Genomic DNA, 126,133 nt, shown 5'->3' with positions numbered 1-126,133 from the left:
GTTACACCGTCTGTCGCCGCACCTGCTCCTGCAGACCCTAAGTGGTCTTTGCTGCAGACCATGCAGTCCCAATTAACGTCTCTGATGCAGGACATTCGTGCGGAGAAGGTTGCTGCTGCACCAGCCTCTTGCCTACAACCAACCACACACTCGGTTGTGCATCCTGTGGACGCTGAGGCAACCTTCTTGCGCACTCCAGCTGAGAGAGTCCCGCCACCCATGCGTTCCAGTGTGCCCTGCCAGCCGCATGTTGACGTTCAGCGACACACGGAACCTTCCGTTGACGTTCGCGAGGTACAACAACCGTCAGAGTTGTTTTGTTTTGACGCGATGCGTCAACCTACGCAACCCAGTGTGGTTGCCACTGCACACCCACATCAGACTAGACAGTCTGGAGTAGACGCTGTGCGTCCCCGCGCTGCTATGGTTGTTGCCAGCTCACAGACTGGGCAACAGTTCCATGACGTTGCGTCCGGTTCAGTCACGCGTGCACCCGTGCGACCGGACTCAGCTTACCAGCCGATACCTACTCCATTGCCGCTTCCTCCTCAATACTCGGATGATGGACTTTCTGATGATGACGATGCGGCACACGTTGATGAACCACATTCGGACCTTGACGAGCCTAAGTCCACGCAACCCTCTTTGGACTTTAGAAATGTTCTTGCTCTGTTCAAAGAGATGTTTCCGGACCAGTTTGTGTCTGTGGCTCCGCGCTCTCCTCCGTCAGAGTTTGTATTAGGTACGCCGTCATCCTCGCCTGCCTTTACTAGACTCGTCCAAGAGAGCTTTACGAGTTATAGGAGAATGGATGCAGTCCAAAAAGAGTCTAGGGAAGACAGCCTTTACGTTTCCCCCTGCTAGACTCTCTTCCAGATCGAGCGTCTGGTATGCCACGGGAGAAGTTCTCGGCTTGGGAGTTCCTGCCTCTGCCCAGGGCGACTTCTCAAGTCTTGTAGACTCTCCCCGCAGGCTAGCCATGAGACGCTCTAAGATATGTTGGTCTTCTTCGGACCTAGACCACCTATTGAAAGGGATATTTAGAGCCTTCGAGGTCTTCAACTTTTTAGACTGGTGTCTGGGAGCTTTGAGCAGGAAGATCTCCCCGACTGAGAAGGATACTTCCTTGCTCATCATTTCCTGCATGGACAAGGCCATACGTGACGGGTCTAATGAGCTTGCTGCATCGTTCGTATCCGGAGTCCTCAAGAAGCGTGAGAACCTTTGCTCTTTCCTGTCAGCTGGAGTGACACCTTGTCAAAGATCCGAACTTCTGTTTGCTCCTCTTTCTAAGTGCCTTTTTCCAGAGGACTTGATTAAGGAGATTGCTGCTTCTTTGATACAGAAGGACACTCATGACCTGGTTGCGTCCTCTGCCCGCAAAGCCACCCCTTTGCCTACCTTGTCAGCTAGACCAAGGATGGACACTCCAGCGTCCCGGTTTATTCCGCCCTTTCGTGGCAGAGCCTCCAGCAGAGGAGGTGCTCGTACCGAAGGGAGACTTGGGAAGAAGAAAGGAACCAAGTCCTTTAAAGGCAGAGTCTGACTGCCAGCTTCTTCAGACAGCAGTGGGAGCCAGACTCAAGAACTTCTGGCAGACCTGGGAGAAGAGAGGCGCAGATGCACAATCTGTGAAGTTGCTCAGAGAGGGGTACAAGATCCCGATTGTACGAAAACCCCCTCTAGCAACGTCTCCCATCGATCTCTCTCCCAGGTACAGAGAGGAAGACAAGAGACGAGCATTGAAACAGGAGGTGTCTCTCTTACTAGAAAAGGGAGCGGTAGTCAAAGTCCTGGACCATCAAACCCCGGGCTTCTACAACCGTCTCTTCTTAGTGGCAAAGAAGACAGGAGGGTGGAGGCCGGTGCTAGACGTCAGTGCACTGAATGTCTTTGTCACAAAGCAGACGTTCTCCATGGAGACCACAAAGTCCGTTCTAGCAGCGGTCAGAAGGGAAGACTGGATGGTCTCTTTAGACCTAAGGGACGCATACTTCCATGTCCCCATCCACCCAGACTCCCAACCTTTCCTGAGATTTGTTTACGAAAAGGTTGTCTACCAGTTTCAAGCCCTGTGCTTTGGCCTAAGCACAGCTCCTCTTGTGTTTACGAGGCTGATGAGGAATGTAGCCAAATTCCTTCATTTAGCGGACATCAGAGCCTCCCTCTATTTGGACGACTGGCTTCTAAGAGCTTCTTCCAGTCGTCGCTGTCTGAAGGATCTAAAGTGGACTCTAGATCTGACCAAGGAATTGGGTCTCCTTGTCAATATGGAAAAGTCTCAAGTGGTCCCATCCCAAACTATTGTGTATTTAGGGATGGAGATTAACAGTCTAGCTTTTCGGGCTTTTCCGTCGGCCCCCAGAACAAGTCAAGCCCAGTTATGCATCCAGAACATGCTGAAGAAGGAACGATGTTCAGTCAGGCAGTGGATGAGTCTGATAGGGACACTATCATCCCTGGAACAGTTCATATCGTTAGGAAGACTACACCTCCGTCCTCTTCAATATCACCTAGTTGTTTACTGGAAAAAGGACAAGACGCTAGAAGCGGTCTTGATCCCCATTTCCGAGAAGATGAAGTCTGCCCTGACTTGGTGGAAGGACAGTATCAGCCTCAGAGAGGGTCTGCCCCTGGCTGTTCAGACCCCCAACCACGTTCTCTTCTCGGACGCATCGGACACGGGCTGGGGCGCGACATTAGACGGTCGGGAATGCTCGGGAACTTGGAACTCGAGTCAAAGGACAATGCATATCAACTGCAAGGAGCTACTGGCAGTTCATCTGGCCTTGAAAAGCTTCAAGTCTCTCCTTCAAGGCAAAGTGGTGGAGGTGAACTCGGACAACACCACGGCTTTGGCGTACATCTGCAAGCAAGGAGGGACCCACTCTATGACGTTGTACGAGATCGCAAGGGACCTCCTCACCTGGTCAAAAGATCTAAACATTTCACTAGTAACGAGGTTCATCCAAGGCAACTTGAATGTCATGGCAGATTGCCTCAGTCGGAAGGGACAAATCATTCCAACAGAATGGACCCTACACAAGGATGTGTGCAAGAGACTTTGGGCCACATGGGGCCAGCCAACCATAGATCTCTTCGCAACCTCGATGACCAAGAGGCTCCCAATATATTGCTCACCAATCCCGGACCCAGCAGCAGTTCATATAGATGCCTTTCTCCTAGATTGGTCACATCTAGACCTATATGCATTCCCCCCGTTCAAGATTGTCAACAAGGTACTGCAGAAGTTCGCCTCTCACGAAGGGACAAGGTTGACGTTAGTTGCTCCCCTCTGGCCCGCGAGAGAATGGTTCACCGAGGTACTTCGATGGCTAGTGGACGTTCCCAGAACTCTTCCTCTAAGGGTGGACCTTCTACGTCAGCCACACGTAAAGAAGGTACACCAAGGCCTCCACGCTCTTCGTCTGACTGCCTTCAGACTATCGAAAGACTCTCGAGAGCTAGAGGCTTTTCGAAGGAGGCAGCCAGGGCGATTGCTAGAGCAAGGAGGACATCCACCCTTAGAGTCTACCAATCGAAGTGGGAAGTCTTCCGAAACTGGTGCAAGTCAGTATCTGTATCCTCGACCAGTACCTCTGTAACTCAAATAGCTGACTTCCTTTTATACTTGAGGAAAGAACGATCTCTTTCAGCTCCCACTATCAAGGGTTACAGAAGCATGTTGGCATCAGTCTTCCGTCACAGAGGCTTAGATCTTTCCAACAACAAAGATCTACAGGACCTCCTTAAGTCTTTTGAGACCACGAAGGAGCGTCGTTTGGCTACACCTGGTTGGAATTTAGACGTGGTACTAAGATTCCTCATGTCAGAAAGGTTCGAGCCGCTACAATCAGCCTCCTTTAAAGATCTCACTTTAAAGACTCTTTTCCTGGTTTGCTTAGCCACAGCTAAAAGAGTCAGTGAGATTCACGCCTTCAGCAGGAACATCGGATTTTCATCTGAAACGGCCACATGTTCTCTACAACTTGGTTTTCTAGCCAAAACCAGCTACCCTCTCGTCCTTGGCCGAAATCGTTCGATATTCCAAGCCTATCGAATATGGTTGGAAATGAACTAGAAAGAGTCTTATGCCCTGTGAGAGCTCTTAAGTTCTATTTAAGACGAACTAAACCTTTACAAGGACAGTCAGAAGCTTTATGGTGTTCAGTTAAGAAACCATCTTTGCCTATGTCAAAGAATGCTTTATCCTATTTTATCAGACTGTTAATACGAGAAGCTCATTCACATCTGAGTGAGGAAGACCAAGCTTAGCTGAAGGTAAGGACACATGAAGTTAGAGCTGTCGCAACTTCAGTGGCCTTTAAACAAAATAGATCTCTGCGAAGTATAATGGACGCAACCTATTGGAGAAGCAAGTCAGTGTTCGCGTCTTTTTATCTTAAAAATGTCCAGTCTCTTTACGAGAACTGCTACACTCTGGGACCATTCGTAACAGCGAGTGCAGTAGTGGGTGAGGGCTCAACCACTACAATCCCCTAATTCCATAACCTTTTTAATCTTTCTCTTGAAATGTTTTTATTGTTGTTTTTGGGTTGTCCGGAAGGCTAAGAAGCCTTTCGCATCCTGGTTGATTTGGCGGGTGGTCAAATTCTTTTCTTGAGAAGCGCCTAGATTAGAGGTTTTGATGAGGTCCTGTGGTATGGGTTGCAACCCTTCATACTTCAGATCCTAGGGGTCGCTCAGCATCCTAAGAGGATCGCGAGGCTCCGTAAGGAAGATGTACTTAAAAAGGCAGAGTAATTGTTCAAGTCGACTTCCTTACCAGGTACCTATTTATTTTGTTTTTGTTATTTTGATAACTTCTAAAATGAAATAAAAAAATCCTTAGCTCATAATAATGTAAACATTTATTGCTGGTCTCTACCCACCCCCCTGGGTGTGAATCAGCTTATATAATCACCGGCTAAGTTAAATATTGAAAAATGTTATTTTGATAATAAAATAAATTTTTGAATATACTTACCGGTGATTATATATTAAAGGACCCTCCCTTCCTCCCCAATAGAGACGCAGTGGACCGAGGAGAAAATTGAGTTCTTTGTTTACAATGAGTACTAAGTACCTGGACGACAGATGGCGCTGTTGAAGTACACCCCTGCATAGCGATCGCTGGCGGATTTTTTCCGTAGAGTTTTCTGTCGAGCAGCAGAGCTGCAGCTTATATAATCACCAGGTAAGTATATTCAAAAATTTATTTTATTATCAAAATAACATATATATATATATATATATATATATATATATATATATATATATATATATATATATATATATATATATATATATATATATATATATATATATATATAATGTGTATATATTTCATATTTTTGTGAACATTTATATAGATCTTTGTAAGCATGGCCATTCTTTAGAAACAATAAAATTTCATTGACAATAAACTCTGCAGATTGAAGGAACTTTTTTTTTATAGTATATACCAAAGTACCAGTACTGTATCGGCAATTTAAGCTCATTTCTTGATTGGCCGATACCGATACTAGATACTCATGGTGGAGGCTGATACCAATACCGATACTGGTATCTGGACTGAAGTTATTACCGATAGTCACAAAAAAAAAAAAAAAAAAAAAAAAAAAAGGCTGATACTACCGATACTGTTACAATCAGCACATCTCTTGTATACCAATCAGAAGTCTGTTCTCTCTGCTAATGCAACATTTTTTATTTATTGGTTGAGTATTAGCCTTTCCATCTAGTTTTAGCTTTGGCCATTTTTTCCCTTACTTTTCTTTCAACTCAACTTGCTCCACATTTCAAAGTATCTCTGAGGTAACCAAAATTCTGTTCCTCATGGAAGACCTTCCCATCTATAACAACAAGGTATATAGCTTTCTATCTTCCCCATTAGCTCCACTTATCTGTATTTTGCATTAAGCACATACTTTGGGTTTAAAAAAAAAAAAAAAAAAAAAAAGTCACATCCTTGTTTATCCAAAATTTTTTGTATGAAAGCTAAAATAATAAACCATCTTGCAATAACCCTGGAAAATGAATGAAACCAATTTTATTTTACTTTTTTATTCTTTTTTCCTTTGTCATCAGATTGTTTGATGTGTCCACATTGGTCCAAAATCTGTCTTGCTGCATTATTGATGTGCTTAAATCTATCAGGACCTAAAAGAATGCCACCAAACCATCTTGAGACTACTACTAGTACATTTTGGGCATCCAGTATCTGGAAAAGGAGAAACATTTTTTTAAAATTGAGTTGTACTCCAGTAAGACCAATCATAAAGTAATGCAAATCAAACCAAATTTTGCATGTAATAAATAAAAATAATTCTAAATGACATTAACAGTATATAATTTAAATTAAATTTTCTAAAACTCCCCCAAGTTCACTGTTGTACCTCAGCTCCAATCAATCCCTAAATTTCAAGTAACAATTTCTACATCTCACTGACACTATTGCTAATCTACCTAAGCAAGTGGCTACTGTTGTTCTCATCTCTTACTCTCATCTATGCGTAAGGAGTAGAGAGAGTAACGCTAATGAATTCAAGTACTGAAATAGTTTTATGTTGAATTTCTTTTTATTCTTTTCACTGTTAATTGTACCTGCCACACTAACCAGGCAGGAGGGAGTAGTGGACAAATTCCCATTTAGAAAGATGAATGTCCTCCTGGGGATCTTCTTCTTAAATAAGGCTAGTTTCAACGCAGTTGAACACTTGTTGGGGGATGTATCCTTGTTCTGCGATAACTGAGGCAAAGGGTTTGACGAAGTCTGCTGCAGCTTTCAAGTCGGAACTTGCTGATTCCCCATGCCTCACAACCGAGTGTATCCCAGTCCCTTTTTTGAAATGATCTAACCAACCACGACTTGCTTTGAGGGTTTCCGCTGGCGTCGAAGTCTCCCCTCTCTCTCGGCTGTTTGCTTTCCTTTCAAGTCATTGTAGATTCTGCTTGCCTTTTCACAGATGATAGTCTCGGTCACGCTATCTCCCGCCAACTGTTTCTGCTTTATCCATATTAACCCTTTTACCCCCAAAGGACGTACTGGTACGTTTCACAAAAGCCATCCCTTTACCCCCATGGACGTACCGGTACGTCCTTGCAAAAAAATGCTATAAAAATTTTTTTTTCTTATTTTTTGATAATTTTTTGAGAAAATTCAGGCATTTTCCAAGAGAATGAGACCAACCTGACCTCTCTATGACAAAAATTAAGGCTGTTAGAGCAATTTAAAAAAAAATATACTCCAAAATGTGCTGGGAAAAAAATAACCCCCTGGGGGTTAAGGGTTGGAAATTTCCAAATACCCCGGGGGTAAAAGGGTTAAAAGAAGCCTCTCCATCTCATGGATATCACTGCGCAGCTTGGAAAGGAGGGTTAGTCCTTTGGAAGGCTTGGTACTCTTTATAGCATCCTTCTGCTTGAGGATGGTACATATAGTTGATGTACTCCTCTCATATTGGCGAGCAAGCCAGCTCAGTCACTCGTACACCACGTATGTTTTTCGACTATTTCATGCTTCATCTCGATTGTCATCAAACGCTTTTTCTTTTCACTACCATTGTTTACACTCGCTTGCTTTGGACCCATTGCTTATTCACTTAATCCTGTACTGATTAACGCAAAAAACACGTTAAAAAATGCAAACACTACGGCCGATGCTCGGAGATAACTTTACGCGACGGAGATCAGACAGGAAAGACCGAGCGATGCTGTCCTGGTGAGCAGCCTCTCGCACACAAGGCCATCTAGCAGCCGCATAGGGAACCGTCTCGTATCTCAAATTTTTCTCGTAGCTCGGGGCAAAAATTTCCGCAAAATTTTCATCATATCTCAAGTTTCTCGTATGGTGGGACACACTTATTTCAAGGTGTTACTGTATATGATATGATTTTAAGTCAATCCTTGCAAACTACTACCATATGAAAAGTATCTATCGTTTAATAGCCGAAACTTGCCTTTTTTCATCCTAAACCAGTCTTAAAATTTTGCCCTTTCCATGTTATTGTACAGTATTTCATATCATCAATCAGGCTAGATGAAAAAATCTGAATATAAATTTGGTACAGTAACAAATATATTTTTTTATCTCTTTTAATGATCTGAAGGGTGGGTGATCTTAACATTTTTCACACATCAAGCCCTAATATTATAAATTTAATCATAATCACATTAGTCTTTGAACAGAGAGCATCAAAACAATAATACTATACGTTAAAAATATGATAATAACTTGAGTTTACTTATACTGATGGTACCCTATCTAAAATTTCATTGTTATTAACTGAAATTACCTGTACAACTGATGTTGTACTCTCACGATAAAATAAATTAACTCAAGCTCACCTGAAGCAAATGTAACATACGACCTCCGGCGTGATCTTCTCCATCATCCTCACAGTCCTGCGATAAAACTGTCGATCCCGGGGCCACAAATCGGTATGCATACATGTTGTGTGTAGCGTTTGCAATTTTCTTATTTTCTTTTAGTTTTCTTAACACTTGCCTGATGAAGAAAAATGTGTAAATGATAAAGGGGCACATTACTGTCTAATGGCCATAACCCTTGAACCTTAAAACATATCTTTGGGAAATTTTCTTTGCTAAGAATATAAAAAATGACAACTTTAAAATAATGAATAATCATACAACCTGACTCAGTATGTTGTGCTTTCATAACTTGGAAAACCAAGATTCCACATAATAGCATATTAAACAAAATTGGAGTGAACCTACGTTACTTCCTTAATAATCTCCCACCCCCACACCCAGGAAAGGGATGTTCCTCCTGTTAGATCTTACACAAATCCTCCTTTGACCAAAAAGTATTCTTACTGGCTGTATAGTTCATATATATTCAATTCATAAAGACAGACAAGAGATGATGCACAAATGTGAACTCAGAATGACACACATGAGGATTTTAACCCACTCAGGCATGATGAAAAATTAAGAGTTTCTGAGTTTGATTTACAATAAGTTAACATGCTATTGTAAGAGTATTTTTTTATTGTTCTATTTAAAGGTTTAAAGGCCCCTCATGAATGGCAGAGGCAAGGGACAGAGATATTGCTCAATCAAGCAGGACAATGCCCTAGAGACTGACCATATATCATATGATCAGCGTCCAAGCTCCCTCTCCACCCAAGCTAGAACCAGGGAGGGCCAGGCAATGGCTGCTGATGACTCAACAGATAGACCTATAGGCTCCCCCCCCCCCATCTTAACTCACAAGGATGGTAAGGTTGCAGATACTAATGGCACTAACGAGACTGAGCGGGACTCGAACCCCCAACTGGCAAACACCAGGCAGAGACATACCAATCAGGCCACAACAACCCTCATTAGAATAAACAAGAATTCTCATTGCCCCTTTTCAATTACATTTATTACAGAAAAGAGAAAAAAATATTCTATATAATACTGTAGTTTCTCATAGTTGTATATCTATCAATTAAGGCTTAGCATATACAGTCAATGCTTATGTATATATATATAGAAATTCCATTACATATGAAGTCTATGTATGGTTTGTTAACATTTTTGGGTTCCACATTGTTTTACATTATCAAACCAAGAAAAGGAATTACTACTTGATACTACTATAATGGTTCATAGATAACGGTAACCAATTCCATGACCCTCAACAACCATATTATAATCAAAGGAACTGTACAAAATGTGACTAGTGTACACTATTACAGTTGAAATTACAATTTTTTTAGCAATACAATTGTACTCGGTCACATCCTCATAGAATGCTAGTGCAACAATTGTTGGAACTAAGCTTGATAGTCTTTAACATTAACCCTTTCACCCCCAAAGGACGTACTGGTACGTTTCACAAAAGCCATCCCTTTACCCCCATGGACGTACCGGTACGTCCTTGCAAAAAAATGCTATAAAAATTTGTTTTTCATATTTTTTGATAATTTTTTTTAGAAAATTCAGGCATTTTCCAAGAGAATGAGACCAACCTGACCTCTCTATGACAAAAATTAAGGCTGTTAGAGCAATTTAAAAAAAAAATATATACTGCAAAATGTGCTGGGAAAAAAATAACCCCCTGGGGGTTAAGGGTTGGAAATTTCCAAATACCTCGGGGGTAAAAGGGTTAAGTTGTTCTAACACGGTGTACTTACCTCGAACTACTTTCTTAGGAGTATCTGGGATCTCCTCCCAACCGACCAGAATTTTGTGTAATTTACCCTAATCCCGTTTTCTATGCGGGGTAACCTGTGGCGGAGTGATACGCGGCACGAGGCAACCCGAGGTCATAGAGCATGCTTGCTCAGGTCTCGAGCTCCAGTAAGTTTTCTGGTCGCGTCGTGATAACATCTCGACGCATTTTCCTTACCCAGTGCGACCCTTTGTGTCCCACGCGGTCCCCTTGTGTTCATACCTTATCCTACCTTTCCCTCTGTGTTCCTCTGTCGTTTTGGTGCTTTATTGGTTCGTTATGGAGCATCCCTGCCGTTGCCCCGGGCCTATGGCCAGTAAATCTTGTGGGGCCTTTCTTTCCAAGCCGGAAGTCGACACCCACTCTTTGTGTTCATTGTGTAGGGGCAGTGTGTGTTCCCTACAGCCACATGTCCGGAGTGTGAATCCTGGAACGAAATTCAGTGGGTGCGCTACGGCACCAAAAAGAAGAAGGCTACCAAGAGATCGCCGAAGAAGTCAAGCATTGCCTCGCCTCTTGCTTCGCCCGCTGCCTCTTCGAAGAGAGCTTCTCTGCCGCCTTCCCCTACCCACAGTGGGGGACGAGGTAAGTCCGTTGAGGGGAAGCGGCCCATTGCTTTTCCCCAGGAGTCTGTGATGTCTGTTGGTGGGGATGTTGTGTCGGCTCAGGCAAGTGGGGGGCCTGAAGGAGGGACGGGAGTGTGCTCTGGAGACGAGGTCCTGGTGCCAGCAGAGCCCGTCTCTACTGACGATCCTATGTGGGAGAAGCCCTCTACAACCTCTTCCCCCACTTCTTGGGTCTGCGTTTCAGGTACGTCAGCAGCCGGGGAAGACTCCGAGAAGGAAGGTTCACCGAGTTCGGACCCCCTCGCGTGGGCGCCGCCAAGGACGCCCTTCAGGTCGCCCATGAGACTGGAAGAGGAGTTTGACACCTGGTTTGTCTGCAGGAAAGTGCCTCGCTCTCCCCCGCCACGCTTCCGCCCCTCTTTCTTCAACATTCTTCGCCAGCGGACCGGCACGAAGATCCACCAGCAACTCGGGACGTCTTGGACGGTTCAGCACGTTCCTTCCAGTCATCGGTCTCCTCTTTTGGGTCGTACTCTTTCTCCTCGGAGGACGAAGGTCCGAGGGACTCGAGGAGGAGACGAGAGAGGTCCCGCAGGAAGAGGTCCCGTTCCCGTTCCCGATCAAGCCACGCCAGGAGACGTTCCAGATCCCTCAGGAGGAAGCACAGGAGGAGCCGCATGTCAAAAGGCGAATGGGTGCGAGTCACCATCGCCCGCAGCCACCTCCTAGGAGCTTCAGCAGCCTCAAGTACCTCTGGCTGGCTCCCTAGAGCTCCTTCGCCATTCTCGCTGTACGTCTCCTCCAGCAGACCCGATCATCGACGGAGGTCATCGCACCAGGTCTCGGTCGACAGGCATAAGCCCGCGAAGGTTCCGACTTCATCCGCCTAGCAGAGAGTCGCCCCTTCGGACTGGCAGCCTTGTCCCGGCCTCCGGTTCTTCAATGGCCCGCCCTGAACGAAGGAACCAACCAGCCCACACGGGGAAGCCGGCAGCTCCATGGATCTCCGCAGGAGCTCCATCCGTCCAGCGGAGGCAGCTGCTGGCTCGACCCGGCAGCATGGTATCCCTACCCGGTACCACGACAGCTCCATTCAAGCTACGTGGTCAACCGCTGGTATACCAGGGTACTCACACCCCACGGATTCCCCGGGAGGGGGTAGACCCATGACGGCTACCTCCGTCCCGGCCACCCTATCCAAGCATCGGAGGCGGCCGCTGACACACCCATGACGGCTACCTCCATCCCGGCGAATCCATCCGTGATGGAGCCAGCCGCACCATCGTCCCAGCCAGCCCCATCCAAGCATCGGAGGCGGCCATTGACATAGCAGGATACTTACACCCCACGGATTTCCCCGGGAAGGGGTAGACCCATGACAGCTCCATCCGTGATGGAGGCAAAGTGGCTTTCCCCCCCTAGCGGGTCGAACAGGGCTCTTGCCGCTCCAGTGCCTGCCTCTGTGGCCGCTGGAGAGGCTCCGTCCACCTGTCGGATGTAGACGTTGGCACACGTAATCTTTACCTTGCCTTGCCCGGCAAGTCACTGGCTCCATCCGTCCAGCGGAGGCAGCCGCTGGCTCGGACCGGCAGCATGGCATCCATACCCGTTGCCACGTCAGCCCCAGCTAAGCATCGGAGGCAGCCGCTGGCATATCAGGCTACTTATACCCCATGGATTTCCCTGGGAGGGGGTAGACCCGTGACGGCTACCTCCGTCCCAGCGGCTCCATCCGTGATGGAGAAAGCCGCTCTATCGGACCAGCCAGAAGTGAGGGATACAGCCACCCCCCACGGATCCATCCATGCTCGAGGATGCAGCCAAAAAGGAGGATCAAGTGATAGAGGGCTTGTTAGACAAAGCCGAGTATTCCCCCGGCGAAATATCCTCCTATAGACAAGTCCTGGCTCTGACTCGTCACCACCACAGATTAGACGAGCCTAAGCTGTCATCAGGACAGGATTGGCTTTCAGGTTTGGGGAGGATGGTGGAGAACCCCGGCCAGCGGAAACCATCCTTGGCCCTAGCGAGGGACGTGGCACTAGGCATGGAGCTCGTCGATAATTACGATGAGGGGACATTAGACTCCCGAAGAGCCCAAGGGTCCTTCAGGCTCCTGCCGGGACTGAAGACTCAGAAGAAATTCCATGTTCCAGACAGGCTTCATACAGGTCCCCGCTCGTTGGAAGAAGCCTTTGCAACGTTAAACCAGGGCGGTGCAGATGACACATCCCTCACTGCACCAGTGGTTTTCTCTCAAGCAGTGGCCTCCATGATGGAAGACACCTCACGAGACATAGTCAATGTGACCTCCTGGCTGGACTAGTGGGCGTGCACCCTGGAAGGGTTCCAGCTATCTCTCAACCTGTCAGTACCAGGGAATCAGGCCCTTCTACAAGAACTCATTCGCTCGGAAGGGAAGGCGATGAAGTCCCTTACCTTCCAGTCCCTGACCCAGTCAGCAAACTGGATGTTAAGAAGGAGGGACAAGGTCCTTTCAGGATCTCCTGTAGACTTCCCGAACAGGGAACAAAGTTTCGGAGGAATGCGCCGGTGTGAGGTAAGACGGTGTTCCCCCTGCAGGCAGTAGCGGAAACTATGGAGAGAGTGGGCAAAATTAAGTACTCGGGAGCCTAGGCTGTCAGTGGCAAGACGTCCTCCCCATAGGAGACCATCAGCGGACGTGGCCAAGCCACCTACGGCACCACTTCCTGGCAGCATCCCCACGGTCCTCCCGCAGGAGCAGTGCCCCAGCCCAGTCCTCCTTTAGGCAAAATACGCCGGCTCAAGGAGTGCTAGCAACCTTGAGGGAAGGGGTTTTCATGATGTCCCTGGATCATCAAGGACGACCTTTTCAGGTCCCCGTGCATCCCTCCAGCAGGAAGTTCCTCAGGGTGAAGTGGGGATTCCAGTCTCTGCAGTTCAGGACTCTGCTTTGGACTATCAATGGCCCCTCAGGAGTTCACGAGGGTGGTCACTGTAGTATCAGCCTGGGCCCACAAGCAAGGCATCAGGCTGATCCAGTACCTAGACGACTGGTTGCTGCTTTCAGCCTCAGAGACAGTCTTAAAGGAGCAAGGAGCGAAGCTATTGCAGTTCTGCAGGAAACTAGGGATCACCATCAACTTGGGAAAGTCCCAGTTAGACCCCACCACCAGGATAACATACCTAGGGATCGTCCTGGACTCCCAATTAGGAGGGCATTCCCCTCTCAAGAGAGGCTGAGCAACCTGGATCAAGTTATTCGACCATTCCTGACAGGTGCACTAATGAGAGCCAAAGACTGGCAGAGGCTCGTGGGCCACCTGGTCTCATGGGAGAAGTTGGTTCCTCAGGGGAGACTCAAGCTAAGACCAGTCCAATGGAAACTGAAGGACCTTTGGCCACCAGGAGCCCCAGACTCCAGGAACATGTTCCTCTGGTGATCCGACAGGGCGAACACCCTTGAGGGGTTACCATTCACGTCCGTTCCTCCAGAGATGTTGCTCTTCACTGACGTATCAAAGGAGGAGGGGGGGGGGTAGCCCATCTGCTCGGGGAAACAGCAGAGAGGAAGTGGTCCCCGGAGAAGAACCTTCACATAAACATGCTCGAGCTACTAGCAGGGCAAAAAGCCCTCACAAGGTTCGCCCATCGTCTCCGTGGAAACACGGTAGCACTCGGGTGCGACAACGCCACCGTGGTGGCATACATAAAGAAGAAAGGAGGTGAGATCAAGGGGGTTGTGCAACCTCACGTCTCAAATACTGGAATGGGCCGAAAAGGAACACATCAGCCTCACAGCCAGGTTCATTCAGGGAAAAGGAATGTTCTAGCCCACAGCCTCGGCAGGACAGGGCAAGTAGTGCGGTCGGAGTGGTCCCTACACCCACAGATAGCCCAGAAGGTCCTTCAGAGGTGGAGCTCACCGGTGATAGACCTTTTCGCCACGGGGCTCAAGGAACAGTACCCCGTGTTCTGTTCCCCGGTGCCAGACCCAGCAGCAGAGTTCGAATACGACTCCCAACGCTCGTGGGACGGATTCGACGTATATGCCTTTCCTCCCTTCAGGATTCTCAGGCAGGTTCTCAACTGGATCAGGCAGCCAAGAGATACAAGGTTGATTTTGGTAGTGCTCTGGTGGCCGGAGAGAGAATGGTTCACGGACCTACAAGACCTGGCTATCCTTCCTCTGTGGCCTCTGCCGGTAAGAGAAGATCGGCCACACCAGCCCCACTTCCAAAGGGTTTCACGAAAACCCCCAGTGCCTTCAGCTACATGCGTGGAGGTTATCGGGCGTCTACTAAGGAAGGAAGGATACTCGAAGAGGACAGCCTTGAAGATGTCCGGTTATCTTAGGAAATCCTCGGTCAGGGTTTACCAGGCCGAGTGGGCCACATTTGTGAAGTGGTATGCGGTTCAGAACCTGAGGCCCTTCGATGCATCGGCCACAGGATTGCAAGGAGCTCACCCTCAAGACGGTCTTCCTGTTAGCCCTTGCGTCGGTAAAAAGAGTAAGGGAGATTTATGGGCTGTCTTACGAAGTCTCACACTCGAAGGGGTGGCGAGAAGCTACTTTCAGGTTCTTGCCTACCTTCGTAGCCAAGACTCAGAACCCAGCTGTATGGGACCCTAGGTTTGAAGGGTTCTCAGTGCCAGCAATCCCGGGACTTGCTACTGTGCCCAGTCAGAGCTGTACATAAGTACATAGAGAGAACGGCCAGACTTCGCCCCAAGACCAAGAGTCTGTTCGTCTCCTCAGGACTAGTGAAGAAGCCAGTCTCTAAGAATATGATCTCCTTCTGGCTGCGGCAGGTAATCATGAGAACCTACGACAGTTCGGGGGTCTCTCTTCCGGGAAAGCCTAGACCCCATGACATTGGCAGCCTGAGTACTTCGTTGGCCTTCGTGAGGAACATGGCAGTGGACCAGACCCTGAGAGCAGGCACATGGTCAAGGCAGTCCACCTTTACAGCTCACTACCTAAAGGAAGGTTCGAGAAATCCTTGGACGGGTTCTCTCTTGGTCCTGTCATTTCTGCGCTCCAAAAGATTTAAGGTGTAGCTCCGGGGTACATGACCATTGAGTCCTTCACCTTCCATGGGATACACTGTCAGTGAATGAATACGTCTCCGAGGATTTTTACAAGGGTGAGGTACTTAGACCCTAAGATAGTTTTTTGCGTAGTTTTTCCCTAATTTCTCGTTTCTATTTTTGGGTCAGCAGAACGTAGCCTCCTTTCTAGGTTCCTTTTTTCCCTTCGTAATCGGTCTCTAGGTTCGGAAGGCCACTCCCACCTACTAAAGTATAAGTCTCCTAAGAAAGTAGTTCGAGGTAAGTACTCCGTGTTGGAACAAATCACAAATTTTAAGTAATTTGTATTTTTCCTAACAGTACTTACCTCGAACTACTTTCGGGTTATGGCCCGCCCATCGTGCCCAGAGTGCCTTACAGGACTTCATAGAAACCTATCTGCCAAAACTTACTGGAGCTCGAGACCTGAGCAAGCATGCTCTCTGACCCCGGGTCGACTCATGGCGCGTACCACTCCGCCAGAGGTTACCCCACATAGAAAACGGGAGTAGGGTAAACTACACAAAATTCTGATCGGTTAGGAGATCCCAGATACTCCTAAGAAAGTAGTTCGAGGTAAGTACTGTTAGGAAAAATACAAATTACTTAAAATTTGTGATTTTTAATAAGAATAGTAATTACGATTAGGGATAATTTTACTTCTAAACTTTAAATATAATTAGGACCAATAAAGTTGGAGTTTGAAACTTTCATTAATTTCAAGATTAGAATACAAATAGTGAGTGGGGTTAAAGGAGTTGGGACAAGAGATGCCACAGCCAACTGGGCCAACTTTCTTGTTAATACACAACATGAAAACCCTATATATGTGTGTAATTCCATTGAGTAATACAGCTCATATATGTTAAAGCACTTTAATATAAAGGGCAAGCTTTTTCATCTTTTAACTTGAACTAGAGTCGAGTCATATATCATTGAAAAATTACAAGATTATACATAAAAAGCACTACATACAGTATAGATGATTCTCCTTTGTTTGCTCAAGCCAGTTGGGAAGTAACCTCAGGTAACATGTATGTACACTTCATTGAAAAAAAATTTTGCAACTCTCAACCAGAAAACGTAAAAGTAACAATGGCATTTGACAAAACATGGGTTCACAATCACTTTACAGGATCTCAAGGCCCATAAAGCCAAATGACTATATTTATAATAGAGCACTAACTAATTTAGTGATTTTCTCTCCATTGATCACAAGGTGTTGACAGACCCACATTGTTTTTCTTCTCCCTAAACTCTGTCACCTTGCTTCCTTCAGAAATAATCTACTGTAATTCCATTTCTTTTGTATCATTTTATTTTTTTCCATGAGCTGTTTGCTAATTAAGAATACACAGCTGTCATAAAGGCCTTTGCATCTAAGATAAAAAGGGTGATGACTACCAAGACACATAGAGTACAGTATAAAACAAATTTACATCATAGATGAAACTGTGAGGTAAAGGGGAAAAAAATTTTGTTTTACATACTCTTAATTCATACATTGAATTCTTTGAGCTTTATTATTCATATAATATCCTGCCCTCCTTTCTATTTCTTTCATGCTTTTCCTCTAATTTATAAGATGCAGTTTCCCTTATAATGTCTTTGACATCTTTTTAAAACCACCTAAGATCACAATGAATGAGAAAATGAGTTTACTTCAAGAATGCCATGAAGAATAAGTTTCGCTTTTAACACAAACAGGATTCTTAAAGAAGCTATTATGACTAACTTAGGTTTTTAACGTGCTAGTCACGTTAGTTTTGGGGAAGTACATGAAAACAGATTTCAAACAAATAAGTAAAATGACATTTAGAATGTTCCAAGGGTCTTTACACCTTCAAAATAAAACTGATTACCTGCTGATTTCCCTAGAAACTGTGGTTAACTAGAGAGGATTGTGGATGAAATAAATCTTTTTAAATTTCACCATTCATTTCACTGTATAGTACACCAACACAATCAAGCAATATCTTAGTATTGAATACGTACACTAAATTATTTTTAAAAAAATGCATTATACACATGCATATGTTTGAAAATTACTGAATTGTTGTCTAGATATGTTTCACCTTTCTACTATTAATTTTTCTTCAATATATCATAAACTGAAATTATATAGTTTACCAGGATACACTACTTTCTTAACCCCTTTAAAGTAAATTTCACTTGAAAATTATGTTATGGTAAAAGTGGTTTCAAAACCTCATTACGAAGACCCACTTGTATTATTTCAGAAGAAAATCTATGCAACACATGAAATATAATAATTACCTTATTTCAGCCTGGGATTGAACATTTGCCAGGTGAGGTTGAAAATGGCTTCTGCGGTCTGAGATTATATCACCAGAGTATATTTCTGGACATGGAATGTCTTCTTCCAACTTGTCTTCTAAAACAGTAACCTTCAACATTGAGTTAATCTGTCAAAAAATTCAGAACTTTGGTCCCAAAAATAATCCAGTAAAGGAAAGAAATTGATAACACCAGTTATCTGTACTGTAATAATAATAATAATAATAATAATAATAATAATAATAATAATAATACAGTACAGACCAGAAACTGATGATGCTAGGTGTCTGTACAAAGTTAATAATGATGGTAACAACATAAGAGGTCTAGACAGCAGCATAGAGTTTATGATCTGATTATGTTTTCATAAATTATTTTACAAAGTATGCCAATCAGGAATTATTACAGGGCTTATTGGTTTTGTTTTTAATACATGATTCAATGCTAACAATAAACACAGGTGTTATGGATAACACCTGGTGGAAACGAGAAGGTAACCAATTATTCTCAAGATTTGCCCAAAACATTTCATCTCATGAATTCAATGATACTCTGCACTTGAGAAAAAGTTTAAAAATGCAAAAGCATTAATGCTACACAAGGTCAAATCTTTAGCTTCTAGATTTGATAGTGCTTAGAGTAATGATTGTGGGGTATCCAAGTGCTTAGAGCCATGACTGAGGGGTATCAAAGTGTTTAGAGCAACAACTGAAGGGTATCAAAGTGTTTAAAGCAACAATTGTGGGGTATCAAAGTGTTTAGACTAAGGGATATCGATGTGTTCAGAGAAATAATTGAGGGGTATTGAATCAGGAGTAAAGAGCATGAATTGGGAGTAAGAGACTGGCATGTGTATCTTATTACCGAACAATTATTGGTAACATAACCAGGACACTCATTAGTACCATGACATGAAGGACATTAAAAGTCCAAATCTTTTAAAGTAAAATGCCATTTCCATAGCTAATATAATTTAAAATCATTTTCATAGAAGTCACAATACACAATCAATAAACTCCAGTGCTTTTCATACAAATATTGCTTGAGAAAAATTTTTTTTGTTAGGAGCCACTCGCATAATTATCTTTGAAAAATTATTTTTCATCAGCATGCAAGGACTACACCAAATGGTTCCAAATTTGCAATTTTTAAACTATAAATAACATCTTGTATGTATCTGTTATGTACTACTAGAACCTCCAAACTACGCCAATAACAGTATCTGTGAGCATTTTGGAAATATGAATTAAAAAATCCTAAACTAAAAATTAACAACAAATAGTACTTTTGCACTACCTAAATTTTAAAATCATTACTCACACAATTTAAATTTCACCTCACCTCTTCTTCCTTAGCTTCTTGCTTTGCAGTTTCCCCTTCATCTGCCATGAACTGCCGTATTCTCTCAACCCATTCATAGACTATGCTCTCGCCAGCATTTTCACTAGAAGTAAATTTACTAATCTATAAAAATCTTATAAGCTTTTCTACCTGATAAGATTTAAGGGGTCCAGCCGGTATGCCAATACTATACAATATATGAGGTTACTGTATATGACGAAAAACAAAAAATCCAAAAAAAATTTTCACTGAGCTTTGTATAGCAATGGAGATTGTGTTTATGGAAAACTTTGTCAAAATTCCTCTCTCTGTAAAAGTAACTCATTGAGCAAAAAACATTCATCCCTACAAGAAAATGCAGTATTTCTTCTATTATCGTCAAGTTTTATACTTATTACATTTTCATCTAAAACAAATTGTGAACAATGGCATCTGTATAGATTCCATGAGTAACAAGGCAGGAAGTGACGTTTACACCCTTCAGTACTAGCACAAACCTCAGAGAGGGTACACATTTGAGTTTGACCTCTGACATTTGCTCGCTTTACGTCTGTTTTTCTTGGTTTTGGCAAAAATTTCATCATGCTAAAGAGGAAAAGACAATTTCAACATCTTGCTAACATAAGGAAGAAGAAAATTGGCTCTATTAAGAGTTCAGAAGTGGTTAATATAAGAAATAGTAGCGGGGTTAGTGAAGGAGAGAGAGGGAGTGTGTTGTGGATGAAGGAGCGACTGTCTCGCCTGACACAGGAGCCTAAAGCAAGATATTGAGCAAAGGGTTCTTCATTTATAATTAATTATGATAAACAACATTGTTCTGGTTTATTAATATTCAAAAAGGTAACATAAAATACATAATAATCATGATTTATTTATATTGTCTTTATAAAAATACAAGGAAAAACTTTGAAGGCCTGCATCTCAAAACTACTGTTTTGGTTTATTAATATCCAAAAAGGTAACAAAATTCATAATAATCATGATTTATTAATATTGTCTTTATAAAAATACAAGGAAAAACTTTGAATGCCTGTATCTCAAAACTACTTAGTGACCTTTAAAGTCAGTCCTCTCCCTTAGTTTTAAAGATATAGCATTGAAATTTGGTATATAACTTGGAAAGACATTATAAAACAATCAAATTGACCCTTTTTTTCCATTAAGGCTGGTTCAAGAATTGAAGAGACTGTGAAAGATGGAAATGGAAGGTTGTTAAAAGGAGAGGAGGCAAGGAAAAGGTGGGCGGAATATTTTGAAAGTTTACTGAATGTTGTGGATAATAGGGAGGCAGATATACTTGCTGTTGCAGGTGTTGAGGTGCCGGTGATGGGAGATGAGAATGAGAGAGAGATTACAAGAGAGGAAGTGAGGAGAGCACTAGATGAAACGAGAGTAGGAATAGCATCTGGTATGGATGGTGTGAAAGCTGAGATGTTGAAGGAAGGGGGTGTGACTGTACTTGAATGGTTGGTGAGATTGTTTAATATGTGTTTTGTGTTGTCAATGGTACCAGTAGATTGGGTTTGTGCGTGTATTGTACCACTATATAAGGGTAAGGGAGATGTGCATGAGTGTTGTAATTCAAGGGGTATTAGTTTGTTGAGCGTAGACGGAAAGTGTACGGTAGAGTACTGATTAATAGGATTAAGGATAAAACAGAGAATGCAATCTTAGAGTACAGGGTGGTTTTAGAAGAGGTAGGGGTTGTATGAATCAGATTTTTTTAGTTAGCCAGATATGCAAGAAATATTTAGCCAAAGGTAAGGAGGTGTATGTTGCGTTTATGGATCTGGAGAAAGCGTATGATAGAGTTGATAGGAAAGCAATGTGGAATGTGATGAGGTTATATGGAGTTGGTGGAAGGTGGTTGCGAGCAGTGAAAAGTTTCCACAAAGGTAGTAGAGCATGTGTTAGGATAGGAAATGAAGTGAGCAATTGGTTTCCAGTGAGAGTGGAGCTGAGACAGGGATGTGTGATGTCACCGTGGTTGTTTAACTTGTATGTTGATGGAGTGGTGAGAGAGGTGAATGCTCGAGTGCTTGGACGAGGATTGAAACTGGTAGATGAGAATGACCATGAATGGGAGGTAAATCAGTTGCTGTTTGTGGATGATACTGTACTGGTTGCAGACGCAGAAGAGAAGCTTGGCCGATTAGTGACAGAATTTGGAAGGGTGTGTGAGAGAAGGAAGTTGAGGTAATGTGGATAAGAGTAAGGTTATGTGATGTGCGAGAAGGGAAGGTGGTGCAAGGTTGAATGTCATGTTGAATGGAGAGTTACTTGAGGAGGTGGATCAGTTTAAGTACTCGAGGTCTGTTGTTGCAGCAAATGGTGGAGTGGACGCAGATGTACGTCAGAGATTGAATGAAGGATGCAAAGTGTTGGGGGCAGTAAAGGGAGTAGTAAAAAATAGAGGGTTGGGCATGAATATAGAGTTCTGTATGAGAAAGTGATTGTACCAACTGTGATGTATGGATCGGAGTTGTGGGGAACGAAAGTGACGGAGAGATAGAAATTAAATGTGTTTGAGATGAAGTGTCTAAGGAGTATGGTTGGTGAATCTCAAGTAGATAGGGTTAGGAACGAAGTAGTGAGGGTGAGAACGGGTGTAAGAAATGAGTTAGCAGCCAGAGTGGATATGAATGTGTTGAGGTGGTTTGGCCATGTTGAGAGAATAGAAAATGGCTCTCTGCTAAAGTAGGTGATGAATACAAGAGATGATGGGAGAAGTACAAGAGGAAGGCCAAGGTTTGGGTGGATGGATGGAGTGAAGAAAGATCTGGGTGATAGGAGGATAGATGTGAGAGAGGCAAGAGAGCGTGCTAGAAATAGGAATGAATGGCGAGCGATTGTGACGCAGTTCCAGTAGGCCCTGCTGCTTCCTCCGGTGCCATGATGACCGCGGACATAGCAGCAGTAGGGGATTCAGCAGTATGAAGCTTCAACTGTGGTGGATAACGGGGGAGGGGTGGCTGTGGCACCCTAGCAGTATCAGCCGAACTCGGTTGAATCCCTTGTCAGGCTGGGAGAGGTCCCCTTTTTGGTTTCATTTGTTTGATGTCGGCTACCACCCAAAATTGGGGGAAGTGCCTCGGTATATGTATGTAGGTGTATTTTTTTCATACTTTTTTCCCTCATTTATAGGGTTTATTTTTTTACCATATTAAAAAGTTCACATCTAGCGAAAAATTTCTTTTATAATAAAAACTCTCTATTTGATTGGAGGTCTACCTCAGGTCTATATAGATTAGTAATCCCAGGTCTTAATATTAAGTATCAAGGAAGGAGATAGAATTTGAAAAACACTAATTTTCAGGATAAATCACCCTGGTGTCAGAAAACTGAAGGTCAAGAGTAAAAAATTCTATGCATTTTGGAGCTGTCCTAGGTCACCTTATTAAGTGGTATGAATGTCAAAGTCCTGTCCTTAAAAAATGGCATTAGCTGGCCGGCCCCCTTAATTTACATCCAGATATATGATTTAAACCCTAAACTCAATTATTTCCATACATACCATTAAATTATAACCTATTTATTTGGAATTATTAGTTTCAGAGCCTCATACAATATGCTGATAAAAAAAAAATATTCAACTATATCATCATTACCTTCCCATATTTGCCAAGACACAGTACTTTTGTTAAATGTCGGTCACCAAGACTAGCGAGATACTCATAACTTAGGCAAAAAGACTTAGACCAGCAAGATACTCGTAACTTAGGCAAAAAGACTGCCAATAACCTGTATGTCAGTGTAAATTATATCATTACAGCCAACAAAAGCCCAATTGTTCCATCACTAATATAAACCAACGATATTTATAGGGGATAACACTCGCTGAAAGACGGGCCGTAAGACTTTTAGCGAAAGTTAACCATCCAGCCGCTCTAAGACTTTTAGCGAAAGTTAACCATCCAGCCGCTGGTTAGCGAAGGGGGGTGTAGTTTGCTACCCAACTCACTCACACACTTGGGCTGAGTAATCACTTAACTTCTGGCTTAGAGGCCACTTTCTACAGTACTTGGGATATTTCTGTGAGTGATATACCAGAGAATTTTACCCAAGATGTATCACAAGGTTCTATCGCCTAGAGCAAATATCCGGAGAGATATCGTGTTTTCAACAGGAACGTGTTTAAAATAAGCCACGGCTATCCTTCCGCAAATAGAGTTAACCTGGTTTCGAAGGATATGGGATAGAATTGGATACATGGGCGAGAAAGCCATAAAAACTTTCGATCCAAGTGTGCTACTAAAAACACGTTTCCAGGATCACCATTCCTTCGGGCAGCGCCATCTTGATTGTTGCTTGCAGTTTTCTGAGATTTTTCATAGCTTTTTTGAGTGATTTTAAGATCATGGATGCTTCCGCTTCTTCCTCATCGACTAAGTTGAGTACCACTTCCTTTTATGTTAGAAAATTTTGCGTCTCCACCCCATTATTTTTACAATGTGCATGCTTTTTGTTGTCCGCGGCTGTTTCATGGTTGCCGCCGGCGACACGTATCAAAATCGCTCAGAAATGCATCATTATTTTCTCATGGTATTGTAAGAATGTGCTTTAATTTGTTCTTTTACACTTGTGGTATGATTATGGGTTACCCCCCCATTTACTATTGTCTGCTTGTGCATATTTCATCAGCCTTGACTTAGGCAAACTCTACCCTGACCGTCTGCCATGACTGGTAAATATGCACAGTATTTGTGTACCATCACCTTTCACTTAATCTTACGGGTTTCATGAGACTGCCCATCGTCCCATGCTATTGATGTGTCATAGTGGGGAGCTCCAGTCCTGAAGGTCCTTCTGGGAGCATTGGATAGTGCTTTACAGTTGTCCTAGGGTGACTGATTTTCACTCATCCACTAAGTCTGTGTCTTTGGCCAGGTGGCACGGGTTATGGGAACTTATTCCCTGTGTCTACTTCTTGTCCATCCTTTAGAAAACACTAACTTTGTTCTAATACTGACAGGTAGACTTCTCTTTAGTGTGCCTTACCCATTGCTAGGCTTCACTTCTTAATTTTTGGTAGGCTAGCGGCTGGTTGTGAGGACTCATTCTCTGTGCCTTCTTACTGCAGACCCCTTAGAACCCCATATTAGTTCTAATGCTGCAGTTAGCCCTTCCTGTCCTGCCGCTTCATCAATCTCTGAGTCTCTCTCCCTTCACCCCTCCTCATGGTGCCTGCTGGTGCATCTACTTGCTGTGGAACTTTGTTCCCCTCCCAGTCCAGTTCCCTGGCAATGGCAGTGTCCTTCATTGCTATATAGGTGGACAGAATAGATTGTGGGCTATCTAGTCTGGCCCTGGTAACTGAATTTCAATTCCTTCCCTCGATTAATTTTCTATGCCACCTTAGAGACCACTCTTGGGTGGTCTAGATGCCCCTTCCCCTTCCTAGTTAGGCTTTAACCCTTTACTTTTTTGGGAACTACAGTTCCCCTCATCTTCTATGTAGGCTAGGCTTGCCTGCACAGTATTTCCTATGGCCTAACCCTATCCAGATGGAGAGCTAGTACCCCTTGGGTTTATCCTCTGACCCCTTAGTAGTTGCTTAGCCTATGACTGCAGTTTCTCATCCTCGGCTATGTACCTCTTGCTATGGAGTCATTGCTCCTTTACCTGGTTGGTTTATCCTGGCAGAAGTATTGCCTTCTGTCCCTACATTGGATGCGAGTGGTATATGGGAGGAACTCCGCTTCCCCTCTGCCACCTTAGCTGCAGCCTTAGGGTGGTCGACTGAATCCCGCCTGGTTGTCAGGATATCCCTTGAATTTACAATTCATGGCATCCTGGCCATCTTGTAAGGCTCTCAACATTTTAAGGACTAACCCCCTTACTCATGATTTAATGATAATGACCAGGTCTTTGGCAGATTTACTGCCTTTAATTTCATGTGCCTTTCCCCCTGATCGTGGACTGTTTCCTTATAGGATAGTCCCCTTTCCCCTTGTCAACTGGATAATGCCTCTGTTGCATTGTCAGCATCCTTGGGGTGTTGAAAGGTTAGTTCAGGATGCCATAATTGCTAGGGATAGCTGCTGCCTTAGACCTGGCTGCTGCCACCCCGGGGGCAGTTGCTGCTGACTTGGGCAGGATGACATGTGAATTTGCCACCTTAGGTTGCCTTCAGGGGTATTGGTGTTCTGCTGATGTGACACTTTCCTCCATTTTCTACCACACTATCATTTATAATCATTTCATGAATCTCTAAAGATTTCATAGCTGTTTTCCATGAGTCTCCACTGAAGTGTAGCAGTAGCCATAATGTGTGCAGTAGAAAATTTTTATTCCAGAAAAACATTTCTATTGGAATAACAGATTTTGACATAGGAAAAATCTATTTTTGGGCGAGATAGCTATGTCCTCTTGATGGAAGTTCCTTAATGGCATCTTTCTACTTGGGATATTTCTGCGAGTGAAATACCAGAGAAGTTTACCCGTGGAGATATCACGGAGTTCTAACCCCTGGAGCGAATATCCCGAGAGATATTGTGTATACACCAGGGACGTGTTTAAAACAAGCCACAGCTATCCTTCCCAAAAGAGTTAACTTTGTTTCGAAGGATATGGGATAGGATTGGATATGTAGGCGAGAGAGCTGTTACAACTCCCAACTAACACGTTCCCTGTAAAACTATTCCAGGAGCAGCCATCGCCCTGAGAATTGGGAGGGGATGGTAAGTAACAGGTGGACCATCAGGACGAAATGGTTATCTCGCCCAAAAATTGATTTAACCTAAGTCAAAATCCGTTATGTGGGCTCGAGCCATGTCATCCTGATGGATGTACCAGAGAATTATTGTATTATTTTCAGTTGTGGCCAGGAGTTTTAACCCTTTAACTCCTCAGACATTATAACAATTCCCCTAGCATTGGGAACTATGGTACCAAGCTATGAACACAAGCAATATGTTTGTAGAATAAGTAGGAGCAAAGGAATACAATAGCATAGTCTCCCTCACTGTGATTAAGATCTTTGACTCCAGTAGTCAGTCAAAAAACTCTCTAGTGTATAAGTAACCCACCTCTGCAAAAATCCTTGAGATAGGCCAGGAAGTCTGCTATCTCGTGAATGGAGGCCCCTAACAGCCTGATGTTCTTCGAGGAGCCCCCCTTAGTAAAGGTAGCCCACTTCGCCTGGTACACCGCGACTGACGAACGTCTCAGGTACCCTGACATCCTCGATGCCATCCTCGACGAATATCCTTCCTTTCTCAGGAGACGCTCGATAACCTCCACGCATGAAGGCGGAGGGACCGAGGGTTTTATGGAACCTTTGGAAGTGAGGCTGCCGGAGAAGGTCTGGTCTGTCTGGAAGTGGCCAAGGTGGAAGGCGTGCCAGTTCCTTTAGATCCGCGAACCACTCTCTCTCCGGCCACCAGGGCGCTACCAAAGTCATCCACAGGTTGGCCGCCTGTCTCACCCTGTTGAGGACCTGTCTGAGCATCCCGAAGGGAGGGAAGGCGTAAACGCCGAAGTTGTCCCAAGGGTGTTGGAAGGCGTCCTCGAACGCTGCTGCTGGATCTGGCACAGGAGAACAAAACATGGGGAACTGTGCATTTAGTCTCGTGACGAAGAGGTCTATCACCGGTGAGCCCCACTTAAGGATGAGGGTTTTGGCCACTTGACCCATCCTGCTAAGGCCGTCGGCCAGGACGTTCCTCTTCCCCGGGGATAAACCTGGCTGAAATATTGATTTTTTCCACTTTGGCCCATTCTAGGAACTCCGTGAGACTGCACAGTTCCTTTGACTTCAGTCCTCCTTGCTTTTTCACGTAGGCCACCACCGTGGTGTTGTCGCACATCAGAGCCACGGCGTTTTCCCGGAGTAGATGGACGAACTCTAGGCATGCCCTTTATACGTCTATCATCTCCAGAACGTTTATGTGCAGGTTCGTCTTTTGCCGTTTTTTTTTTTTTTTTTTGTCGAGAAGATGGGCACCCCAGCCCTCCTTGGATGCGTCCGTGAACAGGAGCATCTCCGGAGGGTCGGCTGCGAAGGGCATTCCCTTGAGGGTGTTCATTCTGACGTGCCACCATTCCAGGACTTCCTTCGTCTCTGGGGACACCGGGACTATCTTGTGCGGGGAGTCCTATCAGTCTTTGCCAGTCCTTGGCTCTCCTGGGCTGGCCCGACAGGAAGGGCGGAGTATCTGTTCTAGGTTGTCCAGTCTCTCCGTGGAGGGGAAGGCTCTCGCACACCGGGAGTCTAGGACCATCCCTAGGTAGGTCATCCTGGTGAAGGGTATCAGCTGGGACTTCTCCAGGTTGATGATGATACTCAAGACGTTGCAGAACTGCAGGAGCTTCGCGTCTTGCTCCCTTAGTACTTCCTCTGAGGCTGAAAGTAACAACCAATCGTCTAGGTACCGAATCAGGCGGATGCCGTGTTCGTGTGCCCAGGCTGAAACTGTTGCGAAGACCCTCGTGAAGATCTAAGGGGCTGTTGACAGCCCAAAGCAGAGAGTTTTGAACTGCAACGTTTGGGTATCTCATTTTACCCTTAGGTACTTCCTGCTGGAGGGATGGACAGGGACCTGGAAGTAGGCATCTTTGAGGTCTATGGACCTCATGAAGTCCTCCTCCTTCAAGGCCGCTAGGACCGACTTCGTAGTGTCCATTTTGAAGTCGGTCTTGCACACGAATTTGTTGAGGGCTGAGAGGTGTATGACCAGTCCCCAGCCCCTGTCGCCTTCACCAGGAAGAGCCTGCTGTAGAACCCTGGACCCGGGTTCTTGACTGGTTCTACTGCCCCTTTCACCAGCATTGCCGAGACTTCTTCCTGCAATTCTGCTACTCTCAAGGGGTCCTTTGGGTGCTAACCACTCCGCCTGTTGATCTGGGATCCGAGGTGAGGGGGGTCGTCTAGGAAGGGCAACCTGTACCCCTCCTTTAGTACTGCTACGGTCCACGGATCCGCTCCGTGGTCCCGCCATGCTTGCCAAGATCGTTTGAGGAATCCCCCCCTCAGGTGTCGGCCTCCTAACTCCTTTGAGAGGCGCGGCCTGAAAGCCCTCTCCTGGAGCCCAAGGAGGACGGTCTGAAGTCTAACTGTAGAGTCTCAGCTCCTCTATGGGAGGGCAAGGCGAGGTAAAGATTACGTGTGCCAACGTCTACATCCGACGGGCGGACGGAGCCGAAGAGACACTGGGCAAAGATTTGGGGGGCCTCTCCAGCGGCCACTGAGGCAGGCACTGGAGCGGCTAGAGCCCTGTTCGACCCGCTAGGGGGGAAAGCCACTTTGCCTCTGTCACGGATGGAGCCGTCGGGACGGGGGTAGCCGTATGGGTCTACCCCCTCCCGGGGAAATCCGTGGGGTGTAAGTACACTGCCATGTCAGCGGCCGCCTCCGATGCTTGGATGGGGCTGGCCGGGACGATGGTGCGGCTGGCTCCATCACGGATGGAGCTGCCGGGACGGAGGTAGCCGTCATGGGTGTGTCAGCGGCCGCCTCCGATGCTTGGATGGGGCTGGCCGGGATGATGGGGCGGCTGGCTGCATCACGGATGGAGCCACCGGGACAGAGGTAGCCGTCATGGGTCTACCTCCTCCCGGGGAATCCGTGGGGTGAGTACCCTGGCATACCAGCGGTTGACCACGAAGCCTGAATGGAGCTGTCGTAGTACCGGGTATGGATGCCATGCTGCCGGGTCGAGCCAGCGGCTGCCTCTGCTGGACGGATGGAGCTCCTGCGGAGATCCATAGAGCTGCGGGCTTCCCCGTGCTGGCTGGTTGGTTCCTTCGTTCAGGGCAGGCCATCGAAGAACCGGATGCCGGGACAAGGCTGGTCAGTCCGAAGGGGCGACTCTCTCCGCTGGACGGTTGAGATCGGAACCTTCGCGGGCTTATGCCTGTCGACCGAGACCTGGTGCGATGACTTCCGTCGATGATCGGGTCTGCTGGAGGAGACGTACCGCGAGGATGGCGAAGGAGCTCTAGGGAGCCAGCCAGTAAGGGCCTCTGCTGCACGGAGGTACCTACCAACCTGCTGAGGCCCGAGAGCCAGTCCTCATCCGTCGCGAGCTTCGGTTCGTCTAGCCTGTGGTGGCGTCTGATGAGGGCTAGTACTTTTCTGTATACGGAGGCCTCATCCGCGGAGCCTTCCACGCTATCTCCTAGGCCTTCCGTCAGATGCTCCTCTGCCTGAGCAGGTGCACCTACGACAGGGGGGCCCCCCTTGGGGTGGCGGCATCCTTATGTCGTGGTACGACTTCGGCAGTTCTGGATGGAGGACGAGCATCGCTGCTGGGACGGAGGCCTCCGTCCTGGACTAGTCTCTCCCCACGGAGGACCAAGCTGCTGCGGGCTTCCTCGCGGCTACTGGTTGTCTTTCAAGTTCTGGCCGGCTTGACAAAGTCTTGGAGGCTGGGACACGGCTGCCAGACCGAAGGGGCGACTCCCTCCGCTGGGCGGATGGAGTCGGAACCTTTGCGGACTTATGCCTGTCTGCCGGAGCCTGAAGTGAGGATTCCCTCTGAAGTTCGGACCTGTTATAGGGGAAGTACTTCGGAGCAGGAAAACGAGCCCTTGGAAGCCCGCCAGAGGTACCTGGAACTGCTGAAGTTCCCAGGAGGTGGCTGCGTGGGATGGCGACACGCACCCATTCCTCCCAAGGGGAACGGCTTCTTCTGTGCCTCCTTCTGGGGGATCTAGCGTGCCTCCTGGCGTGGCGAGATCTGGAATGGGAACAGGACCTCCTTCTGCGGGACCTCTCTCGCCTCCTCTACTGGTACCTCGGCGCTTCATCCTCCGAGGAGAAAGAGTATGACTCGAAAGAGGAGCCCGAAGATTTGTAGGACCGCACCGAAGGGTCCGAGTCGTCCCGAGTCGCTGGTGGTTCCTCGTGTCGGTCCATAGGTGACGAAGGCTCCAGGAAGACGGGAGGGAGCGTTGCTGAAGGCGCTGGGGGAGAGCAAGGTAACTTCTTGCTGAGGAACCACGCCTCGAATTCTTCCTCCAGTCTCATGGGCGACCTGAAGGACGTCCTCGGCAGCGCCCATGCGAGGGGATCCAATGATGGTGAGTCCTCCTTCTCGGCGTCTCCCCCGGCTGCAGACGTACCTGAAATACAGGACCATGAAGCGGGGGAAGAGGTTGCAGCAGCCTTTCCCCCCCCATAGGATCATCGGAAGAGACGGGCCCCGCTGGCACCAGGACTCCGTCCTCCGAACACACTCCCGTCCCTCCTTCAGGCCCCCCCACTTGCCTGGACCGACAAACATCCCCACTAGCAGAAATCTCAGATTCCTGGGAAAGATCATTGGGCCTCTTTCCCGCACCTGACTTACCTCGTCCCCTACTCTGGGTAGGGGAAGGTGGCTGAGAAGCTCTATCCGACGAGGCATCGGGAGAAGCAAGCGGCGAGGAGAGGCTCGTCTTCCTAGGTGACCGCTTGGACACCTTCTTCTTCTTGGTGCCGTAGCGCACCCACTGCACCTCGTTCCAGGACTCACACTCCGGACACGTGGCTGTAGGAGAACATAAGCTGCCCCTACACGACGAACACAGAGGGAAAGGGTAGGAAAGGGTATGGAATGAACACAATGGGACCACGTGGGGACCGCGTGAGACACAAAGGGGGTCGGGGACACAAAGGGTCGCACTGGGTATGGAGAGAGCGTCGAGATGTTATCGCAACGCGACCAGAAAACTTACTGGAGCTCGAGACCTGAGCAAGCATGCTCTCTGACCCCGGGTCACCTCATGGTTACCCAGCATAGAAAACGGGAGTAGGGTAAACTACACAAAATTCTGGTCGGTTGGGAGGAGATCCCAGATACTCCTAAGAAAGTAGTTCGAGGTAAGTACTACGTGTTGGAACCAATGACAAATTAGTAGATAATTTGTATTTTTCCTAACTATACAAACCTTAGCTATTTAATAGGGGTTATTACTTTCGGCGTAGCTGAAATGACGAGCCATTAGAATTTTAACGAGGGTTTACTACCCCTCCGCTAGTTAGCGGGGGGTAGGGAGGGTAGCTTGCTACCCCCCCCCCCCTCTCACACACCTGTGCTTGAGCTCACTTTGCTCGGAGGGAGGACTTCAAAGGGGATAGGGCTGGTGGGCAAGTTTGATTAAATAGCTAAGGTTTGTATAGTTAGGAAAAATACAAATTATCGACGAATTTGTCATTTGTTCCGTAACTGACATACAAACCACGCTATTTAATAGGGGTGACTCACCCATTAGGAAGGGTGGAACGTCCCAGCCAGTACTGGCTTTTGGGTTTGCCCGGGGACTCATTATTTGAGTGTATCAGCACCTCGCTACAACCTTGCTATGCAAGGACTGCGACCTACGGAAGCTGAGTGTGAAGGTATAATAAAGTGTGACTCGTCCTAGGAAGTTGACCTGTAGTCCTTTAGATGGAAACTTTAGGCTAGGACTCTCCCAAAACCACCTCGTCAGGGTATGGGGACGTGACAGTATTAGCTTAATACTAGGAACACAAGGAAACATGGTTTACCTGCAGTGGTTTGAGGTCAGCTGTGCAGAGAACCCAGGATGCTGCTTTCCCCAAGAGAGGGGAAGATGAAGAGAAGAATAAGGGCCAGACAAACCTTTTCATTCATGCAGACTAAGACCGGGTAACAATGCCCTCAACCTTCTGCTACTTGTCCACTAAGGAGCCTGAGGTTTTAAACCAGCTGTTGTGCAGCCACCACAGGGCCGATAGAGAACGTATCGAGCATCCTATGGGTCACGTCTTGCAGGTAGTGGGCTGTGAAGGTCATCTGACGCTTCCACACCCCAGACTGAAGAACCTGCGTCACTGAGAAATTCTTCTTGAAGGCCAGGGACGTAGCTACGCCCCTGACATCATGTGCTCTAGGGCGACGTGACGGAGGAGGGTCTGGATTCAGGGACAGATGGATCACCCTACGAATCCATGCCGAGATGGTGTTCTTGGTGACCCTCCTCTTAGTCCTCCCAGTGCTAACAAACAATGCTTGCACCTGAGGACGGACTGCAGCCGTTCTTTTGAGATATAGCCTCAGACTCCTTACTGGGCACAATAGGAGATGGTCTGGGTCATCTGTTACAGAACAAAGACTCGAAATCGTAAGGAGTCGAACCGAGGGTCCGCCACCCCCGGATTCTGAGTCTTAGCAATAAACTCAGGGACGAATTTGAACGTTACCTCCCCCCATCCCCTTGAATGGGCAATGTCATATGAGACCATGAGGTTCACTATATGAGACCATGAGGTTCACTGACTCGCTTGGCTGATGCCAAAGCTAGTAGGAACACCGACTTCCAAGTTAGGTGGCGATCTGAAGCCTGGCATAATGGTTCATAGGGAGGTCTCTTAAGAGACCTGAGAACTCGAACAACGTTCCATGGAGGAGGTCTCACTTCTGACTGAGGGCAGGTAAGTTCATAACTTCGTATGAGTAGGGAAAGTTCCAGCGAGGAAGAAATGTCCATTCCTTTGAGCGTGAAGGCTAGACTTAAGGCTGAGCAATAGCCTTTCACCGCCGAGACTGAAAGGCGCATTTCTTCCCGCAAATACACGAGGAACTCCGCTATTGTTGGAATAGTGGCATCGAGTGGAGAGATACCCCTTCCACGACACCAACCACAGAAGACTTTCCACTTTGCCTGGTAGACAGATGCGGATGTTTTTCGCAGATGTCCAGACATCCTAATCGCAACTTGTTTCGAAAATCCTCTCTCAGCGAGGAGATGCTGGATAGTCTCCAGGCGTGAAGTCGTAGCGAAGCTACGGCTTTGTGGAAGATGATGGCATGAGGTTGTCTGAGTAGATCGTGTCGCGGAGGGAATTCTCTCGGAAGTTCCGTTAGGAGTTGCAGAAGGTCCGGAAACCATTCCACGTGATGCCATAGCAGAGCTATGAGGGTAATTGAAAGACTGACCGAAATTCTGGTCTTGTTGAGCACCCTCCTCATCAGACAGAACAGGGGAAAGGCATACACGTCGATGTTGTCCCACCGTTGTTGGAAGGCATCTTTCCAGGGCGCCTTGGGATCAGGGACTGGGGAGCAGTATAGCGGAAGCTTGAAAGTCAATGCTGTCGCGAACAGATCCACAGTCGGTGAACCCCACAAAGTCAGGAGTTTGTTGGCTACTAGAGGATCCAAAGACCACTCGGTACTCACTATCTGAGACGCTCTGCTCAGATTGTCGGCGAGCACATTCCTCTTGCCCGGAATGAAACGTGTCGATAGTGGAATCGAGTGGACTTCGGTCCATCTCAGTATCTCTACTGCAAGATGGGATAGCTGCTTCGAAAAGGTACCTCCTTGCTTGTTGATGTAAGCCACTACTGTGGTGTTGTCGCTCATCACCACCACAAAGTGATCCGCCAGGTATTGTTGGAACTGTTGAAGGGCCAAGAAAACGGCCTTCATCTCTAGAAGATTTGTATGGAGGCACTTTTCTGATTCTGACCACAAGCATGATGTCCTGTGGTGCAGAACATGGGCCCCCCACCCTTTCTTTGAGGCATCCGAAAACAGCATCAAATCCGGGGGAAGGACGAGAAGATCCACTCCTCTTCGTAGGTTCTCGTCTGTCACCCACCACTGGAGATCTGTCCGTTCCGCAGGTCCCATAGGGATCATGACGTCCGGGGAATCGTAACCTTGATTCCACCGGGACTTGAGTCGCCACTGGAGGGATCTCATCCTGAGGCAACCGTTGGGAACTAGACGAGCCAAAGATGAGAGGTGACCGAGGAGACATAACCACGATTGGGCTGGAAGTTCTTCTCGTCTGAGAAAAGGGCTAGCGATTTTCCTCAGCCTTGCTATCCTGTCGTCTGATGGGAAGGCTTTGTGGAGATTGGTGTCTATAATCATGCCTAGGTATACCAGTCTTTGAGTGGGAATCAGAGAGGACTTCTCGAGATTTACCATGATCCCCGGATCCTGGCAAAGTCCCAGAAGTTTGTCTCGGTGTTGAAGAAGGGATGACTCCGAGTCTGCTAGGATCAGCCAGTCGTCCAGATAACGGAGGAGACGGATGCCGATACTATGTGCCCACAACGATATTAGGGTGAACACTCAGGTGAAAACCTGTGGTGCTGTGGAGAGACCGAAACACAGCACCTTGAACTGGTACACCTTGTTGTCTAGGCTGAATCTTAAGTACTTCCTTGAAGACGGATGGACTGGGATCTGGAAGTACGCATCCTTCAGATCCAGTGTACACATGAAGTCTTACGGTCTCACTACAAGTATGACCGTGTCTGCGGTCTCCATACTGAATGGAGTTTGCTTGACAAACTTGTTCAGAGCCGAGAGATCGATGACTGGTCTCCAGCCTCCAGACGCCTTCTTTATAAGAAGGAGTTGACTGAAGAAGCCTGGGGACCCGTCGAGGACCTCTTCAACATGGTTTGGACTTCTGCCCGAAGCGCCTGCCCCCTTGCTGATCCCATGGCAAGGGAGCTCAATGACACTGGATTCGTCGTCAGGGGAGGTAGAGATGTTGTGAACGGGACGCGCTATCCCTGACTGATTTTGGAAATCATCCAGGAATCGGCCCCGAGTTGCTGCCACCTGTCTGCGCAACTTTGTAGGCATCACCCCACTCGTGGACGTGCAGAGGGACTGCCAATCCTAGCGTTTGCGGCCTCGGCTGCTCCCTCTAGGATTCTTCCCTCCCCTGGAGGACTTCTTGACTTTCCTGTCCTTGACAGGAAAGGGCTTAGACACCACTGTCTTCGCTGCCATTGTCGGTTTCGTGGTCTTGGTAAGACGGGGCTGCTGGGGTGCTGTAGGCTTATAAGGCTTGGATGTCAAAGCCCTATGTAGGAGGGAGTCTTGGTGGGACTTCCTCCACCTCTCGGCAGCATGTTCCACGCTTTAGGCTCAAACAGGTTCGTTCCCTCCACGGAAGAATGTCTGAGCCTGCTTATCTCAGTGCTAGGGACCTTCTGATGGAACCTCTCAGACACCGCATCCCGATGTTTCAGGATGGTGTTCACCCACAAGTTCGAGTCTTGGTGGGCCAGAAACTCGATAGTGCGAGTGCCTGAGAGTAAAAAGGTCTCCATAGCTTTCCTGGTACGTTCTTTGGAGAAATCCTCCGAACGTATCAGGATACCTAAGGTCCCTAACCAGATATCCAGCCACGAAGTGGCCTGCATAGCACACTTCGCAACCTTCTCCTGATTAACGATCTCAGTCACCGAGAATGAGACCTGCCGGTTGGAGAGTCTCTCAAGAGGGACTCCCCTTGTAAGCTCTTCCAAAGAATGGTGAAGGGGAAGAGCTAAACAAGGCTCCTCTAAGATCTCGAAGTACCTCCTCTGCTGTACCCGAGGAGGTAGGAGAAGCTTGTTGCCGGCACTGGATCGGCTGGAGGAGGCTAACTCATAGAGCTGGACCGCGATCTTGTCCCTGGTACTCTTAACCCCCTGAGACCAGGGCAGAGCCGCACTGGCCTTAGAAGGTTTTTGAGTCCCAAATACTCGGTCCAAGATCGTGTCTTTGCCCTCTCAAGGAAAAATCTCTGGGTCAGCAAACCCATTGAGAGTCCTCATAAGGGTCAGACCCTGCCAAAATGCATGTTCTGACTCCTGCAGCTCTCCTCCGGATGGACTAGCAGCGAAGTCTCCAGTCCCCAAAGGCTCTTCTTGGGGAGACTCGCGGACGTTCTCCGAGTGACTGGCTGGCTCCGTTCTGAGTCTTGACGAGGATTTCTGTACTGTTTTGGAACGTCTCACCTCACGTGACTCCCCTGAGGACGGGTAATCCTCGTCCGAAAGGGAGGGATAAAAAGTCGGGGGGGGGGGGGGCCTGCCTCGAAGGCTTACGAGGAGACAGCTTAGTCCTCGGAGAAGTAACCGCGTCCAAAACTCCTCTTTTTCTCCTCAGGGGAGTAGACGCAGCCAAGGATTTGTGGCCGAATTCAGAGAGAACAGGCTTGAAAGCCTGCATACCCGCGTAACCGCTCTGATTAGTGTCTCAAACCAAGGCTGCTGGCTGACGGCTGCGCTGTTAGACACTCCCTCTGGAGGGACAGGGATCGACCGATCCCTGGGAGGAGCTTCCATAGGGGGGTTTGCCTGTAAAGAAAAAGAAGAAAAAATGTCCCTGGACCTTTCTGGAACCTTCCCCCCTACCGGCGAGCGCGCTGTTCTGCGCTTGCAGGGGGGAGGGTGGGGGAATGCGGCGATGGCGACCTAGCCTTGTGTTGTTCTGCAGCCTCGCACGCAGGAGGGTATCGACGATTGCGCGGGGGAGCGCGCTGGCGCTTGCGGGATGGGGAATAGCCGGGGTCACGCACGGGCGACTGCTGGCACGCGCACACGCGTGGGAGACTGATGGCGCCGCGTGCGTGGGAGACTTCTGATACACGCGCGGGCGAGCGATGGCGCATAAAAGCGTGCGCAGGAGGCTGATTGTGCATTCGCGCAAGCGTGGGCGCGCAGGATCAGGATGAAGGGCCAGTGGGCGTGCAGGCGAAAGATCGTGCACCCCAGAAGATGTCGTCGGGCACGCGCGCAGGAGAGATATCTCTTGCGCGAGGGCACGCAGCCGGAAACTACGTTCGTTGGCGCGCCTCTTGTGGGCGCACGTCAGGCTGGCGGTGTGTAGCTGTTGTAGGAGATGGGCGTGGGCGCTCAGCCCATCCTCGTGGGCGCGTGTAGATGAACTCGCGCGATTGCGCACTGGCGAAGGATGGCACGCAGGAGAAAGTTGGCGAGAGCTGCCGCGTGGGCGAGCGCTGACGAGTAGGAGAAGTCTTAGACTTCCCTACCGCACCCAGATCCGACAATCGTGGGTGCGCAGGAGATCATTGGCGCGCAGGTGAGCGCTGGCGCGCAGGTGAGCGCTGGCGCGCAGGTGAGCGCTGGCGCGCAGGTGAGCGCTGGCGCGCAGGTGAGCGCTGGCGCGTAGGAGAGCGCTGGCGCGCAGTAGGTTGAAGGCGTGCTGGCGAGCAGGTGAGCGCTGGCGAGCAGGTGAGCGCTGGAGCGCAGGTGAGCGCTGGAGCGCAGGTGAGCGCTGGAGCGCAGGTGAGCGCTGGCGTGCTATCTCAGGAACAGCAGCAACAGGTGAGCGCTGGCGCACTATCTCAGGAGCCTCAATGAGGTCAGGAGATCGTTGGCGCGCATGCTTAGCATGGCGCGTAGGGGACGTGTGCACAAGATGGCGTGTACGCCCTTGTTGCCCCGAAGGGACCGGTGCCTGAATTTTAAAGACAGGTTTAGTTGGCGCATACAGCGCATCAGCTGCCAGGAACGGCGACGGCAGGTCAGCAGGTCTGTCGGGTGGAAGGTCGACAAGTCCTTTGTAAGGAAGACCTTCCACCGAAGGGGAACGCGAACGATACGCAGAGAGGTCCAGGGTCGTAGCAGGAACAGTCGGTGATCGATGACGAGGCTCCTCTGCGGAGGATTATAACGACGATGATGAACTGAAGAGGCGCCTCCTCACCGACTTATAAGGTGAAGGAAGGCATCTCCGGCAAAGAGGAAGGCGAGCCTTGCGACGTATACGCTCTCTGGGGGCCGTTGGATCAGCAAGCTGACCTTCAGCAGTCCTCCGAAGAGGAGTCTCTGTGAGTGACCTCCCCCGAAAGGGAGAATCACCGGCAGGAGAGACTGTTGGACTTAGTTTCTCCCTCGTAGGTTGAGCAGGAACGGGAGAAACTAAGCCTTCAGCTACCACGGGGTGAGAAGATGCAGAGGTATAAGGAGATACCGCATTGGATACCTCTGACACCAGAACGTCAACAATAGACGGAGGATCAACCTCTGCCAAAGTCGGCGATTGCTTGACAGCGCCACCCAATCGGATGATGTCAATCAGAGCTTCCTTGGAGGGCGAACCCTCGAGCCCCAAGGAAGACCAAAGCTGGAATAAATTGGTTACCTTTAAATCAACATTTAAATCCTCCCCCGGGGGAAGAGGTGGAGTTGCCTAGCTAGGGCAGGCAACGGCATCTCTCGAACCCCGAGATCGGGAAACAGAACCACAGTCTACGCTACCACTCGCCGATCTCTCAAAAGAAGCCGATCGAGTGGGAGCTTCGGAGGAGGTTTGGGCAACGGAAGAAGAGTCCTTGGGATTTTCTCCTTTCAAAGAAATCTTCGAAGGAGAAATATCCCGCCTGGACTTCTTCTTACGTCGCCGAGAAAACCTCTTCCACTGGGAGGTAGACCACTCCCTACACTCACCACACTTATTACTACTATCACACTGTTGGCCCCTAAAGTAAGGACAAAGGGTGTGAGGGTCCGTCTCGACCGCCGACATAAATGTACCACAAGGGCGGTCAGGTAATCTAGGACATTTGCGCATGTTCGCAGAGGCCAACTTCACACTCAAACCTGTATGAGAGAAAGCAAAAAGACATTAATGGCTGTCAGAGAGGCGAGGGTGAGAGCGGACACGTCTGACTACCACCCGAGCCGAGAGCAAAGAGAGCGCAAGCACAGGTGTGTGTGAGGGGGGTGGGGGGTAGCAAGCTACCCTCCCCCCCTCTAACTAGCGGTGGGGTAGTAAACCCTCATTAAAATTCTAATGGCTCGTCATTAGAGCTACGCCGAAAGTTATAAACCCCCTATTAAATAGCGTGGTTTGTATGTCAGTTACGGAACAAAATTTGAGTTACACTGCTCTCATTTTGAACAGTACAGGAAGGTCCCGAATTATGCTTGTTCGAATTATGCGGTTCTCCGTAGTTTTCAAAAATAAATTTTCTGTATCTGCGAAGCTGTTCTCTCTCTCTCTCTCTCTCTCTCTCTCTCTCTCTCTCTCTCTCTCTCTCTCTCTCTCAATCTGTGCCAGACGTACAAAATTTCGAAACGGTGAAAATATCACTGAATATATGGAAAAATAAACACGCAAAGATGATTCTGTCAAACTCGGTCATGCAAACGATGCAGTTAGGACGATGTCATCATTCAAAGACTGCTTTATCTTCATTATTTGTAGAAATATTTGGTTGAAAGTTTTGGAGAGCATGTACATGTTCCTGCATACGTAGAAACAATAACTTGATTTTTTATTTTTTCCAGTAGTTATATTATACACCATAGCGGATGGTCCCCTTCAGCACTGAATATTTAATGAGCGGTGTATTTAGCCTGAATTGACGTATGTTGAGCCAATGTAAAGCGGGGCATTACTGTCCGCTGTTCGAAGATATGTCAGGAATATTTATCAGGAGAGTGGGTGGGCCCCTTCACCACCTGTCATTAATGTCTGAAGGTTCCAGTTTCAAAGCACAAAATGTTTGTAGATTTGTATAGGAACAAATGCTTTAATCAAGCAAAATTAAATTTGAAAGTTATAATTTTCTAGATATTTTTTGTTGTACTACCAGTCAGCTAACAGAATTTTGTGACGTTTTAAGCCTAGCCCACTTTTGAAAATGGATATAAACCGCATACCAATTCTATCGTATTCCATATACTGTACCATGTAAAGATTACTGTTTATTATAGTACACAATTTGTATGTATTTTATGGCAGAGAGAGAGAGAAGAGAGAGAGAGGAGAGAGGAGAGAGAGAGAGAGAGAGAGAGAGAGAGAGAGAGAGAGAGAGAGAGAGAGAGAGAGAGAGAGAGAGAGAGAGAGAGAGAGAGATATGCATCCACAATCAAAGTGAAAGTTAATTATAAAAAGCTTTATAACAACCATGTACTCTATCGTAGGCTAGAGTATAATGGGGAAAATGTAATGGTTTCTTATCAGTTCTTTTAAGTAAGTTAGGAAACTTTATTACCAAAAATTGTAACTGTGCCATAACTGATAAGTGTACTCCTGTAATGTCTAATTTTCTTTAGTAAGTACTTTCAACATACTGTAACCTTCAACATACTTCCTTATATTGAGATCGCTTGTACAACACTACAGTTCTTTGCATGTAATATTGTACAGATACAATTCTTTTTGTAAATGATGCAATTTACATTGTTCGTTCACAAGGAATGTTTTTATAGAGTACAGCCAACTCACTGCCAATAGTAGACCTCAGAATGCCATGGGAAGATTTGCTAAAAGAGTAAATCTTTCAGCTTAGGCAAATCTTATTTTATAAACTCACCGTTGTTTAAAGATTTTCTAAGGATGGCGAGTCAACGGCATGAAAACAGCACCAAATGAACCTTGTGAAAACAGCAGCGAATAAGTAAGGATGGTGAGTAGTCTTACCAAGTAGGAACATCAACATTTCACTGATCAATACCATTAGCTTTTATCTACATTACCTATCCCACTCCAACAAATGCCAGGGTGTGACTAATTCAATATATTCACTATAGGTATCAGATTGTCCAATATAAAGAGCCTGCATCTATTACCAGCCCTTCCAACTCCAAAATGTTCATACACAAAAACTAAACTAACAACTTATAATTAACACACCAGACCTCCTAAACTCCGGAAGCCAGAATGTCTTGCTTCCCAAAAAATCTCACCATAACAATGGAATATGGATTAACCAGCCCCGTGAGTTCAACTTAAAGTTCCCCGGAATAAAATCAATTATTTACAGCTAAGTTCAGCAATAAAAAATAAATGTAAAATATTTTGAAAATGTGTAACTTCGAAATATTGAGATTCATATCTGGATTACAAAGATATTATATAACAAAGGAGAATTAGGTGAAGAGATGTAGTCCAGAGATTGAAAATGTGATTGAGAATTAAAAGATTGAAATAGTGTGGACATGGGAGGATGAGAAGAGTTAGAAATTGGTTCAAAATCACATACGTAATTACTGGTACTAAGACCTGGAAGAAACAGCAAGAATTCAAGGAAAAGGGGGACATATGAAGACCTAAACTGAAGAGTTTAAAAAGATAAAAAGACAGAATACAGGACAGAAAAGTGTTGAGATCATATTTCACACCTAATCCCTAAAAGTAAAATTATATATAAGAACCTTTTTGGTGATGATAACTGATAGCTAGTTCATTTCACTAATTTACTACAAAATATGACAAATTCTTGGTAATTTCTATTTTTTCTAGCTATACTTATCATGAACCACATCTATAATAGTCCTGGGATCATCCCAGTTTCGACCAGATAAAAATCCGGATACCCCCAAATTCCCTCCCCTCCCGCCGTCAGGAATGACCGGAGGTCAACTCGGGCCTTGACCTGGCCCAGGAACCCAATTACAGTCCTCCCGAAACACCCCTAAACCCCAATTTGTGGGATATCACAGGGAAGGTAGGGCGGACAGTAAAATGATGTGGTTCGTGGTAAACATAGATAGGAAAAATACAAATTACTAAGAATTTGTCATGTATTTTGATGCTGTTTACTTCCACGAACCACATCTATTGGAGACTCATTTTTAGGGGGCAAGATGACACAGGCAACAAAGAGAGACCGCGGGTGAGTGGAAAGAGGCCATCTGGATACGTACTCAACCAAAAACCTCAAACAAAAAGACATGACCGAACTCAATCCAGGGAGGTCAACAATAAGGATTGCACTTACCCATGCTGGTTGGTCCTTCGTCTGACACTCAGAACTCACTCATAAAGTGGGGAGAGGGGATAGGGTAGGAATACTCAACCACACTATACCATTCAACATGGGGTATGATCGTACTCAACCCCGATTAGATCCGTAGCTGTGCAACCACAACCCAGCTAATCTTGAATGCATCAAGGGACCATGTAGTCCTTGAGAAAGGTAGACGTAAATGTGGACTGTCTCTTCCACACTCCCGCCCACAAGACCTGACCGACTGCCATATTCCCGGAGAATGCCAAGGAAGTTCTGATACCCCTGATCTTGTGGGGCTTTGTTGATCCTGGTGGGGCGGTACCTGCCGATTGATAGGCCCTCCTCGTCGTTTCCCGTAGCCAAAACGAGATTGTGTTCTTCAAGACTGGCTTCTTAACCTTCTCCATGGAATCGAGGAGACTTTTGATGGTAAGTTGTAGTCTCGTTGTCCGATCCAGGTATTTTCTCACAGCCCTAACTGGACAGAGGAGAAGGTCCTTGGCATCTCTGGATTTCGAGATGGCGGTGATTGAGAACTCGCCTAACCTGGGGTCTGCTACCATGGGATTCTGGGTTTTTGCCACAAAGAAGGGAACAAATCAGAAGGTTAGCTCTTTCCAACCACTCATGTGGCACACTTCATGGAACAGGCCGTGAATCTCGCTGACCCTTTTGGTAGAGGCCAAGGCGAGAAAGAAGACTGTCTTCAAAGTCAGTACCCTGTCTAGGATGTCTTTGAAGAGTTCAAACGGAGCCTTCTTCAAGGCGTCCAACTATCTGGGCACGTCACACTCCGGAACTCAAAAGGGCTGAGGGGGACATGGCTGCTCGAAGCTCTTCAGGAGCATGGAGAATTGTTTTGAGAAGCTCAAGTTGATCCATTTCAGCAGGAATACTTGTCACAAGGCCGCTCGGAACCCCTTCACTGTGATAGAGAGGCTTATGTGTATCCTGAGGTGTGGTAAGAAATCGGCTAACTGAGGGATCGGTGCCTTCATGGGCTTGATATTCTTCTGTTCACACGACCTACCAAACTCACCCATTTTGCTATGTAATGGTCGGCAATAAAACCCTCAAATAACCTGTCACCTGGACAGCTACCTACTCCAGGATTTCCTCCGTCAGCCTGCAGAGAGACCATGACCTGAGGCACTCCTGTTTCTTCATGTAAGCCATCACTGTGGCATTGTTGAACATTAGGGCTACTGCCCTTCCCATGACCTGAAGTGCTTTTTGGACCGCTGTAAGTTCCAACTCGATGTCCAGACCCTTCTCGGGGTCAAGTCCCTGACAGGGACTGCTCAAGTAGGTGAGTCCCCACCCATCCTTGGAAACATGCATAAAAAGCAGGAGCTCCAGAGGACTTCCCCACTCTCCCTGCCGTTAGGAACAGTCCTGTTGCGGACATCCCACTGGACCGGCCACAGCTTGATCTTGCCCTGAGGTACCAATTTCTCCAGAGACATCAAGTGTTACACCAGGAACTGCCACTGCACGAGGGATGCCAGGGCTCCTAGAAGGAACGGGTGGGCGACTACATGCAGCCTGTCGAGCCTCTCCTCTGCTGGGAACACCCTGGTTACCTTTGTACAAATTTCTATTCGCATGTACACCGTCTTTGTCACTAAAGACTTCTTCCAGTTGATCACAATTCCCAGTTCCTTGCAAAACACCAAAACTTTGTCCCTCTGCTTCAACAAGACCTCCCTTGAGGAGGAAAGTAACAACAAATCGTCCAGGTACCGCAGGAGTCTGATGCCCTTCCTGTGGGCCCCCTGCGAGACCATGGCAAGGACTTTGATGAGCTTCTGGGGACCATGGACAACCTAAAGCATAGGGTCCGAAACTGGAGGACATCCCTCCCCCATTAGAACTGGAGGAACTTCTTGCTGAACAGGTGTTACGGGATCTGGAAATATGCATCCTTCAGGTCCAGGGACAGCATGTAGTCCCCTTCCCTGATGGCTGCCAGGAATATCCTGGGGGTCTCCATCTTCAAGGGAGTCTTGAACACGAACCTGTTGAGAGTGGACAGGTCTATGACTGGTCTCCAACAGACGGTAGCCTTCTCCACAAGGAAAAGGCAGGTGAAAAAACCCGGTGAGCCGTCGTCCATCCTCTGGATGGCACCTTTCTGTAACATTTCCTCTACTTCCACTTCCAGGGCCCTCCTCCAAATGGATCCTAAGGCTTAATAGAGAGGCTGTTATGGTATGTGACGAGAGGCATCTCCCTATCCGCGGAGTCTGAAGGGAAGGGGTGCCTCCGGTCCTACTTCTTCCTAGGCAAGCAACCGTTATGGGGGAAGCAGTTGGCGATGGGTCTCAGGCGGGTGGAGGAGGGAGCAGCGGAGCTCACAAAGGAGGTCCATGTAACTGTGTACCATCCGTTCGACAATGGTCCAGGGAGCAGGTCTTGGGCGAGAATCCCTGGGGCAATGGGAAGACTGATTCCCAGAAGAGGCCCTGTGGAGCACCGGGTCTTGACTGGCCTTGTGTCACTTCTCTCCAGGGTCTCTTCAACCAAGTGTTCCGGAAAGAGGGACTCCCCTGTGACCGACGAGTTCCTGAGGAGCCGAGCCTCCCTGGAAGGTATCATTTTGGGCAGCTGGGACAGCACAGTGTTCTCTTCCTATGAAAAAGCAGGATGGCCCACTGGGTGAGAACCTGGGCCGTCAGGAATTTTACCACTCTACCTCCCGACAGCACAAGTTCTCGGAACTGTTCCCTCACAGGATCAGAGGGCATGTGCTCCAGGGCAAACGAGGACACTGCCGCCATCCATATATCCAGCCACAAGGCAGCGTGGACAGCCGACCAGGCCGTGCTTCCATTGGCATGGCCTCCTGTAATAAGAAGTTCAGCCCTCCACTCAACATCCTGTCTTCCGGTTTGTAGAAACTGCCTCTGACTAGTCACTGGTGACGAAAGAAGTTTGCCCGAGCTGTGCAACCAGAATTATTTTCTTGGGCCCGCAATGGCCCCATCTAGGCTGGTGAGGCATGTGAGGTGGTTTACGACATGGGCAGGGTCAGGGGCCATCTAGTTTCTACTGGTGCACCATCCATGATATGCACTGGCGGATCAAGACGATGATCCTCTTGAAGACAAAAGCCTCCTCCAAGAACGTATGGTCTTCCACTGGTCCGGAGGGACACCCTTCCGAGTCGTCTCCGTAAACGCTGGGCTCTACACGAGACAAAAACTTCTCGTGGCAGTGAGGAGGGCGGAGCGGAACCCGATCGGCGAGCAGCGTCCGCTGGAGAATTCCCTGGGCCAGGAGGGTTGGGTCAGAACAGCGCCAACCGCGGAGTTCCAGGCGGCGCGAATGGAATGTGAAGGGAGGCAGAAAGGAGTTTCTCAACTACAGGGCTCTGCCGCTCCCAGAAAGAAGGAAGTCTGCGAGGTGACACACCACTCCAGCAACCTCTATTCCTGCTACGATAACGACGACTGCAGCGGAATGGTTAGATGATCTCGAGTGAGGGGACAGGACCTGAAACATTCCATCTTCTTGCCCCGCTGAACTGTCTCCTCCCTCCGAGGCGGTGAAGCCTCTCCCAGACAGGGAACACGGGGTGGCTTGGCTGAGCCCCTCTTACCTCTCGACAGCGAACGAGACTCTCGATCCACTGCAAGGCGATGCTCTGTTGGTAGAAGGCCAGAGAGGCTGGATGTACCTCTAGGGAGATTGGAAAGGGATGAGAGGGGCACCTGACCAAGAGCCCAGCTTCCTTTCTGGGGAACAACTCGGAAAGCCGTCACAAAACGGCGAAGGTCCTGAGGGGCCTGGAGTGGCCACGTGGTCCCTCGGTGAGATGGCAAGGAGCGGCGATGGCGCACGGTCTAAGTAAGCCTTGTGGGGCAATAGCAAGTCAGCAGGGACGGGATGACCACATTTTCTGATGGAGAGGACATAGGCAGCGAGGCTGGTGGTTTGGACGAGGCACATTTATACAGTACAATACTGTACATATACAGTACCATATGTACTGTACTCTCATAGTTACTCCTACTATATAGATACATTTTCTATTGTGTAAGTAACCCATTTTCTTCACATTTTTAATGGGTGACTATTTTATTCTCGGCCTGTATGGTAAATCTCTTTTATTATCATGAAACCATTTTCACAATGTGAGTCATAAAAATATCCGCATTTCGTTTCGCAGCATGAAAATTTCGTAAGCAGATTCTTTCGTGGGGAGCTATGGCTTTACGGCTGTCTTGGAGACGAAACACATGGAAACCCCCATCCCCGACCAAATCTCTGCCAAGGAAGGCCCCAGGAGCCAAGCTGAGCCCAAATTGTCTGGACGATATTTTTGACAGAGATCCCCGAAGCAACCGCCGAAGTCCCTGCTGAAGGAGCAATCCCCGATACAAGGCGCTCACCAGAAGCACCTGACGAAGAAGGAGAAGGTACAGGACGAGTGCGACTCAAACTGGTTGAGGAGATAGACATGAGAAAGAAAGGAACCACAAGATTTCTCTTCCGCATCTGGACACCGACGCTGAACACACTCACTTTCCATGCTGAATGGTAACGCACAACCACCACATACACACAGGAAAACGAGGGACACAACACACGAAAGGACACTGGCAAGAAAATCTGGTCAGAACGAAACGAGAGAAGACCGAATACAAAGGCGGCCAGGACTGTAATGGGGTTCCTGAGCCAGGTCAAGGCCCGAGTTAACCTTCGGTCATTCCTGATAGCGGGAGGGATGGAAATTTGGGGGGAAGCCTATCCAAATTCTTTCTGGTTGGGACTGGGATGATCCCAGGACTCTCCTATAGATGTGGTTTGTGAAAGTACAGTATACCGGGTCAGAACAAATGAAAATTAAGGAGCACTATCTTACGCATAGATTTCCTCCAAGTATCCACAGAGTTCTTGTCTTTTGTATCCCTTCAACCAAGGTGCACTCAACATGTAAATAGGTGGGGCCTCTCCTGGGTAGTCCGGTGGCATCGTTACCTGAACAAAAAGATAATTATTCACCTTCAGTATTCCTAGTATATGTAGTAGTGGCGATTCCTCGTACACAAAACACAACCATACTTCTTTCTAAATTAAATTTACGTAAATTATGTGACATGTTGCTTATTAAGTGACTTTACATAAACAATACTATGTGGTATTATAATTTTCTTTTAAACATAATATACGGTAATTGTTAAAAAGGAACTGGTCCAAATCACAAAACATTTCCAGGTATTTTCAAATCTCCAGTGTGAATTAAAATGAAGATGTTTTGAATGGGCTTGGTTACTGGATAAGCTTAGGGAAAAATATGTTAAACTAGAATCTCAAATTCTTGGATTTCAGTACCAAACTTGGTTATGTACTTTTGTTTTCTGAAACTTCTCATCATGAAAGAAAATCTTGGCTTACTTGCAAGAGTGATGTCAGATCTCCTTCTTCAATCTCCACACTGTAAGTCCTGTGTTCTGCACTTTCCGTATGGAAGTCATTACCATAAATGGATGAGAGTGCCTCAACTTCATCAACCTAAAACCAAAGATGATAGAGCAATACTTACATCGTGATAAAACCTGAAACTACCAAGAAAAATAATTGGTTCCTAACATGGGCTAGTTATACTTATTTCAATCTTAAAAATTGCGAAATGCTATCAAACCACACGTACCCTACTCTTGTCCGTCAAGTTCAGAGGCTCTCAATTTTATTTCTGGCATTTAAGCATCTAATCTATCAAGACAGCATAGAAATACTGATCCTCCGATACCATCAACCTGTCAAAGGACTAAACCAAACAAAGAATAAAATTTGCACAATAACTTGACCATACTGTGGTTCCATAATTCTCATGACAAAATATGATACAAAAAGACAAATTTCAAAGTAATTTATTTTTTCTAACAGTACAAATCTGGAGCTATTTATAGGGCTTATACTTTCAGCGTAGTTGAAAGACTAGCTGTAATACTTTTAGCGAGGTGTAACTACTCAACTGCTACTTGGCAGGGGGGGGGGGGGGTAAGCTGGCTACCCCGCTCACACACCTGTGTTGTCTAGTCACTTTTTATTACAGGCAGGACTTACCAGGGAACAGGTGATGGTGGGCCAATTTTTATAAATAGCTCTAGGTTTTAAATTACTTTCAAATATGTCATTTGTTTTAACACTAAATACAAACTCTTTAGCAATTTATAGGAATTATTCACGAATTATGAGGGTGAAAGTCCTAACCAACTGGGTGGTATTTGACCCGGGGTTTTCCCCTACATGCTCTGCACGTAACGGAGAAACCCTGACACCTCGCTAAATTTTGAGCAACCCACCATTAGCAGCCTGAGCAGCAATCTGTGTGATTATGTAATGCTAGCAATGTGGTTAGTCAAGGTAAGAATTCTCAGAACGTAGGAGTCTTTTGAATCAACCATAGACATTACCCAATCCCAACTTGCCAGGAGGTACGGGGACGTAAGAAGTATATAACTCTATACCAGATTACACAAGGGAAATGGTTTTACTTGCAAACAGCATGGTCGAGCTTTGCAGACTACCGTAGGTGCTGTTCATCCAAAGGGGGGAGGGGGAAGACGAAAGAAAGAAAGGACCAGTTATTCCTTGTCATTCATCCCATGGTTACACTCTGCTCTCCACCATCTGTTACTTGTCCATCAAGGAGCCTAAGGTGTTTAAACCATTTATTGTGTAACCACCACAAGGTCAATGTTCCTGTGGGTCAAGTCTTGCAGGAAGTGGGCGGTGAAGGTCATTTGATGCTTTGACACGCCCATTTGCAAGGCCTGCATCACAAGGAAGTACTAATTAAACGCTAGGGACACACTCCTACCCCTAACGTTATGAGCTCTAGGTCTCCTCTATTGAGGAAAAGGATCAGGATTCAATACTTGATCTATGATCTTGCAAATCCAAGCTGAGAACATGATCTTGGTGATCCTTCTCTTGACCTTCCCTGAGCTGATGAAGAGTGCTGACACTCAGGGGTTCTTATAGTTCTCTTGAGGTAGCACCTCAAGTTCCCAGGAACAAAGTCGAGTATTACCTTGCCCATCGCATGAATGAGAGACGTCAATGGCGGACCATAGGATAAGCTGACTCTTGGCCGAAGCCAATGTAAGAGGGAGATCTGTCTTCGAGGTCAGGTAAAGATCTGCTGCTTGGCATCCCGGGTCGTAGGGGGAACCCTTCGGGGAATGAAGAACGTGAACCATGCTCCATGGAGGAGCTCTAACTTCAGACAGAGAGCAGGTAGGCTTGAAAACTTTGTATGAGGAGAGAAAATACTGACACAGAGGAAAGATTAATTCCTTTCAGCCTGAAAGCGAGCCTCAATGATGAGCACTAGGCTTTCGTCGCCGAGAACGAGAGGAGTTTTCCCCCCAAAGGTATCCAAGAAAACTCTGCAATGCTAGAAGTGGCAAAGAAAGGGGGAGATACCCCATCCACAACACAAACCACTGAAGGTAATCCACTAGCTTGTCGGCCGGCAACCAGAGAATTCTGTAGATATTCGAAACATCCTTTCAAAACTTGCTGCGAAAGCTTCTCCGTGTAAGATGTTGGAAAGTGTCCAGGCAAAAAGACATGGGGGACCTACAGTTCCATGGAAGATGATCACATGTGGCTAGCTAAGTAAATCGCGTTGAGAAGGGAGTTTTCTCGGGACTTCCGTCAGCAGCTGAAGAAGATACGGGAACCATCCTACAGATGCCAAGCGGTGCTAAATGAGTCATTGCTAGGTTGCGGATGATCTTGCCTTGTTAAGCACCTTTGTTATCAAGCAGCACAAGGGAAAACGGCTAAAACTCTGATGTTAACCAACCGTTGCTGAATGCATCCTGCTGTAGAGCCTGGGAATCTGAGACTGGTGAACTTTAGAACGGAGGCCCCTTGTTCAGGGACATCGCGAAGAGATCCACTGTTGGAGAACCAATCGGGGACCACTATCTGAGCAGTTCTGCTCAGATGACTGTGAGCATATTCCTACTGGTGCGGAATGAATCGAGCTGATAGGGAAACCAAGTTGTCTTCAGCCCCTTTTAGCATACCCATGCTAGAAGACAGAGGGGTTGCAAAGAAAAAAAAAAAAAAAAAAAAGTACCGCCCTGTTTGTTCTACGTAAGCCACCGCCGTGGTGTTGTCGTTTGCCAATAACACCGAGTGACTTACCAGGAGCTAATGTATTTGCTAGAGGGCTAAGAAGGCTGCCCTCATCTCTAGGAGATTTCAATGACAGTACCATTCAAACTCTGACCAGAGCCTGAGGGGCCATGTGGTCCAGCATGTGCCCTGCCCCATTTCTTTTGATGCATCTGAAGGAAGCATTAAATCCGCGGAAGGGACGAGGGGATCGAACATTAGGTGGAGATTCTCGTCTGTCAACCATCTTCTCAGATCCGTCTTTGCCCGGGGTCCCTAAAAGAGATCCCTCATGCTGAACCACCTCGAATCTGGCTGCCCCTAGAGGTTGAATTCAAAGGAGTCCGATGCAGGCTTGACAAATCGGGGTGAAACGGTGACCCATTAGATGAAACCACTTCTGGCTGAAAGTGCATCTCGTAGAGATAAGAGACTTCCCACCTTCTTCCACCTTGCCTAAGTATACCCTTCTCTGATAAGGAACAAGTGATTCCTCTCGAGATTTACTTTAATTCTCAGATCGCGGTAAACTCAAGGAGTTGTCTCGGTGATGACGAAAGGAAGCCACCAAGTCTGTTAGGATCAGCCAGTCGTCCCGAAGTCTTTGGAGAACGACGCCGATCCTGTAGGCCCAGATAAATACTAGGGTAAAAACTCTCGTGGAAACCTGAAGTGCTCTCGAAACCGAAGCACTGCACCTTAACCTGGTAAACCTGTATGACCGAAGATACTTCCTTGATGACTGATGTCCTGGAATCCAGGAGTATGAGTCCTAGTGGTCAACGGTGCACAGAAAGTCCTGTGGACTAACTGCTTGATTGACCGTACTGTATACGCTTTCTCCTTCCTGAACGGAGTTTGATGAACCAACTTGCTCCAGAAGGAGAGGACGATAACTCGAGACTTCTATAGGAAAGAACTACTGTAGAAGCTAAAACTTTCATGAAACACTTTATTCTGCAAAAATATCAACCCCCTGAGTCCAGGTGTCCAAATGGATTTTCAGATTCGCATAGAAAATAGAGAGAACCGCCATCACACCTCAACAGGTGGGTGGGATGAGACAATGTGCGTGCTCTTAGTAGTTGAGCTGCGGATTCTCTGTCCTTGTCAAAAAGAGATGAGTACTCCGAACTTGTAGGAGGATTACTGCAGATTACAGCCACTACAGGGTAAACCTAACTCGAGGATGTGAAAGGAGTTATCCATACAGAAGACCGGCCGATGCTTCGGATATCGAATTTCTATCGCTGAATGGATGAACTCAGGCTAAGCGTCAATGTCAGAGGGTTGACAAACAAGATTGAGGTCAAGCTAAGGCTTTAAAGCTTTATAGGTCACTCATGAATGGCAGAGGCAAGGGACAGTGACATTGCCCTATCGAGCAGGACAATGTCCTAAAGACTGACCAAATATACATACATATGATCAGAGCCCAAGCCCCATTTCCACCCAAGCTAGAACCATGGAGGGCCAGGCAATGGCTGCTGATGACTCAGCAAATAGACCTATAGGCTCCCCCAAAGCCCCCTTCCTTACCTCACAAGGATGGTGAGGTTGCAGCGACCAAAGAAACTAATAAGTTTGAGCGGGACTCGAACCCCAGCCTGGCGTTCACCAGTTAGGGATGTTACCACATCGGCCACCACAACACTAGTCTAATAAGCCTCTCCAGAGGAGGACCCCGCAGATGGAGGGTTGAAGTTGCATGTTCTGGTCCCGAGGGAGTGTAAGCTGGCGGAGGCAGAGAGGAATAGAAGAGGAATCCTCGAATCTAAGTTTCTACAGCCGTACGTAAGCATGAGCTGAATTCAATAACCTAGAACAAAGGGAATGAAAAAGGGATAACTCACAAGGTTATGCCTCCCAATGTAGATGTAAAATGGGCGAGGAGCAGATCCAAGGAAATGGCCACAAACCATGACAAAGATCCAACAAGTTCTCTTCTTGTGGAGAGAAGAGAAGCAAATAATCCCAAAGGATTATGTTCACAAGATTTGTTTTGTATCACAGGAGAAAAGTGGCAGGGGAGAGTGGTCAGAAGACTTATGTTGCAGCTACTGCTGTGTAGAACTATGTTCTACCTGCAAGAATGCAGCGTATAGGTAAGAGTGCAATCACTACTAATAAAGATCTTATCAATGAAGAAGTCAGCTTGTAAGGTAACCATATACAAAAAAGTGACGAAAGGAAGGAGGTAAGGAGGAGAAAAGGTGAACTTGTCTCTAAGGCACACAGCATGTCACCCCACTAGTGGTAGAAAGAAGTAGTAATGATAGTGCTCGTGGTGCGAAGAAAACGTTCGTGAGGGACGAACGTTCATGAACGCTGACGAGAACTGGAGAGTCGATGAAGAGGAATGCCAATCGCTTATGCAGGCCCTTCAAAGCTCAAAGAAGAGGATGAAGGCATTGGGAAACTTAAAACAATGTACTTGTGTGAAACAACAAATTCCAAGTGGAAAGTGAGGTATTAAACGCCAAGGTTGACACTTGTGCTTTACCCCTCCTATCAATGGAGAGTGCTGGGTTACGTTCCAAGAAGGGAATGTGTGTGTACACTCCCTCAACTGCAAGTTGTAAAAAGCACTACTAAAATAGAGCAACTCAGAGACCGTAAGATGACGTTCTGTGTCGTCTAGATGAGGAAACTCGCAGGTTATCATAGAAGCCATAGGGCTTAAGCACTCTGATAAGACAAAAAGAGGAGTCTCACTGGGAAGAGCAATGTACTTGTTTGAAGTCAGGATCACAACTGGTTGAGTCCTGCGATCTTCACCTGAGAAGTTCTTCGTCGAACGAAGTCGGAATAAACACACCAATGATTGAGGCTCCTGAGATTTTTCAGTGGCTGTAGGCAAATCTACCCACAGGCTGGAAGAGCTGTTCGTCAAAGGCGGAGGGTAACTTTATCTTGGAAAGAAAAGTAGCAAGATGGGGAATGCTGTGACACTGAATAGTGGTCACTACTAGAGGTTGTGATAAGCTGCCTGCAGAAGAAGACTGGAACCGCAGAAACTGGACAGGATGTTGTAGGTTGTGAAGTGCAGGCGATCATGAGTCGAGGAAAACGTCAGGTGCTGGAAGAGGTTGTTGGAACACCAGAAACATGGAAGAGAGCTGACATCGCGAGCTGACAGGCAATCGAGAGCTGACAGGAGATCGTGTGCTGACGGGCGATTGTGGGTAATCACGAGCTGTCGACCCATCGCGAGGGGGCGGGCGATTATGGGCTACTGCAAGCTGATAGAATATCCTGGGCGGTCACGAGCTGATGGGGAATCGTGGGCTGTCGGTGTAGCTGAAGTAGGATTGGGCCAGACGCTTCCATTAGACAAGACTAGTCACCCTGGATAGACGAGTCAACTGAGCATGACCAGTCTGCTGGGCATGACGATTCTACTGGGCGGGACGAGACGAGACTTTTCGGCGACAAGGTCTGCTCTAATGAGCAAAGGTAGGGAATAGACTAATCCAATTCCCGCCGGAGGAATTCCCCGAAGGAGAAAACAAAATAGGTGAAGGAAGTCTCTCCTGCTGCCAGGAGTGTTCCAACACCTGGAGGCAAACCTCCGGGCAGCACTCTCTGCTTCCCATCAACGAGCTATAGCTCAAGTTGAAGGTTGACACCGAGTTTTGCCTGTGAATCTAGCTGAAGCTCGTTCCTAGGCTCCCATCGAATAAGTTACCCAAAGTACTCAGAGAAGTTTTAGTCAGCAACAGCTCCGGAGAGGATGGAACCCGCGTATGGGAAAGGCATCATCAGCGAGATGATCAGGAACTGCCCAAAAGCGTAGGCAGCGGTGACTGGGCAGGAACAGGAACATCCGACTTCACACTCCTTAAGTTCGCTGACCCCGCCACATGAACTAGTGCGACATCGCTAGAGTTAAGGAAAAACAAATTAGAATGAAAAGAAAAACCTCCTCAGGAGAAAAACCTAACCTGCAGACGAGAGTGCTGTCCCCTGTGAGGGTCATGAATCCTGCTACAAACTGTATTCCCTCTGCTGACTGCTATCACAGAATGAAGGAGTGTGTGCTAGCACTAAGTTACATTACAACAATTTATTTAAAATTAATTAGCTTTAGACAAACCACTCAAGAGAACAACCTAACCAGCTAGGGGTTGTGACCTGGGAACTATTAAGTTGGGTTAGGTGGGTTTGTTAGGTTCTGTGACTTTTTAATTATCTCAAGAATGTTAAACAATCACGTTTTGTGACCTGGGAAGGGAGTTCCTGCCTGGCTAGGAATTGCGACTTGGGAACTGCTAGGTTAGGTTAGGTGGGTTTGTTAGGTTCTGTACCCTTTTGAAAATCTCAAAAGTATTAAATAATGATGTTTTATCCTGTTTTCGCATACCCAAAATCCCAGGTTACCACCTATGTCCTTCAGCAGGGGGGTCCATAACGGTACAACAGGTTATTTGCAGTGGAAATAAAGGTCAAATTCGTTGAAAGCACATCATTTACTGTGGAATAATTTTTTTTTCCTCTTAGGAATGTTGTCCCATATTTTTCTATAAATTTACTATATTTCCCCCGCCCCCGGTTCATGCAAACTGGCCATTTGTATATCATATACTATACTGTAATAGTCTCTTTTTTCTAATATAAAATCCCAGTTTCCCTCTAGGATCTGCCCATAACTTTTATGTGGTGGGTTAGGGTAACAAAAACAAGGGACTTACACCAAAAATTATCGGTCAAAGTCATGTGATAACATGTTGAAAAGAATACACAGAGTACACAGTGTATTTCTCGAGGAATTACAGTATCATACCATTACCCTTTATTGTGCCCTACCCACCTACACTTCAACACAGCATCTTATTCGGTAAAATTATATTTACGGACGGGAAAACATTTCGAACAGAAAATCTATGTTTTCCTGTGGTAAATAACATAATTCAACCAAACTTGATCTTTATTTCAACCACAAACAAGCAGAACAACCATTTCGACCACTTTGTTCCCCACTTAATACTCGCTAAAACTGGTATACTGTAATTGAAATGAAGTCAAACTTAGTGAAATCGCATTGAACTGTATTTACTACAGGAAAACATATATTTTCCGTTCATAATGTTTTACTCTAAATCTAATGGTTCTTGCTTCGCTGTGCACTCGCTTCGCTCGTGAAAAAATAAAAACATCAAGCTCCATATGTCGTGGCAAGCGGTAATGTTTAGCTGCGCACGCTAATATCAACATTTGATTATTTTCTAGAAAATTATTGACAGTAAATCTAATGGTTCTTGCTTCGTTGTGAACTCGCTTCGCTCGCGAAAAAATAAAAGCATCAAGCTCCATATGTCGTGGCAAGCGGTAATGTTGAGCTGAGCACGCTAATATCAACATTTGGTTTTTTTTAGAAAATTATTGACGGTAAATTTTTCTATTAGAATACCTAAAGATTCTTGCTTCGTCAAAAAAAAAGAAAAATTATATTTTAATTATAAAATAAATTTTTGAATATACTTACCCGGTGAATATATATAGCTGCAACTCTGTTGCTCGACAGACAAAAAACTGTAAAAAACTCGCCAGCGATTGCTATACAGGTTGCGGGTGTGCCCATCAGCGCCAACTGTCGGCCAGATACCATACTCAATGTAAACAAAGACTCAATTTCTTCTCATCCCACTGCGTCTCTATTGGGGAGGAAGGGAGGGTCGTTTAATTTATATATTCACCGGGTAAATATATTCAAAAATTTATTTTATAATTAAAATATCATTTTTAAATATTTAACTTAGCCGGTGAATATATATAGCTGATTCACACCCAGGGTGGTGGGTAGAGACCAGTTAAATATGTTTACATCTTATGAGCTAAGAGTTTTTATTTCATTTTAGAAGTTATCAAAATAACAAAAACAAAATAAATAGGTACCTGGTAAGGAAGTCGACTTAGACGATTACTCTACTTTTAAGTACGTCTTCCTTACGGAGCCTCGCGATCCTCTTAGGATGCTGACAGACCCCTAGGAGCTGAAGTATCAAGGGCTGCAACCCATACAACAGGACCTCATCAAACCCCTAATCTGGGCGCTCTCAAGAAATGACTTTGACCACCCGCCAAATCAACCAGGATACGAAAGGCTTCTTAGCCTTCCGGACAACCCATAAAAAACAACATTAAAAACATTTCAAGAGACAGATTAAAAGGATATGGAATTAGGGAATTGTAGTGGTTGAGCCCTCACCCACTACTGCACTCGCTGCTACGTATGGTCCCAGTGTGTAGCAGTTCTCGTAAAGAGACTGGACATCTTTCAAGTAAAATGACGCGAACACTGACTTGCTTCTCCAATAGGTTGCGTCCATTATACTTTGCAGAGATCTATTTTGCTTAAAGGCCACGGAAGTTGCTACAGCTCTAACTTCGTGCGTCTTCACCTTAAGCAAAGTTCGGTCTTCCTCACTCAGATGTGAATGAGCTTCTCGTATTAACAATCTGATAAAGTATGACAAAGCATTCTTTGACATAGGCAAGGATGGTTTCTTAACTGAACACCATAAAGCTTCAGATTGGCCTCGTAAAGGTTTAGTACGCTTTAAATAGAACTTAAGAGCTCTAACAGGGCATAAGACTCTTTCTAGTTCATTGGCTACGATCTCCAATAAGCTGGGAATATCGAAAGATTTAGGCCAAGGCCGAGAAGGCAGCTCATTTTTGGCTAGAAAACCAAGTTGCAGCGAACAAGTAGCTTTTTCCGACGAAAATCCGATGTTCTTGCTGAAGGCATGAATCTCACTGACTCTTTTAGCCGAGGCTAAGCATACCAGGAAAAGTGTCTTTAAAGTGAGATCTTTCAGGGAGGCTGATTGTAACGGCTCAAACCTGTCTGACATGAGGAATCTTAGTACCACGTCTAAATTCCATCCAGGGGTAGCCAAATGACGCTCCTTGGTGGTCTCAAAAGACTTAAGGAGGTCTTGCAGATCTTTATTGTTGGAAAGATCTAAGCCTCTATGCCGGAAGACCGATGCCAACATGCTTCTGTAGCCCTTGATAGTGGGAGCTGAAAGGGATCGTCCTTTTCTCAGGTATAAGAGAAAATCAGCTATTTGAGCTACAGAGGTACTGGTCGAGGATACAGAAACTGACTTGCACCAGTCTCGGAAGACTTCCCACTTCGATTGGTAGACTCTAATGGTAGACGCTCTCCTTGCTCTAGCAATCGCACTGGCTGCCTCCTTCGAAAAGCCTCTAGCTCTCGAGAGTCTTTCGATAGTCTGAAGGCAGTCAAACGAAGAGCGTGGAGGCTTTGGTGTACCTTCTTTACGTGTGGCTGACGTAGAAGGTCTACCCTTAGAGGAAGACTTCTGGGAACGTCTACTAACCATCGAAGTACCTCGGTGAACCATTCTCTCACGGGCCAGAGGGGAGCAACTAACGTCAACCTTGTCCCTTCGTGAGAGGCGAACTTCTGCAGTACCTTGTTGACAATCTTGAACGGTGGGAATGCGTAGAGATCCAGATGTGACCAATCTAGGAGGAAGGCATCTATATGTATTGCTGCTGGGTCCGGGACTGGGGAGCAATAGATTGGAAGCCTCTTGGTCAGCGAGGTTGCAAAGAGATCTATGGTTGGTTGACCCCAAGTGGCCCAAAGTCTCTTGCACACATCCTTGTGGAGGGTCCATTCGGTTGGAATTACTTGCCCTTTCCGACTGAGACAATCTGCTATGACGTTCAAGTCGCCTTGGATGAACCTCGTTACTAGGGAGATGTCTTGACCTTTTGACCAGATGAGCAGGTCCCTTGCGATCTCGTACAACGTCAGTGAGTGGGTACCTCCTTGTTTGGAGATGTACCCCAAGGCCGTGGTGTTGTCCGAGTTTACTTCCACCACTTTGCCTCGAAGGAGATACTCGAAGCTTTTCAAGGCCAGATGAACTGCCAACAGCTCCTTGCAGTTGATATGCATGCTCCTCTGACTAGAGTTCCACAGACCTGAGCATTCCCGACCGTCCAGTGTCGCGCCCCAGCCCAAGTCCGATGCGTCCGAGAAGAGAACGTGGTTGGGAGTCTGAACAGCCAGGGGAAGACCCTCTCTTAGGTTGATATTGTCCTTCCACCAAGTCAGACAAGACTTTATCTTTCCGGAAATCGGGATCGAGACCGCTTCTAGCGTCTTGTCCTTTTTCCAGTGAAAAGCCAGATGGTATTGAAGAGGACGGAGGTGTAGTCTTCCTAGTGATACAAATATTTCCAGGGATGACAGCGTCCCTACCAGACTCATCCACAGCCTGACTGAGCAGCGTTCCTTCTTCAGCATCTTCTGGATGGATAGCAGGGCTTGATCTATTCTGGGGGTCGACGGAAAAGCCCGAAAAGCTAGACTGCGAATCTCCATCCCTAAATACAGAATAGTTTGGGATGGGACCAGCTGCGACTTTTCCAAATTGACTAGGAGTCCCAATTCCTTGGTCAGATCTAGAGTCCACTTGAGATCCTTCAGACAGCGACGACTGGAAGAGGCTCTGAGAAGCCAGTCGTCCAAATAAAGGGAGGCTCGGAAGTCCGATAAGTGGAGGAATTTGGCCACATTCCTCATCAGCCTCGTAAACACGAGAGGAGCTGTGCTTAGGCCAAAGCACAGGGCCCGAAACTGGTAGACCACATTTCCGAAGACGAATCTCAGAAAAGGTTGGGAGTCTGAGTGAATGGGGATGTGGAAGTAGGCGTCCCTTAGGTCTAGCGAGACCATCCAGTCTTCCCTTCTGACCGCTGCTAAGACTGACTTTGTGGTCTCAATGGAGAACTTCGTCTTTGTGACAAAGACATTCAGAGCACTGACGTCTAGCACCGGTCTCCAACCTCCTGTCTTCTTTGAAACTAGGAAGAGACGGTTGTAAAATCCCGGTGATCGAAGGTCCGAGACTTTGACCACCGCTCCCTTCTCTAGCAAAAGAGACACTTCCAGTTTCAGGGCTTGTCTCTTTTCTTCCTCTCTGTACCTGGGAGAGAGATCGATGGGGGACGTTGCTAGAGGGGGTTTACGTACAAATGGGATTTTGTACCCCTCTCTGAGTAACTTCACAGATTGTGAATTTGTGCCTCTCTTCTCCCAGGCTTGCCAGAAGTTCTTGAGTCTGGCTCCCACTGCTGTCTGAAGTTGCGGGCAGTCAGACTCTGCCCTTGGAGGACTTGGGTCCTTTCCTCTTTCCTCGTTTCCCTTCGGCACGAGCACCTCCTCTGCTGGAAGCTCTGCCACGAAAGGGCGGAATAAAGCGAGACGCTGGAGTGTCTATCCTCGGTCTAGCAGACAATGTAGGCAAAGGGGGAGCTTTGCGAGCTGAGGACGCAACTAGATCGTGGGTGTCCTTCTGAACTAACGAAGCGGCAATTTCCTTTACCAAGACTTCAGGAAACAGGCACTTGGAAAGGGGAGCAAAGAGAAGTTCAGATCTCTGGCATGGCGTAACTCCAGCAGACAGAATGAACAGAGAGACTCTCGCTTCTTCAGGACTCCAGACGTGAATGAGGCAGCTAGCTCATTGGACCCATCACGGACGGCCTTGTCCATGCAGGACATAATGAGCAAAGAAATATCCTTATCTGGAGAAGAGATTTTCCTGCTCAGGGCTCCTAAGCACCAGTCTAAAAAGTTAAAGACTTCAAAAGCCCTAAATATCCCTTTAAGAAGGTGGTCCAGGTCCGATGGTGACCAACAAATCTTCGAGCGTCTCATGGCAAGGCGGCGGGGAGAGTCTACAAGACTTGAGAAGTCGCCCTGGGCAGAGGCAGGAACTCCCAAGCCGAGAACTTCTCCCGTGGCATACCAGACGCTCGATCTAGAAGAGAGTTTAGATGGGGGAAAGGCAAATGCTGTCTTCCCTAAACTCTTCTTAGACTCTAACCAGTCTCCTAACAGCCGCAAAGCTCTCTTGGATGAGCGTGAGAGAACGAGTTTAGTAAAGGCAGGTGCGGTAGAAGGCATGCCTAATACAAACTCTGACGGCGGAGAACGAGGAGCCACAGAAATAAAATGGTCAGGAAACAACTCCTTGAATACAGCCATGACTTTTCTAAAGTCCAATGATGGTTGAGTTGCCTTAGGCTCGTCCAGTTCTGATGGTTGATCGTCTTGTTGTTCAGCAACGTCCTCATCAGATAGTTCCTCATCCAAAAACTGATGAGGAAACGGCAACGGAGTGGGCAACGTCTGGCTCGCTGAGTCCGGTCGCACTGGTGCATGCGTGACAGAGCCGGACGCAACGTCATGGAACTGCTGCACAGTCTGTGAACTGTCAACAACCATGGGTGCGCGAGACCCGAGACTGTCTAGACCGTCTGGGTTGTGCAGTCAACATCATACCGGGTTGCGGAGGTTGACGCACCGCGTCAAAACAAGTCACCTCTGATGGTTGCTGAACGTCCTGAACGTCAACAACCACTCCGAGCGTCGCTTAACGTCAACGTGCGGCTGGCAACCCACACTGGTTCGCATCGGTGGAGGAACCACCTCAACTGGTAGACGCGAGAAGGTTACCTCAGCATCAACAGGACGCACAACAGACCGCTTGGAAGGTTGTTGGCCAGAAGGTACAGCAGCAACCTTCTCCGCATTAAAGTCCTCCATCAAGGACGCAAGCTTGGACTGCATGTCCTGCAGCAAAGCCCATTTAGGGTCTACGGGAGCAGGTGCGGCAACAGACGGGGTTAGCGACTGAGGCGGTACCGCTTTGCCTGTCTTAGGCGGTGAGCAGTCATCAGATGACGGCAACGAGTCCGAACTGACCCAGTGGCTACAACCGGGACGTTGGACTTGTCCTGAAGGGACCGACTTACGTTTTAAAGGTCGTGAGACCTTGGTCCAAAGTTTCTTACGAGAAACACCTTCGGACGACGAGGTAAAAACGGGCTCTCTCGTCTTACGTAGGTAGGGGCGATCTTGGGGAGATACGCCTGATACCATGGAGGGAACATCTGTTCGCTGATCAAGGCCTCTCGAACCCATGCGTCGTACGACATTGCTTCTCCCCTGGGCTTGGGAGCTTGCAAGAGGTCCCGGACTAGGAGGACGACAGGCACGAACAGACGAACCCTCAAGCGCAACACTGTTCACAACACTTTCACTAGGCACTTTATCACTTCCCGCGGCACTTTGGCACTTTAGCTCCTTAACATCCGCCATGAGTTGATTGCGGTCACTTGCAAGGGACTCAACTCTCTCCCCCAAGGCATGGATAGCACGCATCATGTCAGCCATCGATGGTTCCTGAGTGCTAGGAGGGGGGTTAGGAACAACCACTACTGGGGAAGGAATAGGTTGAGGGGCATGAGGAGAGGAAAAATCTATCGACCTAGAAGAACTTCTCCTTACTCTATCTCTCTCTAGCCTGCGTGTGTACTTCTCAAATTCGATAAAATTGAATTCCGAAAGGCCCACGCATTCCTCACACCGATCTTCCAATTGACAGGTTTTACCCCGACAATTGGAACAAACAGTGTGAGGGTCGAGAGAAGCCTTTGGAAGACGCCTAGAACAGTCCCTAGCATTGCATTTTCTAAACTTGGGAACTTGTGAAAGGTCAGCCATTTTGAATTGGTCAAAGGAAAATTCCAAAAAACGATCTAAGTCATCAACAATGAATCCGATACAAAAAAAGAGTTCAAGGATTTATTTGAAGAAAAACCCTGCACAGCGAAAGCTCAAAACAAAAATAAAGTACTTCACCAAAGATGATGGGAAAAACTCCAGGTTTCAACAGCGAGTAAAGTACGTCTTGTCGACACGTCGACAGAGAAGAAATTGAGTCTTTGTTTACATTGAGTATGGTATCTGGCCGACAGTTGGCGCTGATGGGCACGCCCGCAACCTGTATAGCGATCGCTGGCGAGTTTTTTACAGTTTTTTGTCTGTCGAGCAACAGAGTTGCAGCTATATATATTCACCGGCTAAGTTAAATATTTAAAAACATCAAGCTTCTATGTACTGGCAAGCGGTACATGCTGAGCTGCGCACGCCCCCAATTAGTTTTCATTTCTTGGTAATTATTCAACATATTTCTATAAATCTAAAAATCAGACCCTAAAATTCAATAAAAATGACATTCGTAAATAATTTGTATTTTTCCTAACGATAAAAACCGTAGCTATTTATTTATAGGTATTACTTTCGGCATAGCTGAAATGATGAGCCATTAAAATTTAGCGAGGGTTAACCACCCATACCGCTTGTTAGCGGGGGTGGGGAGGATAGCTTGCTACCGTCCCACTCACACACATGTGATTTAGCTGACTTTTTTTGGAGGTAGGACTTCAAGGGGAATAGGACTGGCGAGCAAGTTTGTATAAATAGCTAAGGTTTGTATCGTTAGGAAAAATACAAATTATCTATGAATTTGTCATTTGTTCTGTAACTAGAATGCAAATCTACGCTATTTATTTAGGGGTGACTAACCCATTAGAAAGGGTGGACGTCCCTGCCAATCTGGCTTTTGGATTTTACCTGGGGGGGGGTTCCTTATCTGACTATGTTAGTACACTAAATAAAGGGTCCCTGCACCTCGCTAAAACCTTGCTATGCAAGGTCCCTGGCCTACGCAAGCTGTGTGTTGAGATATTTAGAAGTGTGAAAGTCCAGGTAAAGTTATTCTGAGTCTTTAGTAGGAAAAAACTGTTGTAACCAAGACTTTCCCAATACCACCTCGCCAGGGTATGGGGATGCAACAGTATTAGCTTAATACACAAAAGGGAGCATGGTTTACATGCAGTGGTTTGAGGTCAGCTTGTGCAGAGAACCCAGGATGCTGCTTTCCCAAAGAGAGGGGAGAATGAAGAAAAGAATAAGAGGCAGTCAAACCTTTTCATTCAAGCAGACTAAAACTGGGTAACAGTGCCCTCAACCTTCTGCAACTTGTCCAATAAGGAGCTTGAGGTATTATACCAGCTGTTGTGCAGCCACTTAACGACCGACAGAAAACGTATCGAGCGCAAGTGCGCATGAGAGTGTTGGCGCACAGTAAAGCACTGTGCAGCTTCTTTAGAATGCGTAGGAAGGCGTTGGCACGCTGTTAGACCAAGCGCAGGGTGTTGTGCAGTCCCCTTAGACTGCACAGGAGGTTGCTAGAGAGCAGCTGGAAGCTTCAGCACTGGGAAGCGCTGACGCGCATGAGAGAGAGTGCTGGCGCGCAGGAGAGCGCTCGCGTGCGTACGGGAGATTGTTGGCTGGTGTGTGCACGGGAGATTGCTGGCGTGCACACGGGAGATTGCTAGCGTGCGCACGGGAGATTGCTGGCGTGCAGGAGAGCGCTGGCGCACAGGAGATCGCTGGCGTGCAGGAGAGAACTGGTGCGCAGGAGAGCACTGTAGCTGTCGTATAGGAGAGCGTTGGGGAGCAGGAGACCGAAGTGGCGCGGGCGCGCACTGAAGTTTTGGTGAGCTCTGTTGCACCAGCGATCGTAGGTTGGCTGGTGAGCACTGGGGAGCTGGCAAACATTGCTCTCTCTGGCAAAGTTGCGCTGAGGATGAGCACGTGAAGGCGCGCCGAAGTGTTGTAGAGTGCTAACGAGTTGGAGAGCGTGGGCACTCTGTAAAGCGTGACGGAGCAAATTGGCGCTGACAATATGTTGGTGAGCATTGGTGCACTGCAGGGCGTTGGCGCACAGTTGTACTCTTATATATGGCCTCAGGAGGCTGTACCACACAGGAATGGTGATGGCAGGTCGGCAGGTCAGCTGGTAGGAAGCACAGGAAGGGCGAACATCCACCGATGGAGATCGCGAACGATCTACAGAAAAGTCTAGGACCGAAGTCCAAGGACTAGCAGCAGCGTCGTCAGGAGAAGGTCTAGGAACGGGCGAAGGTCGAGGGCCAGGAGACAACTGAAGCGGAAACTCCTCTGAGGGGGACGGCTGCGCTGCGATGACGAGGCTGAAGCGCCGAAAAGGCGCCTTTCACATCGATGGTGAAGGACGACCTCTACGGCGAAGCGGTAGGACGAGCTCTGCGACGGAGACGCTCTCTAGGGGCCGTTGGATCAGCAAGCTTACCATAAACAGCAGCAGTCCTCCAACGAGGAGTCTCTATGAAGGAGAAAAACACTCACAGGAGAGACAGACGTAGGACTAAGTTTCCCCCTCGAAGGATAATCAAGAAAGAGGAAAACTAAGTCGGCAGCAACAGCTGGAGAGTTTGGAGGGGCAAGGGCGTCGGCAGAAACCACAGAAGACACCTTTGACACCACGGCGTCAACGAGTGCAAGAGGATCTACCTCTGAAGTCGACGATGACGACTGCACACTTGCACCCCGGAGGATAAATTGGTAAAGAAGTCCTTGGAGGACAGACCCAGAACCCCCAAGAACGACCATACCTGTAAAACAGAAGACATAGACGAGGATTCACTCAGGGGGAGAGGTGGAAGCAACACCATCTCTCGAGGACCGCGGTTGTAGGAGCTTTGGAGGAAGGTCGGGAGACGGAAGAAGAGGCCTTGGGTTTTTCTCCCATTCTTCTTCCGTCGTCGCCCAAACCTCTTCCAATGGGAGACAGACCACTCCTGACACTCGCTATACTGGTTGTTACTATCACACCGTTGACCTCTGCCGGCGGGACAAAGGGTGTGGCGATCGGTCTCCAATGCTGACATATTGGTTCCGCAGGCCCGGCTATCGAGTCGAGGGCAGGTGCTCATAGTCGTAGAAGTCAACACTAACACAAAGAAAAAGCACATAAGAATTAATGACAGTCCAAAAATAACGGCGAAACACGAGGAACGGCAACAGACGTACACCATCCGAGCCAAAGGCAAAGAGAGCTAAATCATCGGTATGTGAGTGATAGTGGTAGAAAGCTAATCCCCTACCACTACTGACTAGCAATATTTGTAGTTAACCCTTGCTAAATCTTAATGGCTAGTTATTCAAGCTACGCTGAGAGTAATACTCCTAAATAAATAGCATGGGTTTGTATCCCAGTTACGGAATAAACAAATTAATGATTTACTGTACTTTATGATTGGGCCGTCAAAAGTTCTTCTCTTCCCTGTAAGATACCCAAGAACGACACTTTGGACACTGTAATTTCTACAGTATGACATTATGTGCTTTAAGAAAGGTATTAACTACACTTAGTGACACACATAAAATGGATTTGGAAAAGACTCAAGGGAAGAATGTGATGTGATAACAAAGGAAGGGGGAAATATAACCCGCTGATTAACAGAAACATCGGTGTAACAGTACAGCGTCTGAAAAGTAAAGTTGAAGGGTAAATTTGTTCAGAGCAAGTATTTGCTATGATAAAACTGAATGTAATACGTCCATAACAGGAAGAAAAAAAAATTGACAAAACAATTAGTAAGTTAAAGTGAAGGAAAGAATAAATATTATTTTATGGGAATACACTTAAATGTTGTAATAAGGGAGGAAATGACTATAAACGTGATAAAATGAGAAATATGTACGTGGGTATTGCATCAATGAATACATACAAACGGTATTAGGAGCGTTAAGTCTCGTAGTATACTCGAATGTAGCGAGTAAAAAGAAATATCTAGGCCTACACGTGGGTATTGCAACAACGAATACATACATACAGTATTAAAAGGGTCAAATACTTGAATGTTAAGGGTAAAACTGGGGAGGCTTATAAGAAAACGAGTAATCCTATTGGTCAACTTACAGGGAGCAGAGTTCATGCACAGAAGTACTGAAACAGGTTAAAACGTATGTACCTACCAATGAACGGGAGCGAATACAACCGCTTCGTAGAATGTTAACAAACAAATGAAAAATATACCCATAGTATAGGATATAGATAAATTGTATAGATAGTTTTCCATGGATTTATTATACGTCCAAGAAAACAATGTATAGAGAAGAAAAGGTTTGTTTTACCATTATGTACCATTTTTCCAGTATGTTTTCCCCATCCAAAACCCCAGGTTCCCACTAAGGAGTCTCCCATTATCAATGGAGATAGATACATATATATATATATATATATATATATATATATATATATATATATATATATATATATATATATATATATATATATATATATATTTCACTAAATATCTATTTGCGGTGAAAATAAAGTGACCTTTTAGAAGAAAAAGGGCGTTTTTCTATAGGAGAACCCTGTTTTTCAATAGGATAGTTTTCCCCGTCCATAACTATAATAATTTACCTATTCTAAGTTGCCAGACCATGATAACGTAACCTTCACAATCACTGGCCACAAGCATAGCCAGGCAATTTGGTTAAGCCCAGTTATACATGTTGACAATGCTTTATCAATAAGGGTTGTATGTAGATTAGGGGGCATCGCAGAACTCCTTTGGGAGCAGAGTTGGGTGTTTCATGGTAAAACCTGAGTTGAAGATACAATGACAATGTCAAGTTAGGATAAGTCAGGTTGTGTATAAGGAATACGGACAGCTCAACCCTGCAGAAGTTCCTTAAATGATAGCATGACTAAACAGTAATGAGTTCTCACTAGACATCCAAAATGACTGAAAATATTACGGCTTTCAAATAGAAGCAGAAGAATTTCTTCCTTTCAAGTGCTTCCATGAAGTGGATTTGACAAATTACGAAGAATTCACTGTGATACTCTAAATACTTAAAATTGCATATGGTAAACTAATTTCGTATGGCACAGGGTCCTTGTGTGACAGGAGTCAAAGGACCTGGAAAACAGTCCTTAAAAGTAATGATTGTTAGTACTATTATTGTGTTAGTACACTAATTGGGAGGGGATAAATTACAATTGTCAGTACACTTACTAACCTATCAAAGTACCTGTAATTGACATAAAATGTCAATTAAATCATTGATGATATATCACAACCCAGCCAAATAAACTAAATTTAACAGCGCATAACATAAATAGGATCAAATGCAGTGTAATTTTCCCACAGTCTAGCTTTTCCTGTTCCAAACAAATCTTCACAGGGTAAAAACCTTGGGTTTCCATTAACATGAAACATAGTTACGACATTACCTGTCTAGTTAGGTTATCTTCTGCCATATTGAAGTATTCTACAGCCACGATACTGTTTCCAACACTGATACGGCGTTAAAATGATAAGCAGGTCGTCAGGTCTTTTCGTCATCCTTCAGCTAAGAAACGTACTTGTATTGTACAACATTTGCAAAGGTGTCGTTGTTTATCAGAGTCGTTGTTTACGATCGCTCCTACTTTTGGCGTATAAGTTATGTGGGAATGATACTCATTATCTGGTATATTATTATATATTTTTCTTTAATCAATGATTAAATAAATTAATCTTATGCACAGCCCAAGAAATCACGAAAGGAGGAAATTTATAGCATCCAATAAAAAAAAAGTTAGTGTTACTTGCGTTTCAATATTCGTGACTCAAGTCTTTGGTCTAAAATGGTGTAATAGAATAAACGGGACGAACAAATACATGCAATAAACTAGTTATGTAGATTATATGAATTGTAAATTATAAAGTAAGTATTAATGTCCTTTTCATTCTTATCAAAAGAATGGAGTAATGTAAATGGTAGATTCGTCGCCTTTGAGAAAAAGTGGTGTAATATTTGCATTGATTCTTAAAGGGCCCAGAAAGAAAGAAAAAGTTGTTACACCACTAAACAACAACAAAAATTATTCAATGTATATGACGTAAATTATATAATTTCACCGCGTGTAAAACTGTTAGTTTCCTAGATAATCTTTGTTTACGTAACTATATTGCATATTGAAAATATAAGTCATATAACAAATATCATATTAAGGAAATACAAATCAGATTAGACTAAATGAGAGTTTGTATTCCATGCAATTTCAATGAGCACATTGAATGAAAGGAACACTGACTGTCAGAAACAAGTACGTCACCGCTTTGACATCCGACTTGGTTATCGTATGTTGCAATTAGTTATTGGACATCTCTCATCCTTTTGTGTTTATTTCATCAGTTGATTTTTGTGTAGCCCTTTAAAAGGCGAAGCATTTTAATGAATTCTAGATATGTTAGAGGATAAAAGTCTTGCAAAATGCAGGGATAATAGAGATTAGTATTAAGGTGGGGGATCAATAAATCGCAATTACGAATTCTTTCGACATCCTGGTTATGGAAACTAACAATTGGCATAAACTTCAATAGTTCAAACTTCCAGCAAGTTTTTTTTTATGTTGAGAAGGCTGACATAAATCTTGTCATAATTTATATGTGAAATATATTTTTTATGTTATTGTTTTAAAACGGATTTTGGCGTAGGAAAAATCTATTTTTGGTCTCGATCGATGTCGTCCTGATTGGAGTTCCTTCGGGCAGCTTCCTACTGCATAATATTTCTGTGAGTGATATTACAAGAGAATTACCGTCAGGTATCACGGGGTTCTAACCCCCGGAACGACTATCCGTAGATATCGTGTATAATCAGGGACGTATCCTAAGATAACCATAGATATCTACACCCCAAACAGATATAACCCCGTCTAGGAATCTCAGGAGGAGGATAGGTGAGGAGCCGTTACATATCGTCTCCCTTCATAGTACTACTCATCCCTGATAAACTCATTCCAATTTTCGCAGCTTACCTTTTATTGATTGTTAATTATTTCTCATATCGTTTATTTATTTCCATATTTCCTTTCCGCACTGGGCTATTTTCTCTGTTAGAGTCCCTGGGCTTATAGCATCTTGTTTTTCCAACTAGGACTGTAGCTTACCTAATAATAATAATAACAATAATAATGATACTGTAGCAACAACAACAACAACAACAACAACAACAATAATAATAATAATAATAATAATAATAATAATAATAATAATAATAATAATAAGCGCCTATTGTCTTGATATCACCAAAAAAAATCGACTAACAAGAGTATTTTCGTCTTTGAATATGGTAACATATTAGTTCTAGCGACAGTAGGCTATGTGTATTGAAAACAGGCCAGAGGGTCCTACAAAACACTTTGAACTAGACACAGGACCATATAAAGTAAAGATTTGAACATATGAAGGGCCATTATATGAGTATTATACATATTTTTTTACGATTTCCATACTGCATCTGGAGAGCTTTGTCTCTAACTCTGCAATACTTAAACAAAAATTCAATTATATCAATTCGTAACTTAATTCCATGTAATGTTTCTCAAATACTAATTTGTAAATCTGCATATGAGGCGCTCATCTGAGCGCCTTATAACTGGTTTTAAGAGGACAATAATGTTGAAACGCGATGCCATCACTAGGGCCAGGGGAATGGCGATGTATATCAGGACTGAGTATCCTGCTTTTCATGACCTGCTATGATTGTGGATGTCATAAGATTTAGGCAATAACAGTTTGTGGCAGACATAACTACTGTTTGTGTTCGATCTACCGGAATACTGACATACATGATTCTATCTTTGATTGTCTTCTTACCATTATGGCTAAGATACAAGATGATAGAGATGCCTCTTTTGTCTTTGTTGGTAATTTCAATGCTCAGCATAGGGAGTGGTTAAATTCTGTTTCTCCTACTGATTCCCATGGCTTAAGAGCTTTAGACTTTGCCTCTGAATCAGACTGTGAGCAAATCATAACTGGAGCTACTCATAGGTCTGGTAACTGCTTGGACTCCCCTGGCGTTATAACAAGTAAGGTTGATTCTCCAGTTGGGACATCTGATCAGTGCTTCTTTCTTCTTCTTGGGGTATTAAAGCCAACACTTGTTGTTGGCACGGGCTTTTCCCTTGGTTGGCCCGTAGGCTGATCAGTGCTTGGGGTATTAAAGCCAACACTTGTTGTTGGCACAGGCCTTTCCCTTGGTTGGCCCGTATTAATCAGTGCTCATGACTTTATTTCATTAGTAGTGAAGACTGAGCAGCCTGTCCCTAATGTATCTTACTCATGTAAGATTTATATGAAATCTCAAGCATACTCGAATGGGATTTTGCATGATAATTTGGGCTTGAATTGGTCACAATTGTATAGTAGTGCTGATCCTATAGTCCCTTTGAATGAGAATCTAGTTAACATAATTGATAGGCGTATACCTTCTCATGTACTACGGTACCGAGTGAAGGACAAACCACGGTTCGATGATGATTGTAGATGTGCTTATTTGCAGAAGCAGGAGGCCTATCATCTTTGAAAGGGTAACAGATCAGATTTGACCTGGAATAATTATACTCAGCTTAGAGCTTTTGCTCAGAGAGTTTATGCTTCAACTGAAAAAGAATACAATTTAATCATAAAATAAACCATTTCTGGCACAACCCAGGCACATAAGTGGTGGTCTACCTTGCATCTGCACTCTTTGGTGTAGATGCAACAGTTCCTCCTTTACTTTAACCAGATGGCTCTGTCGCTCATTGACCAAAGGAAAAGGCAAGTTAGGCAACCCTCTTGGCAGATGTGTTTGACAGCAAGCAGAGTACCGAGAAACTCGAACATCCTCATTCCTGATTTCCTGAGGCTAAACTAACTAGTTTAGCTTTTCGATATCGTGAAATTAAATCTCTGTTGATGGACCTTGATGCTTATGGAAGTGTAGACCCAAATGGTATTTTTTTTTTTTTTTTTTTATTAACACTGCAGATTTCTTAGCTCCAAAGTTGTCTGTAATTTTGCGTAAGTTAGCAAGAAAAGGAGCTTTTAGCACTTGTTAAAGAGTCGGTAATGTTACTCCTTTATGTAAATGTGTTTGTGGTAGCTCAAGTCCAACAGATTACCGCCCAATTTCCATAACTCCCATATTATCTAAAGTTTTGAACGTCTTTTGGGAAAATGTCTTAATAGGTTAACTGAAGGTAATCATCTACTCCCTAGTTTGCAATTTGATTTTCGTAAAGGCCTTGGAGCATGTGATGCCCTTCTCACAATCTCCAATGCCGTGCAGAAATCCCTTGATTGTTGTCAGGAAGTTCGCATGATTGACCTTGATTTTAGTGCTGCCTTTGACCATGTTAATCATGAGTCCTTTGTTTTCAAACTCAAACAGTTGGGAGTGGGTGGGTCATTTCTTAGTGCCATTATTGAATTTTTAAGTAATAGATCGCAAAGAGTTGTTCTTGATGAGCACCATAGTGAGTACAGGAATGTGATATCTGGTGTTCCTCAAACTAGTGTTCTTGGCCCATCACTTTTCATGCTATATACACATGACATGTGGTTTGGTCCAGAAAACAAGCTTGTTGCATATGCAGATGATGCTATTCTCTTTGCATAAATTCCATCACCTGAATGTAGATCTGGGGTTGCTGAATCCCTTAATAGAGATCTAGCTAAAATTAGTGTATGGTGCAAATTGTGGGGTATGAAGTTGAATCCTAACAAAACTCAAAGTATATGATTGTGAGTAGGCCCAAGGACTGTGGATCCTTAACATCCAGATCTCAGCATTGATATTGTTTCTTTAACTTTGTATAACTTTTAAAATTTTAGGCGTGATTCTCGGTAGCAAATATACTTTTGAGAAAGACATTAGGTCTGTGTCTTCTTCAATTGCACAAAGAGTTGGTTTATTGAGAAACTCTTTCAAGATTTTTGGTGATCAATCTATTCTGAAGAAGTGTTTTAATTTTTTCATTTTACCTTGTTTCGAGTATTGTTCTCCTGTCTGGTCTTCAGCTGCGGATTCTCATATTAATTTGTTGAACAAAACGTACGGTCTATTAAATCTATTATTCCTGATCTAGAAATTAATCTCTGGCACCGTCGTTCGATTAGTTCATTATGTATGTTGCATAAGATTTTTCATAATTCCGACTATCCTTTACATTCAGATCTTCCCTGACAGTTCCATCCTGTTTGTAATACTGGGTATGCAGTTAATTCTAATAGTCAGGCCTTCTCCATCGTGACGCTCAATACTACACAGTACTCTAATTTCCAGCCGTGACCAAGTTGCGGAATAATCTTCCTAATCAGGTAGTTGGATCAGTAGAACTTAAAAAGTTCAAACTCGCAGCAAATGTTTTTATGTTGAACAGGCTTACATGATTCATTTTATAGTTTATATATGAAATATCTGTTTTAATGTTGTTAATTTTTTTAGAATATTTTATTTGAATTTCTCTTTACTTCTTATATCATTGATTTATTTCCTTATTTTCTCTCCTCCCTGGGCTACTTTCTCTGTTGGAGCAATTGAGCTTATAGCATCTTGCTTTCCCAAGTAGGGTTGTAGCTTAGCTCGTAACAATAGTGATAATAATAATTTGGTGCATGCATATCTAATGTTGAAGATTAACATTCGAAGAGAGTAATAATATCTCAAATCAATGGCAGAAATGTGAAATAAGTAAATACTGTAACGAGCCGAGAGAAGGTTGTGACTCAAAGACAGGATAAAAGCAACTGAGTGAGTTTATTATAGAACACTCTCCTTTATAAGCAAAAGCTCAAGGCAACAAGAATTTTCATGTTTAAAATTGACACTGTTACCAATAAGAAAAACACATGTTTATTCAGGCTCTTTTTAGTGCGAGGGAAGAGCGAAGATATAAGCATAATATATACACAAAATGAACTATGTACGATCGTGTGACACACGGTTGGTACATGGCTCCCCCCCTAAAAATGACATACTGTACATGTTAAATAGGGCGCCCTGATCTAGAGAGGCGAACTGTAGGCAGGAGATAAGCATGTTTTAGACAATCAATGGAGACCCAATCTTCTTTGCCACGAATGTTTAGTAGGAATGCTTTCGGACTGCGTCGGATCACAAGGAAAGGGCCCGTGTAAGGGGGCGTTAGCGGTGGCTTGCCAGTGTCATTGTGCAGGAAGATGTGCGTTGCAGAGTGCAAGTCTGTCGGTATGTGATGCTTTGCTGGGGGCTTGTAAGTCTGGCGGCATGGAGTAAATTTTCCCACAACGCGACGTATGCGCTGGAGATCGTCGGAGGAGGTTGTAGAAGGAAAAAATTCGGCAGGGACAACCAATGGGTTGCCATACACCATTTCAGCTGCCGAGACATCGAGGGTGTCTTTAGGAGTGGTCCTTAGTCCCAGGAGGACCTAGGGAAGCTGAGTAAACCAGTTGGAATCCCTGCAGCGGGACATCAAAGCTGCTTTGAGGGTGCAATGAAAACGTTCAACCATTCCATTGGCAGCGGGGTTGTAGGCAGTTGTCTGATGTAGGGTGATTCCCAGGAGATTTGCTAATGATGTCCACAATTGAGAGGTGAAAGTGGTACCCCTGTCAGAAGTAATATGCTTAGGGATACTAAATCTTGCAATCCATCCAGAGAGTAAGGCAGATGTACATGAGGCGGATGTTGCAGTTTCCATGGGAATGGCTTCAGGCCAACGAGTGGAGCGGTCGATGACGGTAAACAGGTAACGATGTCCTTGTGATGTGGGTAGGGGGCCTACAACATAGACGTGAATGTGTGCAAAACGACGCTGAGGTTGATGAAAGGTGCCCACTCCTGAATCCGTGTGTCGATGTACTTTGGAAGTTTGGCAAGAAGTACAGGCGCGAACCCAATCCTTAGCATCCTTAGAAATGCCATGCCAAATGAACTTCGTCTTCAGCAGCTGTGCAGTAGAATGGCACGAGGGATGTGAAAGGCCGTGAATGAAATCAAACACCTGCCGGCGCATGGGAGCAGGAATCCAAGGTCGCGGTCTACCAGTACTGACGTCACAGAGGAGGGTGGTGTTGGAGTCTTCGAGGGGGAAGTCTTCCCAACGGAGGGACATGCAGGATGTCTTACATACTTGATACTCTGGATCCTGTCGTTGGGCTTCAGCCAGGGCGTTGTAATCCAATCCCAGTTGAATGGCAGCTAACGTGTTTCTTAACAGGGCATCGGCAACGGGATTAATTTTCCCAGGGACGTATTGAAGGGTGCAATTGTATTCAGCCACGGCGGAGAGATGTCGGCATTGACGGGTGGACCAGGCGTCAGACTGTCGAGTGAAGGCGTGCACCAGAGGCAAGTGGTCTGTGCAAATGACGAAGGGCGTACCTTCTAAGAAATGGCGAAGGTGATGGACAGCCAAGTGCACCGCCAGCAATTCGCGATCGAAGGTAGAATAACCCGATTCTGCCTTGGACAGTTTTCTAATGAAGAAGGCCAATGGGCGGGGCGAGCCGTTGACCACCTGCTCGAGCACTGCACCAATAGCGACGTCACTGGCATCGGTAGAGAGAAGGAGAGGGGCATGTGGGATAGGAAAATTGAGAGCCGCAGCAGTTGATAGGGCCTTCTTTGCATTGCAGAAGGCCGCTTCTTGAAGGGGACCCCACTTCAGGTCCTTTGGCTTGCCCTTGAGGGAGGCGTAGAGGGGAGCAAGAGTGGCGGCAATGGCTGTCAGAAAACGGTGATAATAGTTGATCATGCCCAAGAATTCCTGCAGAGCTTTGACGGTCGAGGGCGCGGGGAAGTCCTGAAAGGGTGCTACCTTCTCAGGGAGGGGATGGACTCCTTCAAGAGTGATGCGGTGCCCTAAGAACGACACTTCGTTGGCGCCAAAGGTACACTTGTCGTACCGGACTTCAAGGCCGTTTTGTTGCAGGCTGTCGAGCACGATGCGCAGGTGACGGAGGTGTTCCTCTTTTGAGGAGGAGAACACAAGTATGTCGTCCCACGTAACATACACAGAAAGGGAGGTCCCCTAAGATGCCCTCCATGAGACGTTGAAACGTGGCCCCAGCATCACAAAGGCCAAAACAGGAGTAATTGAAGGTGTATGTACCAAACGGAGTGGTGATGGCGGTCTTGGGGATGTGTTCTGGGTTCATAGGCACCTGATAATACCCCTTCAGGAGGTCGAGCGTAGAGAAAACCTTCGCTTTGTGCAGGTAGGAGGTCACTTCGGTGATGTTAGGGAGGGGGTAGTGATCCGGTTCTGTTTGCATGTTCAGGCGCCTGTAATTCCCGCACAGACGGAGGGAGCCGTCTTTCTTCAGAACGATGTGTAAGGGTGACGACCATGGGCTGGAGGCCTTTTGGCAAAGGCCCTTTTCCTCCATTTCGGCGAATGTCTGTTTGGCGGCTGCCAATCGTTCCGGTGCCAGACGTCTGAATTTTGCGAAGACTGGGGGTCCCGTCGTCTTGATATGGTGATAAATACCGTGCTTGGCAGGGGCCGTGGGCGTTTGGTGAAGTTCTGGACAGAAAACTGCTGGGTACGACGTGAGGAGATGGGCGTAGGCATCCGTGGGTGTGATGATGTGGATAGCAAGGTTAGAGAGGGCGGGTTGAAGAGGTGTCGACAAGTACGAGTCTGCGTTGACCAATCGTTGGTGGGCGACATCAACCAAAAGGTGGAAATGAGAGAGGAAATCCACACCGAGGATTGGCAATGTGACGTCAGCAATGAGAAACTTCAATTAAATTTACTGTTTCCAAACGATAATGTGAGGTTCTCGTAACCGTAGGTGGGTATCGCAGATCCGTTGGCAGCTACCAAGCGGTTTCGGCCGACGTAGACAGACTACGTCGTGTCCTGAAGAGTTCCCTTGGCAAAAGAGAACGACAAGCACCCGTGTCTACCAAAAATCGCACGCCCGTTCCTGCATCATGTAAAAAGAAAAGATTAGAAACACGGGAGGCCCCGCCACAAGCGATGGCCTATTTACACATTTTTTGGCCACTGACAATCCTTGGCACTTTCTTCGTGGTTGCCCCGGATCTGAAGTGGTAATATCAAAACTGCGGCGGATGGGAGGTAGTAAGTGGCTGTAGAAGTCGTTGGTTGGGGCGCGAGCGAGTGGTGGGTGGTGGGTGGCTTTGTCACTGCTTCGGCACGTCACGGGGTAGGCGTGTATGTCCTACAGCATTCACGTCAGCTTCAGTTGACGTTGAATAAGCGTCCTCTTCGTCAGGGGTGGAGGCGATGATGGAGGTCTTGAAGTGGCTGTCCATAAGGGCGCTAGCTTTGGTCATCAAGTCCTTCATGGGTAAACTATCGACATCGGGTATGGCAGCGCCTACAGGTTTGGGTAAAAGTCATATCCAAAGGGCACGAAGTAGGTTCACCTAAGAGGAGAGCCATCTGCGACAGGTTACAGGCTAGCGATACTGGTCATTTCTCAGAGGGCGAGCGAAGCCCTTTGGTCCCCCAACGGTTGTTGAGAGAGCTGAAAAAAGCTTTGCAATACGGGCGGCTGGCGACAGCGAGTACTGCTGCAGAAGGTAAGTTTTGAGGGCATCATACGTTATTGGGGTGTCTCCTTGTTCACAAAGCCAGTCGGATATTTCCGGGAAGGTGTCCTCGGGTATCGCCGTGAGAACATAATCTGCTTTGGTGGTTGAGCGATTCACGCCCTTGATACGAAACTGGACTTCTGCGCGCTAAAACCAAGCAAACGCCTCTCTGCTGGCGAATGATGAAAGATTCAATGGGGCAGCGGCAGCACCAACTTCCGTAGAGTCTGCCATAGTACCAACGATGGAGGGCCGAGGGGGGGTGGGGGGTGGAGAGGGGGAGGAGCGAGTCAACTTCCGGGGTCACCAATGTGATGAGCCGAGAGAAGGTTGTGACTCAAAGACAGGATAAAAGCCACTGAGTGAGTTTATTATAGAACACTCTCTTTTATATACAAAAGCTCAAGACAACAAGAATTTTCCTGTTTAAAATTGACACTGTTACTGATGAGAAAAACAGACATGTTTATTCAGGCTCTTTTTAGTGCGAGGGAAGAGCAAAGATACAAGCATAATATATACACAAAATGAACTATGTACAATCGTGTGACAGACGGTTGGTACAATACAATGTTCTCATTTTGCTCTTCATTTTCAGATTCGATACAACATTGTAAGACAAAACAAATCTTACAAACTGAAGTGTAGGTATATATATATATATATATATATATATATATATATATATATATATATATATATATATATATATATATAAGTATGTATATATATTTATATATATATATATATATATATATATATATATATATATATATATATACAGTATATATATATATATATATACACTCACACACACAGAAGCTCTTCTAGGAGAAGGACACTCCAAAATCAAACCATTGTTCTTTAGTTTTGGGTAGTGCCATAGCCTCTGTACTATGGCCTCCCACTGTCTTGGGTTAGAGTTCTCATGCTTGAGGGTACACTCGGGCACACTATTCTATCTAATATCTCTTCCTCTTGTTTTGTTAAAGTTTATATAGTTTAAATAGGAGATATTTATTTCAATGTTCTATGTAATTTCTATTCCTCTTGTTTTGTTAAAGTTTATATAGTTTATATAGGAGATATTTATTTCAATGTTGTTACTCTTCCTAAAATATTCTATTTTTGCTTGTTTCCTTTCCTGACTGGGTTATTTTCCCTGTTGGAGTCCCTGGGCTTATAGCATCCTGCTTTTCCAACTAGGGTTGTAGCCTAGCAAGTAATAATGATAATACACACACACACACACACACACACACACACACACACACATATATATATATATATATATATATATATATATATATATATATATATATATATATATATATATATATATATATATATATATATATATTCTTACGAAACTGGTCTAACATGAGAATAGAGTATTTCATTCACATATTTTATTTATGTACTTAAGAGATGTATAGCCAATTTGTAAGGTGTTCCACTCATGTAGGATTAAGTAAATGTATACATATTATATTAGACTTTCGTCATTCATTTAGTTGTAATTTAATTCAGTTCTGTATATGTAAATTTACGTTATTTTAAAGAATTAAAATCTTTTTCACATAGTTTGGTTACAAAGTCTTATGTAAACTTGTTAAAAGGTATGCATGACACACACAAGGTATAAAACACGAGGTATTGCATCATGTTTCCACGTGGTTGGAAGTTGTATGAAGGTTCTAGACTAGACTTACTCTTTTTCTAAATGTTGTGAGAGGAGGTGGTTGGAATTAGCTGAGAGGTTTGCCATTGTCAGGCGACGATAGAACCATACTTCCTATGACCACGTTACGTCAAACTGCCAAGTTGGCAGCATTAACGTCGCGAGAACCCTCCAAACCTTGAGCATACGCACCAAGAATGTTTTTGCTTGCTTTGGTGGAAGATTCCATAATGTACTAGAATGCATATACAGGGCCTTCCAATGCATAGGAGAGAGAGATCCAGCCTGACATTCCGAAAGAGCCAACGTCCGACAATCCTCTCACCAGCACCTCTTCAGCCATAGTGTTTTCTCTCCAATGTATTCCCTGTATAGTGCCTGTTAAACTTTGGTGATATTTTGTAGTTTAAGTTGAAAGAAGTGAAGTGTATTTGCAAGTAAAGTTTATATTGTACAATTAGTTTATTTTTTGTGACTGGTCCTATATAATTTAGATAAAGAGTGAAGTGTATTTACTTTTGCTTAACCATTCTGTTACTTTGTGTGATCCCAAAGGACGTAAGAGTAACAGTTACATATATGTAAGTGTAATTATTGTTTATTTACTATAGTGTTAAAGTGTCAACTTTTTTCATTAATTGTCAAAATGAAATAGTTTCATAAATTAATTTCTAGTGAAACAAGACAAGTGATTGAAAAATTCTTGAAGTGTCATTTTGTCTTAAGTCTAAGGTCTAGTTCAGATTCAAATTTCAAGAGATTTAATTTTGGTATTGTGGTATCATATAGTCCTATGTAGCGTATGAATAAAGGGCAGTCTCTACCCAAGCCATCAAGTCCTATCTTTTAATCACTGCAACCTCTTGCATGTTATATCATGGTGGCAGCGTGGTAATGCACCCCACGCCATTCCATCAACAAACTCAGACCATAGAGACTCTTTATATACCTCTCCTGTCCGTAATAACTGAGCAGACTCATAATCGGCCCGAGTTTATTACCAGCGGCTGCAGACGACGCTATTTTCACCCAACGGTAACCAGACAAGGACTGTCATAACAGCCCAGATAACAACCGTAAATAACTTATATCGCCAGGATACGCCATAGAATCAACATTTTTACACCATGATTATAGTGAGAATAGTGAAGAAAGTTGTAAATAGAGTACTTACAAGTATTTTGGCCATTGTTATCCGTGCAGTACATCACAAAATGAGCCAAACAACGACAAACATTCAGCAGTGTAAACAAAACGGTGTAAACCGCACCGACTACCAGTGCCCAATTTTTGTTGGATAATTTAGTGCGGACTAACGCAATACTGGTGGTATTCCGAGTGTATCGTGTACCTGACAAGTGCCAAGCAACCAAGTAATCAGTCAATGCGTTGCAGATCTGGTGAGTGAAAGTTAAAGGTTGACTACATGTACTGTTATAATCATCTAACAAGGCACACCCGACGATCCAAGTTGTTTTGCCCATTGTAAACTCAGTAGTTTGTACTGTAATCTAAGTTACTAGGACTACCAAGATGTTGCACTCATGCATGTAACATTAGACCAGCTGAATCATGATACCCTAAGATTGCCAGCCAAATGCTGTAGTGAATTCCATACCCTTATTACATGTGTCTCTTTGTGATCCATAAACAATGTTCTTAATCCAACCACTATCTATCTATTGTGTAACACCCTCTCGAAACCAAATCCAATCATGGCCCAGCCTAAATGACCAAGTATGGATTGGGCTCACCAGCACCTGGCCGAGTCATTTTGTGCCTTCAAGGTGCATATGAACTTCTACCTCGAAGACCAGGAAGTCACAGACCCAGGCAAGCAAACAACTAAAATTAAAATCGCCCTCTGAGATGAGGGCATGAGGCGTATCTTGGCAAGCGGCCTCACTGAACAAGAGCAATGCGTGCCGCAGAACATATGGAGGTTTATTGAAAGTGAGCTTGATGCAACGGTCAAAATAAATTTCCGAGTTCACCGCCTTGAATTCACAAATACCAAACAGAAACATGCTGAATCAATCAGCCAATTCCTGGCCCGACTCCGTGAAAAAGTGACAAAGTGCGAGTTTGAAGACAGAGAACTCAAAGAACGACTTATGGAAATGACCATACTACGGACACAATTCGAGGAATTTTGGAAAGAACTCCTAACTAAAACGAAGGGCTATGCCGTGAGCAACGTTTTGGAGAGAGGTTGGGAATACGAGGCCATTGCGGCCTCCACGGCATCATTACACTCCATATATATGAGCCCTGAGAATGCGAGCACAAGCCATACCAACGTGGATGCGATCCAAAGGGAAAGCAATGAGCCACGGAACAAACCACGGACAACTCCTGCGGGAACTGCTGGCTTAGCCATCCCATAAGGTCATGCCTCGCTTACAATGACAGATGCAGTGGTTGCGGCATCAAGGGACACTGGAAAAAGATGTACCGCAAAACTGACGGAGGCAGAACAATGCCAGGAGACAGCACGCAGCAGACATAACGCCAGAGCAAGACAAGAGGGCGCTCCTACCAACGGCCGAATCGGGCTCCTAACCGCAGGCAACACGAAGTCATAGTAAATGAAAACCCCAATCTTGATAAGCGAACAGATTATATGCCAAACTTTGACATGATAACGTTATCTGATATAGGAGTGGCAATGAAACGAGAAGCATTCTCAAAGCTCATGGTCAAGCATGAAAAACCCCCAGCCTATGGGCCCCTGAAACTCAAAATCGACACGGGTTCCGGTGGCAATACGCTGCCCTTGCGGAAATACAAGCAATTTTTTGGTGATGCATCCACCAACCTAATACTATCCCCAGAACCATCAGTAAGACTAACATCATACAGTGTCAACAATATTCCATGCTTAGGGTCACTAATGCTCAGCTTCCGCAAACTCAGCAACCTAGCATTCTCGCAAGAAAAGTTCTTCGTGGTAGATGTGTCTGGGCCACCCACACTTGGCCTTCCCTCATGCCAAAAACATGGTATTGTGGAAATCAATGTTAACGACATTACTGGAGTACCTGAGCAACCAAGCCAAGCAGGCCCTATTAGGTCAGTCGAGCAACTAAAAGCGCAATTCCCAGCACAGTTTGACTCCACCTCAAGGATGACGCGATACCTTTCTGTGATCCGCCCCGTAAGGTGAGTATCCACCTGAAGCCCCACATCAAGTCCGAGCTTGACACTATGGAGAAAGAGGGGGTTACCAGACGCGTAACGGAGCACACAGACTGGTGCAGCAGCCTTGTGTATGTCACAAAACCCTATGGAAACCTACGGATCTGCCTTGACCCCAAGCGGCTCAATCAAAACCTCAGAAGATGCTCCCACAAGATTCCCACTCTAGAAGAGATCAACACGGTATTCTCCAAAGCGAAGGTGTTCTTCAAGCTAGACGCCAAAGCAGGCTACTGGAGTATACCGCTGCACGAGGACTCACAACTACTGACAACGTTCCGAACACCACACAGCTGGTATTGTTGGACAAGGCTACCATTCGGGCTGAACGTAAGCCAGGACATATTTCAAGCCAGGATGGACTCTATCATCAAGAATCTCCGAGGTGTTGTTGGCATCGCCGATGACATGGCAATATGTGGGAAAGACCAGTCGGAACACGACAAAAACCTGATGGGGTTCATGCAGCGTGCAGCCCAACACGGGCTCAGTATAAACTCGAAGATATGCTCCATTTCGAAACTAGTTCGAGTTTTTCGGAACACGCTATACCAGCAAGGGCATGATTGCCAGACCCATCAAAGGTACACGACCTGCACAACATGCCGTCTCCCTCCAACAAAGAGGAACTACAGAGATTCCAGGGAGTAATGACTTACCTCAGCCCCTACATACCACATTACTCAGCTCAGTCACAAAGACTTCGAGATCTGGTCAAGGAAGTTGTACCCTTCCAATGGGAAGAAGACCATGAATCCACCTATCAACACCTGAAACGTCAAATAGCGCTATCAAGCACGCTGTCTTACTATGACCCAACTCGACCTGTGGCTCTTGAAGTCGATACATCACAAAAAGGCATCAGAGCAGCCGTCATCCAAGACAGGAAGGGATTAGCCCTCGCCAGCAAAGCCCTGACACCAACAAAGGTAAATTACAGCAATATCGAGCGAGAGGCCATTGGACTAGTACACGGCGTACAACGATTCCATACCTACCTATAAGGAAGAGACCTCAAAGCTGTCACTGACCACAAACCCCTCGTTAACATCTGGGAGAAGCCACTGATCAGTGCCTCACCTAGACTACAACGTCTCTTCTTGAAACTGCAGGGGTATGACACGAGGGTCAAGTACAAGGAAGGATGAACCCTTGTACTCTCCGACGCTCTTTCACGCCTTCCTAACCCACAAAATGACAAGGAAATCCCCTTGGATACACGAGTGGACGGATTAGAACTAGATGACATTGATGTGATAGCAGTCGCACTCATAAAATTTGGTACCCAGATTTTGGTCCGCCATAGGTCTGACACCGACCCAGTGCTGCACACTCTCAAGCATACTATCATCGAGGGTTGGCCTACCTCAGTAAAAGGCTGTCACCCCAATATCCATCAGTTTTTCTTATACAGAGAAAGCCTTGCCGTGGAAGATGGAGTAATGTTCAAAGGGCAACAAGTTATCATCCCCAAAGAGGTCAGAGGCCGGATACTGGACCAGCTCCACCGGTCCCACCAAGGGATCACAAAAACACAAACCCTGGCACGGGAGTGTGTATTCTGGCCCAACATCGCAAAGGATATAGAGGACAAGGTCAGGGCATGTGACATATGCCAGAAGTACCAGCCCCAGCAAAGTTCTAGTGAAATCACGCATCATGACATTCCCCCAATGCCCTGGTTCAAAGTTACCTCGGACATCTTCCAAATCGGCCACAAGACATATCTGATCACAACTGATTATTTCACAAAATTCCCGATAGTCACCAAACTAAGAAACTAAGAAACCTGTCATCTGAAAGTGTGGCCAACCCCCTCAAATTCCTGTGTTCGCTGTTCGTATGCCCCAAAACCCTGGTCTCAGACAACAGACCTCAATACACGGGAGCAGCAATGAGGGACTTCACAAAAGCCTGGGGTATTGAGCACATCACGTCAAGCCCACATTACCCTTAGTCCAATGGCCTCACAGAGCGCGCAGTAGGAACATACAAGGCGATCATCAAAAAATGCCTTGAGACAGGCTGTGATATGCATACTGCATTACTCCACTTACGGGCCACCCCGATCGACAATAAGACAACCAGCCCCGCAGAGCTCATGTTTGGTCGCAATATGACCACTGATTTACCAGGCCGATACGAACCGTATCCCGCACACATCACGACCTGCAACCACCTCCAAGACTGCCTAGGACCAAATCGAACACAACGGTACTTCACAGACCTCCAACCCGAACAACCAGTCTAAATATTCAACAAGGTCAGCCACACACGGGTGCCAGGCAGAGTGGTGTGTAAGTCAGAAGAACCCCAATCATACATTGTGGAGGCCCAAAATGGAGCGTGCCTCAGGAGGAACCGGTCTTACATCCGTTCGACACCGCTCGTGACAAACCCAGAACAGCCCAACACCCGGCAGCAGGCTCCAACATCACCAGCGCAGCCTCCACCGGGACCCGCCGATATATCGCTGCCGCCACGTAGTGAGACCAAAAAACCCACCAAACCCCCACAACTAGTGATAGCAATGCAGATCCGACAGTGGTGTATACCAAGTCAGGTCGGCTGGTGAAATCCCCATCCAGATATATTGAAAGTAACGCGGTCACATACAGTAGATTCCCATAAAGTGCTAAGTTGAATAATAATATACACCCCACCTCGTTTCATGCCCGAAAATTCTGAGAGGTCGTTAACAGTGTTTGAAACTCAACAAGAAAAGTTACCAATCTCAGGATTGGTAAGTGGTTCATAATAATGAATTTTATTTGAAAAGTTACGAGTCTCGGACTGGAGAACAGGCTCCATTTCGAACACTGTCATTACATGTATGTGTATCAGGTTTTCATTTTATTTTACTATATTTTGTTGTTGTTCTTTGCAAGAAAAAAAAATTACCATTTATTTTCATATCTATGACTGCCCTGATGTAACCAACACTATTCGGACCAAAGTCTGGAAAGCTAATAGCTATTATGTTTATATTACTATCCACAATCACCAATTGTACCATGCATGTTTATTGTGAAGGAATGAAAACAATGAATAGAACGTTTGAATATGGAACTTTCTTTGCTTATCTCTATGTACTTGTATGTCAGATTAGTTATTATGTGTAATTAATTCTTTATACGTGATAAGGGGAATGTGGTATCATGTAGTTCCTCCATGTATCGTTGAATAAAGGGCAGTCTCTACCTAGTACCCAAGCCATCAAGTCCTGTCTTTTAATCACTGCATCCTCTTGCATGTTTTATCAGGTATTACTGTTGAATTGTTATTTTTATAGAATATATATATATATATATATATATATATATATATATATATATATATATATATATATATATATATATATATATTTGTAAAGTGTGTATTATTTCTATCACCAATGATTATTTCAGTGCCTTGTTTGTATCACTGACTAAGAACCAAAGTAAGAGGTTGATTTAAGATTAGTTCCCGCTAAAAGTAAAGAAATCACCCAGTTTTGTTTTGAGAATAAAGTAAAGAGGCCTTTATGATATTCCATGATCATTTATAATAACATCTGGGAGTTGCATATTCTCAAAGCTCGGAGGTATTCTCGTGTGTATCAGATTTATGTAATACAAAGCAGGTAAGCTTGGGAGTTTATGTAATTCGCTAGTTGGAATAATATATATATATATATATATATATATATATATATATATATATATATATATATATACATATATATATATATATATATATATATATATATATATATATATATATATATATATATATACTGTATACATACATATATATATATATATATATATATATATATATATATATATATATATATATATATATTTATTTATATATATATATATATATATATATATATATATATATATATATATATATGCATATACAGTATATATATATATATATATATATATATATATATATATATATATATATATATATATATATATATATATACTGTAAGAACAGTGAGGCAAGCGTCACCAAGATCAACTGATACTTTATTCGAATGTGCACGGAAGTATATTACAAGGTGCGGACGGAAAGGTAGGATGACGTTGGCGCCAAATCAGATTGAAGTGCCCGCCAAAATATATGTGTTTTCTTACACTTACAAATATATGAATTATGGGTTAACAGAAACATGTTATGAAACGATACATATATCAAAATGTAGCTCTGGTAGAGCGGAATATATATACATAGGAAACCAGTGTGGCGAAGAGAGAATTCAAATAAATAAGTAGTTTGTCAATTTTCTGGACGACGAAGGGATCGGTGTCCTTATAAGTACTCCCCCCCAAGACATCGGGCGGCGTAGAGGGCTGATGATCAATCTTCGTATCTTTTCGGGCGTCGGAGGGTTCCTCTTGTTTTTGAACAGAGGGGCGCGCTGGCGGTCGGTGTAAGGATCTCTTCTCTTGTAGTCGTTTGATGATTTTTCTTTTGTTGGACGGCTTGTTTTGAGGCAGAACTCTGGGTCTGCCAGGTCCAGCGGAGGCGGTGTCGCTTCCTTCGAGAAACGCTGGTTTCACGCGGTCTATTGAGACCCAGTCCTCTTGGCCATGGACGTCGAGAAGGAAGGCTTTCGTTGTCTTTTTAATTACCCGGTAGGGACCTCGATAAGGTCTAGTCAGTGGTTGTCGATGAGCGTCGACACGGATGAAAACGTACCTGCAGTCATCCAGGGTTTTTGGCTTGAAGTGCTTGGTTCTGTCCTGGTAAGTTTTGAGACACGGCCTGAACTTCCTGGCGATGTCCCTTAGGTGATCCAGCTGCGTGTCGTCGGTTGATGAGGGAAAGAATTCGCCAGGAACTGCGAGCGCTTCCTCGTAAACCTTTTTGGCGGGCGAAGGTTCGCCGTCTGCGCGAGGGGCGGTGCGAAGGCCGAGGAGTACCCAAGGAAGTCGTGATTTCCAGTCCCCGTCGGTGCAGCTCGCCATCAGGGACGCCTTGAGGGCGCGGTGAGTTCTTTCGACCATGCCGTTTGCTGCGGGGTTGTATGCCGTGGTGCTGTGGAGCGTCGTCCCCATCAGGTTCCCCAAAGCGAGCCATATTTCTGAGAGGAAAGCGGGGCCTCTGTCAGTCGTGATGTTGTCAGGAACGCCAAACCTGCTCACCCAGCTTGACAGGAGGGCTTCGGCACATGCTTGAGTCGTAGCTTCGGTCATCGGCGATGCCTCCAACCACCTCGTGGAGCGATCGATGATCGTAAGTAGGTAGCAAGCGGATCCAGAAGGGGGCAATGGTCCCACGACGTCGATGTGTATATGGCCGAAACGTCTTTTTGGCTGGGGAAAATCGCCTACCCCTGATTCGGTGTGACGGCTGACCTTGCTTGACTGGCAGTTGATGCATGACTTCGCCCATTCCCGGGTGTCCTTTTTTATCCCTGGCCAGACAAACTTTTCAGACAGAAGGCGAGCGGTGGTGCGTCCTGAGGGGTGCGAAAGTCCATGGATGATATCGAATATTTTCCTTCTGCAGGAGGCTGGTACCCAGGGACGTGGGCGGCCCGTGCTGGTGTCGCAAAGAATATTTACTCCTGCTGGTCCGAGGGGAATCACACTTATCTTGAGCGCGGATGGCTCCGTCAGGTGATCCTGTGCTTCTCGGTCGGTGCGTTGTCCGGTTGCGAGATTGGCGTAGTCGATTCCCAGGTGGATCGCGTCAATTTCAATCCTTGAAAGGGAGTCCGCGACTGGGTTTTTCTTTCCTGGGCCGTAACGTATGGTGCACCCGAATTCGGCGATTGATGCGAGATGACGTTGTTGTCGGGAGGACCATGCGTCCGTCGATTTCGTGAAGGCGTGTACAAGGGGTTGATGGTCCGTCGCGATTGTGAAGGGGGTACCCTCCAAGATGTGCCTGAAGTGGCGGACGGCGAGGTAGACGGCGAGGAGTTCCCTATCGAAGGTGCTGTATCTTGTTTCGGCGGGTTTCAATTTCTTGCTGAAGAATGCCAGCGGTCGAGGAGAACCATCGACGAGTTGCTCAAGCACAGCCCTGCAGGCGACGTTGCTGGCGTCGGTCGTTAGTCGCAGGGGCGCGTTGTCGTCGAAATGAGCCAGGGTGGTGGCATTCGCAAGGGCATCCTTCGTCCGAGCGAATGCCTGTTGCTGGGGCAAACCCCACTCGAGTTTTTTTGCTTTTCCTTTCAGGACGTCGTCGAGGGGTGACAGGGTTTGTGCGATGTTGGGGATGAAGCGCCTGTAGTAATTGACCATTCCCAAGAACTCCTGAAGTTGGCGGATGGTCGTAGGCATTGGGAACTTCCTGATGGCGTCGACCTTGGTTGTCATGGGATTTACCCCGCGCGAGGATACGCGGTGACCAAGGAAATCCACTCCCTCCGCACCGAACGTGCATTTGTCGAAGCGTACGACTAGGCCGTTCTCCTGTAGGCGCTTTAGGACGGTGCGGACGTGTCCCCGGTGTTCCTCCTTGGTTTCCAAGAATATCAGGATGTCGTCGACGTAGCAGACGCAGAAAGGTAGGTCACCCAGAATGCTATCCATTAGTTGTTGGAAGGTCGCCCCGGCGTTGCGTAGACCGAAGGTTGAGTATGCGAAGGTGTAGGATCCGAACGGCGTTACAATGGCAGTTTTCGGGATATCTTCCGGGAATACGGGGACCTGGAAATAAGACTTGAGGAGGTCCATCTTGGTAAAAAACTTTGCGCCGTGCAACGCGTTCGTTAGGTCCTGCATGTTGGGCAGCGGGTAATGATCGGGCGTTGTGATGAGGTTGAGGCGCCTGTAGTCGCCGCAAGGTCTCCAGGACCCGTCCGGCTTTTTAACCATGTGCAGGGGTGATGCCCAGGGGCTCGATGCTTTCTTACAGATACCCATGCGTTCCATGTCCTCGAAGGCGCGTTTGGCATCCTTCAGTTTCTGAGGCGGGAGGCGGCGGAATTTGGCGTGAGTGGGAGGTCCTGTCGTTGTTATGTGGTGGTATATGCCATGCTTGGATGGGGAACCTGGCGAGTGTCGGAGCTCGGGCTTGAAAACCTCGGGAAACTCTCGTAGGAGGTCGGCGTAGGGGTGCGTCGTTACGGCGGATACGGACATTGTTGCAGGGCCGTGTTCTAGGGCGCGAGACTGGCAGGTTCCCGTGTCGATGAGACGTCTGTTAGCGACATCGACGAGGAGTCCATGGTGGGCGAGGAAATCCGCACCGAGGAGGGGGCGGTTGACGTCGGCGATAGCGAAGGGCCAAGAATACGAACGGCCCATGATAGATATCTTGAGGGTCTTGATCCCATAGCACCGTATGGGAGATCCGTTGGCGGCGATGAGTGAGGGAGCGTTTTTGTCGGGACCACGGTCTAGGTCGGACTTCGAAGGAGGGAACGTTGACTGCATTGTGCCGGTGTCCACCATGAGTCTACGGTTGGAAATGTTATCGAGGATACAGAAACCAATCTTGTTTTGGTTAACTGCGGCTGCGATGGTGGCAGGTGGATGCTTCTGGCGTCATCTTCTAGGGAAACTGCATGGTGCTCTACATTTCTTGGCGTCACTGCCGAACTGTTGGTGGTAGAAGCACCATGCCGGGTTAGGCCTAGGGTTCGGTCGCGTCGGTTGCGGTGATTTCTTTCTTGATAGAATGTTGATCTCGTCGTCCTCAAGGGCCATTGCCGAGGAGTCTATGGAAGAGCAGCTGCTGAAGGAGGAGAACGGAGGCGGTGTTGACGATGATGCTCCGAGGCGAGATGCTTTGGAGGCCTCGTGGAGCTTCTGAGCCTTCGACAGGAGTTCGTTCATCGGGAGCGTGTCGGCGTCTGTCAATTGGGCCCGTACGTCCTGTGGTAGGCGTCGAAGAAAGATTTCGCGAGATAAGCTAATCTCACGTCGTCGGCCGTTGCTGTCTGTTTCGGGGAGCATAAGCAGGCCGGTTAGCTCGTCCCACGCCTCGACAGGAGAGGTGTCAACCATGGGCTTGCCGGCGAGGTCCAGTACTTTCTGTGCCCTTGCTGAGACAGAGAGGGAGTAGATACCGATGAGTTTCGTTCTCAGGTCGTCGTATGAAACTTGGCCGGACTGGGCTTCGAGCCATGGGGAAATCTTGTCGAATACTTCTTCAGGTATGGAGGTGAGAACGATGTCAGCCTTGGCGCAGGAGTCGCTGAGTCTAGCGACGCGGAAGAGTACGTCCGCTCTCAGGAACCAGGAAGAGGTGTTGTGTTGAGAAAAGGGCGGCAGTTTGACTTTGGGCGTGGAGGCGAGGCCGTTGGGTGCGATGGGCGTGTTGCTTCCTGCATCGTGGCCAGACGACGAGTCGGCGAAGAGTTGAGAAGTTGATATGTCGGTTAATCTCATCCTACTGCCTTACGTTCACCGAAGTGTGGGAGAACCAAAGGCAGGCTCGTGCCTAAGGTAACGGAGTATGTAGAAGGTAGCACGGCCGTAATAAGTCCGTTAATGGCAAAGCCAAAACCGCTGATGCTACTTTCAACTCCGGGGTCACCAGTTGTAAGAACAGTGAGACAAGCGTCACCAAGATCAACTGATACTTTATTCGAATGTGCACGGAAGTATATTACAAGGTGCGGACGGAAAGGTAGGATGACGTTGGCGCCAAATCAGATTGAAGTGCCCGCCAAAATATATGTTTTCTTACACTTACAAATATATGAATTATGGGTTAACAGAAACATGTTATGAAACGATACATATATCAAAATGTAACTCTGGTAGAGCGGAATATATATACATAGGAAACCACAGTGTGGCGAAGAGAGAATTTAAATAAATAAGTAGTTTGTCGATTTTCTGGACGACGAAGGGATCGGTGTCCTTACAATACACATATATATATATATATATATATGTATATATATACTGTATATATTTATATATATATATATATATATATATATATATATATATATATATATATATATATATATATATATATATATATATATATATATATATATATATATATATATATATATATATATATATATATATATATATATATATATATATATATATATATATATGTAGCTGTGTGTGTGTGTACTAGATTGGTGTCCAAACCATTTGGCGAACGCATTAACTTTATTTCATGACAGTAATGTTGACAAGTGAAACACATGATAAAAGTGCAAGCTCAACAATATTATGTACAAAGACAAGTTTCCCTGGGTTAAATAGGAGGTTATGGTGACCACATATGTCAAGGCAGTCAAGGTATTATATGACTAAGGAAATTATTCTCAATGGTTTTAGGTAGTATGAGTGTCATCTATGTACTATGTGTATGTTGTGTGGAAATATGGATTCCAAAATTGTTTATTCGTAGTTTTTAGTGCAGCCAACGCCGGTAGCAATAGCCTATTTTAAGAGCTATTTTCCTGGTCTTATCATATATGTCAACTCTATCCACTACAGGACCTACAAGATCAGTTCATCGTAAACATTTTCAGGTATTTTGCATAGCCTTATGGTAAAACACAATATCAGTACCTCCTTAGGGTGTGATAAATGTTGTGTAGTATATGCAGTGGTTGTGATAGCCTATTGGAAACATCCCTGCGTGAGAATTGCTGTTGAAAAGAAGTTCAAGACCACCTCAAGCTCAATAGTTTATAGTAGTGTCTACAAAATCACCGTCCTTGTGAGCTAGTGATGGGTGAACCCTATAGGTCTACTTGCTGATTCATCAGCAACCATTGCCTGGCCCTCTCTGGTCCTAGCATGATAGGGAAGGGGCTTGGACACTGAATATATGCACATAAGGTCAGTCTATAGGGCATCTTCCTTTCCCTTTCCTCTGCCATTCATCATTCATGATCGACCTTAAAAACCTTTAAAGACAATGTGATACCCATTCTATGTGTTAAGGACAGATTTCTTCTTTTGTGCAGCTAATGAACAACCTTGGTGGAATGGGCTTTGTGCATCACTGTCCACCTTGCGACTTAGTTTACCGTTCTCCTAAACACATGAAATCATCATACATCAGCACCGACTAACAGGTTTACCAATGGGGATGAGTTTGCTGATGCTGAACTTTGTCTCAGTCGAGGCCAGCTTTGATTTTTTCGTGCCTGGGTATTGGGATAGGATTGCTTTGGGGAACACTGTATGCTCTGCATCTGGATCAACCACCAGGCCCATTGGTGGAGCATTCATCTTCGTAAATAGTTGGAGCTAGCATTGAATTTGCTGTTTCTATAATAGTTAATAAACCATTGTTGTAGTTTGGATACATTATTGGCCGAGGCAGGAGAGAGCATTGTGCCTAGCATTGATGGTGGTGACGGAGAGCTTAGGCAGGGACTTGGCAGAGAGACATTTGCAGACGAGTCAAGGTATAGGGATAAACAAAGTCGATGAAATGATTTCTCCTACCGTTGGGCAGTTGTTGGTTATCATGCTATATATGTTTTACAACTTAGGAAGATCCTGTTTCAGTTATCGGTGACAGGCATCACCTGCCTATTTTCCATTAGTTACCCTGGTTGGTTCAAGCCAATGAAGCAGATAACTGTTGTAAGCTAACTGGTATATTTATATCATTGTAATTAGCTGTGAGCATTTTCATTGTGACTGGGAATTAGGTCATCTTTGCTGAGGCCAAAGTGACTAACTACCATCATGCTGGCAAGGCAGCATTGACAGGCTGTGTCAACCATTACTGTAAAGGATACAGTATGTAGGAGTCATCAACATAAATCCCAAATCTTTCTAGTCTGATATCTTGGCGTAACTTGATAATATGTGCATGCAATGCTTGTCATCTCCAGCACCCAGATATCAGGTCATACATGTGATGGTCCAGTGTATGTAATTGATCAGTAGCCCAGTAGTTGCATTTTGCCGAGAGCGCTTAGTTCAGTGATCTCTGTGAAAGGGGGTCTGCCACCAGCTCTCAGTTTCTAATGATGCAAGGTAGCACGTAGGTTTCCTGGAAGGTCACTGGGTTTTAAATTGCTGTATTGTTTACAAATAAATGATTCAAGGCCGTTGATTGTTTGCCAACAAGGGAATTGTCATACAAATGACTTTATGTTAGTATATGTGAAGGTCATTACTCAGTTTTCCTTATGATGCAATACAGCCCGTAACTTCTGGAAGGTCACTTGGGGCGAATTCAGAGTTGAATTATGTTTTGTTCACAAATATATGGTTCAAGTTGTTGATCAACAATGGAATTGGCATACTATTCAATGACCTCCCTAAAATGACCCCTGCCATATGAGATCTGTTTCCATTATGAAGTTGCGTACCACGTAACTTCTGGGAAGGTCACTTGGTCCGAATTCTGAGTTAAATGGTGTTTGTTTACAAATATTGGGTTCAAGGCTGCCGTTGTTTGTTGATCAACAACGGAATTGGCATGCAAATGACGAATGTTGTATATGTGAAGATCATTGCTCATTTTCCATAATGAGGGTACTTACCACGTGACTTCCAGGAAGGTCACTGGGGATGAACTCTGATGTTTACAGATATTGGATGTAAGGAGTTTTCTTTTTTTTTTTTTATTTTTGTTCATCAACAAAATATAAAAAGACAGTTGTGTGCTAACATGGTGCAATCAAATTCTCTCTCTCTCTCTCTCACATGAATAAAGGTACCCTGACACTTGCACGAATTTGTGGCACACATTGTCATGACTCGAGACGTGAACTGGCGTGAACTCGTCGTGAACTGGAGTGAACTCGTTGTGAACTCGTCGTGAACCTGTCTTGACATTGTGGCATGTCGTGGCGAGAATTTTGAAATGTTCAAAATTTTGGTCACGACAAAAATTTTTGTGAACTATGCGCGAACTGTTCGTGAACGCGTCATGAACTCGTCGGGACGATGCGGGAGGATGCGTGCCAGTGTGTGGCAATGCGTGCCATGCCACGACTGTCACGAACTACCACGAATAGTTCACGAACAGTTCACGTCGAGTTCACGAGTAATTGACGACATGTTCAAGAATATGAGCGCGTCGCAGCGTGGCCGTGTCTTCCCACTGACATGGTCACGTGTACTTCACACATTGATGGCACGAGCAGTTCACGACTAGTTTACACACTTCACGAACAGTTTGCGCATGGCACGAGGAGTTCATGACCAGTTCACGACCAGTTCACGACCAGTTCACGCCAGTTCACGACGAGTTCACGCTAGTTCACGACTACTCAGCGACAGTGGCACTCGTGTCGGTGTTGCGGGGCATATTCAGAGCTTCGAGGACGCTGCTCGCCATTCCAGAGCTCGCCAGTGAAGAGACAACATGCCTAAAACCAAGCTGACAAAAGGAAGGGGGAGAAGGCCAGAAGCCAACAGGCTAGAGGCAGAGACCGCTGATAGAGATAATTCTCCTCACTCATCAATATCAAGTCTCGATCTCGTGATCCCGGAGACACAGCAGGATACAAGCCAGAGACAGTTATCCAGTGAGGACGAGATGAAGCAGAAGAAACGGGTCCGGATGTCGAAGAAAGAAATCCCTGACTACCAGTGGACAGAAGAGGCGGAGACTACGTTGGCCGACCTTATGAAGGAGAACCCCATGCTGTTTGACAAGAAGCACAAGGAGTGGATCAACGTGGTAGCCAAGAATAGCCTGTGGGAACAACTTGGAGAGCAGCTGGAGCCTTCTGCCACTGGTGCCCAATGCAAGAAGCGTCACGAGAACTTGAGGACCAGGGTGGGGAAGGTTATGAAGAAGGAGAAGAAGATTGGAGCTGGCCAGCCCAAAGGAGTGCCCGTGAGGACCAGATCATGGAGACATGGTCTTTCCTCATACAACACATCGTCCGGGGAGAGACAGTCCCCAGTGAGCAGTTTGCTGGCTCAGAGTCAGGTGCAGTGACAGTCAGTGACGGAGATGATGATGAAGTGAGGTCCACAGGTTCCCACAGCCAAGCATCTACTAGCACCTGGAAGGACAAGGGCAAGGGGAAGCGGTCCAGCCTAACAACAGACACCACACCCAGCGACACCTGGGTGTCCCACAAGGACATCAGTACTGTAGTGAAAAATGTGAGAATCCCAATGTCTGCATGTAGATTGTATTCCAGTTTCATCTATTGTTTTTGACATAGAATGTGCAATATGTTGCATTGAAATGCTGTACTAAATTGTAACAATGTTTGTATGTTTCAGATCATGTCCAAAGCAGATTCCTTGGGGACCTCGTTCACCGGCCAGCACAAGATCGTTCACGATTTTTCGTGCCTGCTGGAAGGCCACATGCATGCCATCCCAGAGGACTACTGGCATGAATTACAGATAGACTGCCTCAACCTTGTACACTGCTACAGGCAGCGGCGTTAGGTCTTCCAGCAGCCACATCAACAACCAATCATGATGACCTGGCCAGGCCCACAGCAGCAGCAACCTTGGCAGCCCCCTCAGCAGCAGCAGTTCTGGCATCCACCTCAACCAGCAACCTCGCAGGCACCGCCAGAGCAGCAGCAGCATCGTCCAGCCAGTCATAACAGTATTCGGGCCAGTCTTCCTGGCCCCGTACCATGGAGTCGCAACCAGGGATGCCACCTCCACCGTAAGCCACCCTTGTCCAGGTTCCTTCACCATCAACTTCATTATCATCACCCACCCTTGTCCAGGCTCCTTCACCAACACCTTCATTGTCGTCGCTCTCAACCACATTCAAGACACCTCTAACACCACTCAACTTCCCGGTCCTGACCCCGGGGTCCGTCAAGAGCAAACTAGAAGAGGGCATGTCACCCTCACCCCTCTACACCTCCAAGGAACTCAACACCCCACCAGTCCAGGAGGCATCCCCACGCAACTGTAAAACTACCAGAAAGGACACTGACCTGGTTGAGTGGTAATGTGAATGACAGATCGAAAATAAATGAAATGACACCTAAATCTTTTAACTTTTATCATGAACCAGGAGAAGAGAAAAGAGGTGGTGGCATTGGAATCTTAATTATGAAATCATATAAAGTTACAGTAAGAAATTATCTCATAGTTAATTCATTTGAATATATGAATATTAAAATTTTATCTCGAAATGTAAATCTACAAATAGTTATACTCTTTAGACCACCGAGCAAAAGCAAAAGAATGTTTCTAGATAAATTTAAAAACTTACTAGATACATTGAACGACAATCGAAATATAGTTATATGTGGTGATTTCAACCTACATCTTGATAACTGAGTAGACCCATATGTCAATGAATTTAGAGAATTGATTGACAACCACGACCTTGAAAACATAGTGTCTGAACCAACAGCTCAGTCTAATCATATACTAGATCTAGTTATAGTAAATAAAAACAACAACTACATACTAAATATGGAGATTGAACCTGACTGCTCCATATCCCCAATGCATAAGTTAATGTCTTTTGAAATAGATGTTAGAAAAAATAATGCAATACAGAAGGAAATCACATACAGAATTAAGACTAACTTTCATCCAAAAGAGTTCATTGAACAAAGCCTAGAGGATATAAAAGGGATAACACTAGTCTGTAACTGTGAAGAGAAGATAGAAGTAAAACTATACTTGCATCTAATTATAATAATAGGTGCCCGGAAAAAACAAAAATAATCACAATTAAAGAAAAATCGAATTGGTTTGATAATGAATTACATGAAGAAAAAAAAAGAAAAAGAAAAATGGAGGATAAATGGAAAAGAAATAAAAATAATGAAAACTGGCAACATTACAAAGCAGCTAGAAATCGCTACAATTACCTTGTCTTAGTTAAAAAAAGGCCTAAAAAAAAAAAGTGTGCAATGAAAATGACCCATGGAAAATACATAAGAACCTAAAGAAACTATTAGGTCTAAAGACAGAAATAGTATTGCCTAACATAACTAATGATCCTAAATGCCTAGCAAATGATTTTATTGATTATTTTGAAGAAAACATAAATCAAATCTGTTCCAGTTTTCACAACATCGGCACAACAGAGCGAAGGAATACGTCAGCAACAGGTGTAAGTAAGCTAAGGGTATTCAAAGAGTTAAGTCAGAGTGATTATATGAGAATGATAAAGAAAGTAAAAAAACCTACTGCGGAAATGACCCATTTCCAATTAACGATGTGAAAGATGCAGAAAATTTCACCAGACTACAAGAGACCTACCGAAACATGGTAAATATGAGTCTAACACAGGCAGTTTTCCCTGATTGTGAAAAAGTTGCATGTATCAAGACTGTGTATAAAGGAAAAGGTGATACATACAATTTAAGTTCATATAGGCCAATATCAAATCTGTCATATTTTTCGAAAATTATTGAAACTGCTGTACACGAACAAACCTGGAAACATCTGAAAAAATCTAATGCCATACCTGATGATCAATCTGCATACAGAGAATACACAATTCTATTTCCCAATAGAATCAGTTGATGAAGCTAAAAGAAAGATACATGAAATAATGAATGATATTAAGGCTTGGATGTTAACAAAAAAAGCTCAAGCTCAATGAAGATAAAAGTGAATGTATTATTTTTGGAAATGAAAAAGGTATAAAAAGAATTGAATGCTTCCAAAGAATTGAAATAGGTCAATCGATCATTGACTTAAAGAAATCTGTCAGAAATCTTGGAGTAATCATGGATGATAGACTGACAATGAATGAACATATGAATAATATGGTAAGAAATTGTAACTATCATATTAGAAACATAGCATTTATTAGTAAATACTTAGATGAAAAATCTATGGCCATACTCATTAATCACCACATATTTTCAAGAATTGATTACTGCAACTCACTGTTCTATGGCTTACCAAATTATCAGCCGAAGAAAATTCAGAGAGTACAAAACAGAGCCGCTAGATTAATAAAAGGACTACACAATAGGGAAAGAGTTACCCCTCCACTAATTAAATTACACTGGCTGCCGGTAAAGGCGAGAATTGAATACAAGCTACTCTTACTAACGTTTAAGATACTGAACCAAAATGGACCAAAATATCTAAAAGAATGCCTGAACAAACTAGAACTAGAAACAAATGTTAACATAAGACACATGAGTGACAAACATAGGCTATCTGAACCAAGAACAAATAGTAAATTTGGTGAAAGGGCTTTTAGCTACTGTGCGCCTAGACATTATAATAAACTGCCAACTGAAATGAAGGACCTAAAGGGAGCAATTGAATTTAAGAAGAAACTAAAGACATTACTTTTCACAAGATCATATGATTTGGAAGATGCTACAATCAAAGAATTGTATAAGTTATAATGAAAATGTTTCGTTAGATGATTGATATAGACCCGCCCGAGAAGTAGTTCACTCGACTTCAGTGGAGGGTTGGATTTAAACCCAAAACAAGTAAACAAGAAAGATGAGATGTGACATTTGTAAATATTTGTAAATAATTGGACTGTGATAATTGCACATATTTGATGTATGCTGTTTTAATGTAAACCAAATGTTTTCTTATTTCAAAACACTTGTAAATATTTGTAAATAATTGGACTGTGATAATTGTACATATTTGATGTTTGCTGTTTTAATGTAAATAAAATGATTTCTTATTTCAAAACACTTATTTTTCTCTTTAACCTTAAAATAAAGAGAAAGAAAATGGAAACGAAAAAATAATAAAAAGGAAAGAAAAATAAACCAAAAAAATTTTGATGTTTGCTGTTTTAATGTAAATAAAATGAATTCTTATTTCAAAACACTTAGTTTTCTGTATAACCTTAAAATAAAGTGAAAGAAAATGGACACGAAAAAAAATAAAAAACAAAACAAAAAGGAAAGAAAAATAAACCAAAAATTGAAGGGAAAAAAAAAAAAAAAAAAAAAAAAAGAACTACCAGCAAGGACACTGAGATGAGATGAGGCACTTGCAAATATTTGTAAATAATTGGACTGTGATACTTGTACATATTTGATGTCTGCTGTTTTAATGTAAATAAAATGCTTTCTTATTTAAAAAAATAAAGGGCAACAAAAATACACACGAAAAAGATACGTTTATTTTATTTAAAAAATGGAACAACTCTGGATGCAGCTCATGGAGCTACTACAATTCTTTCTTGCTAAGGGACAGCACCAGCAGGGGACATGTAGTAATGTGAAAAGTAGTCTCGCTGATCCTTTGCATTCTTATGGGTATGATGGCCGGTTAGAGGCACCAGACCCTGCAGGTGTTGCTCAGTCCTCCTCTGTGTCCGGATCTTCGTAGTCCACTTCTGAAATTGCGTGTGGGTATCTGATGAAGATGAGGTTGTGCAGGACACAGGCACACATGGGGATCAGGTTGATGGTGTCGCGATTCTGTTGTATCATCATGTAGAAGCAACGGAACCTTTGACTTAAAATTCCAAAGGCATTCTCCACGGCACGTCGGGCACGAGACAACCTGTAGCTATATATGCGTTCTTGTAGGACTTGTTACCGATGGGAGAATGGTTTCATCATCCAGGTTCGGAGAGCAAAGGCGTCATCCCCTACGATGTGATATGGAACTGGGTGGTCATCATTAGGGAGTGATTCTGGTTGAGGCACTCCAGCTCTGTTGTCTTCTACAGCATCATGCATGGAACAGTTGCTCCATGTTCCTCCATCAGACGCACCACCCTCTGCTAAAACTTCCACATAGAGGTACTTGTAGGTAGCATCTGCCACTACCATCAGTACAATGCTGTGGAAGCCCTTGTATTTGTAGTAGTAAAAGCCAGCATTGCGTGGCTTCTTTATGGCGATGTGCTTTCCTTCCACAGCCCCCAGACAATTGTGGTAATTCCATCTGGAGCTGAACCTAGCAGCAACTTCCTTCCAGTCCTCTTCAGTTTTGGGGCAGCGCAGCACTTCGTCCTTGTAGACCGCGATGATGGCTTTACACACCTCTGGTATGAACTTGCAGATGATACTTGCTTCAACCCTGAAGCTGTACTGCAGACTTTGATAGGATTTTCCAGTGGGTAAAAAGCGGAGGGTGGCAGCCAGCTTGAGTCCAACTTGAAGCGGTTCCCTCATGAAGGGGGACTGCTTCTGCAGGTGAGGGGTTAACTTCTCAACCATCTCTTGGAACAGGTCAGGTGTGATTCTGATGTAATTTTTGTAGCCCCTTTGATCTTCCTTGTGGAGTTCAGTTAGTAGACTGTCATACTGTCCAAAATCGTGCCTTCTGGTTAACCATTTCCTGACCCACACTTTTCTTTTTATCTTTCTTCGAGGTGGGGTTACCTTTTGTTTCTCTTCTTCCTCTGCCAGTCTTTTCTGCTGCTCTCCAACAATGGCTAGAGCAGCTGCCAGGTATAGGTATCTTCTCCTATTTGCAATGGTGTCTCTGACAGTAAGCATTGTTGTCTCTTCCAAAGCCAATCCAAGAATGTCCTCGGGTTGGAGAAGCCCCGTTTTTATATGGCGTGGCCAAGTCGGCACGGCACCATCCGCATTGCGTGAACTCGTCGTGCCAATGCGAGAAGTGCGCAAACTATGCGCAAACTATGCGTGAACTCGTCGTGCCAGTTCATGTCAATGTGAACACGAAAGGGCACGCATTCGTGAACTCGTCGTGAACTCGTCGTGAACAGTGCGGGAACCTCCCAGTTCGTGCCACAACATGTCACGACTTGCCACGACAAATTCGTGGCAAAAAGTCGTGCAAGTGTCAGCCTGGCTTAAGAGTGAACACATTCTACCCTTTCACTTCTGAGGAGTTTGGTATTTACACCTAAAAAATTGTTGCCAAGGGCTTTTGTATTAGGCCTAGAACTTCAGCGGGACAGCTAAAAAATCTTGTAGCATTGTTCCAGCTAAGCACCCAAACAGTTGATAGTTGATGCACATGCTCTCTCTCTCTCTCTCTCTCTCTCTCTCTCTCTCTCTCTCTCTCTCTCTCTCTCTCTCTCTCTCTCTCTCTCTCAAGTGTGTAACATTGCACCTAAGACATGGGTAAATGAAAAACGTATAACAGAATAGTCTTCTTTGTTTATGGGAAGCATACATCCAAATAATATTCCATGAATAATGGCATACCATTGCCCACCATGTAGTATGAAAAATCATAGACTAATACATCTCCGTAGAACCTGTTTATTAACATCCCCTTATTACCTGGCAAATCCTCATTGAAAATTCAGGTTTTTTATATTTCCAGATATACAAACAGGGCCTCGAATTTAACTGTGCGAGGTAGTATAACAACACTTAATTCATTTTCCTTTAAGTCGGTCAAGGATAAATGCTCTCTCAGTTCCCTAAGGGCTGCACAAACTCCATTTAAAGTTACACTATGCGTGAAATATAGGCAATAGAATGCACTGAAAACCAAATTGTAATTTTGCCCTCGCATATCATTGGTAAAACATCTTATGCTGGAATGCCTTCCAAAAAAAAATCAGTAAAATATACCCAATGATCTTCGGGCAACATACCAAAATGGTAAGAAAAAAATATGATATTCTGAAATGGTGACCTCTCTATTATGAACACCACCCGATGACTGACTTCATGATACTGATACGATGCGAGGGTATTCACAATAAGAATAATAGGCTTTGGCCTTATCAAGGGCATCTTGAAGCCAGTCTAATAGCCACTGAATACACCTTCGTAAAAATTACCTTAATTACCTCCGCTAACGAAGTTGGAAGGAAGTTATGCTTTCGTCCCTATTTGTGTGTTTGTTTGTGTGTATGTGGGTGTTTTTTGTGAACAGCTTCTAGAGCACAATTTCAATCGTAGAGTAATGAAACTTGCAGAGTTTAACTATTGTGTATATAGCTGGATATTATCAAATTTTGGAAGGTCAAGGTCATGGTCAAGCAAAATGTCTTATTCACATAATCAGCCATAAGTTTGGACATCGTTATCACAGAGACTTCAAACTTGGTTCATATTTGAGTGTATGAAAATCCGTGCCAATTAATACATGTTAAGGCCAAAGGTCAAATTCCGGTCATCAACCGGTCATCAACCATACGGCCGCAATTTTAATCATAAAAGAGTTGTAAAAGATTAATTGAATCTAGGAAAGGCACGCTGGTTTCGAGAAATAAGCTGCCATGGCGGAGGTATGCACTCAGAGTGCTTTCTAGTTACCTCCGCCAATGAATTTGGAAGGAAGTTATGTTTTCGCCTCTGTTTGTGTATTTTTTTGCAGTTGTGCTTGTTTATGAGTAGCTTCCTGTGTAGAAAATAGTATTTTAAAATCTATTTATTTCTAAATACCTATTTGGAACAATGTAAGAAAAATCAAATGTTAACACATCTTTTCCCAGGTACTTAATTTTCTGTTTTTTTAATCATAAACTTTGAGATGTTCATTTAAGTAGGTCAAAGTTAATTAATATTTTCAAAGTAAAAGAAAAAGGGTTAACTTTCTTAAAGGACCTCGCCAACTTGATTTGTTTTTTCAATAATCTGCCGCCTAGTTATCCATACACCAGATCGTTTGACCGTTTTATTAGTGAACTAGGCTAAGTTCTGTAAAAAAAAAAGAAAAAAGAAAAAGATTACGGTGGGAGGTAGTCTCGATACTCTAACAGAGTGGAAGCCAAGAGCTCACCAGTAACACACATTTTCTTTTTTTCTTCCTCGGCAAGAAAGTGTGCCATGGAGTAACCTTGAAAAGTAGCATCCCCACCCTTCGGAGAATGGAGTAGCACTGTCAGGGTTCAATATTATTATTGTTATTATTATTTTTATTATTATTATTATTATTATTATTATTATTATTATTACTCTTATTATTATTATTATTATTATTATTATTATTATTATTATTATTATTATTATTATTATTATTATTATTATTATCAATAATAATATATATTTGTTTCGTAACTGGCATACAAATCTATGCTATTCATTAGGGGTAGCCAATTATCAGGACGAACTATTAAAATCTAGCGAGGGTTAACTACCCAATTCGCTATTCAGCGGAGTTAAGGTGGGTAGCTTGCTACTGCTCCCACTCACACACCTGTGATTTAGCTCAATTTGCATTTGGCTCGGATGGTGACTGGTCCTTGCAGCTCTTCATCCTCACCAAGTTATATTTCAGAATGCCCTTTAAAGCTTTTTATTTTTGCTTTTTCTTTCAGTATGTTTGTGTTGACTTCTGGCGAACATACGTACCTGCTCTGGAATTGAAGGCTGGGCCTGCGGTACATTCATATCTGTTTTGGACACTCATCCCTGCTCTTTTGGCCTCTTCCAAGAGACTGTCAAATAGTAGTGTAAGCCCTTTAACTGATGGTCAACCCCAGTCCTCGAGTGATGGTGTTGCTTCCCCTAGCAAAGTGGCCCCACCTCTCCCCCCGGGTGAGGCATTGTCTCTTTCTCCTTTTGTACAGGTGTGGTCATCTTTGGGGCTAATGGGTCCAACCTCCAAGAAAACCTTGCTGCAACTTCTCATCTGTGGTGATTGTTTGCAGTCCTCATCGACTCCGGTGGTGGAATCTCTGTCCTGCATCGCCGTAGTGGTGTCAGAGGCATCGTCTGCTGCCCTTTCTGCTGACACTCCTGCTCCTTCGGACTCTTCTGCCATTGCTGCTGTCTGCACTTTCTCCGTTCCTGTACATCCTTCGAGAGGGAAGCAAAGTCCTTCGCCCGTCTCTCCTGCGAGTGTTTCTAGTTTCTTCTCCTCGGGGGAGTTCACTCATAGAGACTTCTCTGTGGAGGACTGCTTGCTGATCAACCGGCCCCCAAAGGGCGTCAACATTCCCGCAGGGTTTACCCTCCTCTTCGCCTTAGAGGTGTCCCTTCACCATCGGTAAAAAGGCTCCTTTTTGGCTCTTCAGCCTCTTCTACGCAGCCTTCCCCCCGCAGAGGAACCTTCTCATCTGTCGTGTTCTGGCCCTTGACCTTCGCCTTCTTCTGGACCTTCTCTTGGCGACGCTGCCGCTAGTCCTCGGACTTCAGCCTTGGACTCTTCTGTGGACCGCTTGCATTCCCCTTCGGTGGATGTTCACCCTTCCAAAGCACACATTCCTGTTCTTCATCTACCAACACACTGATCTTCTGCATCTCACTGACTTTTTGACCTGACTCCTGTTCTTCGCCTGCCTGCTCGATATGTGACCACGTGTTACTCGCCCTTGCGTGTTCTAGCAACACGCCTTTCTCGTGCGCCATCGCCGACGCTTCTGCGCAGCGCTCTCCTATTCCTCAACGCACTTGTGCTCCTTCAAAGCCTTCAGCCTTCAACTGCATGCTAGTGTTCACTAGCCAGTGTTCACTCACCAGAGCGCCAGCGCTCACCAAAGCACCAGCTCTCACCAGTACGCCAGCGCTTACCAGCAGGTCATCTCTCAGGGTATACCTAAGCATGATAATAGACACCAATCTCCACAAAGCCTTCCCATCAGACGACAGGATAATAAGGCTGAGAAAGGTCGCAAGACCCTTTCTCAGACGAGAATTTCCAGCCCAGATGTGGCTACGTCTCCTCGGACACCTATCTTCCCTGGTCCATCTAGTTCTCAATGGCCGCCTCAGGATTTGATCTCTCCACTGGCGACTCAAGTTCAGGTGGAATCAAGCCTTTGACTCCCAGACACCCTGATCCCCATGGACCAGTGGAACGAGCCGACCTCAAATGGTGGGTGTCAGACAAGAATCTAGGGAAAGGGAGTGGATCTTCTCGTCCTCCCCCTAAATTTGATGCTCTTCTCAGACGCTTCAAAAAAAGTGTGGGGGCTCACGTGTTGCACCACACGACATCAGGCCTCTGGAAAGAGTCAGAAGAATACCTCCACATAAATCTCCTAGAGATGAAGGCCGTCTTCCTGGCCCTTCAACAGTTTCATCAGTTTCTGGCGGGCCACTCAGTGGTGGTGATGAGCGACAACACCACAATAGTGGCATACATCAACAAACAAGGAGGTACTTTTTCGCATCCCTCATCTCATCTAGCTGTAGAGATATTGAGATGGGCCAAGATTCACTTGATACCACTATTTGCATGCTTCATTCCAGGCAAAAGGAATGTGCTCACCGACAACCTGAGCAGAGCATCTCAAATAGTAAGTATCAAATTGTATTTGGATCTAGTAGCAAACAAAATTCTGACTTTGTGGGGTTCTCCTACGGTGGATCTCTTTGCAATAGCCCTGAACTTCAGGCTTCCATTTTGCTGCTCCCCAGTCCCAGACCCCAGGGCTCTCTGGCAAGATGCATTCCAACAACGGTGGGACAACATTGACCTCTACGTCTTTCCCCTGCTCTGTCTGATAAGGAGGATACTCAACAAGGCCAGAACATCGGTTAACCTCTCAATGACTCTCATAGCTCTGCTATGGCATCATGCGGAATGGTTTCCGTACCTTCTGTAACTTCTGACGGAGTCTCCAAGAGAATTCCCTCCACGACATGATCCACTCAAACAACCAAATGCCAACTTCTTCCAGAAAGCCGTAGCTTCGCTATGACTTCATGCCTGGAGACTATCCAGCATCTACTCACTCAGAGATGATTTTTGCAACAAGTTGCGAGCAGGATGTCTGGATACCTGCGAAAATCATCAGCAAAAGTCTACCAGGGAAAGTGGAAAGTCTTCTGTGGTTGGTGTCGTGGAAGGGGTATCTTTCAATACCACTATTCCAGCAATAGTGGAGTTCCTCGTGCATTTGTGTGAAGAAATGCGCCTTACAGTCTCGGCGGTAAAAGGCTATTGCTCAGCCTTAAGCCTTATCCTTAGACTGGATTTAATTGACATTTCCTTATTGCTAGAACTTTCTTTACTCATACAGAGTTACGAGCTTACTTGTCCTCAGTCTGAAGTGAGACCTCCCCCATGGAACATGGTTCAAGTTCTCAGGTTTCTGAAGAGACCTCCCTGTGAACCATTACGCCAGGCAACAGATCGCCACCTGACATGGAAGATGGTGTTCCTACTAGCTTTGGCTTCTGCTAAACGAGTCGGTGAACTTCATGGTCTCGCATACGACATCGCCCATTCAAGGGGATGGGGAGTGGTAATGTTCAGCTTCGTCCCTGGGTTTGTTGCTAAGTCTCCGCTTCGCAACAGATGACCCTAATCATCTCTTACTCTGCCCAGTGAAGAGTTTGAGTCTGTATCTCAAGAGAACAGCTGCAGCCCGTCCCCGTGTGCCTGCACTTTTCGTCATCAAAGTGAGGAACAAGAAGAGGGTCACCAAGAACACCATCTCTGCTTGGATTTGCAAGGTCATAGAAAATGCCCAGGGTCCGGGCCCTACTCCTTCACGTCGCCCCAGAGCCCACCATGTCATGGGCGTAGCTACATCCCTGGCCTTCAAGAGAAACTTCTCAGTGACACAGGTTCTAAAGGCTGGGGTGTGGAAACATCAAAATACGTTCACAGCTCACAATCTGCAAGACGTGACCCACTGGAGGCTCGATACGTTCTCTATTGGCACTGTGGTGGCTGAATAACAGCTGGTATAATACCTCAAGCTCCTTATTGGACAAGTAGTAGAAGGTTGAGGGCACTGTTACCCGGTTTTAGTCTGCATGAATGGAAAGGTTTGACTGACACTTATTCTTTTTTTCATCCTCCCCTCTCATGGGGAAAGCAGCATCCTGGGTTCTCTGCACAAGCTGACCACAAACCACTGCAGGTAAATCATGCTTCCTTGTGTACCTAGTATTAAGGAGCCCGGCAGAAATGCCAAAATTCACTGAGCTTTTTATGGCAATGGAGAATGGGTATACGAAATATTTTGTCAAAATTCCACTTACTTTCATAGTTACAGGGTAATAGTAAGAGTAATTCAATAAACCAAAAACATTGTTCCCTACAAGAAAATACAGTATTTCTTCTGTTATCGTAAATTTTGATAATTATTACATTTTCATGCAAAAGAAATTGTGAACAATGGCATCTGTATAGATTCCACAAGTCACAAGATGATTTATGATAAGGTAAATTACACCCTTTGCTTCTTAGTCCTACCACAAACCTTATAGAGAGTACAAGTTTAAGCTCTGTCACATTCACTCATTTTTAAGTCTGTTTCCTAGTTTTTGGCAAGAATTTAATAATTTCAAAGAGGAAAAGACAATTTCAACATCTTGCTAACATAAGGAAGAAGAAGTGGGTAATACCGGCGAAATTATCAGGGTTAGTGAAGGAGAGAGATGATAGAGTAACTGTCTCACCTACAGGAGAAAGATATTGAGCAAAGGGATCTTCATTTATGAATAAATTTTGACAAATAACTTTATTTTGGTTTATCAATATCCAAAAAGAAACGAAGTTCATAATAATCATGATTTCTTGATAATGTCTTTGTAAAAATGCAAAGAAAACTTTGAACCCCCATATCCCAAAACTATACTTATTTACCTTCAAATTCTATCTTCTCCCTTAGTTTTAAAGATATAGCATTGAAATTTGGTATATAAATTAGAAACACGTTATAAATCAATCAAATGTTGCCCTTTTTTCCAATTTTTGTTTCACATTTTTTTCTTAATTTTTTTTCCCCAATTTCTAGGGTTATTTTTTTACCATAATGAAAAAATTCATATCTAGCAAAAAAAAAAAAAAAAAAAAAAAAAAAAAAAAAAAAAAAAATGACATTTAAAAAAAAAAACTATTTTATTGAAGGTCTTTATCAGGTTTACATAGGGTAATAATCCCTGGTCTTAATATTGATTATCAAGGGAGGAGATAGAATTTTAAAATCACGCATTTTTAGGATAATTTTCCCTGGCGTTGACAAACCAAAGGTCAGAGGCAAAAATCCTATGCAGTTTGGAGATGTCCTAAGTCACCTTATTAAGTGGTATGAATGTCAGAGTCCTGTCCTTGAAAAACGGCATTAGCTGGGAGGCTCCCTAATACTGTTGCATCCCAATACCCTGGCGAGGTGTTATTGGGAAATTCTTGGTTACTAAAAGTTTTTCCTGAAAAGACTCTGAATATCTTTTACTTTGACAGTCACACTACTAAATGTCTCAACACACAGCTTGTGTAGGCTGCTTATCTTGAGTAGCAAGGTTTAGTGAGGTGTAGGGATCCCTTATTTTTGGTACATACCTATTCAAAATAAGGAGCCCCCAGGTAGCCAAAAAGACACTTTGGTAGGGATGTTCGCACTCCAAATGGGTGAGTCACCCCTAATAAATAGCGTAGGTTTGTATTCCAGTTACAGAACAAATGTCATATTTGGAGATAATTTGATTTTTCCTAACGATACAAACCTTTAACTATTTCTACAAACTTACCAGCCAACCTTATCTCCTTTGAAGTCCTACCTCAAAGCAAAGTGAATTGAATCACAAGTGTGAGAGTGGGAACAGTAGCAAGCTACTATTTCTGATCCTTGCTAACTACGGGAATGGATAGCTAACCCTCGCTAAATTATAAGGCCTCGTCCTTGCAGTTTCACCGGAAGTAGTACCCTGATAATTAGCTACGGGTTTATATAGTTAGGAAAAATACAAATTATCTCTGAATTCGCCATATCATTAATAATGATATTATTATTAATATTAATCTTAGTCATAATATTTATATATTATTATTAATATTGATATAATATTTATATCAATAATTATGTTGATATAAATATCAATATATTAATATCAATATTAATACTATTATTAACATTAATATTATCATCAATATTATTAACATATTATTAATACTGATATCAATAATAATATTAAAATTAATACTGATATTAATATTAATACTAATATAATTATTAATTATATTATCAATTTTAAAATTGATATTAATATCTTTATTAATATTAATAATAAAAATTATATTATTGTTATTGATATTGATATTAAAAATATCAATAATATAGACAATATTATTAATAATAATAATGATATCAATATTAATATTAGTAATATTAATAATTTTTATATTATATTAGTAATATTAATATCAATATTAATATTACTATTAATAGCATTAACAAAAATATTATTCTTATTAATATTATTGTTAATATTAATATTATTATCATTAATGATATGGATATTGATATTATTAATATTATCAGTTATTCATATTTATTACTAATATTACTAATATCATTGATATTAATATAGATATTAATATAAATTATATTGATATAAATATTATCAATATTGATGATAATATTGTTCATACTAATATTATTTGAATTATTAGTATTATTAATATTAATATAATTGAGATCAATATTATTAATATCCATATTAATAATATTAATATTGTTGATATTAATATTATTAAAATTAATAGCAACATTATTAATGATGATATTAATATTGAAATCATTAATATATTAATGTTAATATTTATATCAATGTTAATATCAATATTAATACTAATATTGATATAATATTATCATCAAAATTATTATTATTGATATAATTTATATTGTTAATATTGATATTGTTAGCATTATTATTATCATATTAATATCATTAATATTCTAAAAAACATCAATATTATTAATATTAGAATTATTATTATTCATGTTATTAACATTATTATTAATAATATTATCAATATTAATATTCTTAACATTGTTATTATTAATATTACTATAATTCATATTAGTAATATGGATATTTGTAATATTAATAATATTATCAATGTGAATTTTGTAAATAGTATGAATAATATCAATAATAATAATATAAAGGATTAACATTAATATTAATAATATTATTATCATAATCATGATAATATTTATATCAATATGAATATCCATATTAATATCAATGTAAACAGAAATTATTAGTATTAATGTTAACATCAACATCAACAGTAATAGTAATATATAAAGATAAAAAGATGAAGATTGATATCAATGTTAATGTTAAGGTTATGGTTATGATTAAGGTTAATATAAATATAAAAAATAAATATAAATATAAATGTAAATATCAGTATTAATATTAATAATAATACTAATCAATATAGTATTAGTAATATATAAAGATAAAAACATTAAGATGGATATCAATGTTAACGTTAAGATTGAGGTTATGATTAACGCTAGTTAGTATAAATATAAATGTATATATATATATATATATATATATATATATATATATATATATATATATATATATATATATATATATATAAACGTTCATATTAATGTTAATGTTAATATTATTATCAATATTAATATTAATATTAATAGTAATATTAATAATTATAAAAGTAAATGTAAATATACATATAAATATAAATATGAATATAAATATGAATGTAGATATAATTATGAATATAAATATAGACATAAACATAGATATAAATATAGACAAGATATAGATATAGATATAGATATTCGATATCAAATATTAAATAATAGATAAATAATAAATGATAAATATTAGATATTAAATATTAATTATTAATTATTAATTAATAATTATTAATCATTAAATATTAAATATTAAATATTAAATATTAAATATTAAATATTAAATATTAAATATTAAATATTAAATATTAAATATTAAATATTAAATATTAAAGATTTCATATCAAATATCAAATATTAAATATTAAATATTGGTTGGAATAGCCAATTAGGGTGAGTTGGGTTTGTTGACTTGATGGAAAGGTAAGTAAGGATTCGCGAGAATATCTAACTAGGTTGAGTAAAGTATAATGCACTTACTTGAAGGAAAGGTTTGTAAGAATTGATAAGAACAACAGCTAGCTTGGGTGAGGTATGCTAACTTGATGAAAAGGTCTGTAAGGATTATTAAATGGAACAGCTAACTAGGGTGAGTATGGTATGGTGACTTGAAGGAAAAATCCCCAAGGAAAATTTGACCATCACTGTGAGAGAAAATGTCAAATAGAAGTTTAAGAATTACAAAGGCAAAAATGTTACTTGTTATTATTAAAAGGATCTAGTATGAGTTTTGAATGAAAAAGATACTCTTAACAAGAGTCATTATGGAAAGGTACAATGACATTTTTTGAAAGGAAATTTGTACATAAGATGTCTTTTATAAACTAAACAAGAGTTACAAAATTGAATGGACATACCGAAGATTCTTGGCAAAACTAGAAGATTTATATTTATTAATCATGACGGACGGAGTTGAAAATAACGTATTAATATGGAGATAAGAAATTTATCCTTATAGTAATATAGAAAATGGGTGGGAAAAGAAATGTTTTTAGCTGATGTAGGTACTGAGTTACTGTATTATGTGGTTTACCATCATGTTCATCAACTTATCAGCTCTTGTACTTAAATGGTCAAGTTAAGAAAGTTATTTAAATTGGAACAGATAGAGGGACGGAGAGTTTTAAATATATAAGAAAGGTTTATTAAGAAAAATAGAAGCTTACAGACAAGAATCAAATGCATAAAGAACGGGTTTGAAGTAAATTGTAGATATGAGTAGAAACTTCATGAAAGTACGCATGAGAAAGGAAGATACAGTTAAATTGCTTGCTTCTATGGATTTTGAAAGGATAAATGTGTTTGGATTATAAAAGTATTTTCAAGTAAGATAAAAGCCGATTTCAACCATACAAGATGAATCTAAGATGGCAGAAGTCTTGCAGAAATAATAGACTACTTTATGAACCTAATGCCGTGAGTGGAGAAGAAAGAGAAGTATATGGGAAGGAGAGACTGAAGAGGTTTTAAATAAAGAGAAGAAGAAATGATTGGTGGAATTACTAAAAGCTCTAAGGAACTGACTTTGATATCCAGGACGTCTTGGTGTATATGTGGTGCTCTCACCTATATCTTCAGAAATCTACATATAAGATCCCTCGTACCTCCAAAATAGCTTTGGTGCTTGACCGTGGTGACCTGATGAAGCTCATGCTGGGGGAATGGTGACCTTCTCCCAACAGGGGACTGGCATTTCCCACTGGATCTTGACTGTAGGATGGGTCGTCACATCTCACCTCCATTCTAGTGATTCCTATCACCGTCACGTTGCGATTCTGCAGTGGTTTCAGTGGCTCTGTTGCAAGACGCGTGCAACAGAAAGGTTTCTGGAGAAGGAAAACAACGTTGTTAGTCATGTGTTTATATTAGAAAACGAAAAGAAATGTGAATTTGATATAACAGTGGTTATTGCCAATGATCATAAAAGATTGTAAAGAAAATATGAATAGATTTACAAAGATTAGAGCAATGTCATATTTCATTTAATATCAGTTAAAAGAAAACCTTATCCGTTTTTCTGGTGAAGAAATTATTCAATCCTGCTTTCATTTTCGCCATTAAAACTTGGGGAATTCATCAATTAAGTTACTACGAATAAAAAAGTCCATTGTTAACATCCGCGAAAATCCGTTTAACTGCTTCTGCTTTAAATATATTTATAGGTCATTAACTAAGGAGACAGAAAAATCGTCATAAACCTCTGTCATTTAAATGTAGTAGCGATTCCATAAATAGACGGAGGGAGGAATTAATAATATAACGAAAGAATTTCATTCCATTAGTTCTTCACTCACCAACTACTGTTAATGTGTAAGTACAAGGAACCTTGGCGTGACCATTGCTATTACGCGCGTAACAGCCAACGACAGTTGACATGGAAGGCGTAAGGGTCACAGTCGATCTCCCAGGGTTCCTCAGGGTCAATTTGGTGATCCTGTGTCTTCCAGTCTCCTGTTCCGTAGCTGCCATCTATGGATTTGGTCCACTTGGCCCCATCACAAGTCTCCGAGTATGATGCCAGGCCAAAGCTATTGGAAACACCCAGATGAGTCCGAAAGTCTTTACACAGAAAGGTGAACTCGGCAAAGCGTCTGGACAAGATGTCAGAAGGATCGACTTCACGGATGTCCTTCGGAGGCTCCCCAAGGACAGAGGAGAGTATATGGTGGGCTTGGTGACTTCTGGTGCTCTGGGTGTCTCTGTGAGTGGGAGAATGGACGCAAATCTTCCAGGTGAAAGAGACGTCTTTGGGTTGTTCGTCCACTTGGCAAGTCAAACTGATTGAAGTGTTGGCTGTCACTACCAGCTCCTGGTGCGGAGGACCAGCGCAATAAGGAATATCTATAGTGGAGGAAAAGACTGAGTAGTAGCTTACATAATATATACAGGTACAGAACTAAATATAATCTTCTACGTTTGATTATTTTTCTAAACGTAAAGGAAATTCATGTTTACTAGTTTAATTTGTCGCTTCATGATTAAAATTAAGCACTATTTTTATGTTTATTAGCACAATAAAATTTGATATGCTATATATCAGGGAATATATATATATATATATATATACTGTATATATATATATATATATACTGTATATATATATATATATATATAAATACTTATATACATATATATACATATATATATATATAAAGAAGATATATATACATATATATATATATATATATATAATATGTATATAGGGAAGATATATATATATATATATATATATAGGGGATATATATATATATATATATATATATGCATATATATATGTATGTATATACATATTTACATATGTATGTATATACATATATATGTATATATATATATATATATATATATGCATATATATATGTATGTATATACATATTTACATATGTATGTATATACATATATATTGTATATATATATATATAATATATTGGGAAGATATATATAAATAAAATATATATATATATATATATATATACGAGGCCTGTCGGAAAACTATCCGACCTTAATCCAGAAAAAATAATTTATATACCTGACAGGATTTGGACCCTAAATCCCCTACAAAGTAGGCCCCTTGTGCTTGCACACACTTAGTCCACCGATCCATCCACTGCTGGAAACACCTCTGGAAGTCTTCTTTTGGAAGGGTGTTCATACTCGCCGTCGCATTCTGCATTATCTCCTCTCTAGTCTCAAAAACGGGTTCCTTTCAGTGGCGTCTTCAATTTTGGAAACAACCAGAAGTCGCAAGGAGCCATGTCTGGAGAGTAGGGAGGTTGGCGAATAACTGGAATTCCATGTTTGGCCAAGAAATGTTGGATCAATTGGGATGAGTGTGCGGGGGGCGTTGTTGTGATGCAGTTGGCCAAATTTTTCGCCCTCCACATGTCTGGCCTTTTGCGCCGAACTGCGTCACGGAGACGACGGAGAACATCTTGATAGTACTCCTTTGTCACTGTTTGTCCTTCCAGTGCGTATTCGTAATGTACAATTCCACGGATATCAAAGAAGACAGTAAGCATCACCTTCATTTTGCTTGGCACCTGTCGAGCTTTTTTCGGCCTTGGAGACTCGGGATGCTTCCATTGCGACGACTGTCTTTTTGTTTCTGGGTCGTACCCGTACACCCATGACTCATCTCCAGTTATCACGGTGTTCAGAAACTGGTTGTTTCCAAAATTGAAGACGCCACTGAAAGGAACCCGTTTTGAGACTAGAGAGGAGATAATGCGGAACGCGACGGCGAAGATGAACACCATTCCAAAAGAAGACTTCCAGAGGTGTTTCCAGCAGTGGATGGATCGGTGGACTAAGTGTGTGCAAGCACAAGGGGCCTACTTTGAAGGGGGATTAGGGTCCAAATCCTGTCAGGTATATAAATTATTTTTTCTGGATTAAGGTCGGATAGTTTTCCGACAGGCCTCGTATATATATATATGTATATATATATACATACATATATATATATACATACATATATATATATATATATATATATATATTTATATATATATATTATATATATATATAGCTCAGTTGGTTGGGTCACTACAGGCATGGTTTTCAGCCGAACAGGTGGGAGTTCGAACCTCCACCCGGCCAGAAACTGTTACCATAAAATGAATTCCAAGTGGATATATATGTATATATGTATTCATATATGTATGTATATATATATATATATATATATACTATATATATAATCTTCCCTTTATATATATGTGTAAATATATCTTACCTATATATCTATATCTATATCTATATATATATATATATATATATATGAATATATATATATATATATATATTATGTATATATATATATATATATATATATTCATATGTATGTATATGTATACATTCATATACATATATATTTCTATATATATATATATATATATAAAACGTAAAATCTATTTTTGGGTGAGATAGCCATGTCGTCCTGATGGAAGTTCCCCTTAAAGTAGCTTCCTAAGGGATATATGTACTACAGTGATATTCCCAGAGAATTTTACCTTTAGGTATCCAGAATTCTAACTCCTGGCGCGAATATCCTTAAATTTTCTCTCAAGGATATCGCATAATATCAGGGACGTATCCTTGACATGCCTCATAGCAATCTGCACCCCTAATAGCATTTAGGCTTCGAGGAGGTGTGGCAAAATAAAAGGGAGCCATATCAAGGCTACCCCGTTCTCGTACTACTATTGAGTATGATAACAGCATCATTCCCACGATAGTGGACATTCCTTGTAGCATTGAGCATGGTGTTACAGATACAGTACCACGGGGGGATACTGTGAAGAGCTTTTCTTATTAGAAGAGATGGGTGGGTCCATCAGGACGACATGGCTATCTTACCCAAAAATAGATTTTTCGCCTAGCTCAAAATCCGTTTTTTGGGCTCATGCAATGTCGTGCTGATGGAAGCATACCAGAGCATTAGTTTATCTGTGGATTTTCATCAGTGCCTTAACCTTTTAGCAACCTTTTCTATGGTCATGGGGACCAATTGAGACGAGTGACGTCACCGTTATACGTCACCATCACTAATCATAAACAATGTTAGTGCTTCCTGCCTCCTACAGGGAAGAGTCATCTAGGCAGTAGAAAAGGGGTCTCGAGATTAACATATATTGTATGACCAAACATAATTATACACTGAATATACAAATAGTATCATAGTTGTATATTTTGCTAAAAAAACATCAGTGTATCTTATATCTATTATTTGATGCATACAAATATATGAGGGATACTTACTTTGGTAAGTTGAAGAACTCTGGCATGTATACATACAATTGTCTGGCGAAAGTGGACGCACTACATTCTAATAGACCTTTATTCCTAATAAATGACTAAAAGAGATGTTTAGTAAAACGGATGTAGTATGACAATGGGATTATACCTGTAACGAGTACAGAGACTATATTTCTTTCTTGAAGAAAGAAATGATGAGTGCCACTCTCAGACTGAAGAAAAATTATAAAACAATTTTTCTTCATAATTCCTGTACTGGTTACTTCCATCTGCATTGTGTACTTCGTACACCGGCACTAGTGCTATCTGTATAATTCCACACCTGGGATTTTGAACAGAGCTAGTGTTATCATGGTAACACTTAATCAAAAGAAGTCACACCTAAGAAGGATGACCTCTTCTCCCTTTAATTGACAGTCCCAGTCAATTAGCTGTTCATCGTAGAATTTAGACAGCAGGTTAAATAGTCTACCTGGTGTTACCACACATTGCTTCAGATTATGGACTTGTCTAGCATAGTGTTTGTAGAACACTCTGGATGATTCTCATCCGTTACATGTGCGAGGACATGTGAGGTCCCAAACCATTAGGGGGCAGGTTTTAATACACTACTTGCCGCCACTACGAAGTGTTTCAGTTCATGCACTTGTTTTGCATAGTGTTTGTAAAACACTCTGGATGATTTCCATCCAGTGTATGAACGAAGACGCTCAAAGTCCATATACTAAAAGAAGTTCAGTGATGAAGCAATCTTTCTCGGATCATGACCTGCGGGAGTACTGTCCGGATCCACTCTACGAATAAAGTAGGTGAGCTTCGCCCTTAGTTGTTTTATGGATAAATTTGATCCAGAAGTTTCTCCTTTAAAGAGCTGTCCTCCCCTGAAGTCTGAAGTTCTACGAAGATAGACCTTAAGACACTCTACAGGACATAGAGAGACATCTTCCCTCAGAGGGCAGATTCTCCAGGGACCCCACCTCTTAGTGGGTAGCTCGTTTTTAGCGAGAAAGGATGGATCAGGAAAGAGATTCAGTTCTCCCACTTCCGTGAACTGAATGTGACCCTCATCTCTGGATAGGGCCACTACTTCACTAACTCTAGCCCCAGAGGCTATAGCAAACAGAAAAATAACCTTTTGGGTTAGATCCTTAAGAGAACAATCTTCTTTGTTCACAGATGAGGCATAATGTAAGACCTTGTCCAAAGACCAAGAGATGGGCTTTGGTGGTACTGCGAGCCTAAGCCTAGCACATGCCTTCGGAATCTTATTAAAGATTTCATTCGCCAGATCCACTTGAAAGGCATATAGGAGAGGCCTAGTCAAGGCTGACTTGCACGTATTTATCGTATTGGCCGCCAGACCTTGGCTATGAAGGTGGACAAAGAAGGGCAGACAGAAGTTCATTGAAATTTCTTTCGGTCCTTTTGCTTTGACAAACGCAACCCACTTTTCCAGGAAGACTCATATTGTTTTCTAGTTGACTTAGCCTTGTATTCTTCTAAGAATTCTATATTGCCTTTTGAGATCCCAAATCTTTTTCTAACCGCTAGAGCGAGAAAATCATGAAATGAAGGGTTTGGTTCTCTGTGATAAAACGAAGGCAGTTAATTTCTGAACTTTCGGAAATATACCTAGGATCAGAACTAGGACCAGCCTCATCTTCAGTTTCTTCATTAGGGAGGAGAGATTGCTCTTGGGCTATCTGGGAGCCAAAAGAGCTACTCCCCCTTAGAAGTATCTGAGCCTGTTGAGGACCTTCAGCAGGTGATTGGATGGGATGAACAGGTATACCTGAGTTCATCCCTTTCATTCTAGAGACATGTCGTCTATCAGTCCTACTAGAGGATCCTCGCATGGGGCTACATATCGAGGTAGTTTCTTGAAGACGCTCGTGATGAGGAGGTCGATCTGCAGTTCCGGGACTTGTTCCCACCTGGGAGGGAATATGTCTGCGTCCATGGACCATTCCAACTCTATCGGCTTGGATTGAAATAGAGTATCCACCGTCACATTATGGATCAGTTGTAAATGAACTGCTGGTAGGTGCCATCCCTTTAAGAGAGGGATGGGTAACTTCACCAAGACTGTATGAGACGTTCGATTATGACGTCTTATTATCGCTTTGGTGTCCCAGATCAGTCGTAGGGAGTCTGATCTGTGTGGAGGGGGCTTCCCCACTCATGAACGGACCAGCAGAGTCTTGGGACTTTCGTGCTTTAATTTTTGTTAGAGATGCGATTAAAGAGGGACCGATCTCTGTCTTTTTTTATCTCTTCAAGCGTTTGATGCGTGTTTTCTCCAGGCTCTTAACGCATCTTTCGGGTGTGCCCTTAGTACCAGGTCTGTCACTATTGTGAACTTGGGAAAGTTTAGTGCTTTCCCCTGTTGGCATTATGGTAATCTGACTGATTACCTGAGTCTCTTGACAGACCTCACGAGCTCCTTTTATATTCCCAAGGGAAAGGAGAGTTGATGTGACTGAGGGCTTCAATGGTTTTTTAACCATCGAAACCCCTGAGCTGGAGAAAGTCGAGACTTCTAGAAGCTTATCTTGCATTCGTGATGTTCCAGGAACCTTGTCATCTCTTTGAATGCACATTGGCCATACACTTTGGGTGCTGCCCACCCCAGCCTCTCGATCAGGTATATTAATACCTGAACTATTTCTAGGCTTGACTTTGACGTGACTAAGTTCGTCAATCCTATGAAGATACTTAGGACTGTGAGTCCGACACGTATCTTTCCTAGGATGAATGTTACTCTCTGTAACATGAATTCTAGATAGGAGGAAGGGGAGTGGTTGACTGGAGGGTTCCGAAGGACACCTTTCAGGTCTGACAAGACTACGAACACCCCTAATTGGAACAAGGTCCATATGTTCAGAAGGATTAACATTCAGAACTTGCTGTTTTTTATGAACTTTTTGGGTGGCAACAAGTTCAGAATGACTCAGAGATTTCTTGAGTCCTTCTCGTGAACACAAAACAGCCTTCCCTGGAACTCGATGAGCTATATTTTTCTTACCACCTGTATGCTCTATAGCTCTCAGGTATACTCCTGCAGGATGGTTTTGAATTGTAGGAAAAGGTAAGGAAATGATGGTAGGGACATTTCTGTTTCCCATTAATGGCTCATCTTGAATAGGCTTTGAACTGAAGGATCGAAGGTCCTGCGATCCTGAGGGAATGTTCCTCCTAGCCGAAGCGTCTTTATGCTTCGAATAGTCAGTAGGCTTAGACTTTTGACCATCTGCCTGTAGCATCGTGGTCACTTGAATAGTGGGATGTTGTTGGGCAGCCCGGATATTTCCAGCATTTTCAATCTGCTTTTTAGGTTGTGGACCCACAACCACGGAAAATTGCCTCTTTGAAGGAATGCCCCATTTTTAGAGAAGACTTATGTTCTCCATGGTGGCGTTCTTAATTACTTTCTTAATGACCTCGTATGGGAAGAGGTCTTTACCCCAGATGTTGGAAGATATTAGCTTCCTTGTTTCGTGTTTTACTGTTGCAGCAGCGAACACAAACTCTCTACATGCTCTCCTAGCCTTCATAAAGGCGTAAAGGTCCTTCACCAGGGTAGCCATATGCATTTTGGCTATGACCATGAGCATGTCTAGGGTATTTTCGTAGGTTGAACACAACTCTATGTAGTTTCGTAGAGAAAGGGATGTCGCAAGTCTCTCCTTTGACTCATGTTCATTATACAAGAGCAACTCAGACAATTTAGGGAGACATACCTTGAATTGTCGACTTGCGACATCCTTATCTAATTTTCCTACTGAAAATGTCAAATGGACTTCCTTCCAATCCTTTTCCTGTCCGGGAAAAGCTGGTGATAAAGGCTTGCACTTATCGAGTGTGGGACATGGCTTACCCGCCTCTACCGCTTTGGCAACAGATATAAATGCCTACCCCATAAAAGGGAATGAGAGTGAAGTAGGAGCAAGAAAGGAAGGGTGTCTGTTATTCAGTGAGAATACCTTCGACTCTGAATAACCCGCCTTTTTTAGACTACCTGAAAGGATAGTCTGTGCCTTATCATGTTCGAGAATCATTACCTCCTTTGGTTCCGTTCCTTTTCTTGACTTTGGTTCGTACTTCAGTCGAACCCAACAATTAGGGAAAGCATCAAAGCTTGGCCAAAATTGAATTTTGTCCAAAGGAACAGCACCTATCTTCTTTGAGATGAAGAGATTGCCATTTGAAATCGGTATCTGCTCCGCAAACCTCCAGGGATTGGTTATGGAGCATGTTGGTAGGTCTTGATTCATGGGTCATTTGAGTGACCCCTGGGAAGCGACAAGAGAAGCTTTACGAGGCTCTATCTTGCGTTTTACTTCCTGCTTTTCGTTTTGTTTATGAAAGCTCTCTATTTGATTCTTCAGCTGGATACATAATTGTACCACATTATCCAAAAGAGGGGTAGAAGACGAAGATGTCGACATCGATGGCTCTATAGCCGGCATAGGCGGAGGAAATTCCGACACAACGTTTTTCTCTTCTACCTTGGGGCACTTCTTGCCCTCAATCCCAAAGGTTTTCTAGCCGTCAGGGGATGTAGTTGGCTCCTGAGGCACTACTATTTTCTCACTTGCTTCCGGAAATAGTATCTTACGCATCCTATCATTAAGTAGGAAAGGTCCCGGAGAGATCTTTTGAAAGCCTCTCACCCAGTTGCATAATTTATATTGAGCTGTATCCCTAGTCTCCGTAGAGTTTGGATTTTCAAAACCTTCAGACATTAATGTCCGACATATATTGCAAACCTGTGGGTTCCAATAATGTAGGGATCCGGAAATAATATTGCAGGGGGCATGAAACCTGCAAGTACTATAACCGTAAAAATACTTACTCTTGGCCTTGCAGAGGACTGCAGCACAAGGTATCTGGTGTTCCTCCTGTAAAGAGAGGAAAACCAAATGAGTATACCATGGATTATCTCCTTGATAATCAACATGCAAATGTCCTTTACAAAAGAGTAGCTTAGGATAGTAAGCTATAAAGGGATAGTAGGAGATACATACTTGTGTACCCCTGTGAGCAAATGCTGTTACCTCCCCTCAGTATTAACTACATGGAGATTTCTCTATTGAGTAACTGCAAGTAGAAGGGCTCTTACCCCTAGGGGTAGAGAAGTATCAAATCACTGTCCCAAAATGATGTTAATGCTCGTACAAGGGTACCCAAGGTATGTCAGAAAATACTACTGTATAATGGTACTGTAGTTTTCTAATTGCAGTAAGTCTATATTGCAATTTACTGGCTACTGTACATCATGTATTGTAGTCTATTCATTATGCTGCCTTCATAGTAGCATATGACAGTACAGTCCATCTAGCATGAAGCCAGCTGGACTAGGAAAATAAAGACATATATTTGTATATCCAACTCAGCCTATTTGCTGTAGTCTTCCTACTATATTAAAATATAGAGTTTCCTGATCAAGGAGACTCAAGGAAAAAGGCTCTACCCTTTAAGGGTTAGGAGTGTATTTACTCTTGCCTTGAAGTGTTTAATATTGTAGGGTAATCCTAATACTGATTCTAATCAGGATATTGAAGAAATCATATTCATTCAATATAGGATTGGGCTCAGCAAATGCCTGTGTTGGATATCCAAAATATATTGGAAATAACTACTAGTATAAAATATATAGTAGTTTTCTAACTGCAGTATAATCTATACTGCAGATATACTGGCTACCTGTATAACATATACAGTAGTTCATCCGGCATGTTGCCGGCATAGCTAGGTCTTGCCGGCATACCCGGCATGCTAGCTAGAGAGAGAGAGAGAGATATAGCATGGAAAAAAAGGCTACTCCTTACTGTGAATGTATACAGTAATTAAGGATTAAAAGTCTAATTTGACTGCCTTTCTCCAGAAAGAAGGTTCTAATAGAAGGGGAGAATGTACCATTCAGGCTTCCATGCAGCTACAGTACTATTGCCTGGCCAGCAGTACCCCGGCAACAGAACCTGTAGCAGCAGTCCAAGGGAGGACTGAAGAACCTTGGGGAGAGAAGGGACTTCCCACTCACGGCCATCATAGCCTCCGGCAGCCGCCAGCTACCAGCAGCCATCTTGGCCGCCGGCTGAGCCGGCAGTTGCCAACAGTATGCCGGCAGTCATCAGCTTCCAGCAGGGACCATAGCAGCCGGAAGAAGATGTGGTACGTGGCAGTATGCCCTGCCGTCAGCCAAAGTCATGGCTAGAGAGGGAGTCTGGCTGGCTCCGGCAACCTACCGGCATTGGTAAGGTTGCAAGATGCCGGCCTAAAGAAAGACAATGGCTCAGCCATCAAAAGTGGACAGAGGGGTAGGGAACAGGGTCCTGTAACGAGTGTGAAAGGAACTGGCAAAATTGTCAGTCCTACCACCTTTTAAAAGAAACTCCGTTTCAGTATCGGCAGAATCCCAGGAGACAGGAGAGTCTCAGTTCTCCATCCCAGAGATTGCCGACACAGTTAAGGGGATGGCGGTACCGCCGCCTCCTCTCAACAAAGAAGAAACAGAGTTCCAGTGCCACGTTATCCTAGGCTAAAGAATATCACTCTTCAGCCCAGAGTACTGTGGCACAGGACTAGTCTTTTAGTCGCAAGGAGAAGATGGTATCCTACCATAACTTCGAGTGCGGCTGTAGCCTGAGGCTACACTCAGAGGGAAAGAGATTACCCTTAAATTTCCGAAGAGACGTGTAATGTTTCATAACATTCTAGGAGGTATCAGTCTCCACTGAATGAAAACAATACACTAGGGTAACCGGGGAATGTCTGAACGTATAGTAAAATGTCTAGGTTAGGTTACCTAGGCTAGACGAGATCTCGGTTACCTAAATCACCGAAACTCTAACTTTACAATCTACAGAGAAAAAGGAAAAAATTATGCACATCAAATCTTTACAAGAATAATTGCCTATATATCTAAATAATTAAAAAAGGCTATTTAAAACTGGAAGTCATTCTGCTATCTAAATAACACATGCCTAACGAACGACGGCGCACATGGCGCCTCCAGTAACCGGTGTAGCTCTTAGGCACAATAAAATACTCTAATTTCATTGTGAAACAGGAGCTGAAATATACTTATATTAAAGACCCGATACTCAACTTTCCAGAGGCGGAAGAAGATGGAGAAAGCATAATATTAATCCTGTAAAACGATAGAAAAGTTAGATCACCAGGGAATACCACCGAGCGAAATCGCTACAAAAAAAGGAATGTCCGCCATTGTGGAAATGGCGCTGTTATCATACTCAATAGTAGTACGAGAACGGAGTAGCTATGATACGGCTACCTTTTATTTTGCCACACCTCCTCGAAGCGTAAACGCTATTAGGGGTGCAGATTGCTATGAGGCGTGTCAAGAATACGTCCCTGATATTATGCGATATCCTTGAGAGAAAATTTAAGGATATTCGCGCCAGGAGTTAGAATTCTGGATACCTACAGGTAAAATTCTCTGGGAATATCACTGTAGTATATACATCCCTTAGGAAGCTACTTTAAGGGGAACTTCCATCAGCACGACATGGCTTGAGCCCAAATATATATATATATATATATATATATATATATATATATATATATATATATATATATATATATATATATATATATACATATATATATATATATATATATATATATATATATATATATATATATATATATATATATATATATATATATATATATATATATATATATATAAGTATGGAGACAGGAGCAATTACTCAAGCATAAACATATTGGAGTAGGGAGACGCGTTCTGTTTTTTTATATCCATTTATTTGCGCCGACGTTTCGTATCAGCTTGATACATTTTCCAGGCTGAAACAATTAAAAATCAATTGTGTATAAGTAAAAAGATACACACAACGTTTACCAACACCAAAATTAAAAAGCTTTTTAATAAATTAAGAATAAAAACAGAGTAAAAACAGAAACACAGAACAACAGTGAAAGGGTTCGGAGCGAATATAGAGAAACAAATTAATTCAATAATAATTATAATAATAATAATAATAGAAAATATATCATAATAATAATAATAATAATAATAATAATAATAATAATAATAATAATAATAATAATAATAATAATAATAATAATAATAATAGAACGAACAAGACACCTACCCACAGCAGTAGCGTAAGGAGAACTGACATGAAAAATTGTTATGGAAGGGAATGTAAACAAAACAACAGGTAATTAGGCAATAAACAATTGGGTGGAAGACGACTGGTGGTTGAGAGAAGGTACAGTTAACTTAATCATTATTGATTCAAGGGTGGTTAGTTCGTCTATATGTCGGGTTCTTCCTATTATATTAAAATGACTGGTATCTATGTGTGTTTTGCAAATTTTACTGTGATTTCTTATATTAGATTGTTCTGGATTTGATAGTCGACAACCCGTTCTATAGCTAATTCCCTGATGAGAGGAAATTCGGACTTTTAGCAGCCTCCTGGTGCAACCGATGTAAGTGCCAAGATCACATCTGGGACAATTATACTTATAAACGACACCGGAGGCAAACAGGGGGCTGATCTTATCTTTGACTTGGAAGAGTGAGCTGATAGTTCGGGGGTTTATGGGAATGAGTTTTAAATTAAGGGCAGGCAATTGCTCACTGAATAGGTTAATGCATTTTTTCCTAAATTTATTATTATGGAGAGAGGGAAATCTAGCAAACATACGGAGCTTGGGGACATTGTGGACTATTGGGGTTGGATTGAAGTTCAGATTAAGTAGCTTATTAAGGGATCTATGAAAAATTGCTGGAGGGAAATAATTATCCTTAAAGTAATCAGCAAGGAAAGTCACTTCAGTATGAAAGGTAGACCAGCTTGATGTCAGATTAATGGCTCTATGGAGGAGAGTTGACACGGAATTCAGTTTAAAGTTAAAAAAACATGAGCTATAAAAATTGGTCCCCAGGTCAGTAAAGGTGCTCTTTCTATAAATACCAGTATGAAAGCCAGACTCGTCCTTGGATATCCTCACATCAAGGAACGGAAGTGAATTCTGTGTTTCTGTTTCAACCGTAAATCTAATGTTATGGTGTTGGTTGTTTAAAAACTCAAGAAAGGTATCAGCATGGTAATTACATCTGAATAAGGCGAAAGTGTCATCTATGTAGCGTCTATAAAAGAGTGGGCGGAAATTAGGTGGGCATACATCTAAAGCTCGCTCCTCCAGGGAGCACATAAATATGTTTGCAAAAGTAGGACCCAGAGGGCTTCCCCTGGCCATCCCCTCAGTCTGCTTAAAAACTGTATTATTAAAAACAAAGGGCGTATCCAGCACGGTTAATTCTAAAAGCAACTTGAATTGAGTTCTGTTAAAATTGTTGAACAAGCAATCGTCAGTGGGAAATAGCCTGTCTAAAATGATGTTGATAGTCTCGACAACGGGAACATTTGTAAACAGAGATTCCACGTCAAAGCTCGCCATGTACAGATCTGAGTCCTGCGTGGTAATGTCATCTTTAAAGGAGGCCGAGTTTATTAATGTATATTTGTTGTGAGTCAGTGGTTGGAGTAAAGGGACAAGAAATTTGGCGAGTTTATAGCTAGCAGTGTTAATGGAAGAAAGGATGGGTCTCAAAGGAATTCCTTCTTTGTGTATCTTTGGCAGTCCGTACATAAGTCCATATGTAGATCCTGTTACAAAAAGGTCCTGATACGTATTTTCATCTATTGCTTTGGTTTGTTTTAGTGTTCTAAGAAATCTGTTGATTTTATCTTCGGGTTTAGTAATATTGTAAAGGTCTGGGTCACCAACTTTGGTAAATTTTGAAGAGTCGTTTAAAATGTCATTCATTTTTCGTATGTAGTCATGTCTGTCAAGGATAACGGTACCTTTACCTTTGTCTGGACGAGTAATTATAAAATTTTTATCGCTGGCTAGGTTTTTCAAAATGTCATAATCATTCTTGGTAAAAAAAGGAGCCCATCTAGTTTTAAGATTATTAAAAGAGCTGTGGACGAGGGCTGAGAATTGTGATCTTAAAAACTCTATATTTTTGCAAAAGGGAAGTTTAATTATTCTCTGAAAAAGTATCTCGAGAGGCAAAAAGAATTGCTGATAATTTGGGCGATAGTTGGGGAGGCAAAAGTCTAATCCTAAGGACAGTAAGAATTCCTCTCTTTTCGAAAGTATTTGTTTGGAAAAATTGAACACAGAATTAATCTTATTATTAAATAAAGGAACGGTAATGCCTAAATTTCGAAGTTTTGTGAAATGTCTATCTTCAACGGTCCGAACAAAGGAGGAAATAGCCTTATTAAATAAATGGTTAAAAATGATAGAGTCCAATAATGTCAGTGAATTGAGTACACCAGTCCTGAATCTCGTCATTTGGTCATGTGCGCGATGAAGTTCCTTGGTCTTTGAACGTATTTCCAGCTCAAGGAGGTTCCTAGTAGCATCAGTGTAGAACTCAGAGCTGTACAGGGAGGCTTTGTAAACTTTGAACTTTATAAACTTAGGCACTATATTATTGAATTGACAATATCTCAAAAAGTTGATGTCGAGGTTGATTTTGTTGTATTTCTTGGTGTGTTTCTCCAAGGAACGGCAGTTGGCTAAAAGCTGTGGATCGTATCTCGTTCGTATTAGCGAGTGGAAATCCTCCACTCCTCGGGAACGAAGACGGAGGAGAAACAGGGCGGCAAAGAGGAAGCTTCCGAAAGTCATGGTGCCAGCGAATCGTAGTCCAGCATGTCAATCCAGCATAGAAGTATGGAGACAGGAGCAATTACTCAAGCATAAACATATTGGAGTAGGGAGACGCGTTCTGTTTTTTATATCCATTTATTTGCGCCGACGTTTCGTATCAGCTTGATACATTTTCCAGGCTGAAACAATTAAAAATCAATTGTGTATAAGTAAAAAGATACACACAACGTTTACCAACACCAAAATTAAAAAGCTTTTTAATAAATTAAGAATAAAAACAGAGAAATTACAGAAACACAGAACAACAGTGAAAGGGTTTGGAGCGAATATAGAGAAACAAATTAATTCAATAATAATTATAATAATAATAGAAAATATATCATAATAATAATAATAATAATAATAATAATAATAATAATAATAATAATAATAATAATAATAATAATAATAATAATAATAATAATAGAACGAACAAGACACCTACCCACAGCGGTAGCGTAAGGAGAACTGACATGAAAAATTGTTATGGAAGGGAGTGTAAATAAAACAACAGGTAATTAGGCAATAAACAATTGGGTGGAAGACGACTGGTGGTTGAGAGAAGGTACAGTTAACTT

The 126,133-nt window shown here is 43.7% G+C and overlaps 1 protein-coding gene and 1 long non-coding RNA gene across 2 annotated transcripts; both read right to left on the bottom strand.

Annotated features, from left to right (window-relative positions):
• Positions 1-6,050: 6,050 nt before the first annotated feature.
• LOC137658667 (protein IMPACT-B-like) lies at positions 6,051-67,160 on the bottom strand. Its single transcript, XM_068393612.1, has 7 exons — positions 66,996-67,160; positions 47,290-47,406; positions 46,757-46,872; positions 19,441-19,543; positions 18,079-18,227; positions 8,350-8,509; positions 6,051-6,223 (listed from the first exon to the last, which is right to left on the bottom strand). The coding sequence occupies exons 1-7, from the start codon at positions 67,020-67,022 to the stop codon at positions 6,053-6,055; spliced, it is 843 nt and encodes a 280-aa protein (XP_068249713.1). The 5' UTR covers positions 67,023-67,160; the 3' UTR covers positions 6,051-6,052.
• Positions 67,161-110,686: 43,526 nt separating this feature from the next.
• LOC137658259 (uncharacterized) lies at positions 110,687-123,899 on the bottom strand. Its single transcript, XR_011047305.1, has 3 exons — positions 123,803-123,899; positions 111,371-111,917; positions 110,687-110,902 (listed from the first exon to the last, which is right to left on the bottom strand). It is a non-coding gene; the product is annotated as an uncharacterized lncRNA (long non-coding RNA).
• Between the last annotated feature and the right edge of the window lie 2,234 nt (positions 123,900-126,133).

Source organism: Palaemon carinicauda, chromosome 19 (assembly GCF_036898095.1).
Source record: "Palaemon carinicauda isolate YSFRI2023 chromosome 19, ASM3689809v2, whole genome shotgun sequence".
Lineage (NCBI taxonomy): Eukaryota > Metazoa > Arthropoda > Malacostraca > Decapoda > Palaemonidae > Palaemon > Palaemon carinicauda.
The sequence above is the reverse complement of the archived record's forward strand: the minus strand, read 5'-3'. Positions and strand labels throughout refer to the sequence as shown.

Bases quoted from the DNA above. Each gene is read 5' to 3' on its own strand.
- LOC137658667 (XM_068393612.1), bottom strand. From the start codon at position 67,022: ATGGCAGAAGATAACCTAACTAGACAG. The intron at 46,873-47,289 runs GTAAGCCAAGAT...CTTTTTGTTCAG, and splicing joins ATCTGACATCACTCTTGCAA to GTAACGATGCCACCGGACTA. The intron at 8,510-18,078 runs GTAATTATTATA...TTTCTTCATCAG, and splicing joins CAATCCCAGGCTGAAATAAG to GCAAGTGTTAAGAAAACTAA.